The sequence below is a fragment of the Silurus meridionalis genome, chromosome 18 (assembly GCF_014805685.1).
Source record: "Silurus meridionalis isolate SWU-2019-XX chromosome 18, ASM1480568v1, whole genome shotgun sequence".
NCBI lineage: Eukaryota > Metazoa > Chordata > Actinopteri > Siluriformes > Siluridae > Silurus > Silurus meridionalis.
In genome coordinates this window covers 22,816,827-22,961,005 of record NC_060901.1, presented here as the reverse complement: position 1 = coordinate 22,961,005, position 144,179 = coordinate 22,816,827, and the positions used below count along the sequence as shown (strand labels likewise).

Below are 144,179 nucleotides of genomic sequence, written 5' to 3'. Positions count from 1 at the left end.
TTATGCGGTTCCTGTGGTCCTCTGTGTGCCTGTTAATGGGAAATAGAGAGACTATTGAGTGTATAGACAATAAAAAAGGTAAAAAAAAATTGAATGCATTCAGGAAACATCTTACTTGGAGATTTGCAAAAAAATGTGCACTTCCTGAAAACTTATTTGTACCAGAAAGGGATTGACAGTGTTATTTCACAGATGTTATTTTTTTTTATTTGTAGGAAGGGGGAAAAAAACTGTCGAAAAGAGAAGGGGGGGGGACCTGAGTGATATCATTCAAAAATATTCTTTCGCTTTTCTCAAGATTTTTTTTTCTTATCCTAATAACCGCATTTTGATCCTGTGAAGTCGCTTTCTTCCTGACATATCTGTTCTGACAGTTCCAGATGTTCTACACTGGTCTGGAGAGAAAAAAAGGTGATGCATGGATTCTTTCATTTTTGGGTCTATTCAAACTGGCATTGTTGCCTCATTACAGGACACACCCTCTATTCCGTCAACCGATATCAAATCCGCTATCATAAATCAGTAAGCCTTTGCTGATTTCCACCCTTTAAACACATAATAATGTGGGCCAATGTGTTGGATTTTGGTGAGCAGAAAATGGTCCGAGGCTAATGCATACACGCCTTAAACATCAATATTGCCTTTTAGCGTCTCCGCATGTATAAACACGACTCAGTTAGCTTAATGAGTATGTATGTGCTCCAGGACATGCAGGTGAACTTACCTAAGTGCGTGGATCGATGTCAGATTGGCTGCTTTTATGCATTGATCTCGAGTGTGTATGTGTGGGAAATAGAAAAAGTAGTAGTTACAAGGTTCTGTCACCAGCTAGAGCTTTTCTACACTTCCTTTCATTCCCTTTTCTCATACGGCTTACGAGCTCATCGCTTCCTGTGTGCCAAGCCGAGCCTCTCCTGAGTGACAGTAATAGTCCTTTCATCTGCCTCCCGTCTTTATCCCGACAATAGGCGTCACGCAGAGAAACGCTTGCGTTAATCGCTCGCTAACTTTCCATCTTTTCTTCCCCCCGTTTCCCAGTTTAACTCGGCTGCACGCCAGTTAATCGAGCTCGACAAGGTGCCGGACGACTCTGCCGAGGGTTCTACTTCGTCCTCCTCCTTTTCGTCGTCCACCCCGGGCCCCCAAGCCAACGGGTCGCATAAAGCGCCAGGGGAGAAAAAGAACAGCAAGAAGCGCCACTCGTTCACCTCGCTGACCATGTCCCATAAGCCATGCCTGGCCCCTCCGCCGCAGCGCCACTCCATGGAGATCAGCGGGCCCGTGCTGATCAGCTCCTCGAACCCTACAGCGGCAGCACGCATCGGAGAGCTCAGCGGCGGCTTGTCGTCTAGCGCCCCCTCCCAGGTGAGCGAAAGAGACAGACTGAAAGATATATCGTTGTTTTTTATTATTTGTGTACGAAAAGCACATAGAATTCTATTTTATAGAAAGTCAATAGAGCATAGAGCAGAAAGATTCACTTGCAAGAACATGCTATCTGCCCTCTTCCTCATACATGAGCTCACATAGTGCAGTGATTGGCTGAAGTTGCTGTCATTGATAAAGGGTTAAGAATATGCCATCCCTCCCATTCAGATAGAACTTGTATACATTCAGCTATATTTATAACCCAAGATTTGTTAATTTTGTTTTTTATTTAGGTTTTTTTTTTTTTTTTTTTTTTTTTTACTCGAGTGTATAATGCATGCAAGGAGCTTTTGGCTTTTTGACCTGGAAACCATGCCAAATATTAGTTTTATTCACCCCAAAGCCAAAACTCTCCACAACTTCTACCAATTCTTTATACTTTCATATCAACATGTTACACCAAATTGTCGTTTAAGAATGCTATTGGCCCATTTACTTGGAATATTACAATAATGAGGTTAAGTTACACATGCATTTTTCCTGTATTATAGTATCATGCTGACTTTCCTTTTAGAGTTCACACGCTTCCATATACCTTTTACCTCATAAAAGTTTGTGATGTTAAAAAGCTGTATTTTAAAAAATGTATTCCGGTTTCGAGGAGTCTTTTTAACTTATGATTATTCATGACTGTCGATTATAAATATTCATGAATCCCTGCAGCAGTGTGCAGCTTTCTGGCACGTCTGACAGGCCAAAGAGAAGTTTAAAGCATAAATGCTGGAAAATAATGACATTTCCATTTATATGCATCTATATGAATTGTATTCTTGGGTAGGTCAGGAGAAGGAGGACATACACACTCTCAGAGAGAGAGATATCAGATTTATATAATGTAGCATAAAGTTTCTGATGCTAGCGCCTCATAGATGCTAGCTCATCTTTGACACATGGTTTTTGATTCGAAAATGCAGTTCAGGGCAGGATCAAAATCCCTCTCTAAAGTGTTTTTGAGGTCAAAGGATCATAAATCGAAAGAAAATTAATGAGGCTATACAGCTCAGATGTTGTTTAACTGCACTGGTATCCTTCTGTCTGAAAATCTGGGATGGATGAAGTTTTTTCGATCTCACTACCTGTTTTCAAAGGCTACGGGATTAATGGCAGGATGACAGCACGACAGTCAGCCTCCTAGCTTCCGCTGATATCTGATAGACAGAAGAGGTGACATCTCGTAACCTTGCAGCAGGAAGCTTCTGGATAGATTTGAACCACATATCAAAAGGCGCTTTTCATTTTCTGGAACGTCACAGCGCTGACAGTCCTGCAACCGCTTAGCATTTTATAAAAGAATAGCCTGGTTTGTCGTTTTTTTTCTTTCTTTTTGGCTAGTACCAAGAAAGGACAGATAGGTCACCTCTACCGAGACCGATTTGGAGACTCTCGGATTTCAGCTTCCTGAATGCCGGTCGTGGAATGAGGAAGCGTCTGCGTAGTCTTATTACTTCATTTGTATGGACTAACAGTGTCTCCACGTTGATGGGAGACCTGGGAAATCTGATGCCGTGGGGACATTTAAGCAATGCTGTAATTATAGTGCAGACGTTAAGTTTCACTCGGCCGGATTACGCACAGTGCGAGTTTGTGGACACCTGACCAAAGTACCTTTCGAATAAACAGTTACGCATTTAGTAGCAATTCTTCTGGGAAGATTTAAATTTTGGTGGTTCTGGAGATTTGTGAGATTTATTTAGTCACAATGGCGTCAATAAAGTCAGGTACTAATGGACGTGAGGGAAAAGAGGACTGGGCTGCCTTTTCAATTCATCCCAATGTTGTTAAATAGAGCTCCATAGCATGAGATCTTCCACCCAAACCCATGCAAAGCATATCTTCATGGAGCTGACTTTGTGCACAGGAGTGTTGTCATTCTGGAACAGGTTTGGGTCTCGTTGTACAAGTAAAGGGAAAATTTTATGCCACCACGTCCAGACATCCAGTACAATTGTGTTTGGGGGATGGGGGAAGAACCACAAATGGCTTCAAAAGTCAAGTTGACCAATACTAGTAGTGTAGACACTTATACAAAAGAAAAATGAGATCATTCATTTATGGAGGGAAATGTTTAATGGAAGGAGTCTCCAGTGTCAGTGCTTTGTAACGACCAGGATCTTAAGATTGTTCCTCTGATAGAGAGCTGGTAGAAGAACTTGTACTACCTACCAAGATATTTATCATTTATAGTCAGGTTCCCACTTTGTCCTTCTGTTCATCTGTAATTCTCATTGGCAGGAAATCTCAATAACATGGGCTTGAGTATTAAGAGGATTTATTCGGAAACATCATTGTGACCAGCAGATCAGATCATTAGCTATTAAACTGATCCACAGAAGATCAAGGTCACAACAAGGTCTTTGTTTAATTGCTGCTTTTCTGTTTGTCACAAAAATATGTTGTTTACAGTATATGCTCATGTTCAGTCCCCCAACTTTTTTTTTTTTTTGCTAGATGTCTGACATTTCTGTCCGACATCTCATGAACAAATGATCAACAGGTTTCTAGGATTTATTTACCTCATCATTGTGACCAGCAGTTTTTGAATCGATCCTGATAGTCAATGTCGCAACAAGGTCAATCATCCGAAATCATTTTTTCTTTGATGGTTTTCTTTAAGTTTGAAGTCATTTTTTTAGCAGTGCTGGAAGAAGTACACAAACGATGTACTTGAGTTAGAGTAGCGATACACTCAGTTAAATATGACCACAAAAATTGCTCCTCTTTAACGTTTACTGGAGTAGAAATATAAAAGTATTTTGCTGCAAATGTTCTTAAGTATCCAAAGTACTACGATTTATTACGGCTATAATGTTTTTATCATTTTTGTCACAAGACTCTTTGTTTAATCAACTGTTTATGTGAAAAGTCTCGAATGTGACTCTCAGCACACTGATCTATTAATAGAATGATATTAATGAGCCAAACACTGATTGATATCTATTCAAATTATCATGAGCCCAAAACCCTCTTTTCAACCACCTAAAAAAAAAATGAGGTCACGGGTGTTGTGGCGAGTTCGAGTCTGGAGTTTCTTTCATCATTTATTCCTCTCAAAATGTTCTGCTTGACGTTAAACTGACGCCAAACTGTATGTTGGTGATAAGTAGATACCACCAAGTGCCAATCAAAACGAGTTAAAGACGGAGCGCAGGCTCGATCTTGATTGGTGGCTCACTGCGTGATTGACTTCGTAGTTTTTTTTTTTACTGTCCACTACTGATTTTAAGGGTATTTCAAATTTTCTTATTAGTATGAAGTAGGAGAAATAATGGTCCTGGAGGCAGGTTGCTGTAACAGAAGACGAACGAGACAAATGGCTTCAAAAAATTGCAATTTTTGCATATGTTCCATCCCGTTTAAATATGCAAATGGGTGTCCTGCTTAATAGACATGTCAAGTTTTACAGCAGGTTTCTCCGTATATATCGCAACCTCAGTGTTGTATATAAACTCTGCTCGGATTGAAGGGCCAGATGACACGCAAGCGTCGTTTCCTTTGTGCTTTTATGTCTATAATTAGGATCCGTTTTTAGTTACACTAGGGCTGTTTTGTTGTTTGACCGTTCACAATACTGCAGTGAAAAACGTTCGGCACGAATCCCCGAGCACAACTCACCAGCCCGAGGCCCTCTGTTCTGATCTCTCTCTCTCTCAGCTCTGTTTACATCTGTTTGTTTTTTTATCCATTCTATTTTTCCTCTTATATCCCCCCCTCCGTTCGCATCCCCCAATCTGTTTTACTGCTCTCCATGCTTGTTTTCTTCCCCTCCCCCCACACATGCATTTGACAGCCGACTCATTTCCTGGGCCTCGCCGTAATTAATTCGATTTAGTCCACGTTGCTGCTTTGTGTCGACTGACAGACCGCCGGTGCCAGTCACGAAATCCCCTCTGAAAATCGGCGCGCGACCTCGTCAAAGTCGCTCCTCTCCTTTTCTTCCTGAATTAAGACGAAATCATAAAGCATTCCAGAGCCTTCAGTCACGCGATCCCTTCTCTCCGTCACACTCCCTCTCGTTTTAAAGGGGCTGTAATCAAGTCTTTTCAAACATTCCTGTCTGCTTGTTTTAGTGCTAATAATTAACTACGCAGTCCAAATACCACAAAAAGTCCGTTCAGGCTTGTAATCCAAAACGCGTGGCAAAACACTGAGTTTTACTTTCTAGGGGTTAAATTATTTAATTACATCATGGACTGTATGTATATATGTATATATGTGTGTGTGTGTGTGTGTGTGTGTGTGTGTGTGTGTGTGTGTGTGTGTGTGTGTGTATATATATATATACAGCTAAGAGTGTGCAAAGCAGTAATCAAAGCAAAAGGTGGCTACTTTGAAGAACCTAGAATATGACACATTTTCAGTTGTTTCACACTTTTTTATGTATATAATTTCATATATAATTCCACATGTGTTAATTCATAGTTTTGATGCCTTCAGTGTGAATCTACAATTTTCATAGTCATGAAAATAAAGAAAACTCTTTGAATGAGAAGGTGTGTCCAAACTTTTGGTCTGTACTGTATATGTGTGTGTGTGTGTGTTTCTGGAATGTTCTCTCCCATTCTCTTTAACCTTTCATAAGTTTTTAAAAAGGTGCAGAGATCATCGCCCGTGTGAAAGGATATGAGTACATGAGAATTGGGAGGACAGTTAATGGAGAGAAGAGGCTGCGTCTGAGGAGGAGAGACCCGGGGGTTATGAAAGAACGAGGGAGTGAAAGAGGAGGAGTGACTTGAACAGCAGATCAAATATTTCTAATATGAGTTTGTCTGAATTTCGACTCCTCGAGGAATTGCGCCTTGGCAGACAAAGCGCCGTTTGGAAGCCAGACGTTTTATTGGACTCTTCCCCGAGTTCAAGCGCAACCAGTTCCCTTGCTTCACGTCCACAAACACATGTAGGCGCAGACAACTTTGAACGCTCGAAATCCATCATCTGTTCAGTGAAAAAGTCAATTCGGTCATTATGTTTGGCGGATTTCGGCGACACGTTCTATTCATAGGTCATTAAGATGAGTCTACAGATCGTTATAAATCTCAGTTTTTAGTACATTGGATGTTTACAAACTATAAAAAAAAATTCATGTGCTACAAGTCCTTTAACATTATACTATTCTGTGTAAAAATCTGTCACAACTCCATATACAGCAATACCTTAAAATCGTTAGCACACGAACAGTGCCATAGAGTGCCATTTATGCTTTCTGTGCATTTTCAGCGTAAATCATGGATCCTAAAGTGGTTCACAATGCTACCAGGAAGCCTGGAAAGGATAGCAATAAGACTTAAAAGGCAAATAAGTAGAGCCACGATGAAAGGGAAAAAAGATCATAGCTAGGGTTGTATGAGGGTGGCATCAATGCGACTCAAGTACGAGTTGGTACTCGTTATTTCAGCACTCATCGAGTTCCATAGTATCGAGATATTACTGTACTATTCTTATGTGCTTTAATAATTTGGATTGCAAAAACGTGAGACGTAGATTTAAACTAAATGGTTGACGTTTTACAGGTAATTTCTTTAAAATTTTTGCAGCCTAATAATTTTTTCCCCCTTATCCTCCTAATTTAATCTTGGCTAATTCCCATTTTTATCATAACCTATAAGGATAGTAGTATTGTGAGACCAAACATGTGGTTCTTCCCTGAAAAAGCACAAAATTGGAAACACACAATTTGATAGGTTGTGAAATTTTCCCTTCAGTTCCCACCTCAGAGACCTAAATTTGGCCACAGCCACAAATCCAGCTCCATGAAGATATGCTTTACATGCTTTGGATTGAAAGATCTACAGCCGTAGACCTCTGACCTCGAACCTATTGAACACCTTTTGGATTATTGGATTATTTGGAACGGCACCCCAGGCCTCCTCATCAAGGGTAGAGGTTATTATGATGGCAAATGGGAATTAAATGTGGAATGGAATGTTCAAAAAAATCCATATTGTGTATATCCACCATTTAAATATACACATAAGGAATACAGATTAATTGTAAACAGTATACAAGACTTAGAAGCAGAAATGTATATGCTTTCTCAATGGGAATCCAAGAAATTTTAATTGGAGTGGTTTGTGTGGGAGGAATAATGTTTGTCTTTTTCTCTTTCTTCTGTTCACCACTAGCCAATTTCCGAGCTTATGTGTGCAGAAGATGGTAGATATTGCTTTCCTCAGCCCCTACGATGAAGCATGAGAAAAAATTTCAAAGCACGCAATGATATGCCTCATATATCGGCCAGAACCCATGAGTTATCCATCATCCCCTTCCGTTAGAAGCTATCATGTGATCGCCAGTGTGTGCGTTGTTCCTCAGAAAAAAGCAACTTAAACGTTGAGAGGAAATTACAAAGCACCCGCCGGTTTTCCAGCTCCCCGACGTGTCCCTATGTGTCTACTGTTCAGCCACAGAGGAAGTGAGTGGGCAGTTCGGAAGCTTGGGTTTCGAAGAGTGAATTTCCTTTCAGGCTCAGACACCTTCCAGGCTCTCTATAGCGCTAGTAAAGGGTCTCATGCATGTCGGTCTCTCATACACATCCTAGACACATGCTCTAAATCTCCCAATGCTCAATCCCTGCACACACACAAGTCATATTAATCAGAACATACATGTGCACACGAATGCACGCGCACATACCGCGCTAGGGGTTAATGACTGATCTGGCAACGTTAACTTGGCCTTGTCGCGGTCACACACAATTTATTACACGCAATAACTTTTAGTGCTTCGTCTTCTGGAATGTGCGAGCGAGAAGGTAGTTTCAGGTCTTGCAGTCAGCTTGCTGAGGAGAATTCTGGACCAAGAGAGCAAAAAAAAACAGAAAACCGCGATAAAGATGTCCGTGATTGATCGTCCTCTAGGCAGCTATAGAATACTCAAAATCCTTCCCGAAAGACTTCCTGTGCACCGTGAGAGCGAGATCAGGCAATGAAACTAAGTTTTAAAAAATGGGGCAGGAGGATGTTGGGATTTCTGCAGAATTGTTACTTCGCTCGTGTCCCCGTCGTCTCCTGTTTCTGGCTCCTTTGCGTGAGCGTCGCTTTACGGTCCAAGTGAGACTTTCTTGGAACTTCGTTGCCTTTATAATTCTCCTGAGTGTTTTTTTTTTTTCTTTTACCCCCCAGCATTCTTACTTTGAACCCGTTTGTTTTGGTTGCTGCTTGGGACTGGTGTGGAATTTCACTTTTTTTTGTGACATGCTCAATGCATATGGAGTTTTTTGTCTTTTTTTAATACTGTTTTGTGGCATTGGTTACCATTGCTATGTTTCTATGGCTATAATATTAATTGTTCTGCTTTAAGGAGGGTCATGGAGGCTTTGGCAAGCAAAACAAAAGCGTTCATATTTTCTGGTTTCGTAGCAGGTTTTTACCTGCCGAAAAGAAATAAAGAAGGTTTAAAAGTCATAAATAGACTGGGTAGATTAATAGTTTTTTTTATTATATGGATGTTGATCTCTCCATTCAGCAAGTGTGTTGGTTTTAATGGACACGTGGATTAAGGACAGTTTGAGCACAAAGCTCGGTGGTGCTGCTGAAAGGACAGGCTGTGACAGGGCACTGATTCAATAATCAGTTCATAAAGAACGTTTGAACAGTACAGATTTTCTTTTCCATTTCCTTTAGGATTAGAGATATAATGTGACTGTCTTTCGGCTTCTCCCATTACAGGTCGCCACAGCAGGTCATCTGTATTCATGCTCCGAAAGTTTGATTTGGCAAATGTTTTTACGCTGGATGCCCTTCCTAACGCAACCCTCCCTATTTATCCGGGCCTGGGACCGGCACTAAGAGTGCACTGGCTTGTGCAACCCTAAAGGCTGGGGTTGGTTCCCTGACCAAGAATCGAACCCGGGCCACAGAGGTGACCACTAGACCACCAAGGAACCCAGTTATATTACTAGATAAAATCCTTTTTTTCCACAACAGCAATGGAAATCATAGATGAATATACACGTATAAGGACAAATGTATTGGAGCAGCTGGTTTTTCCAGCCATATGTAATTTTTCCCAAAACTTTAACCACAAATTTCGAGGCACACCATTGTACATGTCGTTGGATGCGGTAGAATGAAATTTTGAGCACTGACCCTCAACCCTAGCAAACACCTTTGGGATAAATTGGAACGGCACCCCAGGCCTCCTCACCTCACCTACGTCAGTACCTGACTTCACCCTTGTGAAAGATTTTAGTGGAAAGAAAAATGGGGACTCAGTGTAGAATGAAAAAACACATCTTATTTTCAGGTGTCCACAAATTGTTGTCTATATAGTGTACGTATAATATCCAATCGTAATAGTTCCAAAATTAAATGAGAAACTTCTTGGACGTGAACATATCATTCCAATTTGACTAGACCCCAGCGTCTATGTGAATAAGTGTGTGTGTGTGTGTGTGTGTGTGTGTGTGTGTGTGTGTGTGTGTGTGTGTTGGGGGGAGGGGGTGAATAGGAAAATGCTGATGCTATTTTAAGACATTAATATGAAATAGAAGGCAGCAATTACCAATGTTTGAACAAGGGAGTCTTAGCTACAATGTTAATGGTGTTAATAGATTTTGAAATAAAACACAATACCTCATTGGTCCAATCGAGTTAATGCGATGCTGTGCGTTAATGTTTTATTACTTTTTAACTTTTTAATTATTTTGGCAGCCGCTTTCTTGTAAAATTCCTCACAAGTGAGGCATTACCCAGTCCTCGCACAGAGCTGTTAAATGTTTAATGTTGGACGGAACATAAAGGAGACACAGCTGAGCCATAATTGTCGGAGTATGAACAGAGCTACGAGTCAAATAATCATAAAAAGCATCCATTATGTGGCACTAGATTTTGTGGATCATCTTCCAGATCTCTAAAGCAGACCAGTCAAGATCTTCTACTCCAACCCAAGTAAAGCATATCTTCATGAAGCTGGCTTTGGGTTGGCCAGGGAAAAGTTAGTGAAGGGAAAAGTTCATTCTACTACACAATTGGGTGTCGAGAACAGTTTGAGCAAGGACCACAAATCCGTTCATTGTAGTTCCTTCACTTTTGAGGTTATCAACTGCTTACTGGTGGACACGTAAATGTTGCAATTGCATTCTAAAACCATTGTAGCAGAAATGCCCTTATTAATTGCAGTCCAAAGATATCATGAAGGTTTCGTAGTGGTACAATCTATTGTTTTGGTGGTCCATGTGGTGCCATTCCCAGTAGAGGTTGACCAGATTTTACTGACACCAAGGGTTGATCTTACTAGCTAATAACCGATTAATCAAACGAGATATATAATTATATAATATTATATCAGTTAATAAATATAATGATATAATTAATAAATTATAAGATGTAAATATAATATAGCGCTCTCTGTGCAGCGCACAGGCTCAAGTGTAAAAACAAACAGCATGTGGCATCAGTGATTCACCTTCAGAGGCCGCTTTTGTAATAAAAGCAGACATTCTCAGACGACCCAGCAACGGACGCAACCCGGAAAAACTCTGGATTTTTGCCGATAGTCAATTTTCCCAGCAATCCACTATCTGTTTCAATTAATCTGCAAAACCGATTGATCGGTCGACCTCTATTTCCCGGCACCACCAAGTGTTTTTTTTTTTCTTCATCGATAAGAACTGCATCAGGGTGGATCAGGCAGGTCCGCAGAGTAGAAAGGGACAAGATTCTTGGTATCTTAGGAGCATTTGTGGCATTAGACTTTTGCAGAAGAAAGTTCAGAAACTTCAGAATCGTCACTCTGCCACACAGTACCCTCTTCACCGAATCCCAGCTACCTTCTTCACCAAAAAAACGATATTTCTTGAATTCGTCATCAAGTTAAAGCTGCAGGATGCAAGTTTAAATTACGTTCCTTCTGTGGAATTAGAGAATAGATAAGGACCAAAGAGTTTTTCTTTTTATCAAGATATAAAGGATATCAAGAAAATTGGTATATACTATAATGTCCCCTGTTTTCAAAGATACCCCTATTCTGAATTAGTGCACTAAATTATGCAACTTGCCAGTTATATGGCCTAATTTGTTGGACTTCTGGCGGACCAACACATAAATTTTGATATTGCACTTCCCTATTGGGAACAATGAACGTATGATTTGTATACGCCCGTCTTTACGGCAAACATCTGGACACGTTTCTTCATCTCCATGCCGAGGTCAGGATTTCGTGTCTAATCCGATGTCCTGTTCTGGCAGCTTTTATACAAGCGAGTTTTTATTCTTCCGTTGTCTTCTCTAGTCAGTAATTAGCTCCACTAGATCTCCGAACAGTTCCAGAGGGACCGCCGTGTCACGCCGATTCTCCCACTGCTGAAGACGTGTTCTCATTGGTTCTGACAGTTTCAGGTCAGCCCTGTTAGTTGTGGAAAGCTGAGGTGGATTGCTCCTCACAAGAGCGTGTCATGTATGCCAAGGAAAGAAAAGAAAAAAACAAAAACCATGAAGACAGATGTGTCTCATTGGGATCGAGCTCTGTTTTTCTTAACAGCCATCACGTTCAGGCTTGTCCTGTCTCTCTGTTTTATGAGGACATTCCCAAGACTTTTTTTTTTTTTTTTTTTTTAAGAATGTTGCGGGTCTTTAGTGTTTTTTGCAGGTCAACGATGGTTAATTAACGCACCTGTCTTCTTTTATTATAGGTTCATATTTGCACAACGGGCCTCATCGTTACTCCACCACCGAGCAGTCCTGTAACAACGACCACGGTCTTCACTTTTCCTCCAGAGATCAGCTATGCCTCCATTCCAGTGGTCAGTTCCAACACTTTGTGTTTATGTAAATGCCAGTGTGTGAATTATAAAGGTGTACATTTTTACATCTATATAAAATAAATGTCAGGTGTTGTGATGTAATTGCTGTTCTGGGGAGGAGCTATGAGATCATGTGACTAAATTTACAGGATGGAAGCCATATCCAAGAAGGTTATTGTTTTTTTTTTTTTATTTGTTTTCATAAATTGCATATAAATAGAAGCATATAAAGTGCACATATCTGTTGCAATGTGTGTATGTTTGTGTAATTGTGTATTTGTGCATATTTTTGGATATATGCATATATTTGTGTATTTTTGGGCATGTTTATGCGTGTGTTTTTGTGGGCATTCATGTGTGTGTATTCGTGTGTGTATATTAGTGCATATTTGTGTGCATTTTGTGTGTATCTGTGCATACTTTTTTGTGTGTGTTTGTTCATATTCGTGTGTGTGTGTGTGTGTGTGTGTGTGTGTGTGTGTGTGTGTGTGCGCAAATGCTTAAAGTAATTTTTATTTCAAGCAACAGCCATAAACCATATCATACCACACACACACAAACATACACTTCAGCTGAAATTAAAAAAGCAGGAACAGTGAGACATCTGATACTCAGATACTCAGACACCCCCCTTTCACTGATGTCTTGGCCTTAACACACTCTTGTCTGTGTTTGATGGATGTGCTTGTGAATGCCTGTGTGAGTGTGTGTGTGTGTGTGTGTGTGTGTGTGTGTGTGTGTGTGTGTGTGTGTGTGAGAGAGAGTGTGTACCCCATCTTTTTTCTAAATCTCTTCATTCTCCCTGCATTGATCTGTGTGCTAAAATGTGAGTCTTCTTCTTATGATATTATTATTCTAGTCATCCAGCTTTAATAGCTTTCTTTCTCAATAGCACAAAAGAGAAATGGTCACTTTTGAAGATAATGAATCGGAGAATAGACTGTCAGAAAGTCGATGTGTAGATTGCGAGGATAAAGCGGATGAATAAATAAACGAATAAGTGAACTAGCGAGATCCATTCCGAGAGTTCTCTATTGCAATGTAGCTGTAAAAAAATGTATTAAAAAGCCACGCCCGTTTTTGACAGTACTGTACTTCCAGACACATGGATTTTAAAGACTGTGATCGTTTTGTTTATTTCTTCTCAGTGTGTAGTGTTTTTAAATTTTTTAATTACTTAATTTTCTGTATATTCTCTTTTTTTTTTCTTCTTCTGTAAGAAAGGGTTTCCATCAGTCTCTCCACACTACCTTATATCCGTGACTGTTGTTTCTTTAGGGGACCGGATTATACTTGCTACATTTTCCAGTAATTGGTGTTCTGTTATATCGGAAATTTTTAAAAAAATGATATTGTACACCCTCTCCGGATTGATACCTTTTAACTTTGAGACCATGTACATGCTACGTAAGCGCTATAAGGACCACAGGTTCAGCAGAATGAAATTCGGGAAGATGTTAAGAAAACCCCACGCAAAATTTGTATATAGGCTTCCTAAGGAGCCCTATATAAAGTCGATCGATAATTACTTAATTACATTCGAAATTTGAATCATATTTACCCCCTAAAAATCTTATTTTTTTTTTGGTTTTTCAGGAAGCATTGCCTCCTCCACCACCTCCTCCCCCACAATCTTCCTCCGTGGGCGCGGCGTCATCGTTGGCCACAGGGCAGAGGCCGTCCCCCACTGCGAGCGACCAGAGTGGACGTCAGAGACCAACTGTGTAAGTGTTAAAACCGACGCACTCAATCGGAGAAAATGTATGTCTTCGCGTGTTTTTCATTTGCCGTACATGTGAGATTTTGCCTCTGGTTGACCTCACGGCTCATTCTTGAGTGGCAGTTGAGCATGTTTGAGCGCAGGTGAGAGTTCAGAGGTCAGCTTTGTGGGGATGAAAAAGGGGGTTGTTGTGGTTGCAGTCTTTTTGGGTCCCTTCAGCTTTAGTCCCTGACCTTTCACCTCTTTTCTTTGCCATTACTCTCACTACTGACTACAACATGCGTGACTAATCCCTGTGCGCCTTTAAAAAAAGAATAATTGCTTACATATTTTGTGAGCTCACATTTGTGGTCGTGTTTCAGCTCGACTCCATTAAAGGTCTGTATGTTAGGTAATTTGTTTGCTTCATAGAGGTGGTTATTAAGTGTATGGTATTTATGGGACTCTCAGGTACGTCGCAATGTTCCCGTACACACCTCGTAAGGAGGATGAGCTAGAGCTGAGAAAGGGCGAGATGTTCCTTGTGCTGGAGCGCTGCCAGGACGGCTGGTTTAAAGGAACCTCCATGCACACCGGCAAGATCGGAGTGTTTCCTGGCAACTACATGAGTCCTGTCAACAGGTACCCTATGCTTTAGGACTTTCCCTTGCAAATAACCCTTTGCCATATGATATGTTGTTCAAAAGGTTTGTTTTGTGTTGTTTTTAGAACGGTGGCAAGCAACAATCAACCCAAAGTGCCGTTAACAATGTGCTCGCAGGCTGGACGCAGTGTCACCATTGTTAGCTCCTCGTCCCCTCCGAACGGAGCTGCCCTGTGTAACGTTGACCCCAACAAGTCTGTCCCTATTTGCACAGGCCCTGCCCCTTCAAGCCCCGTTCCTGCAGGTGTTGTGACAGCAGCTCACATGCCGCCTGGTCAGCATCCCAAAGTGCTCATGCATGTGACGTCACAAATGACGGTTAACCAGGCACGTAACGCTGTGAGGACCGGTAAGATATCACTGATATTTCTTGCCACTCAAGGTAATATTGTGTAGAAAGGACCTACCGATTGATCCAATCCATCTTTGTTTTGACGCACCCTTAGCTGTGGGTCACAATCAGGACCGGCCCACTGCAGCCATAACGCCCATCCAGTCCCAGAACGCCATGGCTTTTCTGCCTCACCTGGCTGTGTGTCCACAGCCGTCACCTGGCAGCGCCTCCAACTCGAACCCTGGGTCAAGCAGAATGGGAGTGGCAATGGGCTGTGCCGCCGCCTCACTTACCCCACCTAATATCAGCGCTGCATCTTTGGAGGTTGATAGCATGAGACCAAGCACCATGGTGGCGATCCCAGTTGCTTCCGGGAACCCCAAGCCTCCTGGTACCTCGGCAGCCAATCAGGGTCCTGCTTGTAAACTAGACAAGGACTGCAAGGTGAGATGCCACTATAACAAGTTTGTTGTTTAAAAAAGTTTTAGAATCGGATGTCACACTTGGGGAATTGTGGGTGTGCTATATACTCTCTTCCTTACTTTAATTAGCTAAATAACTACTCTTTAATGGCGTGAATCTGAGTCAGATGTTGTGCAATGCACCCAATAATGGCAGCCTGAGGATACTTAACAACATTAAGCATCTGCTGGCTTGGAATCTGTGCTTTTAAAATGCTGAATCGAAATAACATTCTTGAGAACAGTGCCAGAAAAACTGAAGTCAGAATTTCTGTGCTTTTGCGTACGTGTTATTTTATATCATTCTATAACTTAGCTATTTGTATCCATTTACTTTTATATTTATGGCATATGGTAGATGTCCTTATTCAGACTGGCATGGTTATCTCATTTTATATACAACCAAGCAGCAAATGGGTTGAGGGTCTAGTTTAGGGGCCCAGGAGTGGCAGCATGGTGAAGCAGGGATTTAAACTCAATACCTGGAATTGGCTCCTTCTATTAATAGTACAGCTTTCTACAAATCACTCCATACAAATACAATTTACTACTCTTACTTTAGAACAGATCATATATCAGGATGTAAACCTAGCATGTGACCTGCTCCCAGAACTGACAATGCTTGAACTCTTGAGCATTCATCATTCGCCCCTTCTAACCAGGCAGTTGAGAATTTATCATTGTCATTGTGTACATGTGTAAACAATTCGCACTCGGATGTTTCGTCTCTGTCAGCCAGGACCCTCCTCTACGCCCGTGAGTTCCCAGACTGGTGCCTCTCCTATCATCAGTCTAACTCAGATAGATGCTTCCCTTTTATTGTCCGTGTGATTAGGGGATGTCAGGCATAGCTCTCATTTTTCTTCAGGCTCTACCTCACAAGAAACGGGCTTGATATCCTTAAAGCCGTGACACTTCAAGGTGATGTTGAAGAGCTTGTACCAACCAAGGCTGACTGGGTGTCTCCAGTTGTACAAAAAGATCGAGGATCGAGGATGCCACATAGTTGAAATGCATGCGCGTGTGTGTCTTAATGTGCATGTGAGAAATAGCATAGTAGCATAGTAGCATGTATTAGGGGGAAAAAAAAAAATTATATATATATATTTCAAATAATTTTTCCTAATTATATATGAGAACATTACAAAATGTAAACCCCTGCCCTCTCTTTGTCAATTTAGAGGGAGAAGAAAGGCCTGTTGAAGCTGTTGTCAAATAAAAAGAAGTCTCGCCCCTCTCCCCCATCCTCCCCGACTCTGGAGGCGGAGCAAACCGTTGCCGTGGACGTGCCGCAAGGAGCCATGGCACCCGAAATGCCCGTAACCAACACAACAGCAGGAGCTATAGGAAATCATTGCCGGAACGGAGCCTGTCCTGTGGAGGCTGAGACACCTGCACCTTCATCTTCATCATCATCATCAACAAATTCTGATGCTGCACGCAGGAGCGGCTGTCAGGAAAATTCCGCCCCCATTGCACCACCACCACGACAGCCGTGCTCCTCGCTCCTGTCCATGCAGCATGACGGACGGCCAATTGTGTGTGAGAGGTACAGAGACATGGTACTTTAATATGATGAAATAGAGATACTGATATGACTGGTTATATACATGCTCTGATGCTTTTAAATCGCTGTCTATGATGCTTTTAAACCGATATATTTCTATATAATCTATTCCTATAATATGATAGCAAATTGCCCAGAATTGCCAAGAACATTATTTCCTATTACATTAATTACATAATTAAGTCATTCATTTCGTAGTTTGCATGTGGAGATGTGGCTTATTCACGTGTTCACAAGGGTGTTAGTCAAGTCGGGTACTGATGTAGTTGACATGAGGAGGCCTGGGGTTCCAATCGATAGGATTGAGTTCGGAGCTCTATAGCAGGAGATCTTCCACTCCAACTGAAACAAAAATGTAACACTGTAAATAAATAAACAGTTACATCCAAAATGAATTAAAAAAAGACGCTTCTAATACAGTACATGGCGCCTGTGATTCGCCTCTAGAGGCCGCTCTTGTATTGTACAATGCAACCCGGAAAAACTATTGGTATGGATTAATCTGCAAAAAAGATCTATCACTCTGTCGCATAAAAAGCAGTGATTAACCCACGTGCTTTTGGTTGTGCAGGTACCGTGTGGTAGTCTCTTACCCTCCGCAGAGCGAGGCTGAACTGGAGCTGAAGGAGGGCGACATTGTCTTCGTGCACAAGAAACGCGAGGATGGCTGGTTTAAAGGCACGCTCCAGAGGAACGGCCGGACGGGCCTCTTTCCTGGTAGTTTCGTCGACAGCATTTGACTCGAAAAGCCTCTTGCTATCAAGCTAAATCAACACAATGTTGTTGCCAGGTTAGCAGCTGCCCTCGGCCTGGAAAGCTCTCTGCCATGGTAGACACGATGGAATCAGCAACGTATACACGATTGTCGATTTAAGCACAAATCAACCTGGTATTTTTATTTTTTAAAAACACATCCTGGACGCCATGAGGCTATCACAGTCTCTTGAAGCAGAACACATAAAGACACGTTGACCAAAATCATATAAAAAGCACATGTATCATAAAGACAGCATGACACAGCGCTGGAAAAAGCGCTTGTGATAATCCGTTAATTTATGTACCTGTATTTCAGAACGGTCTACATGTGTGCCTTGTGCAGCATCACTTTATTGTATATACGTGAACAGAGCTTCTTTATGAGTGAACTAAGCAAAGCTGGATAATATGGATTTATTATACACCTTTAAAAAAAAATGTAGCTTTGATTTAGGCTATTTACAGATGATTAATGTGAACTGTGATCGGTCGCTGATTCGCGTCGCTTGGTCATTGGTGGGCGGAGTCGACGTCCCTACTTAATAATGTATCTTTTCAACAGCAATGGGTGATGTTGATCTCTATGAAGATAAACTACTGTTGGTCAGCCTGAAGATCGAGTTGAGCTTGAATTTACTACTGATTAATTAAAAAGAAATCTAGAGAAAGAAATATATATAGATATTCAAATTCGATCTGGTCTGTAGAAATATCCGTACATGTTTTTGAGGGGGTTATCAAGCGTCCAAAGTCGCGACGGCTTGTGCACGGTGAATTGTAGCGAACACGACTCAGTATTGGGGATGTAACGAACCTGCTGTAGATTTTATTCAGTAACGGGGTTTAGTAGGATTAAGTAGGATTTAGTTCAGTTAATGCTTCTGATAGAACATTTGATATTTAAAAAAAATTTAAGAATGAGTAAAAATACACTCCATAGAAAGCATTCGAAAGGTGGTGGCATAGACATTTAACTCAAATCGTACTAATTATATTTATATATTCAGATATGATAGCTGCTGCCTTCCTTTGTTTTTGTTTTTATGTTGTTGTTTTTTTTTTTTTTTTTCCCGGGTCTGACAGTATGACTGACAGCTGAGTGACGGATCACTGAAGCACACTCATATTATTGCTTTGTCGTCTGGTGTTGTGTGTATTTCTATGTTCTTAACTTACAGCTAATTTTAGTCTATTGCACTACACCCGACACAGAAGGGATTAACCTTTTGATCAACAGATAAGAGCTGCTTCATGCCTTGAGTCCAGCGTCCCAGCAACGCCACTTCAGTGTTCATATTTTTGGTCGTGTTTGCCTCACAGGTTCATCTGTAGCACGTTCATGCCTCACTGGTTTGTGGGATTGTGAGGACATCGCAATTTTACCACAAATCCATGCGTTATTTATCACTTCTCTTGTTTTCTTCTCCATAAGAACCCACGATAACAATGACTGATCTCCTTCAAGACTCACATGAAGGATTTCGTTATTTTTCCAAATTACTTCATTTGCTGAGTCATGACCCAAATCAAGACATCTTATTTCGTGACCAAACCCCATATGTAGTTAGAATTTGTTTGACCTGTAGTTTCCGGAGACATTTCTACCCAATCCAGTGTTTGACCTTCGTCATTGAGAACTGTAGACACATTTTTAGTTCAAATCAGATCAGTGATCTGATTTAAACACTGTTTACAGGTGTGCTGGTTTAAGAGGACCTCGAAGAGCAAACTAGCTGGTGTTATTGTGTTGTTCTTTTTCTTTTAGTTTTTTTTGGGTACATATTTTTCCCCCGTACAGGAAGTGCCTGTGTAGTTTTGTCGAGTTCACCCCGTCAATAAACTAGCAAGGAACATACAAACCCTGGGATTCAGGCAGAAGCTGACACACTCACACTGCTTCAATTATACACACCTTTTTGTTTTTGTATTTCTTTCCCTATCGGGCTAACTAGGTCCAGGCATGTCCTCATTGTGCAGGACCAAACGGTTTTCATACTTCGTTTGTGAGATGCAGTACTAATACCTGACTTGAACATTTACACTCCAACAATCTACACTCCTTTCATTATTATTATTATTATTATTTTTATATAAACCCTGGTTTTAGTACATGCTCATCTTTGTCTGCTAGTAGTGAAGTTGATCTCCTCATATTCACTAAATCATTGGAAGATTTTGTCCTTGTCATTTTTTTTGTGCTAACTGTAATAAAAGATCTTGATTTCCAAAGGACCATTGAAAGCTGCTTTGCTTTTCATTTCAGAGATTAGATCAGATTGGGACATGGTGTTATGAACATGTGCTACTTCTGTACGTCAAGTTTGTCAACCTGGGCTTTAAGCTCCATGACAATCTGCTGAACAATGTTACTTACAGTACAGACCAAAAGTTTGGACACACCTTCTCATTCAAAGAGTTTTCTTTATTTTCATGACTATAACAATTGTAGAGTCACACTGAAGGCATCAAAACTATGAATTAACACATATGGAATTATATATGGAATTATATACATAACAAAAAAGTGTGAAACAACTGAAAAATGTCATATTCTAGGTTCTTCAAAGTAGCCACCTTTTGCTTTGATTACTGCTTTGCACACTCTTGGCATTCTCTTGATGAGCTTCAAGAGTTAGTCACCTGAAATGGTCTTCCAACCGTCTTGAAGGAGTTCCCCGAGAGATTCTTGGCACTTGTTGGCCCTTTTGCCTTTACTCTGCGGTCCAGCTCACCCCTAAACCATCTCGATTGGGTTCAGGTCCGGTGACTGTGGAGGCCAGGTCATCTGGCGCAGCACCCCATCACTCTCCTTCTTGGTCAAATAGCCCTTGATGCCTTCAGTGTGACTCTACAATTTTCATAGTCATGAAAATAAAGTAAACTCTTTGAATGAGAAGGTGTGTCCAAACTTTTGGTCTGTATATGAGGTGCCTCCAATTTTTACATGTAGACTTATTATATCTAGGAGCAGCCAAATGAATTTGCAAGTGAGAAAACTTATGGTTTTGACTGAGAGACATTGTTTTGATAAAAGGACAATGGGTGAGTTTATTCTATTTTTTTTTTTTTTTTTTACTGAGGTTAAGTTTAGGGTTAGATAAAGGCGGTAGTACAATGTACAGTGTTGTTATGCCACGTCCTCACAAGAATAGTAAGACACGTGTGTTGGTGGAAGTAGGATGGACAAGGGAGCAGCTGATGTCTTTAGTTCATGGAGGTGAGGGAAAACTAAGTCCTGGCACACAGGTGGAATACAAATAAGAAATCAGGAAACATCTGCAGTCACACACACATTCATAAGTCAGCTGATGACCTTGTGGTAGTTACAGCCGATTACAGTAGCTCTCATCTGAAGAGTTTTTTTTTTTTTTTGTATAAATATCCGTCTGGGATTAATGCAGATCTGTCTGTCTGTTTCATTTCTGCCCATCCATAGAAATAACTTCACTCACCTGCAGCCACATGAAACACAAAACAAAATATACAAGCACTTCATCATTACTGATTCTTCTCCCCACACACACAGACACACACACACACAAACACCCCAATTAATCAGACTAAAACACACACTGTCACAGTGCCTATACTTTGGTTTTCAGGAAACCTCACCAACCATTGTGTCACCTTTCATATCGATCATGTGGTAATCTTTGACTAAACATGTTTGCCATGTCTGAGCTGAGGAGCACTTAGAAGCTGGTCATGAGTGATGAGCATGACTCAAAATAAATAAAATGAATTTAAAAAGTACAATTGTAACTATTAAACATGGTTTATTACAATTTAAAATGCTAACTAATAGAGTTTAAATACATTATTTAATCGTATTCTTTGATTATAGAGCTGCTGCTTCTTCTTTCGGCGTCTTCTATTAGGGGGCGCCACAGCGGATCATCCGTCTCCATACCCCCCTGTCCTCTACATCTGCCTCTTTCACACCAACTGCAGGTGCATGTCTTCCCTCACCACATCCATAAACCTCCTCCTTGGCCTTCCTCCTTTCCTCCTTCCTGGTGTCTCTATCCTCCGCATTCTCCTACTGATATACCCCTTGTCCCTCCTCTGCACATGTCCAAACCATCTCAATCTCGTCTCCCTCACCTTGTCTTCAAAACGTCCTCCATGCACTGTCCCTCCAATAAAAACATTTCCACCGTCGTCACTCCCAACGAAAACCTCAACATCTTCAGCTCTGCTACCTCCAGCTCCACCTCCTGTCTTTTACTCAATGCCACTGTCTCTAAATGATTCATTGATTATGGAGCTGTTCTACAGCAAAAAAGCACATTAAAGATCTACATCTACATCCAGATTCGATAGAAGAAAAACCTTTATTGTCTCATGAACATGTAGAGGACAATAAAGTTGTAGAGGTACTTACAGAAAATCTGTGAAACAACTAAGGAAGAAATTCATACTATGAGTGATGCCCTCTGCTGGGCTGACAGGGGAGTTTTTCCTGTGTTGGGTTTAAAGTAACTTCTAATCTAATGACTACTTTGTGTCTTTAGAATAGTGTTATGGGGTCACTGTGTTCCACCTGAATTCCTGATGTATGAACAGTAAACATTTTATCACTTAACAAGGGTAGTTACTATTTCAACAGAACTTTACGACGTTAAGAAAATGTAAATTAGTATATAGTACACTAATAAAGAACACTCTTATTGATTCTTTCTTACACATTATCTGTGTGAAGCTGCTTTGAAACAATGTCTATTGTTTAAAGCGCTTTACAAATGAAAATTAATTCAAATTTTAATTCAATTCTATTATCTGTACATCCCCTTTCAAGTTATATGCAGTTCAAATATAGGAAAAAAATGATGAAATACATAATCATATACACATCATACATATATACTGTACATAACTGTAGCTAGACATATAATTGTTCAAGATTTTTTAAAGGCATGAATTGACAAATTCGTTACTTCAGAATGTTCCTTTAACAAATTCATGAGACCTTTCTTGCAAGGCTACTTGAATATTAGGGACATTTTCACAGCCATTGAATATACATCAAGCTTTAAACAAATGTTAATAATCTAAATGTCCTCATTAACAACACATTTAGAATTGTGTTGAAATTATCAGTGTGGAGAGATAATGATTTATAATTTTTTTATATTTGGCAGCTACATGCCAGTGTTCCACTAATTCGGTACCTTTCTAGGTTGTTCAACCTTCAATTCTATTTAGCTCACTGATGTCACCTAGTGGTCAATTGGGAACATTGAAAAAAGCATTAACAAATATAAACTGGGACAGCTCTATGCTAGTTTCTTAGCAAGAAAAACGAAACAATTAAGTTTTCTTCTTCCTCTTTCTGTGAAAATCTTGCCTGGTCTTTAGAAATGGTAGCTCAGTGGAAAAAATATAGGACTTCAAATATAAACTCTTCTTCTTTTGGCTTCTCTCATTAGGGGTCGCCACAGCGGATCATCCGTCTCCATACCACCCTGTCCTCTTTTAACCTTTTACCTGCATGTCTTCCCTCACCACATCAATAATCCCCCTCCTTGGTCTTTCTCTTTTCCTTCTTCCTGGTGGCTCCATCTTCAGCATTCTTCTACTGATATACACCATGTCCCTCCTCTGCACATGTCCAAACCATCTCAATCTCACCTCCCTCACCTTGTCTCGAAAACGTCCTACATGCGCTGTCCCTCTAATAAACTCGTTTCTAATCCTGTCCATCATCGTCACTCCCAGTGAAAACCTCAACATCTTCAGCTCTGCTACCTCCATCTCCACCTTCTGTCTTTTACTCAATGCCACTGTCTCTAAACCATACATCATCGCAGGCCTCACCACAGTCCTATAAACTTTCCCTTTTACTCTCACAGATGCTCTTCTATTACAAATCACTCCTGTCACTCTTCTCCACCCACTTCACCCTGCCTGCACTCTTTTCTTCATTTCTCTAACACACTCTATATTACTTTGCACTGTTGCCCCCAGGTACCTGAACTCCTCCACCTTCTCAACCACACCACTCCACTGCCCTCCCTCCCATTGTACTCTGTCTTACTCCTGCTGACTTTCAGTCCCCTTCTGTCCAGTGCATACCTCCACCTCTCCAGGATCTTCTCAACCTGTTTGCTACTCTCACCACAAATCACAATATCGTCTGCAAACATCATAGTCCATGGAGACTCCTGACTGACCTTGTTCATCAACCTGTCCATCACCACTGCAAACAGGAAAGGGCTCAGAGCCGATCCTTGATGCTTTCCAACCTTCACCTTGATCCAGTCTGTTGTTTCTACTGAACACTTCACTGCTGTCACACTGTCCTCATACATGTCCTGCACCACCCTCACATACTTCTCTGACACACCTGACTTCCTCATACAATACCACAACTCCTCTCTTGGCACTCTGTCGATGCTTTCTCTAAATCCACAAACACACAATGCAACTCCTTCTGTCCTTCTCTATACTTCTCCATCAACATTCTCAAAGCAAATAATGTGTCTGTGGTGCTCTTCCTCGGAATAAAACCCTATTGTTGCTCACAGATGGTCACCTCTTCTCTCAGCCTGGCTTCCACTACTCTTTCCCATAACTTCATGGTGTGACTGATCAACTTAATTCCCCTGTAGTTACTGCAGGTCTTCACATCTCCCTTATGCTTAAAGATCGGTACCAGCACACTCCTTCTCTATTCCTCAGGCATCTTCTCACCTTCCAGAATCTTGTGAACAACCTGGTTAAAAACTCCATTGCCATCTCACCTAAACATCTCCACGCTTCTACCTTTATGTCATCTGGTCCAACCGACATTCCACTCTTAACATCCTCTTAATCGCTGCTCTCACTTCCTCCTCACTAATCCTATTATATCCCGTTTTAATAAAATGTAAAAATCAGTCATGGGAAGAGTGATGCAAGAGAACCGAGAAATGACGCAGTGGCTATTGAAATATCCTGAAAAGAGTGTGTGTGTGTGTTTCACTCTGAGTGGTTGTTGTGTGTGCAGAAGAAGCAGTAATGATGAAGTGCTTGTATCTTTTGTCTGTTGTGTTTCACATGGCTGCAGGTGAGTGACGATATTTTCTAATATAGAAAAGAGAGAGAATATTATACAGTTTTTCGTTCAGCTGCTTCGTGTTTAGTTAATGTGCTTTAGTAAGCCGTAGTTCAGCCCTGTTCCTGAACAACCACCCAAACAATGTCAACAACTTTACTTACTACAGTGCTATAATATAAATAGGTGTAACTTCTAGTTAAATTGGTAAATATGGCAGTAATTTTTTAAACCCAAGGTAAATCTACACATCATGCATTGTGTTATAAAGTCCTTTTTGAGACCTGTTCAGTTTTGATCATGTGGATTTTTTCTTCCTAATTAACTTCAGTGCAAAAAGTTCTGACGAGGAGAGGTGGGATAATAAATAAGGAGGATTCTATAGTGAGATTATTTGACATCCACATCAATAATCCCCTCCTTGGTCTTTCTCTTTTCCTTCTTCCTGGTGGCTCCATCTTCAGCATTCTTCTACTGATATACACCATGTCCCTCCTCTGCACATGTCCAAACCATCTCAATCTCACCTCCCTCACCTTGTCTCGAAAACGTCCTACATGCGCTGTCCCTCTAATAAACTCGTTTCTAATCCTGTCCATCATCGTCACTCCCAGTGAAAACCTCAACATCTTCAGCTCTGCTACCTCCATCTCCACCTTCTGTCTTTTACTCAATGCCACTGTCTCTAAACCATACATCATCGCAGGCCTCACCACAGTCCTATAAACTTTCCTTTTACTCTCACAGATGCTCTTCTATTACAAATCACTCCTGTCACTCTTCTCCACCCACTTCACCCTGCCTGCACTCTTTTCTTCATTTCTCTAACACACTCTATATTACTTTGCACTGTTGCCCCCAGGTACCTGAACTCCTCCACCTTCTCAACCACACCACTCCACTGCCCTCCCTCCCATTGTACTCTGTCTTACTCCTGCTGACTTTCAGTCCCCTTCTGTCCAGTGCATACCTCCACCTCTCCAGGATCTTCTCAACCTGTTTGCTACTCTCACCACAAATCACAATATCGTCTGCAAACATCATAGTCCATGGAGACTCCTGACTGACCTTGTTCATCAACCTGTCCATCACCACTGCAAACAGGAAAGGGCTCAGAGCCGATCCTTGATGCTTTCCAACCTTCACCTTGATCCAGTCTGTTGTTTCTACTGAACACTTCACTGCTGTCACACTGTCCTCATACATGTCCTGCACCACCCTCACATACTTCTCTGACACACCTGACTTCCTCATACAATACCACAACTCCTCTCTTGGCACTCTGTCGTATGCTTTCTCTAAATCCACAAACACACAATGCAACTCCTTCTGTCCTTCTCTATACTTCTCCATCAACATTCTCAAAGCAAATAATGTGTCTGTGGTGCTCTTCCTCGAATAAAACCCTATTGTTGCTCACAGATGGTCACCTCTTCTCTCAGCCTGGCTTCCACTACTCTTTCCCATAACTTCATGGTGTGACTGATCAACTTAATTCCCCTGTAGTTACTGCAGGTCTTCACATCTCCCTTATGCTTAAAGATCGGTACCAGCACACTCCTTCTCTATTCCTCAGGCATCTTCTCACCTTCCAGAATCTTGTGAACAACCTGGTTAAAAACTCCATTGCCATCTCACCTAAACATCTCCACGCTTCTACCTTTATGTCATCTGGTCCAACCGACATTCCACTCTTAACATCCTCTTAATCGCTGCTCTCACTTCCTCCTCACTAATCCTATTATATCCCGTTTTAATAAAATGTAAAAATCAGTCATGGGAAGAGTGATGCAAGAGAACCGAGAAATGACGCAGTGGCTATTGAAATATCCTGAAAAGAGTGTGTGTGTGTGTTTCACTCTGAGTGGTTGTTGTGTGTGCAGAAGAAGCAGTAATGATGAAGTGCTTGTATCTTTTGTCTGTTGTGTTTCACATGGCTGCAGGTGAGTGACGATATTTTCTAATATAGAAAAGAGAGAGAATATTATACAGTTTTTCGTTCAGCTGCTTCGTGTTTAGTTAATGTGCTTTAGTAAGCCGTAGTTCAGCCCTGTTCCTGAACAACCACCCAAACAATGTCAACAACTTTACTTACTACAGTGCTATAATATAAATAGGTGTAACTTCTAGTTAAATTGGTAAATATGGCAGTAATTTTTTAAACCCAAGGTAAATCTACACATCATGCATTGTGTTATAAAGTCCTTTTTGAGACCTGTTCAGTTTTGATCATGTGGATTTTTTCTTCCTAATTAACTTCAGTGCAAAAAGTTCTGACGAGGAGAGGTGGGATAATAAATAAGGAGGATTCTATAGTGAGATTATTTGACATCCTTATTACACATTAACTGAATTACATCTCTTGTTGAGTCTATCTTCGATTACTCAAATAAAGTCTAATAGAAAAGATATTTTCCTGTAACTGTTAAGTCACTTCTTTATTTTAGTCTTAGCTGCAAATAGATAGGGTGTGAACTTCCCAACTCTTTTTGGTGCCACTGACCACCATCTTCACTTCCTCTTTCATTAGATAAGATTAGATTAGATTCAACTTTGTCATTACACATGTACAAGTACAAGGCAACGAAATGCAGTTTGGGTCTAACCAGAGTGCAATAACAGCAAGTGCAGGATATATAGTGTTACATGATTTACATAAGTTAAATAGAATGGAATTACAGGGCTATAAACAGTAATTTACAGATGTATATGTACTATGAATAAAATATACAGATGGATGTATATGTACTATGAACAATACTATACAGATAAGTATATATGTACTATAAGCATGATTTACAGATGCCTATTACTATAAACAGGAGTTTAAAGAAGGATGTGAAGGGTAAACATAATATATTGCTATTACTATAAACAGAGAACGGGTATATATACAATGGTAATAAGTTAATGGTGAGCAACTATACAAAGAAGAGTAGGTGTGCAAATGGGCATAGTTTTGTGTAACAGTCACAGTTTTGTGACTGCCAGAGGGCAGAAGAGAGAACAGTCTGTGGGCGGGATGAGAGGAGTCCTTAAGAATGCTTCAAGCTCGACGCAGCGTTTATTTTGGATGTCCACCATGGCTGGGAGTGAAGTCCTGTGATGTGCTGGGTAGTTTTCACCACCCGCTGCAGTGCCTTGCGCTCTGCAACAGAGCAGCTCCCATACCAGACTGTGACACAGCTGGTCAGGATGCTTTCTATTGCGCAGTGGTAGAAGTTCACCAGGATATCCGAGGAGAGCTGATTTTTCTTTAGTGTCCTCAGGAAAAAGAGGCGCTGGTGAGCCTTCTTGACCAGGCTGGAGGTGTCGATAGCCCAGGACAGGTCTGCCGAGATGTGGATCCCCAGGAACTTAAAACTGGAGACGTGCTCAACAGCTATCCCATTAATTGTGCGTGGTGTCGTGTGTGCCTCTTGACTCTTTCCTGAAGTCCACAATGAGCTCCTTTGTCTTGGAGGTGTTAAGGAGCAGGTTAATGTTGTTGCACCATGTGGCTAGGTGCTGGATCTCTTCCCTGTAGGCAGTCTCATCATTGTTGGTGATGAGACCGATCACGGTAGTGTCATCTGCAAACTTGATGATGGAGTTAGATCCATTCACAGGCCTGCAGTCGGAGGTAAAGAGGGAGTAGAGGAAGGGGCTCAGCACACAGCCCTGTGGTACACCAGTGTTGATTGTGATGGTGTTGGAGTAGACAGAGCCAGATCGAACCTGCTGGGGTCTGTTGGTCAGAAAGTCCAAGATCCAGTTGCAGGTTGAGGTGTTAATGCCCAGATCTACAAGTTTGGCTATTAACTTGGATGGAATGATGGTATTAAATGCTGAGCTGAAGTCAACAAACAGCATACGTGCGTAAGTGTTCTTATTGTCTGAGTGTGTGAGCACAGAGTGCAGTGGAAACTGCATCTTCTGTGTTCCTATTGCTGCGGTAGGCAAACTGGTGAGGGTCTAATGTGGATGGCAGAGAGTCCTTCAGGTGTGCCAGGACCAGCCGCTCAAAGCACTTCCTGACTGCATTTAAAGCAAGTGGGAACAGCTGCTTGGGCAAGAGACAGGTTGAAGATGTCAGTAAAGACCCCAGCGACCTGCTCAGCACATGCCCTTATTTATAGTTTTTTCATGATGCAAGGAGACAGTGAGCTAATCTGTGTTGCTACTCCAGCCGTACCGGAAACACTTTTTGAATAAATGTGTATTTATATCAGGAGAATCAATAGAAAAGGACTATTTCTGGTGCGGATTGGTAATCAAACAGGACAGTATTTTAAATATCCCAAACTGCCGTAAATTGTTTTGACATACTTAAGACAGTAAGTAGACGCATTTGCGCACATGTGCAGAACATAGCATTTCTGGTACGGATCGAGTAGCCACATGGCGACCTTAAATATCCGGTGGTGCAGGAACAGTGCCAAGATGGCCGCCGATCTGGAAGTGTACATTGCGAAAACAGGAAAATACTGACAAGGGTCCTGTGACTACACAATCCATACCGCAAACACAATTTGTCCAGCACATGTGCGCAAATGAGTCTACTTCTTGAAAAATTTAATTTGACATTTTTTACCTCTATGTCTGCCTCTAGTGGTGAAGCTTGGGAATACAACTGAATGGGAATCCTTTCTTACACTAGTGATTCTCTTGATATAAATACACATTTTTGGTGAAGTAGATGCATTTGAGCACATGCGCAGTACAAATTGTGTTTTCGGTATGGCACAAGTAGCCACAGGTCCAATCTTGATTCCCATCAGTGTATTGTTTTTGTGTTATTTTCCACATCTTAATGTGGTTTTCTGCTGTGTGTGAGTAATTATAAATGTGTGTAAATAATGTGTGTAAGTAATTATAAAAAAAATTACTCATGTTAAAGAAATCGAATGTTGTGTATATGACTCCCTCTACATGGTCTTCATTAAGAGGTCTTTGTACTTTATAATGTATTTATTAGATGTATTGTTTTTGTAGGCTGTTCTCTCTCTGCTGTTGCTAAAACCCAAGGATACAAAGGTGGTTCAGTGCTGTTACCCTGTTCCTGCTCTGACCTGACCTCCAAACCTCAGAAACTCACCTGGTGGAGCGACAGCAGAAACATAAATCTAACTAAAGTGTTAAATGATGAACATTACAGTGGCAGATATCAGCTGTTTAATAACATTTCTCATGCTAATCTGTCACTACTAATATCTGACCTGAGAGAAGAAGATCAGGGAAACTACAGGTGCAGCACTGAGAAGGAATACAGAGACATCTGGCTTAACGTTAAAGGTAAAACATTTAAATACACAATAAAAGTTGATATTTATTGTGAAAGCAGACTTGATGAGTCTTTAAATAAATTATAGTTACTTATGTAATAAAATATTTACTCAATTTATCATAACGAAAGGGGAATTTATGTTAGAAGTCATACTGTGACACATTTATATCAAGTTATAAATGACAATAAATACTGATTATGAAAATCAGGCTGTAGTGTTTATAGAGCTCCATAACACCTGTATAATCGCTTCATTATAACAGACACAAACATACATAAACATTAATAAAGGCTTCAGTCGATGTCACTGTCACATTGTTTTGTGTTTTTAAATGTAAATCTATAAAAGGTACATTTTATGTAAAGCAGTTATTTAAATATAAAGAACCCAGTATAAGTTCAGTGTTGGGTATCAGAGTCCTGATATTGGATTCATGTAGAGAATTTAAACAGCTGATTGTCACATCATTTAAAAATCTTTTCTGGTCTGTAGCAGAAAATGTTGTGATTTACAAACAGGGAATATTAATAATTGCAGTATTTCTATTATTACCTGTACATGTTCTGTTTACAGTTTCAATTCAATTCATTTAATTTTTATTTGTATAGCGCTTTTAACAATGAACATTGTCTCAAAGCAGCTTTACAGAGATAATGTGGTGATTAAAAGTAAATATGTTGTTTGTAAGTAAGTTTGTCCCTGATGAGCAACTGTGGCAAGGAAAAACTCCCCGAGATGGCATAAGGAAGAAACCTTGAGAGGAACCAGACTCGAGGGAACCCATCCTCATCTGGGTTGCACCGAATGTCCATTTGAAGCAGATATACAATGTTGCGGGGTACAGTGATGATGATCAGAAGTGAAACTGTATCCTGAGTCAGTGTAGCAGACTGTTGACATTAACTACAGTCCAATCCATCCTCAAAGCGCCCGTTCTTACTCCGGAATTTCATGGAACCACCCAAGGTGTTGATGAGAAACCGTCCCAAGCTGCACAGAGTGGCCTCCAGTCGAAGAGAACACTATCCAGAGGCAGGCCTGGACGAAGTGGGAAGATCCACGGAGGGGAGAGGGGCAGGAACAGTGGTCACTGGAGCCTCAGGAGCATGTTTACCTCGACAGAGAGAAAGAGAGAGAGAAGAGAGTGACAGAAAGAGAAGGATATGGATTATTAAGTGTTTCTTAATTGTTGTATGAAAGTTAATGTCACTGTGCATTTTGGACTCCGGCAAGACTCGCTATGGCAGCATAACTAAAAGGGAGAATCAGGAGGTAACACAGACATTAGGGATCTCTGGGATAAGAGATGACCCACCACACCACCGTCAACAAACCTTATTGAACGTGTGAATGTGAGGGGACGACAAATATCCCAGTTCACCAAACACTCTATATCCATGTTCCCTCCAGATCTGAGCCTTTACCTAAGAAAAAAATCTACTGATCAAAGGCTTGACTAAATAAATACGTTTTCAACCTCGACTTGAACACTGAGACTGTGTCTGAGTCCCGAACACTGGTTGGAAGGCTGTTCCATAACTGTGGGGCTTTATAAGAGAAAGATCTGCCCCCTGCTGTAGTCTTCATTATTTGAGGAACCAACAGATAGCCAGCACCTTTTGATCTAAGTAGGCGTGGAGGATCATACTGGTACAGAAGTTCACTCAGATACTGCGGTGCGAGACCGTTAAGTGCTTTATACATCAGTAGTAAGATTTTATAATCAATGCGAGATTTGATTGGGAGCCAGTGTAGACTGATTAAAACAGGAGTGATGTGGTCATATTTCCTACATCTAGTAAGGACTCTTGCTGCTGCATTCTGAACTAACTGAAGCTTATTTATGCACTTATTTGCACACCCACACAGTAAAGCATTACAGTAGTCTAATCTAAAAGTAACAAAAGCATGAACTAGTTTTTCTGCATCCTGTAACGACATCATATTTCTAATTTTAAGCAATATTTCTAAAGGTGAAAGAAGGCGATCCTGGTGACATTATTCACGTGAGACTCAAAGGAAAGACTAGGGTCAATAATCATACCAAGGTCTTTGACAGCCGTACACGCTGAAACAGAAACACCATCCAGAGATGCTACGTAATCGGAAAGTTTGCTTCTAGCTGCATGTGGTCCTAGTAAAAGTACTTCCGTCTTATCTGAGTTGAGCAGAAGAAAGTTATCAAGCATCCACTGTCTAATGTCCTTTACACACTTCTCAACATTGTTAAGCTGATCTCTCTCATCTGGCTTTGCTGAAATATACAGCTGTGTGTCATCAGCATAGCAATGGAAGCGAATCCCATGTTTATGAATAATTTCACCAAGAGGTGAAAAACTAATGAAAAACTAATCTCTATTATCAGATTTACATTATATTATGTGTTTATTAACCAGTTTTGTGCATTTACATGGTTTTATATGGTAACAGTGATTTATATGGCAACAGTGATAGTACCAATTATAAGTTTGAATTATTTTTTTTTTCCAGGACGAAGAGGAGAAAATTTAACACAATTTTGTTGCACAGTTTTCAGCATTGTGATAGTTTTACTGTTGGTGATTTCTGGTGTAGTTGCATTTATTTGTTGGAGACTCAAAGGTACAAAACACACAAACACACACACTGATTAAATGTTTTTTTATGTGTTCTTTTCAGAATCAGATCAGTGCAGGTTAGTCAGTAATAAATAAATCAGTAATACAGTAAGATCTTTTCACTGTAAAATGAAGTGTAAAATGTGTTTCTTTGCATCACTCAGTTTTAATGTATGTGAGTTGAAGCAGAACAGCAGCTTCCACACTTTACCTGAAATTCTATAGTTCCTACAAGAGGTTCTGAATGTTTTCTCATTAGGAAGAAGAAGTGGAGAGAACATTATTACTGAAGGACATCCAGATCGTAAAGGAAATCATAAAGATCAGGTTAGTGCACATGCAGGCTTGGGTTCAGCTGCATTTTAATCATCATAGGCATTTTTAAATCTTTGAGTTTCACTGTATTACTATTTCATCTCCATTTAATTCTTCACGGCTTCTACAATGATCAGAGTGAACAGATTTGTTTCTACCTTTAGAGCTTTTGTTGAGTTTGTGATACACTGCAGGCAACACACATGTGCCACACATGCTTTTATTGAATAGTGTGTTACAGGAAAATATTTTCTGCTGCTTCTATCAAAACTACACCTGGTGTAACAAAGTTGTCAAATTTGAAGATTTGTGTGGTTTTTACAGGATTTTAATCGCATCTTAGTGTCAGTGGTAAAAGCCACATTATTTATATTGTGTTATAAGTATAATTTTCATGTTCTTCCTTCGTCCAGACTGTTCCTGATGTTTCTTACTCTACTGTATCCCACACGAACACAGCTGGAGAAGCACGGGTCCAGATCAACGATGGAGAGAAAACTGAATATACCAGAATTATAACAAACTAATCCACAGTAAATATATCGAATAATGCTGAATATTTACAGTATATTACATACAGACAGTGGTAAGGATTTACAATCTATATATGTTTCACCATAAATAGGAAATTGGACCATAATTGGGTGCTGGATGCCGAATATAATTCTGAAAACTATATTTTGTCATTTTCTAACTTTTGTGTATCATTCTTATCTCGCATTTTATATACGGCCGCTTTAGAAGGCTTTTATCATCCCAATGTTGCTTTGTAAGATGACCGCTGTAAACATTCTTGCTTGTGACTGGACTAAATGTGTGTGAAACACACACACACATACACACACACACACACACACACACACACACACACACACACACACACACACACACACACACACACACACACAAAACAGCCTCGATTTTATAGCTGCAATAATTAATACTGCCCACCAGGCGTCACTGTTCCAGCATTAAAATTCCACTGTGAAATTCTTAAAAATCCTATTTACATCCACAGCGATATCGAGCTTTATGTAAATGTAAGATTTGTATTTTTTTTTTTTTTACGAAAATGTAATCAGTTCAATTTCATTAACTAGGAGAGAAGAAATTTGTCAAGATTTTTCTTTCTGCTTGCTGTAAATAATAGCATTTATAAAATAAACACCAAATTATTTTTTTTTATTATAATTTTTTTTATTTCATGATTTTATTTTTTTTACTTTTATAAAGCTTTTAATAAAAAACAGAGCATCAGCTTTCAGTGTTTCATAAAGAAATGATGGAGTTTGTTTATTACATGGAAGCTCACTACATTTCTAAATCATTAGAGATATTTTAAAAAGTGTAATATTTTTGCAGCAAAAATGTTTCATCTCTGAGAATAATAAAAAAGATTTATACATCTGATAAATTTATACATTTGATAAATGTATAAACATTTATACATCAACAAATTATTATTATTATTAGTGAAGATGATGTCTGTCCCTGTGTTTTTTTTATTTATCTTTTTTTTTTTTTCTTCTATACTTTTTTTGTGTAATTGATGTTTCATGTTTGGAGTTGTTTCATATTTAGTAATAAAATTATAATCGTTAGAATAAAACAAATTTGTAATTTCTTACCTATAAAAAATATTCTGCTCACAAAGAAATGCATCCAATCACAATCCTGTTTGTTTCACTTTCGAAAGCAAAGTAGCCAATCAGACATCAGAGTTGCCCAATCACAATCCTGAACTCAAATGCACCTTTTTCTTTTTTTTTTTTTAAATCCCGTTTTCAGCACTGTGATTGGTTAACACCAAACCGTTTCTGTGCTCGGATTGGCTGTTCTGGTTACATCCTAATCTTAATTATTATTATTATTATTATTATTATTAGTAGTAGTAGTAGTAGTAGTAGTAGTAGTAGTAGTCATTCCTCACTCTTTAAATAACCTGCACTGGTGTAAATAATGGAAAGAGTCACTGGGATTATTGGAAATACTCTAACACTTAATACTATAGGAGAAAGCCAGAGTTTGGGGAATAAAAAGAGGACAGAAGATCCGCTTTGTCTGATGGAGCGTTTGCACTCCCTGCATCAAGGTCCAGGAGAGCCGAAAAAAAAGAAATCTGGAGAGAAGAATGTCTGGAACAGGAATCTGCGTAGTAAAGAAAAGAGAAACAGAAACTGCACGGATTCTTCTGGATTTGGCAGCAAATATAAGGTAGAAGCAGAGCTGCTGCGCATGCGCTTTTGAGCTGTCGGTAACGCACTTGGTTCCAATTTGGCACAGAAGCGCGCAGAAGAGAAGCTCAGTCTCGGGGTTCTTGTTGGGTAGAATGTCGCCTAATGGTAAAGAAAATATTTATATGACGCAATTTTGTATAAATACCACGTGTGTGTGTTTTGTAGCTTTATGAGGTTTAAAGAAAATATGATGTGTAATGGAATGGAATCATGTAACTCCATGGGTTCAGGGTTGAACATTCTGTATGTGGTTGTGATGTAAATCACTCAACTTTGCAATGTTTTATAAGAATTGTATGCGTATTTGTGGTTTTCTGTGGTTGTGTACAGTGTAAATGATATGTTTTCAAATTGATTTAATCACCAGAGACACCATTATTCTTTTTCAATGGAAAGAAAAATCCCTAAAAAAATAAATTCCACAATTTATACTTCCTGTAAGCCGCATGAAGATGACTAAATAATGTTTTCTGTCAAAAAAGACAAATTAGAAAAGAACAGCAAGTATTTTTACATATTTATGCTAATGTTATTAATCAAATCTGTGCAAAGTAATTTAGATTTTCAAACTGTTTAATATTAACGTTCACATCTGAGGGATTTGGCAGATGTTCCATGCAGAGATTCAAAGGTGATAAATCTTCTTCTTTTTTCGGCTGCTCCCATTAGGGGTCACCACACGGATCATCCGTCTCCATACCCCCTAACTACCTGCATGTCTTCATTCACCACATCCATAAACCTCCTCCTTGGTCTTCCTCTTTTCCTTCTTCCTGGTGGCTCCATCCTCAGCATTCTCCTGATATACCCCATGTCCCTCTTTGGCACATGTCCAAACCATCTCAATCTCACCTCCCTCACCTTGTCTCCAAAACGTCCTACATGCACTGTCCCTCTAATAATCTCATTTCTAATCTTCAAAGGTGATAAATGATGTAAAAAATTGTGTCTTTGTGAATGTGTGTGTTTCAGTCTGAGGGATTGTTGTGTGTGTGTGTGTGTGTGTGTGTGTGTGTGTGTGTGTGTGTGCAGAAGCAGCAGTAATGATGAAGTGCTTGTATCTTTTGTCTGTTGTGTTTCACGTGGCTGCAGGTGAGTAAAGATATTTTCTATTACAGAAAGGAGAGAGAATATTATACAGTTCTTAGTTTAGCTGCTTTGTGCTCGTTTCGAGTTTTCATTAGAATTACAATGATATATTAATGATATATTATTCATTATATGTGTAAAGTTATTATTACTAGCTATTCAAATGCAAAATTTCAAGATCAGCATGTTAAACTGTTCAAAACTGTGTTCTTGTGTGTGTGTGTGTGTGTAGGCTGTGATCTCTCTGGTGATGATAATTGGTTAGAAATCACACAACTCAAAGGTGGTTCAGTGCTGTTACCCTGCTCCTGCTCTGACCTGCTCTCCAAACCTCAGACATTCACCTGGATGATCTTCAGAACAGGACGTCTGACTGAAATGTTAAATGATGAACACTACCGTGGCAGACTTGAGCTGTTTAATAACACTTCTCCTGCTAATCTGTCACTACTCATATCTGACCTGAGAGAAGAAGATGAGGGAAACTACAGGTGCAGCACTGAGAAGGAACACAGATACATCACTCTTTATGTTAAAGGTAAAACATTTAAATAATAATAATAAATGTTGATATTTATTGTGAAAGCGGACTTGATAAGTCTTCAAATGATTTAAAGCTAAAGTTAATGTAGAAATCATATTGTGACACATCAATATCAAGTTAGAAATGACAATAAATACTGTTTATAAATATATACTGAGTTTATTAAATCTATATAAACATTTATAAAGGCTTCAATTGATGTCAAATTGTGAATTTAAATGTAAATCTATCAAAGTTAAAATATGTAAATATCTGATACATCAGAATTATATGTTAATGTGACATGAAACATTAAACCCCAAACTCACTGTAATTTACAGTCAGAGAAAATCTACATAACACACTTTACATAATGATCTAAAGAAAGTCGACCTGGAAAACGTCATAACACCATTTAATGTCTACAGAAATCTGTCACTAGACGAGGTGTTATAACTTAACATTCACACTGAGAAACACAGTCTGTACATCAGCTGACACTTCTGGAAGTACATGTCTTTATAAATGTTTATTTAGCTTCATCATTTATCATGAAGGATTTATGTAGGTTTCCTTGAGCATTATAAGGATGACATTTTATCATAGTAATGCAAGGTGAAGTGTCAGATTTGAGAACATTATTTCCAATTGTAAAAAAAAATATTAGCCCAAAATGATCAATACAACCCAAATGAAAGATTGTTATCGATCTAGCGGTAAATAAAACTACAAAATAAATGAGTATTGGTTATCAGAGTCCAAATATTGGATTGTAATAGAGAATTTAAACAGGTGATTTGGACGTCGTTTAACATTCTTCTCTGGTTTGCTGTACAAAATGTTGTGATTTAAAAGCAAGGATTTCTTATGTTCTATATATTTCATATTAACAGTAAACTGTCTGTTTACAGGCTGTGAGCTGGTGAACAAAAAAGAGGTAGTGGTGGTGACTGGGTTCACAGGAGAGTCTGTAGTTCTGCCCTGCTTCTGCACTGACCTACAGGACGACCCAAAGACTATAAAATGGGAGTTGCATTTTCAGGAAATTTACCCTGAACAGACTGAACAACACAAAAACAGAGTCAAACAGGTCAATAAAAACCCTCCAGGAAACCTCTCTCTACTCATATCAAACCTGACTAAAGAGGACGAGGGATTCTATACTTGTTTTGTACAGCGTGATTGGACTTACGTCACTCTATATGTTAATGGTACATGTTTTTTTTTTGATGACTGTGTGCTTTGCTCCTGTGCCATGTTTCACGCCATATTAATAACAGTGATATTTCAACTGTGTCTTTGACTTTGTCACTCTTTTTGGTAGTAAAAACAGAATCTTCCACACCGTCGAGAAAAAACGACACAACACCTGTATTAGACCAGCTTACGAGTAAAACAACATTCTCCCCACCTGCATCATCCTCAACAACACAAGGTAAAGGTCTCACAAGATCTCTATCTTTTCTTTGTCTATGTTTTGTGGCCTGTTTACATGTTTATGGTTGGTTTAGAGAACTTATAAAGTTTTACACAAAGTGTATTAAAGTACATTACGGTACGCTTCATGGTCACATATAACGTGCACCATTATTTGAGGAATAGATAGCAGATTATTTTGATATTAACCATTAAGGAAAAGACAGTGTTAAAGCGGATTGTCAGCATTTCCGGTTTCGCGGCGTACGCTTCCAGGTTGGCGGCCATCTTGCTGTTTTTCCCCGTGTCTCCCGGTATTTAAGATTATCAAATTTCACGCCATATTAATAACAGTGATATTTAAACTGTGTCTTTCTCATTTTTTTTAGTAGGAAAAACAGAAACTTCAACATCGTTGAGAAAAAACGACACAACACCTGTATTAGACCAGCCTACAAGTAAAACAACAATCTCCCCACCTGCATCATCCTCAACAACACAAGGTAAAGGTCTCACAAGGTCTCTATCTGCATCATCTGCATCAGGTCAAAATATACACAAAACCAAAAATATTCCAATCACCTCCTCTTTAACAATGGAAGATCAAAATTTACATGAACGCCCCTCTACACTTGCATCCTCCTCACCAGCAATAATAAAAAAAACATCTCTATTATTACATTTATTAACATTATGGGTCTTTTATTACACAGTTTTAGGCTCTCTGGTGGCTTTACTGCCCGGTATTGTGGTATTTCTTTGGTGGAGCTGCAAAGGTACACACACCTCATACTGCTTACTTTATATGAGCTAAAGGTAGAAATTTTAATTATTAATAAAAGTTTTATTTCTGAGAACTTTCTTTCTTTAGGAAGAAGATCTGGAGAGTATGTGATGACTAAAGAACATCTGGAGTGTATGGGAAAGCAGAAGGATCAGGTTAGTGTAAATGCAGTTATGGCCCTGGATTTAGATGTATTCATTTTAAGCTATTGTGTGAGTTACTTAATTTTTCCAAATAAAAAAATTACAAATGGAAAGAAATTATAAATAAAATAAAATATCCAGAATAATGCTGGGCTTATCAAATTCTTACTGTTCATTAGAGTCCTATAGTAGTCCTCTTTATAAACTCCATTTAATTCTACTAGGTATGTGAAATATAACATATAACATGATATTACAGTGCTAATATATACAGTGACTTCAGTCTAATTCTAATATATTTAAAGGCCTGTCAGTCTCTTTGTGTCTAATTGATCAGCAGTTTATTATGGAAGTAGGACTTTATCAGTTATCAGTCCAAAATATGCAAAAAAAGTAGCTTTAGCAGTTTACACAAATGTGAAGTAAACGCTCAACAATGTGTATATGTGTAATTAACCATAAATATTTAAATAAAGTTTTAGAATTACCAGTAATGGAATTAATGTTAATAAAATTTTCATATAGAGAGATTTTGATAACAATTTTGATATCAAGCATTAAAAGAAAAGACACTAGGTTTATATGAAAAGAGTATACACTAGGTTTATATGAAATACTTACAAGATATGTGTATGTCATATAGAATTTGGAAAACTATTTTTAGTTAGCTAATAAAAATCCCCTTCATGTTTGAGTGTGTGTGTGGGGGGTCACACCCAGACGTACTGGAGCCGAGTTTTGAGAGTGGATTGTTTTATTACTTGATGGGCACTTTGAAGTCAGCTAGAGAGGCGGGGGACTATCCTGCTTTGTGTCTTCCGAGGTGGGGGTATGACACTGTAATGCAGTCTAATTTACCCTACCCAGATGCTACAAATGTTTATTTCAGGTAGCAAATATTCGACATTATACCTAATAATATTTATTAGGGAAAATACCATTAATCTCTGGTACATGTGTGTGAATGAGAGGGAGGGCAGTGGAGTGGTGCGGTTGCAGGGAGAAGAGGTGGAGAAGGTGGAGGAGTTCAGGTTCACGTTTTCATTATGTTTCTGTATGGTTCCTAGAGTTGAAGTTTTCTTGCTTTCCCTTAGCAAAACAAGACAGATACAATCCGAATTGAATTGAATTAAATGGTTTCTTGGTCTTTTTTACAAAACTTTGTAAAACGAGGAAAAATACCATGCGGTCTCAATTATATTATATATTTCTTGAGTTTACAGCATATTTCTGATACCCTGCAGGTAACACACATGAATCACACATGCTTTCATTGAGAAGTACGTTATTGGAAAGTATCTTCTGCTGCTTCTATTAGAACAACACATGGTGTAAAGAAAGAAGTCAGATTTGGAATTTTGTCATCTAAAAGCTTTTTACTTTATGATAAAAGCTTTAAAATTATGTATAATTTTCATGTCTTTTTCAGATTGTGTCTAATGATGTTTTTTATATTACTCTCACTGATACTTGATACTCTACTGGTCCACGTTAACACAGAGGGGGAGCAGCACAGGATCAGATGACCACTGAAGGGAAAAGTGATTATAAAGTGTTATAAAAAATGAAAGTTAATATAGACATTCTTATATATATATGACACATACACATCATGGCTACAGGATTTTCAGTATTTTTCTAAATATTGTTAAAAAAAATATATAATTGCAGATTCAAGCATATGTCTGTGAATGTTTACTAATGTAGCTAAAGATATTGCTCTTTATTCACTTATAATTTCATTATATATTTGAGTATACAGTATGTGCCATTTTATATCTTGTGTTATAATTTTTTATATCAGAATATGATATAAGTTTTGTTTTTGTGAATGAAATATTCTGGGTGAAAATAAAGAAGAATGATTGTTGAATCTGACAGGACTGAATGTGTTTCTTACCTATGAATTCTGTTTTCACAGAAATTCATCTATCAGAAAATCTTTGTGTATCAACTGCAAATTTTTCTTCACTTTGGAGTACAGTTTATAAATTCATAAATAATAATGTTATAAATAATCAGTCAATCACTGCTGAATCCAAATTTAGCTGAAGACTAAAGACTTCTACACAAAAGGGGACGTATTTAGATTAGTGGCAATACAGTGGTACAGCAGGCAGCATTGGCCGAGGTCACCAGACTGACCTCACACTAAAGCTTGTTGAAGGGTCCAGTAGCAGAGGTCACCATGTAAACTTTACTATCTTCTTTTTTTCTATTTACATGCGTTTTTCATTATTGTGTTCACATTTTAAAAACACACAATGTGGATTAAACTGTCTGTCAACTTTTATTTTTAAAACAGAGAACGACTGTGGATCATAGTTTCAGTTTTCATGGTTGAGTTATGTTCTTGGTTTCCCATCTTTTGAAGTGTTACAGGGTTTTTCCATGTGAATTTTATTTAGGTGTTACCCGGGTTTCTTCCTCCTAATATAAACAAATCAGTAGGTTTTGCGTGTGTTTTTGTCTTCCTGGCTGAATTTCCTGTATACTCTGGATATATATGAGAAAGTTTTTGCTAGTGTTCTGGTAGAATGTGTTGGTTTTAAAGTGAAGTGTTTCGATATACAGTAGTACATTGTAGATGTGAGGTTAACTGCTTTACAGAGCTGCACACTGGGAAAGAAAACCGTTTTAAAAAAGTGATCCTAGTACCGACAAATGCATGGAAAAACGTTTTGTGTGGAAATCTGCAGATTAGACATTATTATCCTCTCCAAGTGCTCCTGATTTTCACATGGTTACAAGTATCTCTATGAGATTTAGAAGCAAAAACCCACAATAGTTAGTGAATGGGCTGAGAAACAAGAGATTACTATTAAATGCCATTAAGCATTTTTTCATTTATATTAAAATAATATTCTGCATATTGTATTTTGTCGATTGTGATGGTTTGTACATTTGAGACCCACAGAACAAGATGTTTACCTTGAATATAATTTCTTCTTCTGTCTATGCACATATCTGACTTGAGAAAAGAGGATCAGGAAGTCTACAAATGCAGGAATGAAAAGGAATTCAAATACAGATGGCTTTCAGTTAAAGGTAAAGAGGATATCTGTTCTGCATCTGCACAGACCTGCACAGGACATCCCAAAAACTGTAAAATGGGAGGTTACAAAAAAAACAATAACTTTCAGGAAATTTACCCTGAACCGACTATTTGCCACAGTATCAGTCAGGAAATTCCATTCAGGAAACTTCAGACCTGACTAAAGAGAAACAGGGAAAGTTTTGTACAAGTTGATTGCAGAGATTAGAGACTATATGTCAAAGGTTCCTTCTGTCATTATGACAGTGAGCATGCTTTACTCCGGTGTCATGTGACATATTAGTAACAGTGATAAAAACTATTATTTTTTTTTTATGTTTTTTCGTTCTTTTCAGTAGGAGGAAGAGAAACTTCAACACCCTGAAGGAAGCCAAACCCCCATCAAAACAGCCTCAGAGTCAAACCAGAATAATACTATATACAGGATATTACTTACTTCCTATTGTCAATAGTGAAAGCCACAGAATTTCAACTGTAACATACATACAGTAGTAGTATATATATTATTTGTTGGAGATGCAAATGTACAAATGTGTTAATTTTATTTGGGAATCAAATCAGTGCCGGTTATTTAGTAATAAATAAGTCAGTCAGTAATACAGTACGATGTTTTTACTGCAAAATGGAATGTAAAATATATTTCTTTGCATCACTCAGTGTTAATGATATAAGTAAGTATGTAAGCAGAACAGCATTTTAGTGTCAGAGGTCAAAACCCACAAAATGTATATTGTGTTATATATAATTTTTATGTTTTCTTTCCTCAGACTGTGTCTTACTCTACTGTAACCCACCTAAACACAGCTGGAGCAGCATGGGTCCAGACCAACGCTGGAGAGAATAAACGAATACGCTGGCATTCTAACAAAATAATCCACAGAAAATATATAACTTTTGTGTACCGTCATTGTCTCACGTTGCAAATATGAATGTTCTAGAAGGCTTTGCTCATCACCCTGTTGTTGTGTAAGATGACTGCTATAAAAGTTGTTCTTGGCAATCGTGTGAAAGTCTACCTGGACTGAATGTGTGAAATTGTTTTGATACTGTACTGTGTTACTGTATTGTGTTAAAGGCTGTGTGATTGTGTTCTTGTTGAGAGTGAAGTATTACACATTATTCTTTGTACATTACCCAATGTATGTTCACTGATGTCATGAGAAAGAGGATGTAACCATTCTTCCATCAGTCCACATTCATATGTTAACTTTGACATCCTGTTAGATATCTTAAGGGATTAAGGGGGAACATCTGCTGACAATTCTAACATCCTCACTGCTACAATACAGTGTTTCTCTTGACAAAGTGCCAGTGAACTGAGCCTATGGTTGCATGACCTCAAAGACCATTGGAAACTCTTTTAGAAACCAATTCAGCCCTTAAATGTAATTTTTTTCTACAAGCTGGAATATGGTTTAAATTGTACTTCATTTCTGATTTCCAATCACTAGATCCTTTTATCGATATAAAGTTCTTAATAGTAAGTATTTCATTTCATCTCACTATGATTGAATTTATTTATTTCAATTAGGAAAAAACTTTTTTTAATAATAAGCAACTAATACAATTTCATTTATTAGAAGAGGAAAAATTAGCTTGATGTAAATAACCTTTATATCATGAACCCGGGGCCAAGTATTTATCTGTTTAAGTTAAAAAGGAATCAGACAAATATATGAACTAATATATGTATAGTATGTGCTTTACTTTATTATAATAATCATGATAATGCGATTTTTTTCTTTTGTTAAGCTTTTGATAAAATAGAAGATCAATTTATGGTTACAGCTTTTAGGCATTTATAAAGGAATGATGAAAAATTGTGTTTGTTTAATAGAAGGAAGCTCACATCATTTCTAAATCAGTAGCATATGATAAACATTGCATATGTTTATAGAATGTATTTACATTTAAACATATATAAATTATCATTATTATTATTATTATTATTATTATTATTATTATTGCTATAGAAAGTTTTTCTTTTTCTTTCCTTTGCTATGTGTTCTATGTGTCTTTTATAAATTTTTTTTTGTTTCATATTTTTTCTGTGACTATGTGTGTTGTTTAGTCTTTAGTAATTAAATTATAATCATTATAATGAAACTGATCAATGATAATTTTTTTAATTTCTGACCTATAAAATAATCTGCTCACAAAGAAATGCATCCGAAACACACTCCTTTTTGTTTCACTTTCAAAAACAAACTAGCCAATCCAAAGCCCCCATCTGTCACAAGTGACATCAGACCTGCTCAATTACAATCCTGAACTCAAAAGCTTTTTAAGACATAAAAACTTAAAAAAATAAAAAATAAAATAAATATATTTTTTTTAAAATCCCGCCTTCAGCACTGTGATTGGTTAACACCAAACTGTTTCTGTGCTTGGATTGGCTGTTCTGGTTACATCCCTATCCTGAATACAAACATTATTATTATTATTAGTTATTATTATTGTTATTATTATTATTATTATTATTATTATTATTATTATTATTATTATTATTATTATTAATATTAATAAGAAGAATAGGAATAATAAATATTAACAATATTTGTAATAATAAATAACATAATATTATTATTATTATTATTATTATTATTATTATTATTATTATTATTGTTGTTGTTGTTATAGAATACCAGTAATACAATTATTATTATTATTATTATTATTATTATTATTATTATTATTATTCATTCACTCTTTACTCTTAAAATGACCTGCACTGGTGTAAATGATGGTAGGAGTCAGTGGGATTAATGGAAATACTCCAGCACAATACTACACGAGCACGCCGGGGGGCTATACAGAGGACACAGGATCCGCTTCGGCTGATGGAGCTTTTGCGCTCTCTGCATCAGGGTCTGGATCAGAGCCGAGTTCTTTATGCATTCTTTGACTTGACCTCGTGAATATCCAGGTTTTAGCGGATAAAAAAACATCTGGAGACAAGTATGTCTGGAACAGAAATCTGTGAAGTGAAGAGAAATTGAAACTGTCCCCACTCGGTCCCCCACTCGGTCCCCCACTCGGTCCCCCACTCGGTCACTCGGTCCCCCACTCGGTCCCCCACTCGGTGCTCAGGAAGAAGCGCAGAAGAGAAGCTCACTCTCGGGGCTCTTGTTGGGTTGAATATCACCTAATGGTAAGAAAATATTTTTATGATGCTTTTTTAATAAATACCACGTGTGAGTATATGTTTTTTTAGCTTTATGTCGTCTTAAGAAAATGATATCATGTGTAATGTCCGTTATGGGATTATGTAACTGGTGGTGATGTAAAATACTCAACTTTGCAATGGTTCATAAACATTTGGTGCTTTGTGGTTTCTTCAGTTGTGTACAGTGTATTAGTGTATCAGTTGTATTTATTTCAAACTATGCGTATGGGAAATATGGTTTTAATAGCATTTAATCCCATTGTTGGATGTTTGAGAATCCCATTTTCTCATTGATTGAAGATTTATTGTAAGGTTTTGTGATGTACTATATATTGTCCTGTAATATATATATATATATATATATATATATATATATATATATATATATATATATATATATATTTTTTTTTTATATAACTTCCCTTTTTGTCTCATAGTACCCTTTGTACCTGTAATATTTCTTTCAACATTTGTTTCTATAAGGTAAGCATTCCTACCCTCACTCACAGTGCTGGATTGGTTAAAAAAGGTATATACTGTAGTTTTGGTTCTACTATTGCCTTGGCCTGCAGTTGCTGCTCTCTGTTATACTGGAGCATTGCCATCATTGTCGTATTCTTAACAAACGTTCCAGCACATTTCTCAACTGAAGCAAGCCTTACATAACCTCACCACATTTTTTAATATTGAGATCATCAAGCATTACTGCCTTGTTTGGGAATTTCACAACCATCAGTACTGTGGATTAACACACACACGTCTCACAAACGCTGCATCATCCTTCTGGCAAAAAGGGACCCAAGTATTCAGGTCCTCACAAAATGATGGTTTAATAGTTTCTTCCCACAAGCAATTAGATTCCTTATCTTAAAGCGATTGTCCTTTAACATATACAGTACACACACGTGTGATGTTCTGTTTGTAAGCGAATCATTATATTTCAATGAAGGTTTTGTGAAGTGACGAAATCATGAGTGTGAACATTAGTGTTATTGATTCTAAAAGAGCTGCCGCAACTAGTATGTGAACCAACTGAACTGAATGGTAATTGTTGGTTGCGACTTAAAAACGAATGACTCAGTAATTTGGTAATAATAAAAAAAAAATATATATATATATATATATATATATATATATATATATATATATATATATATATATTAATATATATATATTAATAATAATAATAAAATAATAATAACAATAATAATAATAATAATAATAATAATAATAATAATAATTAAGCCTGACATAAGACTTGTGTTAAACAAATTGGTAAATGAACTGGTGGTAAGCCTAATGACATGTCCCTTAAAATCTGTTGAATTCAGGTTTAAAAACCTAACAAAATGTTATTTTTTAACTAAGAAATATGAAAAATAAATGTAAATAAATGTAATTAATAATTGAACATTTTAAGGTCATAAATGATGCTAAAACTAGTGTCTCTCTCTCTCTTTCTCTCTGTGTGTGTGTGTGTGTGTGTGTGTGTGTGTGTGTGTGTGTGTGTGTGTTTCAGTCTGAGGAAGTTGTGTGTGCACACAGGAGAAGCTGTTATGATGAAGTGCTTGTATTTTTTGTCTGTTGTGTTTCATGTGGCTGCAGGTGAGTGAAGATATTTTCTATTTTAGCTGCTTTGTGTTCATTTAAAGTTTTCATTAGAATTATAGATTTATTATATTATATTATTAATTATGGGTTTTACATTTTTTACTAGTTACTAAAGTGCAGAATTTCAAGATCAGCATGTACATCTAATTACTGTTCAAAGACTTTTAATCATGCAGATTTTTTTGTATTTTTATTATTAATAAAATGTATCCATGTTTTATCATTTTGAGCTGCAAAAACTGAACAATGATCAGGTTAAAGAAATTTGCAGTTGTGTAGTGATACAATCACCAAGTGCTCATTATTTTCAAATGTAGTTGAACATGGTGTCTAAATACATCCCTCTAACTATAAGTGTCTCTCTTTAAGAAAAACACACACACATGGATCACAAGATAATATAACACACACTGTAGAGATCAGACATGAACAAGATTTTGGATTTTAATGTACCAAAGCATCAATATTTTATTTTGCAAGCAGTTTGAATGATTGTTCTTTATATTGTATTCAGTAGATTGTGAGATTATATGTTTGTTTCTGTAGGCTGTGAGCTCTCTAGTGATAATGATTGGTTACATATAACAAGTTATAAAGGACGTTCAGTGCTGTTACCCTGCTCCTGCTCTGACCTGCACTCCAAACCTCAGACATTTACCTGGGAGACCTACAGAACAGAAAACTGGATGAAAGTGTTAAATGATGAACACTACCGTGGCAGATATCAGCTGTTTAATAACACTTCTCCTGCTAATCTGTCACTACTCATATCTGACCTGAGAGAAGAAGATGAGGGACTCTACAGGTGCAGCACTAAAAAGGAACACAGAGACTTCAGTCTTTATGTTAAAGGTAAAACATTTAAATACACAATAAATGTTGATATTTATTGTGAAAGCAGACTTGATGATCCTTCAAATTAATTATAGTTACAAATGTAATAAAAAATTTACTTCATTAATTATAACTAAAGTGGAATTTAATTTAGGAGTCATATTGTGACACATCAATATCAAGTTATAAATGACAATAAATACTGATTATGAAAATCAGACAGACCTGAAACTGTGGACTGCTATCAGATTGGATGTGACAGATTTCTAAGTCTAATCTATGATTTATTTTGGTAACACTGTAGTGTTTATAGAGCTCTATGACACCTGTATAATCCCTTCATTATAACAGACATAAACATTAATAAAGGCTTCATTCGATGTCACTTTTGTGAATTTGAATGTAAATCTATAAAAGTTTAAGTTTATGTAAATATCTGATACATCAGAATTATATGTTAATGTGAGGTGAAACATTAAACCCCAAACTCACTGTAATTTACAGTCAGAGAAATCTGTCACTAGACGAGGTGTTATAACTTAACATTCACACTGAGAAACACAGTCTGTACATCAGCTGACACTTTAGAAAGTCTTTTAAATACAGTACATGTTTTTATAAATGTTTATTTAGCTTCATGTCAGATGTTATGAATGGTTTGTGTGTCATGAAGCCCTAGGAGGATGATATTTTATTGTAATAATGTATTATTTAAGGTGAACTGTCCCATATGTAAACATTATTTAATATAAATTATGATTGTAAATTAGCTAAACATGATTAATAAATCCCAAATCAAAGATTATTACAGATTTAGCAGTTAATATAAATACAAAATAAATCAGTATATTATCAGAGTGCAGATTATTTATTCAAATAGAGATTTTTAACAGGTGATTTGAACATCCTTTAACATACTTTTTGCAGCAGAAAATGTTGTGATTTACAAGCAGGGAATATTAATGTAATATTTATTCATTATTAATAGTAAACTGTCTGTTTACAGGCTGTAAGTTGGTAAACACAGGAAAATCTGTGGAGGTGACTGGGTTCACAGGAGAGTCTGTAGTTCTGCCCTGCTTCTGCACTGACCTACAGGACGACCCAAAAACTATAAAATGGGAGTTTGATTTTCGGGAAATTTACCCTGAACAGACTGGACACCACAAAAACAAACTGGTCAATAAAAACCCTTCAGGAACCCTCTCTCTACTCATATCAGACCTGACTGAAGAGGACCAGGGATTCTATTGTTGTAATGTACAGAATGATTGGACATGTGTTCATCTATATGTTGAAGGTACATTTTTACATTAATGGATATAAGAATTTTTTTGTCCAGTGTAATGTACCATATTACTAACAGAGATCAGTAAACTGTGAATCCTTTTAATACATTGTCATTATTTTCAGTAGGAAAAAGAGAAACTTCAATACCATCGAAAGAAAAAGACACAACAACCCCTCTATCCGCTACATCCAAAACAACACAAGGTGAAAATCTACAAGAAACAACCACAAACTCTCCAACTGCATCCTCCTCAACAACACAAGATGAAAATCTACAAGAAACAACCACAAACTCTCCAACTGCATCCTCCTCAACAACACAAGATGAAAATCTACAAGAAACAACCACAAACTCTCCAACTGCATCCTCCTCAACAACACAAGATGAAAATCTACAAGAAACAACCACAAACTCTCCAACTGCATCCTCCTCAACAACACAAGATAAAAATCTACAAGAAACAACCACAAACTCTCCAACTGCATCCTCCTCAACAACACAAGATGAAAATCTACAAGAAACAACCACAAACTCTCCAACTGCATCCTCCTCAACAACACAAGATGAAAATCTACAAGAAAGAACCACAAACGAGCGTGTATCCTCCACCAAAAAAATGGTACAAGACAAACCGCAAACTTACAGCAGCCTGCCTCTAGGTGAGAAAACTTTATTAGCAATGATAAAACACATGTTTTGTTACATTTATTAACTTTATAATGTTTTATTTCACAGTTTTAACCTTTCTACTGGTTTTACTGCTGCTCATACCTGGTGTAGTGGCATTTATTTGGTGGGACTGCAAAGGTACACCAACCAAGTCACACACACACAAAGTCACACTGCTTACTGTATATGATTTTAAAGGTAAAAAATGTTAATTATCACTAAAGGTTTCATTTCTGAGAACTTTTTTTCCTTTAGGAAGAAGATCTGGAGAGTATGTGATGAATAAAGGAAATCTTGGATGTAAGGGAAAGCAGAAGGATCAGGTTAGTGTACATTTAAAAAGCTTCAAAAGTATTTATTTTCAGCTAAAATGTAGGTTACATAACCCTTTAAATAAATGTATTGAAAGAAATTGTTCATTAGAGTTCTACAGTAGTCCTCTGTATGAGCTCCATTTAATTCTAATAGGTGTGAAATACAATATCACATGGTGTTACAGTGCTAATATTTACAGTGACTTTAGTCTAATTCTAATATATTTCCAGACCTTTCAGTCTCTATGCATTGTGTCTAATAGCTCAGCAGTTTAATATAGAAGTAGGAGAGTATGTACCATTCTCTCAACTCACAGGGTGTCCCCACAGAAGAAGCTTTTGAGTTCATTGATGTGAAGTAAAATTCCAGTATATAGCTAATAGTTGACATGCATCAATTTAACATCTCCTAATCATATTTATGAGGGATGATACCAGAAACCTTTAGCCTGAAAGTCACAAAAAAAAAGCACTTTAGATTTTTCCCAGGGTGATTGAAAAAGATTGAAATAGATCTTTTTTTTTCCACACATTATGTTTTTCATGTTCTTTTCTATCATCACTACGCTCCAGAGGTGGCAAAAGTTTAATTAATAATAATTTACTTAAGTAGAAGTACAGATACTCAGGTTTTAAAATACTCAGGTAAAAGTTGAAGTTCTGATTATACTTTTTTGCTCAAGTAAAAGTAAAGACGTTTTGGCTCTAACATGTACTTGAGTAAAAAGTAGTTATTACTTCTACCTGTTTTAGTGTCACGTTGGTAACTAGACCTCACATCATATTAATATTAGGACTGTCAATCAAATTAAATATTAAATCGCAACTTTATCGCACATTTTTATCTGTTCTAAATGTACCATATATAAATACTTCAAGTTTTTAATACTTCAAGCAACATGGTCATGGAGAACTATTGATGCTTCTTTTATTGATGAAAAGCTTTTATTATAATCATACCGATTCATGGATTGGTACGGTTTTATGGGATTTATAGTATAAATAATACTGATTTATGTAATCATACCGATTACATAATCAGAGAATATTTTTATTCGATGTGAATGTAGTTTATGTAAAAGACATTTCACCAAAACAATGGATTAAAACTAAAGTAACGAGCGGGTTTTGCAAATGTAAGAAGTAGAAAATACAGACATTTGTGTAAAAATGTAATGCGTAAAAGTAAAAAGTTGTCTGAAAAAAATAAATAGTGAAATTAACGACTAATAACAGAAAAATCTACTTAAGTACAGTAACGCAGAATGTGTATTTCATTATTTCTCACCTCTGCTATGTTCGGGTACAATAGAACATTTTGGGATTAGAAATACATTACATAAAATACACTTGTGTTCCTACACACACATTCAACTTGCACGCATATCAAGAAGAAAAAACTTTTAATGTGTAGATTCTTTGGCACGTTTCCCAGAGTTTTTCCGCTTGACCGATACATTAACTTTTTTTATCCACATTTTCAAACGTCCATACTTTTCTAACACAGTGTAAATGACCTTCTGGGTAAAGAAGTCCAAAGTCCAGAAATGTAATCCTTGTTTAAAGTCCATCAGATACTGTTTATTCCAGAAATCCCAAAGACAGTGCTATAATGTATATTTCTTGACTCAACATTTCTTACACATCTGGAATATTAGCCGACATTTGCTGAACTTTGACAGGAGTTTTATACGTTCTCATTATACAGGTATATATTGAAGTGAGCTTTGTGTTTATAGTCTGTATTTGTGCTTTTAGGTAAGAATCACTCCAAACTGTCTTGTCGCTGATCTATTTTGCAAGCATTCATTTGGTGTTGATTTAATAACAGTTACCCATGCTGGAATATGCAGATATACAATACAATTATTTACTAATTTTAATAAGGTTACTTTACACATTTTCTGTTTTATATTTACATGACGAGTAGCTTTTAACTGTAAAATTAAAGTATTAAATGTTTTTTTGTGGAAAAGACAGTACTTTTTGGTAACGATATTTAGAAAGTGATTAATTTTGCTGTTTTCACTCACTTGTGAAATAACGTGATGCGTGCAGTAATATTCAGCAGATCAGAAGCCAAAATCCATTGGATACTACACTATTTTTAAAGCAATATATTTAGAATGTACTGGACACTTTAAAGAAATAAACGTGAGATGATGGAAATGCTTATTTTGCAGAGTTTTTCAGGCAATTAAATGGTTTCTTGGTGTTTTTTATATTAGAAAATTGTGAGAAGTATACCATGCAATTGCAACTTTTGTTGCGTTTCTGATTCAGGTAACACACTTAACCGCACTTAATTACACTGAACAGTGAGGTTTAGGAAAGTATCTTCTGCTGCTTCTATTATATATATATATATATATATATATATATATATATATATATATATATATATATATATATATATATGTGTGTGTGTGTGTGTGTGTGTGTGTGTGTGTGTGTGTGTGTGTGTGTGTTTTGTGTCTTTTTTTTTTAGATTGTGTCTAATGGTGCTTTATATATCGCTCTAACTGACACTTGCCAATCAACTGACCCACATTAACACAGCAGGAGAAGGCAGGAAGTGAATATGCCAGTATTATAGAGTACAAAATGAATGAAGTGTATATAGACACATTCTTGTATATAACAGTGATGCTGAGAACATATATTATAGCAAGCACAAGATTGTCAATATTCATTTGTTTTGTGAATTTTATACATTTTACAATTAAATGGCAGATTTACACATATCTTATGAGTTTTTATTCTTGTATCCGGGTAAGAAATTCATTGTAAGAAAACTGTTTTGTGTAAGAAGGCTGATATAGAAGTTCTTGTTTGTGATATTTTTGTGTCAAAATAAAAAAGATGATTGTGGAATCTGAGAAGGAATGTGAATGTGTTTTTAACCTAGCTTTTGTGCAATTTTTACAACAGTCCTTATAGTTTCTTGCACTTTGTTTTTTGACACACAGGTCTGAACAGTGGACTATTGTTCAAAATTCATTTGGTTTTCACATAAATTCACCTTCCAGCAAATCTCTGTATATCAACAGCAAATGTTTCTTAACTGCAGAGTTAAACAAAGAATAAATTAAACAAAATAATGTTTCTTGGAATGTGTTTTAAATCCAATAGTAAAAAAAATGCTATAAATAATCAATCAATCACATCTGATACCCAGTTTATCTGAAGATTTTTTCTATACATAAGGGGAAATATTTGGATCTTAACATTTCCCTATTCAGCTAATGTGTTCTTAATATTCCTCTAACCCTTAATTGTTCTTTTAACATTCCCCTTTTCCTCTACCCTTCTCTCAGTGTTCTACTGATGCCCCTAGATGGACACTACATGTAGAAACACAGGGGAAAAAAAAAAAGAAATGTCAGAGAAAATATTTAAAATCACATGAAACCATGTTAATTCTAATAATCTGGAAAAGAAATATGGATCAATGTGAATGCAAACAGTTTTATATATTTATATATTTGGCAGATGCTCTTATCCAAAGTGTGTTACAGGTACTAAGGGTACTATGAGACTAAAAGAGATGTTAGTACAATATGAAAAAAAAAACAGCAATGCTTGGTGAACAAGTAGATCTTTAAAAAAATACATGTTTGTTAGTTGTTGTAATGTGAAATCAAAAGAGTGACCAAGAAGCTCATTTTATTTACAAGTTCAGATCTCTGTCTCTTTCTAGATCTAGAAACTTAATTTAATTTACAGTACTATCAAAAAAGTTAAGATAATTTACTCACATCCAAAAATGGGATTAAATCAGTTTGAAAACACATCATTTACACTGTACACAACCACAGAAAACCACAAATCGCATACAATTCTTATGAAACATTGCAAAGTTGAGTGATTTACATCACAAACAAATACAGAATGTTCAACCCGGAACCCATAGAGTTACATGATTCCATTCCATTACACATCATATTTTCTTTAAACATAAAGCTACAAAACACACACACGTGGTATTTATACAAAATTTCATCATTTAAATATTTTCTTTACCATTAGGCGACATTCTACCCACCAAGAACCCTGAGACTGAGCTTTTCTTCTGCGTGCTTCTGCGCCAATTTGGGACCAACAGCCCAAAAGCGCATGCGCAGCATCTCTGCTTCCAACTTATATTTGCTGCCAAATCCAGGAGAATCCATGCAGTTTTAGTTTCCCTTGTCTTCACTACGCAGATTTCTGTTCCAGACATTCTTCTGTCCAGATTTCTTTTTCTCGGCTCTCCTGGACCTTGATGCAGGGAGTGCAAACGCTCCATCAGGCAAAGCGGATCTTCTGTCCTCTTTTTATTCCCCAAACTCCGGCTTTCTCCTATAGTATTAAGTGTTAGAGTATTTCCAATAATCCCAGTGACTCTTTCCATCATTTACACCAGTGCAGGTTATTTAAAGAGTGAGGAATGACTACTACTACTACTACTACTAATAATAATAATAATATTAATAATAATAATGATAATAATAATTAAGATTAGTATTTAACCAGAACAGCCAATCCGAGCACAGAAACGATTTGGTGTTTGCCAATCACAGTGCTGAAAACGGGATTGAAAAAAAAAATAATACAAAATTAAATTTGAGTTCAGGATTGTGATTGGGCAACTCTGATGTCTGATTGGCTACTTTGCTTTCGAAAGTGAAACAAACAGGATTGTGATTGGATGCATTTCTTTGTAAGTAGATTATTTTTTATAGGTCAGAATTTCAAAATTTGTTTCATTCTAACGATTATAATTTTATTACTAAAGATGAAACAGTTCAAAACATCAAACATCAATCACACAGAAAAAGTTTAGCACAAAATAAATTAAGATAAATAAAAAAACACAGGGATATAGACATCATCTTCACTAATAATAATAATAATAAATAATAATAATAATAATAATAATAATAATAATTTGTTGATGTATAAATGTTTATACATTTAACAAATGTATAAAATGTCTATCTTTTTTATTATTCTCAGAGATTAAACATTTAAACAGCTGCAGAAATATTACACCTTTTTTTTTTAAATCTCTAATGATTTATAAATGTAGTGAGCTTCCGTGTAATAAACTCCATCATTTCTTTATGAAACACTGAATTCTAATGCTTTGTTTTTATCAAAAGCTTTATAAAAGTAAAAAAATAAAATCATGAAATAAAAACCATTATAATTTAAAAAATAACATTATTTTACAAATATTATCATTATAGCTTCGGCATATAAAACTTGGTTCCTCTTTCATGTTACTCTTAAACAGAAAAATAATTGGCTTTGGTGTTTATTTTATAAATGCTATTATTTAAAGCGAACAAAAAAAATCTTGACAAATTTCTCCTCTCCTAATAAATGGAATTAAACTCTTACATTTAAAAAAAAAAAAAAAAAAGATACAAATATTACATTTATATAAAGCTCGATATTGCTGTGTATGTAAATAGGAATTTTAGGAATTTCACAGTGGAATTTTAATGCTGGAACAGTGACGCCTGGTGGGCAGTATTAATTATTGCAGCCATAAAATCGAGGCTGTTATTGTGTGTGTGTGTGTGTGTGTGTGTGTGTGTGTGTGTGTGTGTGTGTGTGTGCTTGTGTGTGTGTTAGATCAGCGTCTGGTGTAAATGTGTGTAAATGATGGTTTATGTTTTATACAATGACTATTTCCAGCAGTTGGTCAGACAGAACAAAAGCTGCACAATTTACAGAACCATGCAGCATGTTAAGATTGACAGCTTGTGTAATATCAATTACTTTCTCTGTATGCACTTTCTGGAGACACTTAATAAGATTATGCAGAATTATATCATACATCACTTTATGACTTTGCTGCAAGGTCATGGCATGCATTCACACATGCCTCTGACTATTATTTATTATTTATTATTTACCTCAACATTTTTAGTTCTGCTACCTCCAGCTCCACCTCCTGTCTTTAACTCAATGCCACTGTCTTTAAACCATACACCTTCACAGGTCTTACCACAGCCCTTTCATTCTTGCAGATACACTACTATCACAAATCACTCCTGTCACTCTTCTCCACCCACTCCACCCTGCCTGCACTCTTTTCTTTACTTCCCTAACACACTCTCCATTACTTTGCACTGTTGACCCCAGGTACCTGAACTCCACCACCTTCTCCACCTCTTCTCCCTGCACCCGCACCACTCCACTGCCCTCCCTCTCATTCACACATATACTCTGTCTTACTCTTACTGACTTTTATTCCTCTTCTCTCCAGTGTGTACCTTCACCTCTCCAGGCTCTTCTCAACCTGCTCAGTACTCTCACCACAAATCACAATATCATCTGCAAACATCATAGTCCAGGGAGACTCCTGTCTGACCTCGTCCGTCAACCTGTCCATCACCACTGCAAACAGGAAAGGGCTCAGAACCGACCCTTGATGCAGTCCAACCTTCACCTTTAACCAGTCTGTCGTTCCTACTGCACACTTCACTGCTGTCACACTGTCCTCATACATGTCCTGCACCACCCTCACATACTTCTCTGACACACCTGACTTCCTCATACAGTACCACAACTCCTCTCTTGGCACCCTGTGGTACGCTTTCTCTAAATCCACGAATACACAATGCAATTCCTTCTGTCCTTCTCTATACTTCTCCATCAACATTCCCAAAGCAAACAATGTGGCTGTGGTGCTCTTCCTCGGCATGAAACCATACTGTTGCTCACAGATGGTCACCTCTTCTCTCAGCCTGGCTTCCACTACTCTTTCCCATAACTTCATGGTGTGACTGATCAACTTAATTCCCCTGTAGTTACTGCAGGTCTGCACATCTCCCTTATTCTGAAAAGATCGGTACCAGCACACTCCTTCTCCATTCCTCAGGCATCCTCTCACCTTCCAGAATCTTGTTAAACAATCTGGTTAAAAACTCCACTGCATCTCTCCTAAACATCTCCATGCTTCTACCGGTATGTCATCTGGTCCAACCGACTTTCCACTCTTCATCCTCTTAATCGCTGCTCTCACTTCCTCCTTACTAATCCTATCCACTTCCTGCTTCACCAACTCCACATCATTCAACCTTCTCTCTTCTCTCATTTTCCTTGTTTATCAGCTGCTCAAAAAACTCCCTCCATCTTCTCAACACACTTTCCTCACTAGTCAACACATTTCCATCTCCATCCTTTATTGCTCTAACTTGCAACAGCTCAGTCCCTCTGCCTGGCCAATTGCTACAAATCCTTTTCTCCTTCCTTTGTGTTCAACCTCTCATACAGCTCCTCATATGCCTTTTTCTTGGCTTTCGCAACATCCCTCTTCACCTGCTGCCGCATCTCCTTGTTCTTCTGCCTCCTTTTTTCATCACCCTGTTGATCCCACATCTGTTTTGCTCTCCTGCACTTCCTAATTCCACATGACAACTCCATATATGGTCATGTTATGTGATAGAAAAAGAAACAAAAAACAGGAACCACCCTATGGTGCAGGTGCAGATTAGCACATAACAAAAGGAAACAGTTTGTGTGTTAAACAAAATAAACCAAAGATAAAAATGTGAATGTTCTGGGCCTACATAGTATAAGAATATATATAAATCAAAATATCTCACAGTTATTATTATTATTATTATTATTATTGTTATTATTATTCATTCATTCTTTACTCTTACTCTCTTTGAGCTCTCGGTCACACCCAGTTCTCCACCCAGTCCCCCACCAAGTCTCCCCACTCGGTCCCCACTCAGGAAGAAGCGCAGAAGAGAAGATCACTCTCAGGGCACTTGTTGGGTTGAATATCACCTAATGGTAAAGAAAATATTTTTATGATGCTTTTTTAATAAATACCACGTGTGAGTATATGTTTTTTTTAGCTTTATGTCGTCTTTAGAAAATGATATCATGTGTAATGTCCGTTATGAGATTATGTAACTCCAAGGGTTTGTGGGTTCTGTAATCAGGGGTGATGTAAAACATTCAATTTTGCAATGGTTCATAAACATTTGGTGATTTGTGGTTGTGTACATTGTATAAACAAAGCCATTTGGTGATTTTTGGTTTCTTTATAAGAAATATGTATAAACAAAACTGATTTAATTTGTATTTATTTCAAACAATGTGTATGGGAAATATTAAAATGAACTTCTATGGTTTTAATAGCATTTAATTCCATTGTTGGATGTTTGAGAATCCCATTTTCTCATTGATTGAAGACTTATTGTTAGGTTTTGTGATACTATATATTGTCCTGTAATATTTGTAATTTTTTAAATATTGTCACTAACTTCCCTTTTTGTCTCATCGTACCCTTTGTAGCTGTAGCATTTCTTAAACATTTGTTTCTATAAGTTAAGCATTCCTACCCTCACTTACAGTGCTTGATTGGTTAAAAAAGGTGTATACTGTAGTTTTGGTTCTACTATTGCCTTGGCCTGAAGTTGCTGCTCTCTGTTATACTGGAGCATTGCCATCATTGTCGTGATCTTAGCAAAATTCCAGCACATTTCTCAACTAAAGCAAGCCTTACAGAACCCGGCTTCACCATGTTTTTTAATATTGAGATTATCAAGCATTACAGCCCTGTTTGGGAATTGCACAGCCATCAGTACTGTGGGTTATCACACACACGTCTCACAAACACTGCATCATCCCCCCCCCCGGCAAAAAGGGACCTAGTGTTATTGAGTGTGAGTGTGAGTGTGTGAGTGTGAATTAGTGTTATTGATTCTAAAAGAGCTGACGCAACTAGTATGTGAACCAACTGAACTAAATGGAAATTGTTGGTCGCGACTGGAAAACGAATGACTCAGTAATTTGGTAATAATAATAATAATAATAATAATAATAATAATAATAATAATTAAACCTGATATAACACTGGTTTTGAACAAATTGGTAAATGAACTGGTGGTAAGCCTAATGACATGTCCCTTTAAATTTGATGCTAAAACTGGTGTCTCTCTGTGTGTGTGTGTGTGTGTGTGTGTGTGTGTGTGTGTGTGTGTGTGTGTGTGTGTGTTTCAGTCTGAGGAAGTTGTGTGTGCACAAGAGAAGCAGTAATGATGAAGTGCTTGTATTTTTTGTCTGTTGTGTTTCATGTGACTGCAGGTGAGTGAAGATATTTTCTATTTTAGCTGCTTTGTGTTTATTTAAAGTTTTCATTTAAATTATATGATTTATTATATTATTAATTATATGTGTAAAGTTAGTAAAGTGCAGAATTTCAAGATCAGCATGTACAACTAATTGCTGTTTAAAAACGTTTGATTATGCAGATTTTTTTTTTTACATTTTATTAGTATCTGTGTTTTATCATTTTGAGCTGCAAAAACTGAACAATGATCTGCAGTGTAGTGATACAATCACCAAGTGCTCATTATTTTCAAATGTAGTTGTAACATGGTGTCCAAATACATCCCTCTAACTACAAGTGTCTCTCTGGTATTTAAGAAAAACACACACACATGGATCACAGGATAATATAACACACTGTAGTGATCAGACATGAACAAGATTTTGGATTTTAATGTAACAAAGCATGAATATTTTTTTTGCAAACATTTTGAAAGATTTTTCTTTATATTGTATTCATTAGATTGTGAGATTATGTTTGTTTCTGTAGGCTGTGAGCTCTTTGGTGATAATGATTGGTTACGTATAACAAGACATAAAGGTGATTCAGTGCTGTTACCCTGCTCCTGCTCTGACCTGCACTCCAAACCTCAGAAATTCACCTGGGAGACCTTTAGAACAGGAAAGCAGACTGAAGTGTTAAATGATGAACACTACCGTGGCAGATATCAGCTGTTTAATAACACTTCTCCTGCTAATCTGTCACTACTCATATCTGACCTGAGAAAAGAAGATCAGGGAGGCTTCTGGTGCAAGACTGAAAATGAATCTAGAATGTTCTGGCTTTATGTTGTAGGTAAGGCATTTAAATACACAATAAACATCGATATTAGTTGTGAAAGCAGACTTGATGACTCTTTAAATGAATTATAGTTACATATGTAATAAAATCGCTACTACATTTACCATAACTAAAGGGGAATTTAAATATAGGAGTCAGATTGTGACATCAATGTCAAGTAATAAATGACAATAACTCCTTAAACTTAAACTTAAATTTTAAATCCTTAAACCTTGAACTGTGGACTGCTATCAGATTGGATGTGACAGATTTCTCAGTCTAATCTATGATTTATTTTGGTAACACTGTAGTGTTTATAGAGCTCCATGACACCTGTATAATCCCTTCATTATAACAGAGATAAACCTACATAAACATTAATAAAGGCTTCAGTCGATGTCACTGTCACATTGTTTTGTGAATTTGAATGTAAATCTATAAAAGTTAAAGTTTATGTAAATATCTGATACATCAGAATTATATTTTAATGTGACATGAAACATTAAACCCCAAACTCACTGTAATTTACAGTCAGAGAAAATCTACATAACACACTTTACATAATGATCTAAAGAAAGTCGACCTGGAAAACGTCATAACACCATTTAATGTCTACAGAAATCTGTCACTAGATGAGGTGTTATAACTTTCACACTGAGAAACTGTCAGGCTGGAGGAACGAGCAGAAGCCAAAGTTCAACAGAACAAAGATGTGTTTAATAACGAAGGGAATGTAGATAAACCAAACCAGCATTAAGCACGGGATGACAGACTGCACAGGCAAAGAACAGTTCAATAGATATATCCACAGAGTAGAATCTCAACGAAAGAAGCTCTTGGTGATAATCCACAACGGAATAGTCCAATGAAAAGAGCAGTCAGAAGGTCCAGTGAAGACTAATTGGTAGAACGGACGGGGAGTGTTTGGAAGTGGGTGCTTATGTAGTGTGAGCTGATGAGAGTCAGGTGTGCATGATTAGTAGGAGGAGGAGCTGCTCGGAGGAATGTGTGGTTTATGTGAGGGTGTGGCTGGTGGATCCCTGACAGAAACACAGTATGTACATCAGCTGACACTTCTGGAAGTCTTTTAAATACAGTACTTGTTTTTATGAATGTTTATTTAATTTCATGTCAGATGTTATGAATGGTTTGTGTGTCATGAAGCCCTAGGAGGATGATATTTTATTGTAATAATGTATTAATTAAGGTGAACTGTCCCATTTGGGAACATTATCTGATATAAATTATGATTGTAAATTAGCTAAACATGATTAATAAATCCCAAATCAAAGATTATTACAGAGTTAGCAGTTAATATAAATACAGAATAAATCAGTATATTATCAGAGTGCAGATTATTTATTCAAATAGAGATTTTTAACAGGTGATTTGAACATCCTTTAACATACTTTTTTGCAGCAGAAAATGTTGTGATTTACAAGCAGGGAATATTAAAGTGATATTTATTTAATATTAATAGTAAACTGTCTGTTTACAGACTGTGAGATGGTGAACACAGGAAAGCTTGTGGAGGTGACTGGGTTCACAGGAGAGTCTGTAGTTCTGCCCTGCTTCTGCACTGACCTACAGGACGACCCAAAAACTATAAAATGGGAGTTTAATTTTCGGGAAATTTACCCTGAACAGACTGGACACCACAAAAACAGATTCAAACAGGTTAGTAAGAACCCTCCAGGAACCCTCTCTCTACTCATAGGACCAGGGAACCTATTGTTGTCATGTACAGAATGGCTGGTCATGTGTCCATCTATATGTTGAAGGTAAATTTTTACATTATTGGCTATGAGAATGCTTTATTCCAGTGTAATGTACCATATTACTAACAGAGATCAGTAAACTGTGATTACTTTTAATACGTTGTCATTATTTTTAGTAGGACAAAGAGAAACTTCACTACCATCAAAAGAAAAAGACAAAACAACCCCTCTATCCGCAACATCCAAAACAACACATCTTGTAGATGAAAATCTACAAGAAACAAACTCTCCAACTGCATCCTCCTCAACAACACAAGTTGAAAATATCCATATTTATGTGTGTGTGTGTGTGTTTTTTGTGTCTTTTTTTTAGATTGTGTCTAATGGTGCTTTATATATCGCTCTTACTGACACTTGCTACTCAACTGACCCACATTAACACAGCAGGAGAAGGCAGGAAGTGAATATGCCAATATTATAGAGTACAAAATGAATGAAGTGTATATAGACACATTCTTGTATATTACAGTGATGCTGAGAACATATATTATAGCAAGCACAAGATTAACAATATTCATTTGTTTTGTGAATTTTATACATTTTACAATTAAATGGCAGATTCATGCATATGCATGTGTGATTTTCTTTTTTACTACTGAGGGTATTGCTCTTCATTCACTAACACTTTCATTATATGTTTCAGTGTTATTTTATATCTTATGAGTTTTTATTCTTGTATCCGTGTAAGAAATTCATTGTAAGAAAACTGTTTTGTGTAAGAAGGCTGATATAGAAGTTCTTGTTTGTGACATTTTTGTGTCAAAATAAAAAAGATGATTGTGGAATCTGAGAAGTAATGTGAATGTGTTTTTAACCTAGCTTTGTGCATTTTTTTACAACAGTCCTTATAGTTTCTTGCACTTTGTTTTTTGACACACAGGTCTAAACAGTGGACTATTGTTCAAAATTCATTTGGTTTTCACATAAATTCACCTTCCAGCAAATCTCTGTATATCAACAGCAAATGTTTCTTAACTGCAGAGTTAAACAAAGAATAAATTAAACAAAATAATGTTTCTTGGAATGTATTTCAAATTCAATAGTTAAAAAATGCTATAAATAATCAATCAATCGATTACATCTGATACCCAGTTTAGCTGAAGATTTTTTTCTATACATAAGGAGAAATATTTCGATCTTAACATTTCCCCATTCAACTAATGTGTTCTTAATATTCCTCTAACCCTTAATTGTTCTTTTAACATTCCCCTTTTCCTCTACCCTTCTCTCAGTGTTCTACTGATGCCCCTAGATGGACACTACATGTAGAAACACAGGAAAAATATAAGAAATGTCAGAGAAAATATTTAAAATCACATGAAACCATGTTAATTCTAATAATCTGGAAAAGAAATATGGATCGATGTGAATGCAAACAGTTTAACTGTTAGTACAATATGAAAAAAAGACCATCAATGCTTATATACATGCTTGGTGAACAAGTAGATCTTTAAAAAAATACACGTTTTATACAAAAGTGCGTGATATTGTCAGGGTGCGAGCGAAACAGAAGGCGGAAGCCGGAGTACAGCTCGCTTGGGCTTTAATGCACGTGTGAGGGAGAGAGAGAGATACGAGCATACACACACACACACACAGACGCGCACACACGCACACACACACAAGCACAAGCACACGGCAGTCCTACAGTTGAGAGAGATAGTCCGAGTAGCGCATTGGGAGAAGCGTAGCTGACCCGAGATGCACAGGCAGGGGAAGCGCAGCCGGTACGGGATTCTGTAGTCCGGATGAAACGGATGCGAGAAGTCCTGCATGAAAACCGGAACGCCAAAACATGTAGTACGGAAAGTCAAACATAAACAATAACGAACGGGGAGTGAATGTGAGTGAGGGGTTTATGTAGGAGTGGAGTGATGAGCTTCAGGTGTGCCTCGTTAAACCTGGAGCTTCAGAGAGAGTGGAGGCATGAGTGATGATGAGCTCCAAGTGTGCGTGGTTAAACCTGGAGCTCTATGGAGAGTGGAGGCATAGAGAGCCACCAAAGGAGGCGTGGCAGGTGGATCCCTGACATTACCCCCCCCCTGAGGGGTGGCACCTGACGCTCCAAACCCACAGACGCTTGGAGGGCCAGGGCACTCGGAGGAGGATCCCGGTGTCCGTCCAGGGTCGAACGGGACCTGGTCAGAACCGCCGCAGAACCGAAGAAGGCCAGAAAGGACCTGAGGCGGGGCGACAGCCCAGGCGAAGCGCAGGAACCGGACGATGCTCAACCCGAAGGCATGGGATGGACCCATGCTCCCAGCGGAAGTCCGAAACGGCGCGCAGCTCATCGCGGAGGCCAGAATTGGAGCAAAACCCCTGGTGAAGATCGGAGCCAGGACGAAGGCCGGAGAAACGGTTCCAGCGGCGACCGGGGACGGAGAGCTGCCTGTAGCGGAGACCAGGGACGAAGGGACGTCTTCGGCGGAGCCAGGAGGCAGAGAGACAGCCCCAGCGTCGGATAGGGACCAAGCTGCGCCCTCAGCGGAGTCCCGAGGTTGAGCGACCTCCACAGCAGAGACCCAAGACCGAGTGATGCCCTCGGCGGCGATTAGGGCCGGATAGACGCCCAATGGGGAGGTCTGGATCGGAGCTACGTCCGTAGCGGAGATCGGAGTAGGAGTGAAGCACCCGGTGGAGCCCGGAATCAGAAAAACGACCCCGGTGGTGTCCAGCGGCCGAGTGACGTCAACGGAGCCCGGAGGCGAGACGTCGCCATCGAAGGAGCCCGGAGGCGAGACGGCGCCATCGGAGGAGCCCTGAGGCGAGACATCGTCGAAGGAGGAGCCCTGGGGTGAGACGTCGTCGAAGGAGGAGCCCTGGGGAGAGACGTCGTCGAAGGAGGAGCCCTGGGGTGAGACGTCGTCAAAGGAGGAGCTCAGAGGCGTGACGTCGTCTTTGGAGGAGCTCAAAGGCGTGACGTCGCCCTCGGAGTCGCACGGAGGCAAGACATCGCCATCGGAGGAGCCCGGAGGCGAGACGTCGCCATCGAAGGAGCCCGGAGGCGAGACGTCGCCATCGAAGGAGCCCGGAGGCGAGACGGCGCCATCGAAGGAGCCCGGAGGCGAGACGTCGCCATCGAAGGAGCCCGGAGGCGAGACGTCGCCATCGGAGGAGCCCTGAGGCGAGACGTCGTCGAAGGAGGAGCCCTGGGGCGAGACGTCGTCGAAGGAGGAGCCCTGGGGCGAGACGTCGTCGAAGGAGGAGCCCTGGGGCGAGACGTCGCCTTCCAGGAAGCTCGGGAGCGAGACGTCGCCTTCCAGGAAGCTCGGGAGCGAGACGTCATCGAAGGAGGAGCTCTGGGGCGAGACGTCGCCTTCCAGGAAGCTCGGGAGCGAGACGTCGTCAAAGGAGGAACTCAGAGGCGTAACGTCGTCTTTGGAGGAGCTCAAAGGCGTGACGTCGCCCTCGGAGTCGCACGGAGGCAAGACATCGCCATCAGAGGAGCTCGGAGGCGGGACGTGCTGAAGCAGAGAGGGGCTCTCTGAGACTTTGTGGAGCAGAGAGGAGCTCTCGGAGACTCTGTGGAGCGGAGAGGAGCTCACGGAGATGCTGTGGAGCGGAGAGGAGCTCTCGGAGACGCTGTGGAGCGGAGAGGAGCTCTCGGAGACGCTGTGGAGCGGAGAGGAGCTCTCGGAGACGCTGTGGAGCGGAGAGGAGCTCTCGGAGACGCTGTGGAGCAGAGAGGAGCTCTCGGAGACGCTGTGGAGCAGAGAGGAGCTCTCGGAGACGCTGTGGAGCAGAGAGGAGCTCTCAGGAATGCTCTGGGGCAGAGAGAAGCTCTGCGACGTGGCTTCACCGGGAGAGGAACCCTGTGATGTGGCCTCACCTCCAGAGGAACAGTGAGGCAAGCTGTCGCCTTCTGGGTGATCGTGAAGCGAGGCGTTGCCCTCGGGGAAACCGGTACGACGTCCCTTTCGCGTCTGGGCGGCGGTACGACGATCTTTTCGCCGCCTTGAGTCTGAGTTGAGTGCACTGGGAAGCTCCGGGTGGAAAGGAGCTGTCCTGGAGGTCCTGAAGCAGAACAGAGCTCGCCGGGAGACCTTGGCGTGGAACTGAGCTCGCTTGGAGATCTTGGAGCTGAGAGGTGCTCTCGGGGACATACTGGAGCGGAGAGGTGCTCTCAGGGACACATCGGAGCGGAGCTGAGCTCTCCTGGGAGTCCTGGAGCAGAACTGAGCTCTCCTGGAGGTCCTGGATCAGAACTGGGCTCTCCTGGAGGTCCTTGGGCGAAGCTGAGCTCTCGTGGTGGTCCTGTGGCAGAGCTGCGCTCTCGTGGTGGTCCTGGGGCAGAGCTGCGCTTTCCTGGACGACCTGGAACGGAACTGAGCAATCCTGGACGACCTGGAACGGAGCTGAGCTCTCCTGGAGGTCCTGGGGCGGAGCTACGCTCTCCTGGAGGTCCTGAACCGAATCCCGAAAATCCCCGTGAGAAGCTCAATGAAATGAGTACACGAACGGAAATCCCCTCCGAACGCGCTCCACAGCTTACTGGCAAGAGAGAGAGAGTCTCCAGACAAGAGGGAGATATGGAGCCTGATTTTAGCTGTTTCTGTGGTGTAAGAGGAGGGATAGAAGCTCATATTTATCCACGATCCAAACAAAAACGCTCCACTCCGCCATATCGCCGGAAAAGCGAGCCGGGAATTCCATAAGACTCGCAGGGGGGCGTGGCGCGGCCGTGCTTGCACGTTCCCGAGCCGGCGAGGATGAATCGGCTGCGTGCTTCCGGGTGTTTCCAGAGGCGGAGCTTGACCGTCGCTTCATCGTGGCACAGCGAATCCTCCATCCTAGGTTTGGATCGCGCTGGGACCACGGCAGCAACCCGATCATTTTTTTATTTTTTTTTGTAAATTATATCCTTTTCAGGAGGTTCGTTATTCTGTCAGGGTGCGAGCGAAACAGAAGGCGGAAGCCGGAGTACAGCTTGCTTGGGCTTTAATGCACGTGTGAGGGAGAGAGAGAGATACGAACATACACACACAGACGCGCACACGCGCACACACACACAAGCACACGGCAGTCCTACAGTTGAGAGAGATAGTCCGAGTAGCGCATTGGGAGAAGCGTAGCTGACCCGAGATGCACAGGGAGGGGAAGCGCAGCCGGTACGGGATTCTGTAGTCCGGATGAAATGGATGCGAGAAGTCCTGCATGAAAACCGGAACGCCAAAACATGTAGTACGGAAAGTCAAACATAAACAATAACGAACGGGGAGTGAATGTGAGTGAGGGGTTTATGTAGGAGTGGAGTGATGAGCTTCAGGTGTGCCTCGTTAAACCTGGCGCTTCAGAGAGAGTGGAGGCATGAGTGATGATGAGCTCCAGGTGTGCGTGGTTAAACCTGGAGCTCTATGGAGAGTGGAGGCATAGAGAGCCACCAAAGGGGGCGTGGCAGGTGGATCCCTGACAGATATAAATATTTTCTTTACCATTAGGCGATATTCTTCCCACCAAGAACCCCGATACTGAGCTTCTCTTCTGCGCGCTTCTGCGTTAAATTGGAACCAAGTGCGTTACCGACAGCTCAAAAGCGCATGCGCAGCAGCTCTGCTTCTACCTTATATTTGCTGCAAAATCCAGGAGAATTCTTGCAGTTTCAGTTTCTCTTTTCTTTACTACGCAGATTCCTATTCCAGACATTCTTCTCTCCAGATTTCTTTTTCTCGGCTCTCCTGGACCTCGATGCAGGGAGTGCAAACGCTCCATCAGACAAAGTGGATCTTCTGTCCTCTTTTTGGTCCCCAAACTCCGGCTTTCTCCTATAGTATTAAGTGTATTAAGTATTAAGTATTAAGTATTTCCATTAATCCCAGTGATTCTTTCCATTATTTACACCAGTGCAGGTTATTTAAAGAGTGAGGAATGACTACTACTACTACTGCTACTACTAATAGTAATAATAATAAAGATTAGGATGTAACCAGAACAGCCAATCCAAGCACAGAAACGATTTGGTGTTAACCAATCACAATGCTGAAAACAGGATTAAAAAAGAAAAAAGTGCATTTGAGTTCAGGATTGTGATTGGGCAACTCTGATGTCTGATTGGCTACTTTGCTTTCGAAAGTGAAACAAACAGGATTGTGATTGGATGCATTTCTTTGTAGGCAGATTATTTTTATATGTCAGAAATTCAAAATTTGTTTCATTCTAACGATTATAGTTTTATTACTAAAAATGAAACAGCTCCAAACATGAAACATCATTCACACAGAAAAAGTATAGCACAAAAAAAGAAAGATAAATTAAAAAACACTGGGACATAGCACACATATCAAAGAAAAGAAAAGGAAAAATAACTTTTTTCAATAATAATAATAATAATTTGTTGATGTATAAATGTTTATACATTTAACAAATGTATAAAATGTCTATCTTTTTTTATTATTCTCAGAGATGAAACATTTCTGCTGCAAAAATATTACACCTTTTTTTTTTAATCTCTAATGATTTAGAAATGTAGTGAGCTTTCATGTAATAAACTCCATCATTTCTTTATGAAACACTGATATCTGATGCTCTGTTTTTATTAAAAGCTTTATAAAAGTAAAAAAAAATTAATCATTAAATAAAAAGAATTATAATAAAAAAAACATAATTTTACAAATATTATCATTATAGCTTTGGCATATAAAACCTGGTTCCTCTTTCATGTTACTCTTAAACAGAAAAAAAAAATTGGCTTTGGTGTTTATTTTATAAATGCTATTATTTACAGTGAACAACAATAAAAAAAATCTTGACAAATTTCTCATCTCATAATAAATGAAATTGAACTGATTACATTTTCGTAAAAAAAAAAAAAAAAAAAAAGATAAAAATCTTACATTTACATAAAGCTCGGTATTGCTGTATATGTAAATACGTAGAAATTTTAGGAATTTCACAGTGGAATTTTAATGCTGGAACAGTGACGCCTGGTGGGCAGTAATAATTATTGCAGCCATAAAATCGAGGCTGTTTGTGTGTGTGTGTGTGTGTGTGTGTGTGTGTGTGTGTGTGTGTGTGTGTTAGATTAGCGTTTGGTGTAAATGTGTGTAAATGTAAAAACATATACAGATTGTAAATCCTTACCACTGTGTGTATGTAATATACTGTAACTATTCAGCATTATTCTATATATTTACTTTGGATTAGTTTGTTATAATGCTGGTGTATTCAGTTTTCTCTCCATTGTTTATATGGACCCGTGCTGCTCCAGCTGTGTTTATGTGGGATACAGTAGAGTAAGTAACACCAGGAACAGTCTGGAGAAAGGAAGAACATGAAAATTATACTTATAACACAATATAATTTCACTATGTGAAGTAATCAGGTAAAGTGTGGAAGCTGCTGTTCTGCTTCAACTCACATACATTAAAACTGAGCGATGCAAAGAAACACATTTTACACTTCATTTTACAGTGAAAACACCTCGTCTAGTGACAGATTTCTGTAGACATTAAATGGTGTTATGACGTTTTCCAGGTCGACTTTCTTTAGATCATTATGTAAAGAGTGTTATGTAGATTTTCTCTGACTGTAAATTACAGTGAGTTTGGGGTTTAATGTTTCAGGTCACATTAACATATAATTCTGATGTATCAGATATTTACATAAACTTTAACTTTTATAGATTTACATTCAAATTCACAAAACAATGTGACAGTGACATCGACTGAAGCCTTTATAAATGTTTATGTAGGTTTATGTCTGTTATAATAAATGGATTGTACAGGTGTCATGAAGCTCTATAAACACTATAAGTTACTTAAAGACACATCAAGACTGCTTTCATAATAAATATCAACTTTTATTGTGTATTTAAATGTTTTACCTTTAAACTTAAACTTTAACCTTGCTTCACATCATTTAACACTTCAGTTCGATTCCTGTTTCTGCTGTTGCTCCACCAGGTGAATGTCTGAGGTCTGGAGTGCAGGTCAGAGCAGGAACAGGGTAACAGCACTGAATCACCTTTGTATCCTTGGGTTTTATTAACAGCAGAAGGAGAACAGGCTACAAAAACAATACATCTAATAAATACTATAAGGTACAATATTTTTTTATCAATTTAGAATGTTTTTGTACATTTAAATCCACAGATTTATTTTCCTGTTCTGTGTCTTAATGAAACACAACAAAAGGGGAACGGAAAGTTAGTGTGAACATGACAACTCCATATATGGTCAAGTTATGTGATAGAAAAAGCTACAAAAAACAGGAACCACCCAATGGTGCACGTGCAGATTAGCACATAACAAAATGAAACAGTTTGTGTCAAGTCAAGTTTATTTGTATAGCGCTTTTCACAACAGACATCGTCTCAAAGCAGCTTTACAAAAATCACAGTCCAGGTGAATGGTGTGTGTTTATCCCTGATGAGCAGCCGTGGTGACTGTGGCAAGGAAAAACTCCCTTAGATGTAATGAGGAAGAAACCTTGAGAGGAACCAGACTCAAAAGTGGAACCCATCCTCATTTGGGTGACATCAAGAGTTTGATCATAAATCTTTCAACAATACAGAACACTGGAGAGTGAGAACTGGAGAGTTGTGTGTTAAACAAAAGAAAACAAAGATAAGAATGTGAATGTTCTGGGCCAACATAGTATAAGACAAGGTTATTATGACTAACACTCCAAATATCTCACAATTATTATTGTTATTCTTATTGTTATTATTAATAATAACAATAAGAATAACAATAATAATAAATATTAACAATATTTGCAATAATAAACAAAACATTATTATTATTATTATTATTAATAATAATATTATTATTATTAATATTATTATTCATTCATTCTTTACTCTTACTCTCTTTGAGCTCTCGGTCACGCCCAGTCCCCCACCCAGTCCCCCCACTCGGTCCCCCACTCAGCGCTCAGGAAGAAGCGGAGAAGAGAAGATCTCTCTAGGGGCTCTTGTTGGGTAGAATATCACCTAATGGTAAAGAAAATATTTTTTTTAATAAATACCACGTGTGAGTATATGTTTTTTTTAGCTTTATGTCGTCTTAAGAAAATGATATCATGTGTAATGTCCGTTATGAGATTATGTAACTCCAAGGGTTTGTGGGTTCTGTAATCGGGGGTGATGTAAAACATTCAACTTTGCAATGGTTCATAAACATTTGGTGATTTGTGGTTGTGTACATTGTATAAACAAAGCCATTTGGTGATTTTTGGTTTCTTTATAAGAAATACGTATAAACAAAACTGATTTAATTTGTATTTATTTCAAACAATGCACATGAGAAATATTAAAATGAACTTTAATAGCTTTTATATTTTATATTTTATATTTTTATTTTATTTTATATTTTATAGGTTTTAATAGCATTTAATCTCATTGTTGGATGTTTGAGAATCCCATTTTCTCATTGATTTGAAGATTTATTGTTAGGTTTTGTGATGTACTATATATTGTCCTGTAATATACAGTATATATATATTATATATATATATATATATATATATATATATATATATATATATATATATATATATATATATATACAGTGGAACCCGGTTATCTCGCCCTCGGTTATCAAATTCTCGCTTTTTCTAAGCATTTTTTATCGGTTATGTCGCTAAAAATTTTTTATCTATTACGCTAGGAATTGTGATTAAAAACAGTAAGTGTGTTGACACCAATTGGGAAAGAAAAGAAGAGGAAATTCAATCTGAAACCGAAATTTGGAAAATATCTAATTATAAAACTAGAATTCAAGTTATTAAAACATATATTTTACCTAAACTCTTATTTTTAGCTACAATCTTTCCACCCAGCAAAAAATGCATTACAATACTGAATAAGATCTGTGTAAGATTTATCTGGGGAAATAACAGAGAAGTGACGACAAGAACACTTTTGTTTAAACCAAAGGAACTAGGAGGTCTTAATGCAATTGAGCTCGGCAGTAAATTATTAATAGCTTTTTGTAAAATGTAACACAGGCAATAAACAGGGACGAGATTGGATAGGGAAAAGAAATCTTGGCTAAAAAAGAGGGGAAAAGGAAGACAAAATATACCATTCTATAAACTAACATATGGGGATCAAATATATAAATATCTACATTTAAATATAGACTGGATAAACTCATCCAGCAAAAACATCTATAAAAAAATTACTGAACATGAACACGGCGGGTTATACAAACACAAATATCTTAACACGGCAGAAAGCGAACGGTGCATTTATAACGTTAATACAAAAAATATCTCAGAAAATGTGCATGATGTGGCGTGGTTAATAAGTGTGGGCAGGCTAGCGGTACGCTGCGTTGTGAAATGGAGCTGTTTTGTAAAAACTAAAGAATGCCCTATAAACAATTGTACTGAGGATGAAACCGTCGATCACCTCCTTATACACTGTCCACGATCAGAGGAGATATGGCAAAAAGTCGTGAAAACTGGATTGAATATCCATATAAATGAGAAAACTATTAGGTACGGCATTTTTGAAAAAGATCTCGACAAAAAAACAAAGGAATTCTTTTGGACGGTGATTTGTATTGTAAACTATAAAATATGGAAAACACGATGCATGATTATTATTAATCAGTGCCATATTCCCGCTGAGAGTGTTTTTAAACAGATTTTGTGTGAATTAAAGAGACAAAGGACAATAGATAGAAGAACCAGAATGAAACATCCTTGGTACTTGTTAAACATGTGAAATGAGGAATGTATAGATACATATAGATAGGTATGTACTAGTGTATGATTATAGGTGTATATAGATTTGTTTGTAGGTGTATATATGTGTTTTTCTACATTACAGATGAGTGTCTCTGTATATATACGCATTATGTGCTCACGAGGAGCCTGAAAGACTATTAGTTTTTTTTTTTTTTTTTTTATTATTATTATTATTATTATTATTATTATTATTTTTAATTTAATAGTATGTATCTACTTGTCAAATTGTTTTGCATGTCAACACTTTTTCTCACTGTTTATATATGTACTGAAAACCGTTCCATTGTCTTATGTGATACAAGATGTATATATTGTGGATTTGATTTACTTAATAAAGTCATTTCAAAAAGCAAAAAGGGACCCAAGCATTCAGGTCCTCACAAAATGATGGTTTAACAGTTTCTTCCCACAAGCAATTAGATTCCTTATCTTAAAGGGATTGTCCTTTAACATATACAGTACACACACGTGATTGTGAGCGAATCATTATATTTCAATGAAGGTTTTGTGAAGTGACCGAATCATGAGTGTGAACATTAGTGTTATTGATTCTAAAAGAGCTGCCGCATCTAGTATGTAAACCAACTGAACTAAATGGTAATTGTTGGTCGCAACTGGAAAACGAATGACTCAGTAATGTGGTAATAATAATAATAATAATAATAATAATAATAATAATAATAATAATAATAATAATAATAATTAAGCCTGATATAACACTGGTTTTGAATACATTGGTAAATGAACTGGTGGTAAGCCTAATGACATGTCCCTTAAAATCTGATGCTAAAACTGATCACTCTGTGTGTGTGTGTGTGTGTGTGTGTGTGTGTGTGTGTGTGTGTGTGTGTGTGTGTGTGTGTGTGTGTGTGTGTGTTTCAGTCTAAGGAAGTTGTGTGTGCACACAGGAGAAGCAGTAATGATGAAGTGCTTGTATTTTTTGTCTGTTGTGTTTCATGTGGCTGCAGGTGAGTGAAGATATTTTCTATTTTAGCTGCTTTGTGTTCATTTAAAGTTTTCATTAGAATTATATGATTTATTATTTTATTAATTATGTGTGTAAAGTTACTATTACTAGTTACTAAAGTGCAGAATTTTAAGCTCAGCATGTATATCTAATTACTGTTCAAAAACTTTTGATTATGCAGATTTTTTTTTTTTACATTTTATTAGTATCTGTGTTTTATCATTTTGAGCTTCAAAAACTGAACAATGATCTGCAGTGTAGTGATACAATCACCAAGTGCTCATTATTTTCAAATGTAGTTGAACATGGTGTCTAAATACATCCCTCTAACTACAAGTGTCTCTCTGGTATTTAAGAAAAACACACACACATGGATCACAGGATAATATGACACACACACTGTAGAGATCAGACATGAACAAGATTTTGGATTTTAATGTACCAAAGCATCAGTATTTTCTTTAGCAAACATTTTGAAAGATTGTTCTTTATATTGTATTCAGTAGATTGTGAGATTATATGTTTGTTTCTGTAGGCTGTGAGCTCTCTGGTGATAATGATTCAATATATATAACAAGTTATAAAGGCCGTTCAGTGCTGTTACCCTGCTCCTGCTCTGATCTGCACTCCAAACCTCAGACATTCACCTGGGAGGCCTACAGAACAGAAAACCTGACTGAAGTGTTAAATGATGAACACTACCGTGGCAGATATCAGCTGTTTAATAACACTTCTCCTGCTAATCTGTCACTACTCATATCTGACCTGAGAGAAGAAGATCAGGGAGTCTACTGGTGCAGCACTGAGAAGAAATCTACATTGCTTACTCTTGTTGTTAAAGGTAAAACATTTAAATACACAATAAAAGTTTATATTTATTGTGAAAGCAGACTTGATGCCTCTTCAAATGTATTATAGGTACTGATGTAATAAAATATTTATTCCATTGACCATAACTAAAGGGTAATTTCATTTAGGAGTCATATTGTGACACATCAATGTCAAGTTATAAATGACAATAAATGCTGATTATGAACATCAGACTGACCTGAAACTGTGGACTGCTATCAGATTGGATGTGACAGATTTTTCAGTCTAATCTATGATTTATTTTGGTTTTCACTGGAGTGTTTATAGAGCTCCATGACACCTGTATAATCCATTCATTATAACAGACATAAACCTACATAAACATTAATAAAGGCTTCAGTTGATGTCACTGTCACATTGTTTTGTGAATTTGAATGTAAATCTATAAAAGGTAAAGTTTATGTAAATATCTGATCCATCAGAATTATATTTTAATGTGGCATGAAACATTAAACCCCAAACTCACTGTAATTTACAGTCAGAGAAAATCTACATAACACACTTTACATAATGATCTAAAGAAAGTCGACCTGGAAAACGTCATAACACCATTTAATGTCTACAGAAATCTGTCACTAGACGAGGTGTTATAACTTAACATTCACACTGAGAAACACAGTCTGTACATCAGCTGACACTTTAGGAAGTTTTTTTAATACAGTACATGTTTTTATAAATGTTTATTTAGCTTCATGTCAGATGTTATGAATGGTTTGTGTGTCATGAAGCCCTAGGAGGATGATATTTTATTGTAATAATGTATTATTTAAGGTGAACTGTCCCATTTGGGAACATTATTTAATATAAATTATGATTGTAAATTAGCTAAACATGATTAATAAATCCCAAATCAAAGATTATTACAGATTTAGCAGTTAATATAAATACAAAATAAATCAGTATATTATCAGAGTGCAGATTATTTATTCAAATAGAGATTTTTAACAGGTGATTTGAACATCCTTTAACATACTTTTTTGGTTTGCAGCAGAAAATGTTGTGATTTACAAGCAGGGAATATTAATGTAATATGTATTTAATATTAATAGTAAATTGTCTGTTTACAGGCTGTGAGTTGGTGAACAAAAGAGAGTTTGTGGATGTGACTGGGTTTACAGGAGAGTCTGTAGTTCTGCCCTGCTTCTGCACTGACCTACAACACAACCCAAAAACTATAAAATGGGAGGTTTTTAATGGGAGTAATTTTCGGGAAATTTACCCTGAACAGACCCGACACCATGAAAACAGAGTCAAACTGGCCAGTAAAAACCCTCCAGGAAACCTCTCTCTACTCATATCAGACCTGACTGAAGAGGACCAGGGACACTATATTTGTGATGTACAGAATGATTGGACATTTGTCGCTCTATATGTTGAAGGTACATTTTTACATTAATGGCTATAAGAATTTTTTATTCCAGTGTAATGTACCATATTACTAACAGAGATCAGTAAACTGTGATTACTTTCAATACATTGTCATTATTTTCAGTAGGAAAAAGAGAAATTTCAATACCATCAAAAGAAAAAGACACAACAACCCCTCTATCCACAACATCCAAAACAACACAAGATAAAAATATACAAGAAACAACCACAAACTCTCCAACTGCATCCTCCTCAACAACACAAGATAAAAATCTACAAGAAACAACCACAAACTCTCCAACTGCATCCTCCTCAACAACACAAGATAAAAATCTACAGGAAACAACCACAAACTCTCCAACTGCATCCTCCTCAACAACACAAGATGAAAATCTACAAGAAACAACCACAAACTCTCCAACTGCATCCTCCTCAACAACACAAGATGAAAATCTACAAGAAACAACCACAAACTTTCCAACTGCACCCTCCTCAACAACACAAGATGAAAATCTACAAGAAACAACCACAAACTCTCCAACTGCATCCTCCTCAACAACACAAGATGAAAATCTACAAGAAACAACCACAAACTCTCCAACTGCATCCTCCTCAACAACACAAGATGAAAATATACAAGAAACAACCACAAACTCTCCAACTGCATCCTCCTCAACAACACAAGATGAAAATATACAAGAAACAACCACAAACTCTCCAACTGCATCCTCCTCAACAACACAAGATAAAAATCTACAAAGAAACAACCACAAACTCTCCAACTGCATCCTCCTCAACAACACAAGATAAAAATCTACAGGAAACAACCACAAACTCTCCAACTGCATCCTCCTCAACAACACAAGATGAAAATCTACAAGAAACAACCACAAACTCTCCAACTGCACCCTCCTCAACAACACAAGATGAAAATCTACAAGAAACAACCACAAACTCTCCAACTGCATCCTCCTCAACAACACAAGTTGAAAATATCCATATTTATTTGTGTGTGTGTGTCTTTTTTGTGTCTATGTTTTAGATTGTGCCTAATGGTGCTTTATATATATATCACTCTTACTGACACTTACTGACAGGAAGTGTATATGCCAATATTATAGAGTACAAAATGAATGAAGTGTATATAGACAAATTCTTGTATATTACAGTGATGCTAAAAACATATATTATAGCAAGCACAAGATTGTCAATATTCATTTGTTTTGTGAATTGTATACATTTTACAATTAAATGGCAGATTCACGCATATGCATGTGTGATTTGTTTTACTATTGAGGGTATTGCTCTTCATTCACTAACACTTTCATTATATGTTTCAGTGTTATTTTATATCTTATGAGTTTTTATTCATGTAACAGGGTAAGAAATTCATTGTAAGAAAACTGTTTTGTGTAAGAAGGCTGATATAGAAGTTCTTGTTTGTGACATTTTTGTGTCAAAATAAAAAAGATGATTGTGGAATCTGAGAAGGAATGTGAATGTGTTTTTAACCTAGCTTTGTGCATTTTTTACAACAGTCCTTATAGTTTCTTGCACTTTGTTTTTTGACACACAGGTCTAAACAGTGGACTATTGTCCAAAATTCATTTGGTTTTCACATAAATTCACCTTCCAGCAAATCTCTGTATATCAACGGCAAATGTTTCTTAACTGCGGAGTTAAACAAAGAATAAATTAAACAAAATTATGTTTCTTGGAATGTATTTCAAATCCAATAGTAAAAAAAATGCAATAAATAATCAGTCAATTACATCTGATACCCAGTTTAGCTGAAGATTTTTTTTCTATAAATAAGTGAAATATTTGGATCTTAACATTTCCCCATTCAAATAATGTGTTCTTAATATTCCCCTAACCCTTAATTGTTCTTGTAACATTCCCCCTACCCTCTACCCTTCTCTCAGTGTTCTACTGATGCCCCTAGATGGACACTACATGTATTTCTATTCAAAATTCTGGTGCGTGGTCAGGCCTGAGTTTTCACCCTGGAAGCATGTTTTACCTAGATATTTATGAGGCCTTATTTCCAATGAACCCTGCTCTGATCCAGACCCTGAAACAGATTATCTGTGGTTTGCCGGCAATTTTGCACCTAATTCACTCAATAAAGGCACATTTTTTTATGATGTGTGAATTTGTATCACTAGACATTCAGCTGGTTCTTTAACTATTTGCTGAACATCTTCTATGCTAAATTATTTTCTGGCCTCATTAATTGTTTTTGGCTTCTCTTGAAGAAATGTATTGTTATCTAATGCATGAACACATTAAATATATCAGTTATAATCCAGTTTTGTTGAATTCTTTAATGCTAATGAAAGTGTGGGTTCTTTTCCTATAAGATTGACACTGATTTGGTTGCGAGGATTTTTCAACAGGCTTGTTTAATGTCATTGTTTTTTATATGGACAGAAGTCACACATGGTCATGTCTTCACTGCTTTAGGGTTTCTCTGTAACATTACAAGCTGTTTTTTTGCTTTGTTTAGGCTTTATTTCAAGGAAAGACAAGAATAGAGGCTGGGGAGGAAATGATTATAGCAGAGCTAAAATTAATGGAAATACAGGAACCGGTCTGCGGATGTTCCACTGCATTAAATGTATTTTTAACAAATTAAAGTTATTGTGATCATTCATTCTTTCAATTTGAACATTAGCTTAAAATGTTATGCATGCTTGCAGAGCTAAGGGACACTGATATAATAATAATAATAATAATAATAATAATAATAATAATAATAATAAGAAGAAGAAGAAGAAGAAGAAGAAGTTCCAGACATTACGAAACTGAAAAAAGTTTCTTTAGCCATTTATTTACACACATTATTTTTCAAATACAGTTTCAATGAAAACTTCACATTTTAGACTTCATGTAAGCATTGAAACAAAAAATATATATAACATTTATGAATTATTGTTAAAAAAACAACATTAAATGTGGATAATTCTATATATACCTATGAAATATCTACAAAATATATAAATAAATGTTAAAACTGCAAGTAAATAAAAACAATTGAAAGTGTAATGAAATCTAATTCCAAGAAATGGTGCAGCAGTGGTTTAGACTTCCTAAAAAAAACCATATAAGAGATACAGTCAGGCTGGGTGACGTACTGTGTGAGCTTCAGTCTGAGGGATCAGTGTGTGTGCAGGAGAATCAGTAATGATGAAGTGCTTGTATCTTTTGTCTGTTGTGTTTCAAATGGCTGCAGGTGAGTGAAGAGAGAATATTATATAGTATAGTATAGAGAAAATGTTCTTAGTTCAGCTGCGCTGTGTTTAGTTAATGTATTTTCTGTTCAGATTTGGTTTACAGTAGGCCGTAGTTCAGCCCTGGTCCTGAACAACCACCCAAACTCTGTTAAATGTTTCTCATTTAGAGTTTCATTAACAACAACTTTACTTACTACAGTTATAATTTAATAGCTGTGAACTTCCAGTTAAATTGCCCAAAGAACAGCCGTAATCTTTATACACAAGGTAAATCTACTCATCATGCCTTGTGTTATAAAGTCGTTTTTGAGACCTGTTCAGCTTTGATCATGTGGATTTTTTCTTCCTGATTAACTTCAGTGTAAAATGTACTGATGAAGAGAGGTGGGATAATGAATAAGGAGGATTCTACAGTGAGATTATTTTACACTCTTATAAGACTTACAGTGTATGTTTTTACACATTTACCTAATTACATCTCTCACAATCTCTGTCTTATTGAATGTATCTTTAATAATTCATATTAGTATTATAGATACGTTATTTTCCTGTAGCTATTACATCAATTCTTTATTCTGGTCTTAAAATAGATGCTTCCTTTCTTTTACTGGTCATCAACTTTCATGATTTAATAGTTTTTTGTTGTTTATCTTACAGATAATCACATGCAAATATCAATAAAATGCATCTAATACTATGTTCAAATTTGAATTACATAGGACTGAAACACTAACAAAACTCAATAAAATGTTGTACAATTTAGGGTATTTATTGAAATATTTCAGGTATATGTTGTGAAGTGTTTTGGGAGTTATAATACGATATAGATTTAATGGTTAACTGCTGTACTTAATTATATGCTGATAAAGACAATTGTATTAAAAGTTTCGAAAAGTCATGTTTGTAAGCAATTAAAAGAAAAGAAAATCAGGTTCTGAATGTTGTGTATTTGACCCCGCTCTGCATGGTCTTTATTAAGTGGTCTTTGTCATTTGGTATATAACACAGTCCTACAGTAAGACAGTAACACAGAACAGAAAAATAAGACTTTGAAATGAAATGTACAGAAACATTCAAAATGTATTTTGTATTCATTAGATGCATTATTTTTGTAGGCTGTTCTCTTTCTGCTGTTAATAAAACCCAAGGATACAAAGGTGGTTCAGTGCTGTTACCCTGTTCCTGCTCTGACCTGCACTCCAAACCTCAGACATTCACCTGGGAGAGCGACAGCAGAAACAGGAATCTAACTGAAGTGTTAAATAATGAACACTACCATGGCAGACTTCAGCTGTTTAATAAAACTTCTCCTGCTAATCTGTCTGTGCTCATATCTGACCTGAGAGAAGAAGATCAGGGAAACTACAGGTGCAGCATTGGATTACAGGAATACAGAGACATTTGGCTTTATGTTAAAGGTAAAGCATTTAAATACACAATAAAAGTTGATATTTATTGGGAAAGACTTGATGAGTTTTCTATTAAATGTACATATGTAACAAAATGTCTCCTCTATATACCATAACTAAAGAGGAATTATTCTAGGAGTTATGTTGTGACACATCAAGTTAAATGACAGTAAATACTGAGTATAGGAATCAGACTGACCTGCTATCAGATTGGATGCGACAGATTTCTCACTCTAATCTAGCATTTATTTGGTAACACTGGAATGTTTATAGAGCTCCATGACACATCTATAATCCCTTTATTATAGCAGTAACAGTGTAAATGTTCTGTTTACAGGCTGTGAGCTGGTGAAGACAGAAGTAGAGAATGTGACTGGGTTCATAGGAGAGTCTGTAGTTCTGCCCTGCTTCTGCACTGATCTACAGGACGACCCGAAGTGGGTAACATGGAAGTTTAATAAAAACAATCACTCTCAGGAAATTTACTCTAAACAGACTGGACATCACAGTAACAGAGTGAAACTGGTCAGTAAAAACCCTCCAGGAAACCTCTCTCTACTCATATCAAACCTGACTGAAGAGGACCAGGGAACCTACAGATGTTCTGTACAGCAACACAGAAGAGATTTAAGACTGTCTGTTAATGGTACATATTGTCATGAATGACTATGAGCATGGTTTACACCAATATCGAGTCATATTACTTCTTCTTCTTCTTCTTCTTCTTTTGGCGTCTCCCATTAGGTGTCGCCACAGTGGATCATCCATCTTCATACCCCCTGTCCTCTACATCTGCCTCTTTCAACCCAACTACCTGCATGTCTTCCTTCACCACATCCCTTGGTTCTGGTGACTCCATCCTCAGCATTCTCCTACTGATATATATATATATATATATATATATATATATATATATATATATATATATATATATATATATAGAGAGAGAGAGAGAGAGAGAGAGAGAGAGAGAGAGAGAGAGAGATATCTCCTACTGTCCCTCCTCTGCACATGTCCAAACATTCTCAATCTCGCCTCATTTCGTCTCCAAAACATCCTACATGCACTGTCCCTCTAATCAACTCATTTCTAATCCTGTCCATCATCTTTACTCCCAATGAAAACCTCAACATCTTCAGCTCTGCTACCTCCAGCTCCACCTCCTGTCTTTTACTCAATGCCACTGTCTTTAAACCATACAACATCTCAGGTCTCACCACAGCCCTATAAACTTTCCCTTTCACTCTCACAGATACTCTTCTATCACAAATCACTCCTGCTATCACTCTTCTTCACCCACTCCATCCTGCCTGCACTCTTTTCTTCACTTCTCTAACACACTCTCCATTACTTTGCACTGTTGACCCCAGGTACCTGAACTCCTCCACCTTCTCCACCTCTTCTCCCTTGCAACCACATCCCTCCACTGCCCTTCCTCTCATTCACACACATGTAAACGAGTCATATTACTAACTGTTCAGCCTCTAGCTTACACAATGTTTTGTATTACAGTTTTGTGCATGTATATTTCTGCTGTTTGTTTCTGCTGTTTGTTTCTTCTGTGTAGTTGCATTTATTTTAGGGAAAGTGCAGAAGTACAAATTATACACATATCATTTTGTGTTTAATAACAATACAAAATGTGATTGAAGATTTGGTCGTTACATTCAACATGAAGACCTTTTTTTTCATTCTTTTTAGTTGAAAGAAAAAAAACTTGGGGGGAAATAGGAATAACACCTCCATCAGGACAGCCTCAGATTAACACAACAATTTATGCACCTGCATCATCCTCAACAATACTGGAACAAGGTAAACTCCAAGCTCACAACAGACCCCCCCTTTAGGAGAAAATGTTCTCTTTTAATATTAAGGAAGACATCTGTGTTATTACAGTCATTTATATTTTGGGTATTTATTTAAACAGTTTTCTTCATTCTGGTCGTTTTACTGCTGCTGATACCCAGTGTAGTGTCATTTATTTGGAGATGCAGAGGTATACACACACACACACACACACACACACACACACACACACACACACACACACACACACATGCAGACACACACACAATCTCAAGATTAAGATATTAATTAAACCAAAGATTTGTAGAATTTTGATATGGTGAACATTACAGTGTTCTCCAATATACAATAGAAAACTAAATATCTTCTTCTTCTTTCGGCATCTCCCGTCAGGGGACGCCACAGCGGATCATCCGTCTCCAGACCCCCTGTCCTCTACATCAGCCTCTTTCAAACCAACTACCTGCATTTCTTCCCTCACCACATTCATAAACTTCCTCCTTGGTCTTCACCTTTTCCTCCTTCCTGGTGGTCCATCCTCAGCGTTCTCCTACTGATATACCCTATGTCCCTCCTCTGCACTTGTCCAAACCATCTCAATTGGGCTTCTCTCACGTTGTCATACATGCTCCGTCCCTCTAATAAACTCATTTCTAATCCTGTCCATCATCGTCACTGAGAATTAAAATCTCAAAATCTTCAGCTCTGCTACCTCCAGCTTCACCTCCTGTCTTTTACTCAATGCCACTGTCTCTAAACCGTACAACATCTCAGGTTTTACCACAGTCCTATAAACTTTCCCTTTCACACTCAATCACAAATCACTCCTGCTATCACTCTTCTCCACCCACTCTTCTCTTTACTTCTCAAACCCACCAGGTACCTAAACTCCTCCACCTTCTCCACCTCTTCTCCCATAATAACAATAGCAAACTAAATATATGCAATATTAAAATACTTTTCCCCAAATTCCCACTGGGAAATCATGCTAAGGTTTATCCACAGCCACCTGGATGCAATACCTCCCAAAAGAGACATTGGACGCACATTGGACAAACTAATTTCAGAGTTAATTGAAAACAACTGATGACAAAGAAACATGTGAGGGAATCAACCAATGACGGGAAAGAGATGGCACATGGCACATGTAAACACAATTAAATCCAGAAATGTGCTGTAGCAATCCTGGCCGGCATACACTCCAAAAACTGGCATTTAGTGCTTAGCATGAGGGGGAGAATATCTGATATTAAGACAGTCAGTAAATCATTGCTGATGTCAGTATGTAAGTCAATACATTGTCGGTTTATTCACTAACATTCTGAGCCAAAATATATTTTCACTATCAAATAAAACTCATTACATTCAAATTCAAACAAAACAACATGCCAACACACCTTATTTGTTACCATTCATAGTTACATTTTTGAGGATTTTCTTTCTGTAGGAGGAAGGAGCGGCAAGACCATAATTACAGAAGGATGTCTGGACTGTAAGGAGAAGCATGAGGATCAGGTTAGTATACATACATGCATGGCCCTGGCTGGAATGATATTTGTTTTCATGTATTAAGTGGGTTATTTTATTCACTTTTCAAATGTCTACCAGGGTTTCACAGGAGGCTTTTTCATGTCTACTTTCAATTTTATTCTGTATCTCCAATATATTGATCTATTGACATTACATGATATTACCCTGCAATGATATCACCAGACCTGTCTCATTACAATTTGTGCAGGAGCTCTGGAGTTTAAAATGATAGCATATCAATCCAAAATAAAGCTGCATCGTGTCATTTCTAACACTACAAATTGCTGTAATGGTAATAATAATTGGAAAGTAAGGTAAAGGAAATGGGAGGCAGGCAACCAATTTTTGCCTTGGTCACATCTTCACTTTTATCCTTTCTGCTGCTTACTTCAATAGAGCCTACTTCTTAATAAGCATAGGTGTGCGATCCTGACCACTTAAATCCTCTGGCCTCGTCTGCTCACATTTCTTCATACACCTATCGCCATTTAATAAATATAGGAATGCACCTTCTTATTGTCTAAGTGGAAGCCCACCATACGGTAATTGCACCCACCAAATCATGTCATATAAAGACACAGAAAATGCTGTAAACTTGCTGGTGGTCATTAAAACACCCAAAAAGAAGGGACACAAATTGGTGTAATCCAAACTGAGTGGAAAAGACAGTTTTTACACAAGATATTGGGGTCAAAGAAGATACGCATATACTTAATAAAATCCAGTTTTTAATGAAAGTGAGCTGCACCTAACCAAGTTTGTTGGAGGCACTGGATTTGCATCACATTCACTAGACCAACTGTTGTGTATAAAAGATGCTTGTGTAGATCATTTCAATCCCCAGTAATTCATAGAGCTTTTGCAGAGTTCATGACAAAAACACAGTCATGATCCCATTCTGTTAGTAAAACAGTGCTACTGCTGGGTATCCAGTTGCATAGTCTACTCAAAATAGTGGAAATGTTTATCGTACTGGACTTTCTTGGCAATTAAAATGGTTCCTGTTGTTTTTCACAGTACGTTTTGTGACCACACATTTCCACTGAACAATGAGTTAAAGCAAAGCATCTTCTGCTTTTTGTATCAGAACAACACATGGTGCAAATGTCAGATTTGGGGATTCTTGTCACAAAATCTTTTTACTTGCCTCCTGGAAACTCCTTAAAATTTAGTGTAATATATGTTAATACATTCTGTCTTTTCTCAGATTTTGTATGCAGATGCTTTGTTTACTACTGTCACTTACACTACTGACCCACAATAAGCAGCACGGCTTCAGATCATCACTGTAGAGAAAATGGAATATTACAGCATTAAAACAACTTAATTGTTCCACAGTAAATATTGGATATAGATTGTATTGATTATATAGATAGAATATAGATATATATATAATATATTTAAACTTTAGAATTTTTTTTTATGTGTATCACAGGATTCACAGCATTTATTGTCTTTTTTTATTATAATTTTTTTTTACAATTATTAGTAAATTGTACCAGGCATGTGCATGTGTGTATGTTAATTATACATTTACATTTGTACATTGTACATTTAATTTTGTTAGCTAAGGGACAAGTTCTGCATTCACTGTAAGCTTTAAACATTGCTGATTGATACTCTTTTTATTTACATAATAAATGTGTATTTGTCATTTTATATCTCATGTGTGACATTTTTATATCCGTGTAAAAAATACCATCACATGTTTTGTGTAAAAAGACTGATACAGAAGTTCTTGTTTATGAATTGTGGGATGAACCTAACTGGACTGAATGTGTTTCTACTTTAGCTTTTGTGAAATGTTTATAATGGCATTAGATTGTTGCAGGTTTATTTTTTTTAATAATGTAGTGCTGAGCCCTCTGAGTCGACTGAAATGTGGTTCAGGTTTCAAAAGGCACTGAATTAACTCATGGTTCAAAACTTCCCACAAATGACACACTGCCTCACAGTCTGGCCTACTTTTACTCTTGACTGCAGTGATCCAGTCACAATTGTGCCCACAACATGGTGGAGTCCCACACTAAGCCCAAGAAGGTGGTTCTCTGCACTGGAGAAAGCACACACCAATTGTCGATATAGTTTAGAATGCCCTGAAGCTGCAGCGGGGCTAGAGCCACATTCATGCACTTGGTGAAGGTGCAGGGTGAGAGTGCTAGGCGAAACGGAAGGACCCGATATTGGTAAGATACTTCCTGTTCCAGGACCAGAGCCTGCTTGTGTCCCACCATGGTAGGACACAACCCGTTGTACCAGGCCAGAGGGGACCCGAACTGAATCGAATAGCCCGCGTTTATGGTGCACAGGACCCACCGAGATACGCCTGGCAGGCCTGCCCAAACTTCCAGGAAATATCTTAAGGGAACTCTGACCCTGGTCTCTGACCCTCCCAGAGTGGCTGGAGCAGTGCCCTGCAGCCGTTGGAGCTTCCTGAGAGGCAGCAGGTCTCCTCAATTCGCAGAAATCTTTTGGGCAGGAATGGAGGAAGCCTGCGGGAGGGGAGGTCCTTCTGCCTGGAAGTCTGATCGGGGAGCCAGCCTCTTGAGCTTCCCAAGCAGGCCCGTGTCCCCTCGATCCCCAGTGGGGACAGAAGGAGCCACCCGGTGGAAGGGGACTGCACTCTGTGAAAGAGCTAACAGTCTGGTCTCCTGGTGGTGGAGGTACAGCCCCTGAAAATGTGAACCACCCACCCCGAAGCAGGGTGCCCTGATTGTCAGGGCCGCTGCACCACTGCTTGTTTGTTCGCGGAGAGAACCACCCTCAGGGCAGCCGACCCCTTGGACTTGGGCTTAGCTGTGCCAGGCTGGGGCTGCGCCCGCCAGGCAGCCCTGTGACAGCAACAAGGAAAGTACCCCTGAAACGCTGCAGACTGCGTTTTTGGGCGAACAGGCCCGAAGTCGCTATCGGGGCATTCAGCAAAAAAAACCCTTTCCCCATCAGTAATTTTTGACAGGGTGAGCCACAGATGCCTTTCTGTGGCTACTAAGGCTGACATGGTGCGGCCAACGTTTTTTTGGTGGGTCGGCAGTGCAACGTAACTCCTTGATATTGCTTCTCGTCAGGCCAAGCTATTTCTAGCTTAGCAACGGCCCATGTCACTACCTACAGGGGCTCTTAGAACAGCACAGGCTGTAAGGAGTCCGTGGGCCCTCTAGCATCCGAAAACTCTCCCTCCTTGGAGGAAGAGATCCGAAACTCCGTGTCACACGGAAGAAAGTCCCGCCACAGCGAGAGCATTCCCCAGGGAATGGGAGCTCGGCCCAGCAGGGGAGGTTGGAGAGGACTTATCCATCTCCATGCCTTCTGCTAGGTCGGCCTGCAAGCCCCACGACCTTTGGTGCTGCTTCGCCTTGGTGAGAGCGGACCTGAGCTGCGAGGGAGATCACTCTTCTCGAAGAGCCTTTCTAGGTTGTTCAGCCTCACATTTAGCTCTCTGGAGTTATTTTTGCGCCTAGTGGTCAACTGGGAACATTGCAACACTCATAAAAAAAAATACAGCCATTTAATATCCCAACACCACCAAGTGACTGATTCTCTTGCGCAACCATCAACTGCTCAAATGTTATAAATGAAATAACTTTAAGGCACCTGGAAAGTGTGGGTGTCTGTTAAAAGCCATAAATGAATCTCTCATATTTTAGTGTCTATAGACAAAATGTAGTAGCAGCTTTGTCGCACCGGATGTCACCATTTAGTCATGCAATATAAATAAGTCTGAACAAGTACTTTTTTGTTTGTTTATTTGTTTCCATTGTTACTTTTTAAGTTTTTAAAACTCTACTAACTGAAGACTTGAAATGTAGTTCAACGTTTTACATTCTTTGACATTTTATAATGAATCATACTCACCACTCATTTCTTGTCTCTGATTGCATGATCAAATATTACATTGAAAAAATGTAACAAATAATAAAACACAATAAAACACACGTGAATAAATTTCAGCTCTATATAAAATGTAAACTGAGTCATGGAATGAGTGATGCAAGAGATTTTCAGAAGTGAGAAATGATGTAGTGTTTGTTAAGGTTTCCTGAAAAACAAACAATATCAGAGAGAGCAACTCAGTGTGACAGTTTCACAGGTGGGGACTGGTGTGTGTGTGTTTGCAGAAGAATCAGTAATGATGAAGTGCTTGTATCTTTTGTCTGCTGTGTTTCACGTGGCTTTAGGTGAGTGAAGTTATTTTCTATTACAGAAAGGAGAGAGAATATTATACAGTTTGCCCAGATTGGGTTTAGAGTAGGCCGTAGTTCTCGAACACCCACGACAAACACTGTCAAATATTTCTCATTTCGAGTTTGTATTAACAACAACTTTAATTACTACAGTGTTATAATATTAATAGCTGTGCACTTCTAGGTAAATTGCCCAAAGAACAGCAGTAATCTTTATACACAAGGTAAATCTACACATCATGCCTTGTGTTATAAAGTCATTTTTTAAAACATGTTCAGCTTTGATGATGCAGATTTTTTCTTCCTGATCAACTTCAGTGTAAAATGTACTGATGAAGAGAGGTGGGATAATGAATAGGAAGGATTCTCCAGTGAGATTATTTTACATCCCGATAATACTTACAGTGTATGTTTTTACACATTTACTACATTATTATATCTTTCACAATCTCTGTCTTAATGAATTTATCTGTAATAATTCATGGAAAGTCTAATAGAAAAGTTATTTTCCTGTAACTAGTATGTCACCTTTTTTATTCTGGTCTTAGCTGTAAATAGATGCGTATCAATTTCACACCTTTTCTTGCTGCCTCTTGGTCACTGATTACCATCTTCACTTCCTTTATTATACCTTATTTATAGTTTTTTACAGATAGATGCATTTAGAAACACTGTGTTCACATTTTCAAAACTAATACCAGCAGTCTGTGTGGACTGAACTGTGTATCACTTTAAATATCTTTGACTCAATTTGTGTATCTACAGCTTGTTATTTAAGTTTACACTGTTTTCAAATCCAATTAGTACAAGTTCAAAACCAAAATAGTACCTTTATCACCTAGGCCTTACAGTGGTGTCCTACCTGAGTCAATACACCTCTTAATACCATCATTATGACACCAGAGCTATTGCAAACCTTCAATATCATTCTGAAATGAAATATAACGGAGCGGACAGGTTTCTAATGCATTGAGAATAAATGCCATTACTAAAGCATTACCGCATTGAACACAATTCAACAAGTTTCATGTATATGCAGCCACAGCTGCACCACACACATACATCATATCCAGGTAGATGGTAGATCAGTGAATAAGGAGGATTCTAAAGTGTAATTATTTTACATCCCTATAATAATTATAGTGTATGTTTTTACACATTTACTGAATTATATTCTTCACAAGTCTTAATAAATGTGTCTTTAAATATCTAATAGAAAGTTTATTTCCCTGTAGCATCACTTCTTTGTTCTGTTCTTAGCTATAAATAGATGAATTAGGTGAATTTCTGTCAGGGAGCACCCTGCTATGTCTCCTGTGCGCGCCCCGCGCACAAGGAGCTCCTTGCCATCGTACTTACCACACACCTGACTCTCATACCGCCAATATGAACACTCACTGCACACACACTCGCTGTCCTTTATTGTACATGGTCCGATGTGGATGTATGCTGCCGGTGTTCCTGCGTGTTCATGTCGGTACGTGTGTGCTTAGTTTTTGCCGTGTGTTTGCGTAGGCTCACCCCCGCTACGTACCGTCTCTCTCTCTCTCTCTCTCTCTCTCTCTCTTTGTGCGGTCCTTGCCTCTTTCCAGGTGCGCCGTTGATTATACCTTCCCGACTCGGGTTCCGACCCAGCCAAAGTGGACCGCGTCTCTTTCCAGACGCACCTGGGATTATACTGTCCTTTTTTCCCGGATTCCGGTATTTGGATTATCCCACTGACTCAGAACTGTTGTGGGCCGCGCTGTGTGCGCACCACCGGATTATCCCTTTTTGCAGCAGGTCTTTGTGTTGGCTCCACTTTGCTTGTGTGTTTTGTTTAAATAAAGTTTTATTTTTCTGCTGCTACTTCGGCTTCCGCCTCCATACTCGAATGACAATTTTACACCTCTTTCTGCTGTCTCTCTGTCACTGACAAACATCTTCACTTCCTATGTCATGCATTAGATACGGTTTTGTGTGTGCTATTTGTGGTGCTTATAATAACAGTCTATGTAACATGAATATTTCTATATGGGAAAGAATACCCCCCCCCCATGTTTAAAAACAAACAAAAAAAATAAATTTTGTTTATTTTGTATTGTATGTTTGTTTCTGTAGGCTGTGCTCTTTCTAGTGAAAAAAATCACACAGCAATCACACAACACAAAGGTGGTTCAGTGCTGTTACCCTGCTCCTGCTCTAACCTGCTCTCCAAAACTCAGACATTCACCTGGGAGACCTTCAGAACAGGACCTCTGACTGAAGTGTTAAATGATGAACACTACCGTGGCAGATATCAGCTGTTTAATAACATTTCTCCTGCTAATCTGTCACTACTCATATCTGACCTGAGAGAAGACGATCAGGGAGTCTACAGGTGCAGCACTGAGAAGGAACAGAGAGACATCAGTCTTTATGTTAAAGGTAAAACATTTAAATACGCAATAAAAGTTGCTATTCATTGCAAAAGCAGACTTGAGTCTCCAAATGAATTATAGTTACAAATGTAATAAAATATTTACTCAATTTACCATAACTAAAGGGAAATTAAATCCAGTCAATGTCACTGTTACATTGTTTTGAATGTTTGAATGTAAATCTATATGAGTTAAAGTTTATGTAAATAGCTGATACATCAGAATTATATGTTAATGAGACATAAAACATTAAACCAACCTCACTGTAATTTACAGTCAGAGATAATCGTCTCTAGGTTACGAACGTAACCCTAGTTCCCAGAGGGAACGAGGCGCTGTGTCGAAATGCTTCGGGAACGCCCCTGCGTTGTCCCCCGCTCTGAACCACGTGTAAAATCTAGCCAATAGGCAAGACGTGATGTCATAGACAGGCAACGTCGCATAAACCAGGAAGCTACAAGATGGCTGTGTGGTGGTAGCGACATTAGTTTCTGCAAAAAAAGAAGGTAAGCGTCGCAGGGATGCAGGGAGTGTGGCATGGAGACGCAGTGTATCGCTCCCTTGGGGAACTAGGGTTACGTTCGTAACCTTCGGGAACTCAAGCTGCGTCGAAACGCTTTGGGAACGAGTGTCCAATCACGCCACATTGACCATACCCTGCCCAGTGTGTGAGGGCCTCGGCACCTGCACGCAGGAAAAAGGAGCTCGGACCAGGCCGTAGAGGCCGCCACACTCCAGTGGAGCGAGCCCTGACCCCGATCAGAGCGGGGAGACCAGGACTCGTAGCTGAAAGGATTGCATCCACTACCCACCTGCTTAACGTCCGCCCATCGGCCAGAAAACCTTTTCTATTAGGGCCACAGCAGACGATTAGCTGCATCGACCGCCTCCAAGGACTTGTCCTGTGGAGACAAGCATCCAGTGCTCGCACTGGACACAGCCGGGTCTGTAACCCCTAGGTTGGGGGCTATAAACAGAGGAGGGCAGAATGCCTGTAACACAACACATCGCCTTAGGTACGCACCCAGGTTTTGTGTATAGAAACACTGGCCATGCCAGACAGTCCACTCTGGGTCGCATCCCGGGCCTTAGCCTCTCGGTGCAGCGGAGGAAACGTGCCACCAATGGGTGCCTACCCAGCGACAGCCCCTCAGGCGGGGCAATATATGCCGCGATGGCGGACACGGAAACCTTCAGGATCGAAGGGGAATTTCCCACGGAGGGCCCTCGAGTAGGGATACCAGGTCCGCAAACCATGGCTTGCCCGGACATCAAGGTGCTACCAGGAGGAGACAGACTCCTTCCTGGCAAACTCTTTCCAGAACCCGAGAGCAGCGCGATCGGGGGAAAGGCGTTCAGGCGTTGCGGGAAGCGTCCGTGACGCGACAACAAGGAGTCCCTAAATGGGGCCTCGGGACAGAACATTGGGTCCTTCCATGCATCCAAGGCTCGAAGGGCACACCGCGAGACCTTGATGGTATGATACAGACTCCCTCTGGGGGAGAACCCTTCTGCCCCGGAGCCACCATTGGAGAGGCCTAATGCGGAGGAAGCCGAGTGGAATTACACTGGACGCTGCCGCCATGAGACCCAGCAGCCTCTGGAACTGCCTCACAGCGAGTGGCTGGCCTGCTCCTACCTTCCTGACTGCGGTGAGGATGACTTCAAACCGGGCGGGAGACAACCGTGCCCGCAACCTGGCCGAGTCCCACACCACACAGAGAAAAGTAGTTCTCCATGCTGGGGAAAGTACACTCTACCCAGCGTTTCAGTCTGAACCCCAGTACCTTCATGCAGGCGAGAACGACATCTCAATGCCGAACTGCCTGGTGCTCTAAACGAGCCAAAATCAATCAAACGCCGATATAATACAAAATGCGGATGCCCTGAAGCCGCAGCAGGGTCAGTGCTGTGTTCACGTATTTTGTGAAGGTACAGGGTAAGAGTGGTAGGCCAAACGGGAGGACCGATATTGGAACCACCTCGATGGGCCAATTCCTCAGGAGAGTACGCACCTCCTGCCCCAGAGTACCAGAGTCTGCACGAGACCCACCAGGGTGGGACACATCCTGTGGAACCGGGGAGGAGAAGACGCAAACTGAATCGCGCAGCCCTTCTCCACAGTACGCAGGACCCCTCGAGACTGACAGAAAGATCCACAGGGGAACCAAACCCTCGGGGCTGGCCCCTGACCCACTCAGAGTGGCTGGAGCGGTGCTCTGTAGCCGACTACACCTCCTGAGAGGTGGCGGATCCCCCCCATCCGCAGCGATCTTATGGGCGGAATACGGGGAGCAAACCGCTGGAGGGAAGCCGCGCTCTGAACACGTCTTGTGACAGGGCTGGCAGACAGCCCTCCTGAACCCAAATGGCAGGAGCAGCATACTGCGGCCATTGAAGCCCCTTGAGAGGCGGCAGATGACCCCCATCCGCAATAAACTTTCGGGTGGAATAAAGGAGTTAACCACTGGAGGAAGGCAGCGTCCTGAACACCCTGAGGCAGGGCCGATAGACTGGCCTCCCGGTGGTGCCGGGGAGGGAGGTGCACACCGCCCTCCAAGATGCAAGCCGTCAGGTTTACACACCACAGCGCGTTCACTAGAAGCAAGGACGAACCTCAGGTCGTCCAGCCCCTCCTCGGGCTTAAAGTGTTTGCTAGGGGCCCCTAGGACCTCCCCGCGGGAATCGGGTGGCAACGCACTCTTTCCGGGCTATTTCGCTGTGCCTGGACATACCAGGGCGAGGCTGTCACCGAGCAGCCCTATTGGAGCGGCGAGGAAGTACCACTGAAACACCACCGTGGTCTCCTGAACCCGCCAGCAATCGCCCTTACCTACAGCGTTACCAGGTCAGGCCAGGAGGGGTAACCGTGGTGCTCAGAAGGAAGCTCACACCATCCCCCATAGCAGGCCAGCCTGGTATGCCTGCAACACACTCATTGTGTGGAAGCAACCCGCAGCCTGACCTGCTGCATAGCCCCACCTACCAGAGCCAAGCAGCTCTTCGTAGGCAATCCGATAGCCTTCATAGATGCAGCACTCGGGGAGAGATAGCTAGAGAGCGTCTCTACCATAAGTGGCATCGTCCCGTAGCCGGGTTACTTAGTCCCAATAACATTCGCGAGCAGTGAGAAACATTGGAAACGGGCACACGGGCCTCCCAGGACCCAGACACCTCGGTGCGCAGATCAGGGAAGGCGCTGAGGCTGTGACACAGGGCGCAGGAAACGCTCATCCAGCTCACTGGGTGCGCGATGCTTCTGCTACACGACCGGCCAAGCTAGATCCAGCTCGGACCCGGCCCGTGCCAAGACCTCAAGGAGCTCCTCGTACAGCACAGGCTGTGAGAAGTCCGCAGCTGATTGTCACATCATTTAAAAATCTCTTCTGGTTTGCAGCAGTAAATGTTGTAATTTACAAACAGGGAATATTAATAATTGCAGTATTTCTATTATTACCTGTAAATGTTCTGTTTACAGGCTGTGAGCTGGTAAATAAGACAGGGGTAGAGGAGGTGACTGGGTTCATAGGAGAGTCTGTAGTTCTGCCCTGCGTCTGCACTGACCTACAGGACGACCCGAAGAGGGTAACATGGAAGTTTAATAAAAACAATCACTTTCAGGAAATTTACCCAAAACAGACTGGAAATCACAGTAACAGAGTGAAACTGGTCAGTAAAAACCCTCCAGGAAACCTTTCTCTACTCATATCAGACCTGACTGAAGAGGACCAGGGAACCTACAGATGTTCTGCACAGGCTGATAACAGAGATCTGAGACTGTCTGTTAAAGGTACATTTTTGTCATTAATGACTGTGAGCATGTTTTACTCCAGTGTCATGTGTCATATTACTAACAGTGATAGAAAGAACCATTAGTAAGTTGTATCATTGTTTTATTAGGAAGAAGAAAAACTTCAATACAATCAAGGATATCAGACACAACAACTCCATCAGAACAGCCTCAGAGTAAAACAACAACCTCACCACCTGCATCATCCTCAACAATACAAGGTAAAACATAAAAATAAAGCAAACACTCAAACTCCCACTATCTGATATAACTGTCCATTTAAATTCCAAGTAAAAAACACATTATACACATTTTTTTGACTCACATGATGGATGTGTTTAACTACACAGTTTTCTTCCTTCCTGTGGTTTTGCTGTTGTGTGTAGTTTTTATTTATTAGTTGGGGACACAAATAAAACCTTTTTCTTTTTTTTTATTTATTAAACTAAAAACATTGGTGCCACAATTTAGAATGAAAGCAGATTAGGAGATGAACTAATGAATTTACATGTACATGAGTTTACTTGAACTTCACCACATTTGTCAATTCATGCTGAAAGAAAACTAAATATTAATTTTGTTGAAATTTTCTCTTTGGGTTCAGATCAGTGGAAGGCAGTCAGTCTTTAAGTCTTTCATTCTATTTGTTTACATGAATTCTGAGACAATAAACAAATGTTTCCTTTCACTTTTAACCAGTACTGCTACTTATAAACCACTAGAGGTGTGATTTCTGAGCTCCTTTCTCTTTAAGAGGAAGATGTGGAGAGAACGTGGTTGCTGGAGGACATCAGGACTGTGAGGGAAAGCAGGAGGATCAGGTTAGATAACTGTACAATAACAGTTCTAACAGATTTGTTTCTACCTTTAGAGCTTCTGTTGTGTTTGTGATACACTACAGGTAACACACATGAACCGCACATTTCATCAAAGTTATAGAAAAGTATCTTCTCCTGCTATTATCAAAACAACACATGGTGTAAGGCAACGAGTCACATTTGAAGATTTGTGTCATGAATAGTAACAGAAACAGTTGCTTTTGTGTGTTTTATATGTATAATTATTTTTGTTCTGTCTTTCCACAGACTGTACCTGATCTTTTCACTTTCTGCACTGAATAATACTTTAACACACAGCCGGAGCAGCACAGGTCCAGATAAACACACTGCAGAAAGAACTGAATATGCCAGAAATATAACAAAATAATTAACTGTAAATGTAGATTGATTCTCATAAGTGAAGGGCCGTGCATTTGGTACCTGGGCCTTCAGTGGGGACATACCCGACTTAATCCACCTCTTAATACCACTACTACCACGTCACAATTATAGAAACCATCAATACTATACAAAAACACAGTATAACAATGCTTGGCATTACAGAGAGAGAGGAATTTCACATATGGAGGGTGAATACCATTTTACTAAAGCAAGAAACCCAGTTAAGACTCCAAACCTCTTCACTGCATCCACAACTGTGCACCTACATCATCTGGAGTAGTTCAGAAGTAGAGCACAATCAATATTTGTCTTAATACATGACAAAAACATTAAAGATTTAAATAAAATACAACCTACTCACCAAAGATGCAGACTCATAATGTGCAGCGCTCCTCAGAGGCTGTAATCCAGTGGTACAGCTCGTATTTACTGGTCTGGAAGCGGTAAACAAACCCTTTCCTGGGCTGAGACAAGCTAGCTAGATTCGGGGTTGGCCGACCTCCTCACCATGTCTAGCTTTTCTTGAAAATGGAGACCAAATCAGTTTCTCTTCCTCTGTCAGCCATTGTGGGCATAAAAAAGTCTATCTCGGATGTATTAATGCATGCAGAGCTACAAACGTTTTTTGCCAGTCGAACTTGGCTTGGCTTTACCAGTTTCCTTCTGACCAACCAATCAGACGGCGGAAAAATGCTGACGCTATTCTGGGCCAGCTAGCTGCCCTGTGAGGCGAATTTTAAATCTGATTGGTTAAAAAACGGACCCATTGCTAATATAGTCTAAGGTTAAAAGGCCAGCAGTACTGATTCTGAAGGCCCTGTGCAGATTAGATTGACATGGCAGCACATACACATACTGGAAGCAGTGCAGCCAAGAGAAACGCTACCAAGTGAAGCGAATAAACTGTTGGGATTACAATTTCATGGAACAAACATTAGAATTTAGGCTGTAAATGTAGGTCAGTGCTTTTGATAGTGTTTGGGCCAGTTTAGGTCTTGCTGGCCCTGATAGCCCACCACTGATTCTCACATATATAATTTAGAATAATGCTGAAGCAACACACACCATGACGAAGCACAGGATTTACTATATTGGCCTTTTAGTTATTTTTATATTGCTGTTAAAAATTACATTTACACACATGCATTGATGTGATCTGATTGGATTTAAGAGAGAGTTTCTGGATCACTGTGTTACTGAAATTTGCTGATGTACAGAATAATCTTGTAAATGTCCCATTTTATATTTTGTAACAATCTAATATCAGGGTAAAATAAAAGATCCAGAAGCATCATGGTTTTTTGTGTAAGAAGACTGTTATATATGTTCTTGTTTGTGACTTTCAGTGTTTAGACTGATGGTACTTTAGTCCCTTTTCCAGTGAACTAACATGAGGATGTGTTTTTGAGAGACTTCACAGCACTTCTGTAAAACACTCTGGATAAGAGAATCTGCAAAATCCATTAAATATAAATGTTAATGTTAAACATTTTGTGTTTGATCGATATTTTACATACATACAGTACATTATGACCACCTGCCTAATAATATTGTGTTGGTCCCACTCTTTTACTGCAGTCCAAACAGTCCAAAATGTTCCCTTGCTGCCTAATATATCCCACCCACTAACAGGTGCCATGATGAAGAGACACAGTAATCAGTGTTTTTTACTTCAACACTCATAATGTATTAATGTCATAATGTTATGCTTGGTTTATGTATGTTTCTGTACAATATGTGTAGTGACTATTTTTACATTTTCATCACATTGGAATTATTTGAATGATCTTAGCTTTATGGTTTTGAATATTCATATATATGCAAACATTTATGATTTTTTTATGTACTGGAGTACATTTTAGTGTTTCTAATTCTGATTATTGTTACATTCTGTAACTTATAGTACCTTCTGTACAATAAAGAGACACTATAGTTGTTTTGGAATGGAATATTAGTTGATGTAAAATAAATAAATAAATTTTGTGATTCATCTTGTAATAATAATACCGGATATTAGTGTTTTTTTCAGTCATTGTGTTGGCACATAAGGTGTACCTGAGAGAGAGAGAGAGAGAGAGAGAGAGAGAGAGAGAGAGAGAGAGAGAGAGAGAGAGAGAGAGAGAGAGAGAGAAAGACTTTGCTTGTGTACAATTAATTGATTATGAGGTGCTTATGAAGTATTTTAGTGAACTTTAAATCAATCAAGTTTAGCTTGTAAAAGCGAGCTCATTAATTGTAAAAAAATAAATAGTAATAATAAAACCTGAGGCATATGACAGAGTATTTGCTGAGTCGGCATACCACAGTGTGGGTTGAACTGATACTGTGAGAAAGAGGAAGCTATTCTTCCATCATTCCCCATACTTCCTTTGCCATAGTCATGTTTCTAGAGGTGTTAATGATCACCACCTCATTCTTGTGCAAGTACATACTGATACAATTCAACAGTCATGTGATGAACAGTATGTCAGTATTTGAAACGATCTTGTGCCACTTGAGTGAGGAGGATGGACATATCCTAAATAGCTACTTGCGCCTTCTTGGGTGTATTTAGTAGCCAAGTGACAGAAATATCATATATCTTGAAATTACACCTGGTACAAATTTTATAGCTACATGATTGTTTTCGAAAGTATCTACGTAAAGTTTCTGTATATTATATACAAATAACCTTCTTAATTTCCTCACTCACAACTCTAATAATTTAATATTCTGTTAAAATCATAATCACCCTTGCTAAGTAAATAATAATTTTTACTTATTTTTATGCAAAGGGAAATAATTTTACTTTAAAAATATCGCTTTAAAAATATCATGGGAAAAACAAATCCCTGTCTGACCAACAGAGGGCATGAATTTCTTCCTTAGTTGTTCCACTGATTTTCTGTACACACCTAATAGGTTCCCCTGTTTTGTGTTCGTTTTCGGTTATTTGTTATTGCAATTAGGGGAAATAAAACCTTGATATTACTTAGAAGTTGTTTTATTTAATTCAGAGGAATGTTATGTGTAGAGGATATTTCACAATTGACATTGACACGTTGCAGCTGTGCGGCTCCACCCCAAATTCCTGCCAAGCTGGGATATGTGAAAGAAAATGATTTTACTGTCCTGTATTTGTTCTTCCATCTAAAAAAATCTGGATGTAGATTTAAATCTAATAAGCAATTATCTGTAGACCAGCTGTAGTATCAGATTTATGACACAAGCTGATGCCATAACTGTATAACCAACAAAATAATGAATCACGTAAATATTTTATTTCAACTAAATTGAGTCACTCAGAACTCTAATAACTTATGTTATTAATTGCAATTATACTTTTATAATTAATTCTCTAAGAACTCTTCAGATTAAACATGGCAAATTTGTATTGTCTAAGATTGTCACATGTTCTATGTTAGAAGTTACACAATGGTTCTTGAGGTTTCCTGAAAGCAAAGTATATAAAAGAGCGACACTCAGGCAGTGTGACAGAGTGTGTTTCATTGTAAAAGACTGGTGTGTGTGTTTGTGTGTGTGTGTGTGTGTGTGTGTGGGCAGAAGAATCAATAATGATGAAGTGCTTGTATCTTTTAGCTGTTGTGTTTCAAATGGCTGCAGGTTAGTGAAGTTATTTTTTATTTTTTATTAGAAATTAGAGAGAATATTGGCCAGTTCTTAGTTCAGCTGCTTTATGTTTAGTTAAATGCTTGCTGTCCAGACTGGGTTTACAGTAGGCCGTAGTTCCTGAACAACCACCTAAACACTGTCATGTTTCTAATTTAGAGTTTTCATTAACAACACCTTAACTTATAAGTGTTATAATATTAATAGCTGTGCACTTCTAGTTAAATTGTCCAAAGACAGCAGTATTTTTTAACGAGTTAATTAATAACAAGCAATTAATAACGAGTTAATAACTCGTTATTCATTGCAATTGTACTTTATAATTAATACTATAAGTGCTCTTTAGCTCAGACATGGCAAATTTGTATTGTCTAAGATTGTCACACTTTTTATGTTAAAAGTTACACAACGGTTGTTGAGGTTTCCTGAAAGCCAAGTATATAAAAGAGCGACACTCAGGCAGTGTGACAGAGTGTGTTTCGTTGTGAGAGACTGGTGTGTGTGTGTGTGTGTGTGTGTCTGTCTGTCTGTGGTTCTTGCAGTCAGCTGGTGGTTTGTGCAGTTGCCATATTTTTCCCAGTAGAACATCAGAGAACATATCAAATATTTAAACTGTGAAAATGCACCATTTTAAGGGAAAAATAAGGCAATTTTGATTTTATGGCCTCAACACATATTAAATGTTGGGACATGGCCATGTTTACCACCGTGTAGTATCCCATCTTTTTGTTTAACAACAGTCAGTATATCAAGTCAAGTCAAGTCAAGTTTATTTCTATAGCGCGTTTCACAACAGACATTGTCTCAAAGCAGCTTTAAAGAAATCAACAGTCAAGGTGAATGGTGTGCATTTATCCCTGATGAGCAAGCCATGGCGACTGTGCCAAGGAATTGAGGAGACCTTTTGCTGGAGTATTGGGTATTGGATTTTCTCATTCCTGTCTGATACTCAATATTCAAAAGATTGAGCTACTCAATATTCTTGGGGATTTTTTTGTCATATTTTACATTTCATAATGCACCAAATATTTTTTGGGAATGGGTTTGTAGATTATGAATGTGAGGTTGGTTGCTGTACTGAGCTGCATGGTGGTAAAGAAAATTACCACCACAGTATTAAGAAATATTTGTAAGTTACCATAAAAAGTAAACTGATCAGTGTAAAATCCTCACATTATGTAGCAATACAGTTTCCAATAATCTTAATTTTCCTTTTTATTGTCTAGGTTGTGTTCTCTCTCGTACTAAAAGTATTGCAGGGGAAAAAGGTGGTTCAGTGCTGTTACCCTGCTCCTGTTCTGACCCGCTCTCCAAACCTCAGAAATTCACCTGGGAGATCTACAGAACAGGACGTCTGACTGAAGTGTTAAATGATGAACACTACCGTGGCAGATATCAGCTGTTTAATAACGTTTCTCCTGCTAATCTGTCACTACTCATATCTGACCTGAGAGAAGAAGATCAGGGAAACTACAGGTGCAGCACTGAGAAGGAACAGAGAGACATTTGGCTTTATGTTAAAGGTAAAACATTTAAATGCACAATAAATGTTGATTTTCATTGTGAAAGCAGACTTGATAAGTTTTCAAATACATTATAGATACATGCAGTATGTAACACAGTGTCTATTTACCATAAGTAATGGGAAATTAATCTAGGAGTCATATTGTGACACATCAGTTTCAAGTTTCAATTGACAATGAATACTGATTATGGGAATCAGACGGACCTGAAACGTTGGACTATCAGATGTAGATGTTATAAAGCCCTATGAAGATTTTTATAATATAATGTCTTAAATGGAAATATTATTTCTAATTGTAAAAGCATTATTTTAAAGCTGCTCTGGGACAATTCCCATTGTTAAAAGTGCTATACAAATAAAAAAAAATTAATTATTAGCTGAAATAAAATAATAATTAAATCTTATTTGATAAGATTATTAAAGATTTTGCAGTTATTAAACATTTTAATAACCCATTATATGTTCAATGTTGAGTATTAGAGTCCTGATATTGGATTCATATAGAGAATTAAAACATCTGGTTGTTACACCATTTAAATATCTTTTCTGGTTTACAGCAGACGATTGTAAGATTTAAAAGCAGTATTACCTGTAAATATTCTGTTTACAGGCTGTGAGCTGGTGAAGAAGGCAGCAGAAGAGAAGGTGACTGGGTTCACAGGAGAGTCTGTAGTTCTGCACTGCATCTGTACTGATATACAGGACGACCCAAAGACTGTAACATGGCATTTTATACAAAAGGAGTCTACAACCTTTCAGAAAATTTACCCTGAGCAGACTGGACATCACAGTAACAGAGTGAAACTGGTCAGTAAAAACCCTCCAGGAAACCTCTCTCTCCTCATATCAGACCTGACTGAAGAGGACCAGGGAACCTACATATGTTCTGTACAGGCTGATCACAGAGATCTGAGACTGTCTGTTAAAGGTACATTATTAAAATGTCATTTTCCAAAACAGTATAAAAAAAAATGATTTATATTTAGTCATTAGTTTGAATCACTTTCATTTTTTTTTCTTTTAGTGGGAGGAAGAGAAACTTCGACACAACCAAGGAAAACAGACACAACACCTATATCAGAAGAACCTCATTGTAAAACAGCAACCACTCCACCTTCATCATCCTCAACAACACAAGATACTTACAAAACCTCCGCAGCAACAGTGAACCAAAATATACACAATGTTGGAATTAGCTTTTCTTTAGGTGCCAATTTTTTTATTTATTTTAATATTAGAGGAAAACTTCTGTGCTTTTACATTTATTGATATTTTGGGTGTTCATTTACACAGTTATTGTCATTCTGATGGTTTTACTGCTGCTGATATCCAGTGTAGTTGCATTTGTTTGTTGGCGATGCAAAGGTAACACACACACACACACACACAAACACACACACAGATTTATATATCAAATAAACCAAGACTTGTAGAACTTTGATAATGGTTAATCAGGTCAGGTTTTTACATTGGTGAGCCAAAATATATATATTTTTAAAAAATATTTCTATCTTAAAACAGTCATTGCTTTTAAGTCCAAATAGAACAGCCTGCCTACACACCTCACTTTTTTACCACTAAAGGGTTCATTTCTGAGGATTTTTTTTTATGTAGGTGGAAGGTGTGTCAAGAACATCATTACTGACGTAAGTCTGAACTGTAAGGGAAAGCCGGAGGATAAGGTGAGTTTACATCCATGCATGGCTCTGATCTTATGTGGGTTATTTAACTTTTCAAATCAGATTCCTACAGTAGTCCTTTTCATGTTCTACATTCATTTTATGTTTACAAAATATTGTTTTTATTGTCACTACATGATATTGCACTACTGAGATAGAGAATGGTTTTCTCTATTCTAGCAATGTGTGTTTGATTTCTCCAATATCGGACATGAATATATTTAACATGAGTTTATTATGTGTGAAAAATGCTAAATCTTTTGTCTAAAATGATCAAATGGTTTTCTGCCAAAGGATGATAAAAAGAAGAAGAATGATTTCAATCCAAAAAGATTAAATTATATATTTGCATGTAATTTTAAACACTTTAGAAAATACAGTAATGGTAATAAAAAAAAATAAAGTGATGAATCAGGCTGTTTTTATCGCTCGAACATGTTTAAACATTTTTTTTTAGATTAGATTAGATTAGATTAGATTCAACTTTATTGTCATTATACATGTACAAGTACAAGGCAACGAAATGCATTTTGGGTCCAACCAGAGTGCAATAGCAGCAAGTCCAGGATATACAGTGTTTACATGATTTACATAAATTAAATTAAATGGTATTATAGGAGTAATTTACAGATGTGTATGTACTATTAATATAATATACAGATGTATATATGTACTATGAATATAATATACAGATGAATATTTATGTACTATGATCATAATATACAGATGGCTATTACTATAAACAGATATTTACAGAAGGATATGTATGTAATACAGCAGATCAGTACTGGACATCTCAGCCATGTGAATATAAGGTTTTTAATGCATAATATTCATAATATTGATGTGGAGAGTTTGTTGTATCATACTTTTTCATGTGTTGTCTTTTCTCAGATTATGTCTGAAGATGCTTTATTTACTACTGTCACTTACACTTGCTACTCTACTGATGCACATTAACACAGCCGAAGCAGCACTTTTTCAGTTGATCGGTGGAGAGAAAATTTTATATTCCAGCGTTATAACAACCTCATCCACAGTAAATATAGACAAATTGTTATATACAAAGAAAATAGTCCCTGATAGATGATTGATAATCATTTTAATTACATTTTGAATGTCATATTATATCAGGGTAAGAAATAAAAGTCCAGAAGGCTGTTGCCAGCATGCTGTTTTGTGTAAAAAAAAAAGACTGATACTGAAGTTCTTGCTTGCTTGTGAGTAAAATGAAAAGAAGGTCTATTGTTAAATCAAATCTTGTTAAGACTTAATGTATTTCTATTTTAGCTTTTGTAACAATTTTCATAATAGTTGCTTGTATTTAAAATTTTTTGTTTTGAAAGCACACAGTTACCACAAAAGGGCTCTAAATGGATGTGTGAACCAGTTTTTTTTTTTAAAGGCACCAAATAAACTTATTGTAAAAAATTCATACATTTTATGTTTTTTTTACACACGTGACCCACCGTGACCCTGAGCAGGATGAAGATGCATGAATGAATGAACATGGAGCAAATCTGCATTTATGGGAAACTGCTGCATGTTATTAGAAAAGACAATAGTTCTAAAAAATGAGATCATTGTTGATAAAAATATATGGAACCAGCTATAACAAAATGTATTCTAAGGAACGATGACAATGTGCATGTTTAGTGTGAAGTATTGCATAATATACACTGTGCATTGCACAATATCAGTTAACTGAAGCTATGAGAGAGAGGAAGTAGCCATTCTCCTATTCGGCCCCTGGCCACAATACTGCAGTATTTTCATGTGTTTTTATAATCTCCAGATGTGTGTGTGTGTGAGAGAGAGCATGCTAAGACCATACAACAAAGTCACAAAGAGGAACACACACGCAGATAGTTTTTCCACGTGTTTAGCTGAAATGAATACTGAGAAAAAAGGCAGTTTTCTGAGACACCAGTTTCAGTCTGATATTTATATATAATATATTTATATATTTATACACTTGCTTGTAAAGGGGAGCCTTGAAGAACTCGAGCACAAGGAGAAGATTACTGTTGTAACTTCCATCATCATCTTAACATCCTCAACACTCTCTGAAACTACCAAGCAAGCTTAACAATAACATAATTACACATAATTACAAGGTGGCTTTATCAGTAAATCTAGTCTAGGATGCTTCTTGGTGGATGTATAACAAAGGTAGCCAACAAAATAAATAACTAACTGATTATTGATGTTCCACAGCTTTATATCTAGCATTAAACTGATCAATTAAGATGTGACAAATTACAGTGGTGTAAGGAAAACAAAACATTTTGCCATATACTCAAAAAAACTGGCATCATACCACCCTGTTGCTGTTTATTTTCCTATAAATTGTCATCTCACATATCTCAGCCATCACAAAGTTTTTCTGTTGATGCAGGGCTGCTGGGTTTTCTTACAAATAGAGCTGGTGTTGAAGGACCAAATGAGGTTCTCCTCTAGGAGAAAGGATCGTGGCTCGGCACCAGTCTGTCACCTCCTCTCTGATTTCTTGCTGTTTCTGATGAGACCTATCACGTTGGTGTTACTGGTTATTGGTTATGTGGTTTTCTTAAAAAGTCCCCATTTGTTCTCTGTATTTTCCATTGATAGTTATTCAGCTTCTTTGGTGATTTTTTTGTAGAGAAAGTAATTAAACTTAAACATTACGTAAAAGATTGTACTATTGTATTTAAAAGATTTTATTTCTGGATTATTTAAAAAAAATAATATTGTCACACTTTTAGATCTGTATCAACTATATGTAGACCAGCTGTAGTAGCAGCTTTATGGCACAAGGTGTCACCAATTAGTCATTGCTCTATATCAAAGACTGTTCAATAAATACCTTTTTTTATTAAAGATAAAAAGAGGTTGATACTCTAATAAATCATGCTTATAATTGCAATTATACTCCAACAATTAATTGTAATTATTTTTTTAATGATTTAAGCTTATCACTTACAGCCAGCTTCTAGTGCTTCTCAGCTCAGAGAAGGCAATTTCTTTGTCCAAGACTGTCACGTGATCTTGTGTTGTAATTTCCTAAAAACCAAAGTATATAAATGAGGCACTCAGGCAGTGTGACAGAATGTGTGTTTTTAATTGTGAGAGACTGATGTGTGTGCAGGGGAACCAGTAATGATGAAGTGCTTGTATCTTTTGTCTGTTGTGTTTCAAATGGCTGCAGGTGAGTGAAGTAATTTTCTATTTTCTATTATACAGTTCTTAGTTCAGCTGATTTGTGTTTATTTAATGTACTTTCTGTTTAGATTGGGTTTACAGTAGGCCGTAGTTCATCCCTGTTCCTGAACAACCACCCCAACACTGTCAAATGTTTCTCATTTAAAATGTTTATTAACAACAACTTTAATTACTACAGTGTTATAATATTAATAGCTGTGCACTTCTATTTAAATTGTCTAAAGAACAGCAGTAATCTTTATACACACGGTAAATCTACTCATCATGCCTTGTGTTATAAAATTCTTTTCGAGACGTGTTCAGTTTTGATCATGTGGATTTTTTCTTCCTGATTAACTTCAGTGTTAAATGTACTGATGAATAGAGGTGGGATAATGAATAAGGAGGATTCTACAGTGAGATTATTTTACATCCCGATAATACTTACAGTGTATGTTTTACTCATTTCCTTAATTATGTAATTATCTGTCACAATCTCTGTCTCATTGAATCTATTTTTGTAACTAATGTAAAGTCTAATAGAAAATTAATTTTAGTAACTAGTATGTTACTTCTTTATTCTGATCTTAGCTTAGTAAATAGATGCGTATTCATTTCACACCTCTTTCTGTTGCCACTCTTTCATTGACCACCATCTTCACTTTCTTTATCATACCTTATTTATATTTTTTTTACAGATATAAAGATGCATTTATCAACACTGTGTTCACATTTTTTAAACTCATCCCATTAGTCTGACTGATCTGTGTATCAATTTAATTATCTTTGACTTAATTTGTGTACCTCCAGCTTGTTTTTCACATTTACACTGTTTTCAAAACCAATTAGTACAAGTTCAAAACCAAAGCAGTACCTTTTAAAAGTGGGCTTCTAAGCCTCTAGTTGTGTCCTACCTAAAGCAAATCCACCTCTTAATACCATCATTATGACACTACGGCTGTTGCAAGCATTAGTACTATTCTGAAATGAAATATAACGGAGCAGGAAATATAGAGGTTTATAGGTTTCTCATGCAGCGAGAATGACTGGCATTACTAAAGCATTACCCCACTGAACACAATTCAACAAGTCTCATTTCACTGCAGCCACAGCTGCACCACCCACATAATTTACATACACTCTGATATATAAGTTATTGCCCTGTAACTAGTGCATCACTTCTTTATTCAGGTCTTAGCTGTAAATAGATGCATGTGAATTTCACACCTCTTTCTGCTGCTCTTTGTCAGTAACTATCATCTTCACTTAAGATATGTCATGCCTTAGATACAGTTTATTACCACTGGATTCTTGCATGTTATTTTGAAAAGGAAAAACTATCATTTGAAAGTAAATTAAATAAAACAAAAAATGGTACATTTCATTGAGCAAACATGACAGTTAGTGGACTGGCTTAGATACATTTTGTGTGTGTGTGTGTGTGTGTGTGTGTGTGTGTGTGTCATTCCCATTCATGATGGGTTAAATGTATAAAATCTGATTTCAAACAATGTTGGTGCAAATCCATGAAAATCTTCTTTATCTGCTGTAATTAATGCTCAAGAAGGCATGTTTTTCTGTCATGCTGACAAACAGGATCTGAGATTTAAATGTACAGAAATGTTTTTCTTCCATTTTTTGTATGTTGTCTTTTTTATAATATTGTACTGCATATTGTATTCAGTAGATTGTGATGTTTTGTGTGTTTGTCTTTGTAGGCTGTGCTCTTGAAAAAAATCACAAAGAAATTACACAACACAAAGGTGATTCAGTGCTGTTACCCTGCTCCTGCTCTGACCTGCACTCCAAACCTCAGAAACTCACCTGGGAGACCTTCAGAACAGGACGTCTGACTGAAGTGTTAAATGATGAACACTACCGTGGCAGATATCAGCTGTTTAATAACATTTCTCCTGCTAATCTGTCACTACTCATATCTGACCTGAGAGAAGAAGATCAGGGAGTCTACAGGTGCAGTACTGAGAAGGAACACAGAGACTTCAGTCTTTATGTTAAAGGTAAAACATTTAAATACACAATAAAAGTTGATATTTATTGTAAATGCAGACAATGACTCTTTAAATGAATTATAGTTACAAATGTAATAAAATATTTATTTATTGATCATAACTAAAGGGGATTTTAATTTACTCATATTGTAACACATCAATATCAAATTATAAATTACAATAAATACTGATTATGAAAATCAGACTGACCTGAAATTGTGGACTGCTATCAGATTGGATGTGACAGATTTCTCAGTCTAATTTATGATTTATTTTGGTATCACTGTAGTGTTTATAAAGCTCCATGACACCTGTATAATACCTTCATTATAACAGACATAAACCTACATAAACATTAATAAAAGCTTCAGTCGATGACACTGTCACATTGTTTTGTGAATTTGAATGTAAATTTTTAAAAGTTAAAGTTTATGTAAATATCTGATACATCAGAATTATATTTTAATGTGAGGTGAAACATTAAACCCCAAACTCACTGTAATTTACAGTCAGAGAAAATCTACATAACACACTTTACATAATGATCTAAAGAAAGTCGACCTGGAAAACGTCATAACACCATTTAATGTCTACAGAAATCTGTCACTAGACGAGGTGTTATAACTTAACATTCACACTGAGAAACACAGTCTGTACATCAGCTGACACTTCTGGAAGTACATGTCTTTATAAATGTTTATTTAACTTCATGTCAGTTGTTATGAAGGATTTATGTAGATGTTATGTAGCCCTATGAAGATGTTCCTTAAATAATGTCTTAAATTTATTTATATGATTATGTGAATGAAAAACACTATTTATATTAACTAATATATTGTTTTTATGTAGGGTGAAGTATCTTAGATATGATTATTATTAATAACAGTACAAACTGGTGTTAAAGATTATAGTAGATTTAGCAGTTATTTAAATATAAAGAATCCAGTATAAGTTCAGTGTTGGGTATCAGAGTCCTGATATTGGATTCATGTAGAGAATTTAAACAGCTGATTGTCACATCATTTAAAAATCTCTTCTGGTTTGCAGCAGAAAATGTTGTGATTTACAAACAGGGAATATTAATAATGGCAGTATATCTATTATAACATGTAAATGTTCTGTTTACAGGCTGTGAGCTGGTGAAGAAGACAGGGGTAGAGAAGGTGACTGGGTTCATAGGAGAGTCTGTAGTTCTGCCCTGCGTCTGCACTGACCTACAGAACGACCCGAAGAGAGTAACATGGAAGTTTAATAAAAACAATCACTTTCAGGAAATTTACTCTAAACAGACTGGAAATCACAGTAACAGAGTGAAACTGGTCAGTAAAAACCCTCCAGGAAACCTCTCTCTACTCATATCAGACCTGACTGAAGAGGACCAGGGAACCTACACATGTTCTGCACAGGCTGATAGCATCCGTTTCAGTCTGTCTGTTAAAGGTACATTAATATTATAAAATGTCATTTTCCAAAACAGTATAAAAAAATGATTTATATTTAGTCATTAGTTTGAATCACTTTCATTTTTTTTTTCTTTTAGTGGGAGGAAGAGAAACTTCGACACAACCAAGGAAAACAGACACAACACCTATATCAGAAGAACCTCATTGTAAAACAGCAACCACTCCACCTTCATCATCCTCAACAACACAAGATACTTACAAAACCTCTGCAGCAACAGTGAACCAAAATATACACAATGTTGGAATTAGCTTCTCTTTAGGTGCCAATTTTTAATTTATTTTAATATTAGAGGAAAACTTCTGTGCTTTTACATTTATTGATATTTTGGGTGTTCATTTACACAGTTATTGTCATTCTGATGGTTTTACTGCTGCTGATATCCAGTGTAGTTGCATTTGTTTGTTGGCGATGCAAAGGTAACACACACACACACAAACACACACACAGATTTATATATCAAATAAACCAAGACTTGTAGAACTTTGATAATGGTTAATCAGGTCAGGTTTTTACATTGGTGAGCCAAAATATATATATTTTAAAACTATTTCTATCTTAAAACAGTCATTGCTTTTAAGTCCAAATAGAACAGCTTGCCTACACACCTCACTTTTTTACCACTAAAGGGTTCATTTCTGAGGATTTTTTTTATGTAGGTGGAAGGTGTGTCAAGAACATCATTACTGACGTAAGTCTGAACTGTAAGGGAAAGCCGGAGGATAAGGTGAGTTTACATCCATGCATGGCTCTGATCTTATGTGGGTTATTTAACTTTTCAAATCAGATTCCTACAGTAGTCCTTTTCATGTTCTACATTCATTTTATGTTTACAAAATATTGTTTTTATTGTCACTACATGATATTGCACTACTGAGATAGAGAATGGTTTTCTCTATTCTAGCAATGTGTGTTTGATTTCTCCAATATCGGACATGCATATATTTAACATGAGTTTATTATGTGTGAAAAATGCTAAATTTGCTAACTATCTTTTGTCTAAAATGATCAAAAACAGCACTTTTGGTTTTCTGCCAAAGGATGATAAAAAGAAGAAGAATGATTTCAATCCAAAAAGATTAAATTATATATTTGCATGTAATTTTAAACACTTTAGAAAATACAGTAATGGTAATAAAAAATAAAAAAAAGTGATGAATCATGCTGTTTTTATCGCTCGGACATGTTTAAACATTTTTTTTTAGATTAGATTAGATTAGATTCAACTTTATTGTCATTATACATGTACAAGTACAAGGCAACGAAATGCATTTTGGGTCCAACCAGAGTGCAATAGCAGCAAGTGCAGGATATACAGTGTTTACATGATTTACATAAATTAAATTAAATGGTATTATAGGAGTAATTTACAGATGTGTATGTACTATTAATATAATATACAGATGTATATATGTACTATGAATATAATATACAGATGAATATTTATGTACTATGATCATAATATACAGATGGCTATTACTATAAACAGATATTTACAGAAGGATATGTATGTAATACAGCAGATCAGTACTGGACATCTCAGCCATGTGAATATAAGACAGCCAGGTTTTTAATGCATAATATTCATAATATTGATGTGGAGAGTTTGTTGTATCATACTTTTTCATGTGTTGTCTTTTCTCAGATTATGTCTGAAGGTGCTTTATTTACTACTGTCACTTACACTTGCTACTCTACTGATGCACATTAACACAGCCGAAGCAGCACTTTTTCAGTTCATCGGTGGAGAGAAAATTTTATATTCCAGCATTATAACAACCTCATCCACAGTAAATATAGACAAATTGTTATATACAAAGAAAATAGTCCCTGATAGATGATTGATAATCATTTTAATTACATTTTGAATGTCATATTATATCAGGGTAAGAAATAAAAGTCCAGAAGGCTGTTGCCAGCATGCTGTTTTGTGTAAAAAAAAAAGACTGATACTGAAGTTCTTGCTTGCTTGTGAGTAAAATGAAAAGAAGGTCTATTGTTAAATCAAATCTTGTTAAGACTTAATGTATTTCTATTTTAGCTTTTGTAACAATTTTCATAATAGTTGCTTGTATTTAAAATTTTTTGTTTTGAAAGCACACAGTTACCACAAAAGAGCTCTAAATGGATGTGTGAACCAGTTTTTTTTTTTAAAGGCACCAAATAAACTTATTGTAAAAAATTCATACATTTTATGTTTTTTTTACACACGTGACCCACCGTGACCCTGAGCAGGATGAAGATGCATGAATGAATGAACATGGAGCAAATCTGCATTTATGGGAAACTGCTGCATGTTATTAGAAAAGACAATAGTTCTAAAAAATGAGATCATTGTTGATAAAAATATATGGAACCAGCTATAACAAAATGTATTCTAAGGAACGTATGACAATGTGCATGTTTAGTGTGAAGTATTGCATAATATACACTGTGCATTGCACAATATCAGTTAACTGAAGCTATGAGAGAGGAAGTAGCCATTCTCCTATTCGGCCCCTGGCCACAATACTGCAGTATTTTCATGTGTTTTTATAATCTCCAGATGTGTGTGTGTGTGAGAGAGAGCATGCTAAGACCATACAACAAAGTCACAAAGAGGAACACACACGCAGATAGTTTTTCCACGTGTTTAGCTGAAATGAATACTGAGAAAAAAGGCAGTTTTCTGAGACACCAGTTTCAGTCTGATATTTATATATAATATATTTATATATTTATACACTTGCTTGTAAAGGGAAGCCTTGAAGAACTCGAGCACAAGGAGAAGATTACTGTTATAACTTCCATCATCATCTTAACATCCTCAACACTCTCTGAAACTACCAAGCAAGCTTAACAATGTCACATAATTACAAGGTGGCTTTATCAGTAAATCTAGTCTAGGATGCTTCTTGGTGGATGTATAACAAAGGTAGCCAACAAAATAAATAACTAACTGATTATTGATGTTCCACAGCTTTATATCTAGCATTAAACTGATCAATTAAGATGTGACAAATTACAGTGGTGTAAGGAAAACAAAACATTTTGCCATATACTCAAAAAAACTGGCATCATACCACCCTGTTGCTGTTTATTTTCCTATAAATTGTCATCTCACATATCTCAGCCATCACAAAGTTTTTCTGTTGATGCAGGGCTGCTGGGTTTTCTTACAAATAGAGCTGGTGTTGAAGGACCAAATGAGGTTCTCCTCTAGGAGAAAGGATCGTGGCTCGGCACCAGTCTGTCACCTCCTCTCTGATTTCTTGCTGTTTCTGATGAGACCTATCACGTTGGTGTTACTGGTTATTGGTTATGTGGTTTTCTTAAAAAGTCCCCATTTGTTCTCTGTATTTTCCATTGATAGTTATTCAGCTTCTTTGGTGATTTTTTTGTAGAGAAAGTAATTAAACTTAAACATTACGTAAAAGATTGTACTATTGTATTTAAAAGATTTTATTTCTGGATTATTTAAAAAAAATAATATTGTCACACTTTTAGATCTGTATCAACTATATGTAGACCAGCTGTAGTAGCAGCTTTATGGCACAAGGTGTCACCAATTAGTCATTGCTCTATATCAAAGACTGTTCAATAAATACCTTTTTTTATTAAAGATAAAAAGAGGTTGATACTCTAATAAATCATGCTTATAATTGCAATTATACTCCAACAATTAATTGTAATTATTTTTTTAATGATTTAAGCTTATCACTTACAGCCAGCTTCTAGTGCTTCTCAGCTCAGAGAAGGCAATTTCTTTGTCCAAGACTGTCACGTGATCTTGTGTTGTAATTTCCTAAAAACCAAAGTATATAAATGAGGCACTCAGGCAGTGTGACAGAATGTGTGTTTTTAATTGTGAGAGACTGATGTGTGTGCAGGAGAAGCAGTAATGATGAAGTGCTTGTATCTTTTGTCTGTTGTGTTTCAAATGGCTGCAGGTGAGTGAAGTAATTTTCTATTTTCTATTATACAGTTCTTAGTTCAGCTGATTTGTGTTTATTTAATGTACTTTCTGTTTAGATTGGGTTTACAGTAGGCCGTAGTTCATCCCTGTTCCTGAACAACCACCCCAACACTGTCAAATGTTTCTCATTTAAAATGTTTATTAACAACAACTTTAATTACTACAGTGTTATAATATTAATAGCTGTGCACTTCTATTTAAATTGTCTAAAGAACAGCAGTAATCTTTATACACACGGTAAATCTACTCATCATGCCTTGTGTTATAAAATTCTTTTCGAGACGTGTTCAGTTTTGATCATGTGGATTTTTTCTTCCTGATTAACTTCAGTGTTAAATGTACTGATGAATAGAGGTGGGATAATGAATAAGGAGGATTCTACAGTGAGATTATTTTACATCCCGATAATACTTACAGTGTATGTTTTACTCATTTCCTTAATTATGTAATTATCTGTCACAATCTCTGTCTCATTGAATCTATTTTTGTAACTAATGTAAAGTCTAATAGAAAATTAATTTTAGTAACTAGTATGTTACTTCTTTATTCTGATCTTAGCTTAGTAAATAGATGCGTATTCATTTCACACCTCTTTCTGTTGCCACTCTTTCATTGACCACCATCTTCACTTTCTTTATCATACCTTATTTATATTTTTTTTACAGATATAAAGATGCATTTATCAACACTGTGTTCACATTCTTTAAACTCATCCCAGCAGTCTGACTGATCTGTGTATCAATTTAATTATCTTTGACTTAATTTGTGTACCTCCAGCTTGTTTTTCACATTTACACTGTTTTCAAAACCAATTGGTACAAGTTCAAAACCAAAGCAGTACCTTTTAAAAGTGGGCTTCTAAGCCTCTAGTTGTGTCCTACCTAAAGCAAATCCACCTCTTAATACCATCATTATGACACTACGGCTGTTGCAAGCATTAGTACTATTCTGAAATGAAATATAACGGAGCAGGAAATATAGAGGTTTATAGGTTTCTCATGCAGCGAGAATGACTGGCATTACTAAAGCATTACCCCACTGAACACAATTCAACAAGTCTCATTTCACTGCAGCCACAGCTGCACCACCCACATAATTTACATACACTCTGATATATAAGTTATTGCCCTGTAACTAGTGCATCACTTCTTTATTCAGGTCTTAGCTGTAAATAGATGCATGTGAATTTCACACCTCTTTCTGCTGCTCTTTGTCAGTGACTATCATCTTCACTTAAGATATGTCATGACTTAGATACAGTTTATTACCACTGGATTCTTGCACGTAATTTTGAAAAGGAAAAACTATCATTTGAAAGTAAATTAAATAAAACAGAAAATGGTACATTTCATTGAGCAAACAACATGACAGTTAGTGGACTGGCTTAGATACATTTTGTGTGTGTGTGTGTGTGTGTGTGTGTGTGTCATTCCCATTCATGATGGGTTAAATGTATAAAATCTGATTTCAAACAATGTTGGTGCAAATCCATGAAAATCTTCTTTATCTGCTGTAATTAATGCTCAAGAAGGCATGTTTTTCTGTCATGCTGACAAACAGGATCTGAGATTTAAATGTACAGAAATGTTTTTCTTCCATTTTTTGTATGTTGTCTTTTTTATAATATTGTACTGCATATTGTATTCAGTAGATTGTGATGTTTTGTGTGTTTGTCTTTGTAGGCTGTGCTCTTGAAAAAAATCACAAAGAAATTACACAACACAAAGGTGATTCAGTGCTGATACCCTGCTCCTGCTCTGACCTGCTCTCCAAACCTCAGACTTTCACCTGGGAGACCTTCAGAACAGGACGTCTGACTGAAGTGTTAAATGATGAACACTACCGTGGCAGATATCAGCTGTTTAATAACATTTCTCCTGCTAATCTGTCACTACTCATATCTGACCTGAGAGAAGAAGATCAGGGAATCTACAGGTGTAGCACTGAGAAGGAACACAGAGACATCATTCTTTATGTTAAAGGTAAAACATTTAAATACACAATAAAAGTTGATATTTATTGTAAATGCAGACAATGACTCTTTAAATGAATTATAGTTACAAATGTAATAAAATATTTATTTATTGATCATAACTAAAGGGGATTTTAATTTACTCATATTGTAACACATCAATATCAAATTATAAATGACAATAAATACTGATTATGAAAATGAGACTGACCTGAAATTGTGGACTGCTATCAGATTGGATGTGACAGATTTCTCAGTCTAATTTATGATTTATTTTGGTATCACTGTAGTGTTTATAAAGCTCCATGACACCTGTATAATCCCTTCATTATAACAGACATAAACCTACATAAACATTAATAAAAGCTTCAGTCGATGTCACTGTCACATTGTTTTGTGAATTTGAATGTAAATTTTTAAAAGTTAAAGTTTATGTAAATATCTGATACATCAGAATTATATTTTAATGTGAGGTGAAATATTAAACCCCAAACTCACTGTAATTTACAGTCAGAGAAAATCTACATAACACACTTTACATAATGATCTAAAGAAAGTCGACCTGGAAAACGTCATAACACCATTTAATGTCTACAGAAATCTGTCACTAGACGAGGTGTTATAACTTAACATTCACACTGAGAAACACAGTCTGTACATCAGCTGACACTTCTGGAAGTACATGTCTTTATAAATGTTTATTTAACTTCATGTCAGTTGTTATGAAGGATTTATGTAGATGTTATGTAGCCCTATGAAGATGTTCCCTAAATAATGTCTTAAATTTATTTATATGATTATGTGAATGAAAAACACTATTTATATTAACTAATATATTGTTTTTATGTAGGGTGAAGTATCTTAGATATGATTATTATTAATAACAGTACAAACTGGTGTTAAAGATTATAGTAGATTTAGCAGTTATTTAAATATAAAGAATCCAGTATAAGTTCAGTGTTGGGTATCAGAGTCCTGATATTGGATTCATGTAGAGAATTTAAACAGCTGATTGTCACATCATTTAAAAATCTCTTCTGGTTTGCAGCAGAAAATGTTGTGATTTACAAACAGGGAATATTAATAATGGCAGTATATCTATTATAACATGTAAATGTTCTGTTTACAGGCTGTGAGCTGGTGAAGAAGACAGGGGTAGAGAAGGTGACTGGGTTCATAGGAGAGTCTGTAGTTCTGCCCTGCGTCTGCACTGACCTACAGAACGACCCGAAGAGGGTAACATGGGAGTTTAATAAAAACAATCACTTTCAGGAAATTTACTCTAAACAGACTGGAAATCACAGTAACAGAGTGAAACTGGTCAGTAAAAACCCTCCAGGAAACCTCTCTCTACTCATATCAGACCTGACTGAAGAGGACCAGGGAACCTACATATGTTCTGTACAGGCTGATAGCATCCGTTTCAGTCTATCTGTTAAAGGTACATTAATATTATAAAATGTCATTTTCCAAAACAGTATAAAAAAATGATTTATATTTAGTCATTAGTTTGAATCACTTTCATTTTTTTTTTCTTTTAGTGGGAGGAAGAGAAACTTCGACACAACCAAGGAAAACAGACACAACACCTATATCAGAAGAACCTCATTGTAAAACAGCAACCACTCCACCTTCATCATCCTCAACAACACAAGATACTTACAAAACCTCCGTAGCAACAGTGAACCAAAATATACACAATGTTGGAATTAGCTTCTCTTTAGGTGCCAATTTTTAATTTATTTTAATATTAGAGGAAAACTTCTGTGCTTTTACATTTATTGATATTTTGGGTGTTCATTTACACAGTTATTGTCATTCTGATGGTCTTACTGCTGCTGATATCCAGTGTAGTTGCATTTGTTTGTTGGCGATGCAAAGGTAACACACACACACACACACACAAACACACACAGATTTATATATCAAATAAACCAAGACTTGTAGAACTTTGATAATGGTTAATCAGGTCAGGTTTTTACATTGGTGAGCCAAAATATATATATTTTTAAAAACTATTTCTATCTTAAAACAGTCATTGCTTTTAAGTCCAAATAGAACAGCTTGCCTACACACCTCACTTTTTTACCACTAAAGGGTTCATTTCTGAGGATTTTTTTTATGTAGGTGGAAGGTGTGTCAAGAACATCATTACTGACGTAAGTCTGAACTGTAAGGGAAAGCCGGAGGATAAGGTGAGTTTACATCCATGCATGGCTCTGATCTTATGTGGGTTATTTAACTTTTCAAATCAGATTCCTACAGTAGTCCTTTTCATGTTCTACATTCATTTTATGTTTACAAAATATTGTTTTTATTGTCACTACATGATATTGCACTACTGAGATAGAGAATGGTTTTCTCTATTCTAGCAATGTGTGTTTGATTTCTCCAATATCGGACATGCATATATTTAACATGAGTTTATTATGTGTGAAAAATGCTAAATCTTTTGTCTAAAATGATCAAATGGTTTTCTGCCAAAGGATGATAAAAAGAAGAAGAATGATTTCAATCCAAAAAGATTAAATTATATATTTGCATGTAATTTTAAACACTTTAGAAAATACAGTAATGGTAATAAAAAAAAAAAAAGTGATGAATCATGCTGTTTTTATCGCTCGAACATGTTTAAACATTTTTATTAGATTAGATTAGATTAGATTCAACTTTATTGTCATTATACATGTACAAGTACAAGGCAACGAAATGCATTTTGGGTCCAACCAGAGTGCAATAGCAGCAAGTCCAGGATATACAGTGTGTACATGATTTACATAAATTAAATTAAATGGTATTATATGAGTAATTTACAGATGTGTATGTACTATTAATATAATATACAGATGTATATATGTACTATGAATATAATATACAGATGAATATTTATGTACTATGATCATAATATACAGATGGCTATTACTATAAACAGATATTTACAGAAGGATATGTATGTAATACAGCAGATCAGTACTGGACATCTCAGCCATGTGAATATATGACAGCCAGGTTTTTAATGCATAATATTCATAATATTGATGTGAGTTTGTTGTATCATACTTTTTCATGTGTTGTCTTTTCTCAGATTATGTCTGAAGATGCTTTATTTACTACTGTCACTTACACTTGCTACTCTACTGATGCACATTAACACAGCCGAAGCAGCACTTTTTCAGTTCATCGGTGGAGAGAAAATTTTATATTCCAGCATTATAACAACCTCATCCACAGTAAATATAGACAAATTGTTATATACAAAGAAAATAGTCCCTGATAGATGATTGATAATCATTTTAATTACATTTTGAATGTCATATTATATCAGGGTAAGAAATAAAAGTCCAGAAGGCTGTTGCCAGCATGCTGTTTTGTGTAAAAAAAAAAGACTGATACTGAAGTTCTTGCTTGCTTGTGAGTAAAATGAAAAGAAGGTCTATTGTTAAATCAAATCTTGTTAAGACTTAATGTATTTCTATTTTAGCTTTTGTAACAATTTTCATAATAGTTGCTTGTATTTAAAATTTTTTGTTTTGAAAGCACACAGTTACCACAAAAGAGCTCTAAATGGATGTGTGAACCAGTTTTTTTTTTTAAAGGCACCAAATAAACTTATTGTAAAAAATTCATACATTTTATGTTTTTTTTACACACATGTGACCCACCGTGACCCTGAGCAGGATGAAGATGCATGAATGAATGAACATGGAGCAAATCTGCATTTATGGGAAACTGCTGCATGTTATTAGAAAAGACAATAGTTCTAAAAAATGAGATCATTGTTGATAAAAATATATGGAACCAGCTATAACAAAATGTATTCTAAGGAACGTATGACAATGTGCATGTTTAGTGTGAAGTATTGCATAATATACACTGTGCATTGCACAATATCAGTTAACTGAAGCTATGAGAGAGAGGAAGTAGCCATTCTCCTATTCGGCCCCTGGCCACAATACTGCAGTATTTTCATGTGTTTTTATAATCTCCAGATGTGTGTGTGTGTGTGAGAGAGCATGCTAAGACTATACAACAAAGTCACAAAGAGGAACTCACACGCAGATAGTTTTTCCACGTGTTTAGCTGAAATGAATACTGAGAAAAAAGAGTTTTCTGAGACACCAGTTTCAGTCTGATATCTTGCTTGTAAAGGGAAGCCTTGAAGAACTCGAGCACAAGGAGAAGATTACTGCTATAACTTCCATCATCATCTTAACATCCTCAACACTCTCTGAAACTACCAAGCAAGCTTAACAATGTCACATGGTGTAATTACAAGGTGGCTTTATCAGTAAATCTAGTCTAGGATACTTCTTGGTGGATGTATAACAAAGGTAGCCAACAAAATAAATAACTAACTGGTTATTGATGTTCCACAGCATTATATCTAGCATTAAACTGATCAATCAGATGTGACAAATTGCAGTGGTGTAAGGAAAACAAAACATTTTTGCCATATACTCAAAAAAACTGGCATCATACCACCCTGTTGCTGTTTATTTTCCTATAAATGGTCATCTCACATATCTCAGCCATCACAAAGTTTTTCTGTTGATGCAGGGCTGCTGGGTTTTCTTACAAATAGAGCTGGTGTTGAAGGACCAAATGAGGTTCTCCTCTAGGAGAAAGGATCGTGGCTCGGCACCAGTCTGTCACCTTCTCTCTGATTTCTTGCTGTTTCTGATGAGACCTATCACGTTGGTGTTACTGGTTATTGGTTATGTGGATTCCTTGAAAAGTCCCCATTTGTTATCTGTATTTTTCATTGATAGTTATTCAGCTTCTTTGGTGATTTTTTTGTAAAGAAAGTAATGAAACTTAAACATCACGAACTATTGTACTATTGTATTTAACAGATTTTATTTCTGGCTAAATTTAAAAAAAATAATATTGTCACACGTTTAGATCTGTATCAACTATATGTAGACCAGCTGTAGTAGCAGCTTTATGGCACAAGGTGTCACCAATTAGTCATTGCTCTATAATCAAAGAATGTTCAATAAATACCTTTTTTACTAAAGATAAAAAGAGGTTGATTAATAAATCATGCTTATAATTGCAATTATACTCCAAAAATTAATTGTAATTATTTTTTTAATGATTTAAGCTTATCACTTACAGCCAGCTTCTAGTGCTTCTCAGCTCAGAGAAGGCAATTTCTTTGTCCAAGACTGTCACGTGATCTTGTGTTGTAATTTCCTAAAAACCAAAGTATATAAATGAGGCACTCAGGCAGTGTGACAGAATGTGTGTTTTTAATTGTGAGAGACTGCTGTGTGCAGGAGAAGCAGTAATGATGAAGTGCTTGTATCTTTTGTCTGTTGTGTTTCAAATGGCTGCAGGTGAGTGAAGTAATTTTCTATTTTCTATTATAAAGTTCTTAGTTCAGCTGCTTTGTGTTTATTTAATGTACTTTCTGTTTAGATTGGGTTTACAGTAGGCCGTAGTTCATCCCTGTTCCTGAACAACCACCCCAACACTGTCAAATGTTTCTCATTTAAAATTTTTATTAACAACAACTTTAATTACTACAGTGTTATAATATTAATAGCTGTGCACTTCTATTTAAATTGTCTAAAGAACAGCAGTAATCTTTATACACACGGTAAATCTACTCATCATGCCTTGTGTTATAAAATTCTTTTCGAGACGTGTTCAGTTTTGATCATGTGGATTTTTTCTTCCTGATTAACTTCAGTGTTAAATGTACTGATGAATAGAGGTGGGATAATGAATAAGGAGGATTCTACAGTGAGATTATTTTACATCCCGATAATACTTACAGTGTATGTTTTACTCATTTCCTTAATTATGTAATTATCTGTCACAATCTCTGTCTCATTGAATCTATTTTTGTAACTAATGTAAAGTCTAATAGAAAAGTTATTTTAGTGACTAGTATGTTACTTCTTTATTCTGATCTTAGCTTAGTAAATAGATGCGTATTCATTTCACACCTCTTTCTGTTGCCACTCTTTCATTGACCACCATCTTCACTTTCTTTATCATACCTTATTTATATTTTTTTTACAGATATAAAGATGCATTTATCAACACTGTGTTCACATTCTTTAAACTCATCCCAGCAGTCTGACTGATCTGTGTATCAATTTAATTATCTTTGACTTAATTTGTGTACCTCCAGCTTGTTTTTCACATTTACACTGTTTTCAAAACCAATTAGTACAAGTTCAAAACCAAAGCAGTACTTTTTAAAAGTGGGCTTCTAGGCCTCTAGTTGTGTCCTACCTAAATCAAATCCACCTCTTAATACCATCATTATGACACTACAGCTGTTGCAAGCATTAGTACTATTCTGAAATGAAATATAACGGAGCAGGAAATATAGAGGTTTATAGGTTTCTCATGCAGCGAGAATGACTGGCATTACTAAAGCATTACCCCACTGAACACAATTCAACAAGTCTCATTTCACTGCAGCCACAGCTGCACCACCCACATAATTTACATACACTCTGATATATAAGTTATTGCCCTGTAACTAGTGCATCACTTCTTTATTCAGGTCTTAGCTGTAAATAGATGCATGTGAATTTCACACCTCTTTCTGCTGCTCTTTGTCAGTAACTATCATCTTCACTTAAGATATGTCATGCCTTAGATACAGTTTATTACCACTGGATTCTTGCATGTTATTTTGAAAAGGAAAAACTATCATTTGAAAGTAAATTAAATAAAACAAAAAATGGTACATTTCATTGAGCAAACATGACAGTTAGTGGACTGGCTTAGATACATTTTGTGTGTGTGTGTGTGTGTGTGTGTGTGTGTGTGTGTGTGTGTGTGTGTGTGTGTGTGTGTGTGTGTGTCATTCCCATTCATGATGGGTTAAATGTATAAAATCTGATTTAAAACAATGTTGGTCCAATGCTCATGAAGGCATGTTGTTCAGTCATGCTGACAAACAAGATCTGAGATTTAAATGTACAGAAATGTTTTTCTTCCATTTTTTTGTATGTTGTCTTTTTATAATATTGTTCTGCATATTGTATTCAGTAGTTTGTAATGTTTTGTGTGTTTGTTTTTGTAGGCTGTGTTCTTGAAAAAGATCACAAAGAAATCACACAACACAAAGGTGATTCAGTGCTGTTACCCTGCTCCTGCTCTGACCTGCACTCCAAACCTCAGACTTTCACCTGGGAGATCTTCAGAACAGGACGTCCGACTGAAGTGTTAAATGATGAACACTACCGTGGCAGATATCAGCTGTTTAATAACACTTCTCCTGCTAATCTGTCACTACTCATATCTGACCTGAGAGAAGAAGATCAGGGAGTCTACAGGTGCAGCACTGAGAAGGAACACAGAGACTTCAGTCTTTATGTTAAAGGTAAAACATTTAAATACACAATAAAAGTTGATATTTATTGTAAATGCAGACAATGACTCTTTAAATGAATTATAGTTACAATGTAATAAAATATTTATTTAATTGATCATAACTAAAGGGGATTTTAATTTACTCATATTGTAACACATCAATATCTAATTATAAATTACAATAAATACTGATTATGAAAATGAGACTGACCTGAAATTGTGGACTGCTATCAGATTGGATGTGACAGATTTCTCAGTCTAATTTATGATTTATTTTGGTAACACTGTAGTGTTTATAGAGCTCCATGACACCTGTATAATCCCTTCATTATAACAGACATAAACCTACATAAACATTAATAAAGGCTTCAGTCGATGTCACTGTCACATTGTTTTGTGAATTTGAATGTAAATTTATAAAAGTTAAAGTTTATGTAAATATCTGATACATCAGAATTATATGTTAATGTGACATAAAATATTAAACCCCAAACTCACTGTAATTTACAGTCAGAGAAAATCTACATAACACACTTTACATAATGATCTAAAGAAAGTCGACCTGGAAAACGTCATAACACCATTTAATGTCTACAGAAATCTGTCACTAGACGAGGTGTTATAACTTAACATTCACACTGAGAAACACAGTCTGTACATCAGCTGACACTTCTGGAAGTACATGTCTTTATAAATGTTTATTTAACTTCATGTCAGTTGTTATGAAGGATTTAAGTAGATGTCATGTAGCCCTATGAAGATGTTCCTTAAATAATGTCTTAAATTTATTTATATGATTATGTGAATGAAAAACACTATTTATATTAACTAATATATTGTTTTTATGTAGGGTGAAGTATCTTAGATATGATTATTATTAATAACAGTACAAACTGGTGTTAAAGATTATAGTAGATTTAGCAGTTATTTAAATATAAAGAATCCAGTATAAGTTCAGTGTTGGGTATCAGAGTCCTGATATTGGATTCATGTAGAGAATTTAAACAGCTGATTGTCACATCATTTAAAAATCTCTTCTGGTTTGCAGCAGAAAATGTTGTGATTTACAAACAGGGAATAATAATAATTGCAGTATTTCTATTATTACCTGTAAATGTTCTGTTTACAGGCTGTGAGCTGGTGAAGAAGACAGTGGTAGAGAAGGTGACTGGGTTCATAGGAGAGTCTGTAGTTCTGCCCTGCGTCTGCACTGACCTACAGGACGACCCGAAGAGGGTAACATGGGAGTTTAATAAAAACAATCACTTTCAGGAAATTTACTCTAAACAGACTGGAAATCACAGTAACAGAGTGAAACTGGTCAGTAAAAACCCTCCAGGAAACCTCTCTACTCATATCAGACCTGACTGAAGAGGACCAGGGAAACTACAGATGTTCTGTACAGGCTGATCACAGAGATCTGAGACTGTCTGTTAAAGGTACATTTTTGTCATTAATGACTGTGAGCATGTTTTACTCCAGTGTCATGTGTCATATTACTAACAGTGATAAAAACAATTATTAGTTTTAAAAAGTTTTGTGATTCTGTTCAGTAGGAAGAAGAGAAACTTCAACACAATCGAGAAATACAGACAAAATCTCACCAACCTCACCACCTGCATCAACAAAAGGTAAAAAATTACAGAATGAACAAACACTCAACACAAGCACTCAACACACAGTCTCCCTCCAGCTGACATAATTTTTACTTTTTAGTCATAAACAAAAACGATTCTTTTATATACTCTTTTATATAATGTACTCAAATATCTGTATGTGTTTTATTACACAGTTTTGTGTATTTATCTGGTTTTGTTTCTGCTGTGACTTTCGTCTGTGTAGGAGCAGAAGCACAAACACACACACACACACACACACACACACACACACACACACACACACACACACACACACACACACAGCATAGTTTTTCCAAGGTTGTTAAAAACAAAATGAGATATAAATGAAGAATTGGTTATTATTTTAAACAGGATTTGTCATTATTTTCTGTAGAAAGAATAGAAACTTCAACAGAATTGAAGAAAACAGACACAACAACTTTGTCACAATATCCTCTGAGTAAAACAACAACCTCACCACCTGCATTATACTCAACAACAAACTGGACCTATATAAAGACCAACCACACAGCATCCTCCTTCTAGATGCCAAAACATTTTAGAATTAATTAAAAACACATCAGTATTATTACATTTATAGAAATATCTTTTATTGTGTTTTATTACAGTTTTTGGCATTGTGGCAGTTTTACTCTTGGTGATACCTGGTTTAGTGGCATTTATTTGTTGGAAACACAGAGGTACAAAACACACACACACACACACACACACACACACACACACACACACACACACACACACACACACACACACACACACACACACACACAATGTTATTGTGGAGGTTTTTGTGAGTCCTTATGAGAATAAGATCAGGGCAGTTTAGTCGGTAATAAATAAGTCAGTCAGTAATATAGTCAGATGTTTGCACTGCAAAATTAAGTCTCATGTAAGTTGAAGCAGAACAGTAGCTTCCACACTTCACCTGAAATAAATACATAATGAAATTATGTTGTTCACATTAGAGGTGTGATTTCTAAGTGTTTTCTCTTAAGGAAGAAGAAGTGGAGAGAATTTGATTACTGAAGAATGTCCAGATCGTAAAGTAAAGCAGAAAGATCGGGTTAGTGAAATTGCAGGCTTGGGTTTAGCTGCATTTTTATCATCATGGGTCATCACAGAGTCAACATTAAAAGACACAGAATTTATTGTTATGAATAATTTTCATGTTCTGTTTTTCCTCAGACTGTACCTGATGTTACTTACTCTACTGTATCCCATGTGAACACAGCTGGAGCAGCACGGGTCCAGATCATCGATGAAGACAAAACTGAATACGCCTGCATTATAACAAACTAATCCACAGGAAAATTTATAGAATAATGTTGAAAATGTATAGTATGCTGAAAAAGGTTCTAAAAATAAGTTCTAAGATGCGATACATTTTAATATTGTTTTTTTTTTCTTTTTCTCATGATCACAAATTAATTTCCTCATGATTTCGATATAAAATGCACCGGGGCTCCTCCACATGCCCACACCCGCTGGCACGTGTAAAACTTTTTTTCGGCTTCCCCCATTAGGGGTCGCCACAGCGGACCATCCGCATGTTTGATTTGGCAAGTTTTTACGCTGGATGCCCTTCCTAACGCAACCCTCCCCATTTATCCGGGCTTGGGACCGACACTAAGGCTTGTGCAACCCTAATGGCTGTGGTTGGTTCCCTGACCGGGGATCGAACCCGGGCCGCAGCGGTGAGAGCGCCGCATTCTAACCACTAGACCACCAGTGAACCTACCCGCTGGCACGTGTAATGGTTATTATTCATGATGCTGGTTCTAGAACATGCTCTTATGCCGAATACACTAAAATAAAAAAAGGGATGATGAGAAAACCTACTAAAGTACAAGGAAAATTACAGATTTTATCAACTACTTCACAAAGTAGAAGTACACAAATAACACAAGTAAATGTAATTTGTTACTTTCCACCTCTGTTTCTGCAACACAAACATACAGCTAATGTTCAACATAGGGTGCTCCTCTTCCTCCACCACTTGGGATACAGCCCCCAGCCGCCTGTCCATAGTGGCTATCAGTAAAATGAAAAAGAAGAGAAGTCAGGGGAATGTAAAAGTGGCTCAACACAGAGTACAACTTCTCCCTGAGTGAAAGCCTCCTAACATGACTTCATCCACTGGACCGATCTCATTTAGCAAAGTGCCTTGATTGACATCTCAGATTTCCAGCCTATCTACATGCAAAGCTTCCTTACAATAGCAGCATATTGTCTTAATTCTGGACAAATACAAACATGCTGACTGTACTGTGCCAGAATGTAACTGACCCTCTCAAGAACAGCCTATGTTGAGTCAGGGTATTTCAAACAGTTTGGGGGAATCTCTTATACCTTGAGCAGGGCGTCCTTGAAGAGTCCCTCTAACCCTGCACTTTGTCTGTATGCTTAAAAAGTTCCACATGACCCTGAAATCCCAGCTTGCGGGCATTGTGAAGTCTGGCTGCCGGAGCTTCACTGGTGTGAATGGTTATGAGGATGTGGAAGCTCAGTGGTTAAGGCATCGGCTCCTTGATCAGATGATCACAAGTTCAAATCCCAGCACCACTAATCTGCCACTGCTGGGCCCTTAACCCTCAACTGCTTGGTTTTAAGGGTGTCTAACAAATAATGTAAATGTGTACCCTCTGGTTGTACCAGAGTAAAAAATGAGGAAACTGGAGGTAGGCCCAGGTAACAGAGGTACACGTGTTTGTATTTTAATTCTATTTTTCTAATTTTTTCCAGCTCTACACGCCATTCACAAACTTCGGAAACCCTTTTTTCCTTTTTTCAAGAGGATTACTGTAGAAGGTGTTGTTTCTGATTGTCGTGTGAAATCCTGTTTCCACTGTATTTGTGTGAAATAATTTTTTGAGGTCTATGTGATAGTGTTCTTACTCAGTGTGCAGTTTTTTCTGTGTATTACACAACATGGATTTCCTAATGCTGTGAGAAACAGGAAGTAGCTATTTTCCCATGCCACCGTGGCCAAAGTCATGCAATTACGCCAACTCCAGTAATGAAGTGTCTCATAGTGGTTATAAACTTTTCTAGCTTATACACTTACACTCTTTGCAGTGGCTATGATATTTGAAAACTTCCATCATTTTTGTGGTGTACTGTACTGATGGGCAGTTAAATGCAGAAATGTTCATGCAATTTGCAGGGGGAAAATCGCGATATCATGTGTGTCATGTATTGATGTTTGCTAATCACCCCATCTTTTTAACCTGTTTTTCCATTCATTTTTTTGCTTAATGATTTGGATTATCTGCCTGTTTATTTAATAAACACTCTTACCTGAATTTACTTCAGCTTCCACAATCCTGCATGCTTTTAGCACACACATTTACATAATAAATCTGAATATACATATAAAATGTAAATAGAATCGTGGAAAAAGTGATGCAAGAGATTTTCAAAATGTGGCTGTTGAGGTTTCCTGAACACCAAAGTATACAGTATAAAGAGAGTGACACTGTGTGTGTGTGTGTGTGTGTTTCAGTCTGAGGTATGATGTGTGAGTGCAGAAGAACAGTAATGATGAAGTGCTTGTATCTTTTGTCTGTTGTGTTTCGAATGGCTGCAGGTGAGTGAAGATATTTTATATTCGTTATTACAGAAAGGAGAGAGAATATTATACAGTTCTTAGTTCAGCTGCTTTGTGTTTATTTAATGTACTTTCTGTTCAGATTGGGTTTACAGTAGGCCGTAGTTCAGCCCTGTTCCTGAACAACCACCTAAACACTGTCAAATGTTTCTCATTTAGAGTTTTGATTAACAACAACTTTAATTACTACAGTGTTATAATATTATATTAATAAGTGTGACTTCTTGTTCAATTGTCTGAAGACAGCAGTAATCTTCTCATCATGCCTTGTGTTATAAAGTCCTTATTAAGACCTGTTCAGCTTTGATCATGTGGATTTTTTCTTCCTGATTAACTTCACTGTAAAATGTACTGATGAAAAGAGGTGGGATAATAAATAAGGAGGATTCTACAGTGAGATTATTTTACATCTCTATAAAACTTACAGTGTATGTTTTTACACATTTACTGAATTACATTTCTCACAATCTCTGTCTTATTGAATTTATCTTCAATAACTCATGTTAAGTCTAATAGAAAAGTTATTTTCATGTAAATATCAAGTCACATATTTATTCTGATCTCAGCTGTAAATAAATGCGTGTGAATTTCACACCTCTTTCTGCTGCCTCTCTATCATTGACCACCATCTTTACTTTACATATTTTACTTCATGCTTTAGACATAGGTCATCAGTAAATGATTAAGATAAGTTGCTCCTATTTATGTTTGTGTGTGTGTGTGTGTGTGTGTGTGTGTGTGTGTGTGTGTGTGTGTGTGTGTGTGTGTGTGTGTGTGTGTGTGTGTGTGTGTGTGTGTATGTTGTTGAGACAGTCTTTGCTGGTAGAATGAGTTGGTTTGGTGTTTGATAGTTATAGTACATTATAGATGTTAGGTTAACTGCTGTACTGAGCTGCACACTGATAAAGTGTGTGAAAATTATTTAAAAAAGTAATCATAATAATCACAATTGTGTTTGAGCAATAATCAAAAAATGACAAATGTTTGGTTTAAAGAAGTCTGGACATTGTGTAGCATTACTTTCTCCAAATATACATTATTTTCAGATTTAGTGTCTATCCACAGCTGTCTAATTACAAGTGTTTCTGTGGAATTTAAAAGATAAAAATACACATGTTATCACAATATTTTAACACACACAATAGCTAGGAGCTGGTGCTGGAAAGCAAGGGATTAGCATTAAATGTAATGAAGCCTAAATATTTTCTTTAAATATATGTTAAAAACCCATACATCATATAGTATTCAGTCATAAGTGATTGTACATTTGTTTCTGTAGGCTGTGCTCTCTCTGGTGATAATAATTGGTTAAAAATCACAGGACACAAAGGTGGTTCAATGCTGTTACCCTGCTCCTGCTCTGACCTCCATTCCAAACCTCAGAGATTCACCTGGGAGAGTGACAGAACGGGATATCTGACTGAGGTTTTCAATAATAAACAGTACAATGACAGAATCAATCTGTTTAATAACACTTCTCCTGCTAATCTGTCTCTGCTCATATCTGACCTGAGAGAAGAGGATCAGGGAATCTACAAGTGCAGCACTGAGAAAGAACACAGATTCATCTGGCTTTATGTTAAAGGTAAAGCAATTCAATAAACATAAATATACATTGACATTCATTGTGAAAGCAGACTTGATAAGTCTTTTAAATGAATTATATATTTGTAATAAAATGTTTCCTCCATTTACCATAACTAAAGGGAAATTAATCTACAAGTTGTATTGTAATACATCAGTAGCAAGTTATAAATTACATTAAGTAAATGGCAGGCCTTCTTCAATGGTGTCCTACCAGAGCCAATTCACCTGTTAATACCATATTTACCATGCAATGGCTATAAAAACCATCAATATTATAGAGAAATACAATATAACAGAGCACTGCATCACAGACCGTATCTCTTGCAGTGAGAATCAATGCCATTACTACAGCAAGAAACCCAGTGAACACAATACAAGAATACAATACAATCTCATTTCACTGCAGTCAGAGCTGCACCACCTGCATACAATTTTGTGCATTTTTTTTTCCTCAAAAAAACAATTGAGTTGTTTCAGAGATCAGGCTTGAAAGGGAAATAACCTTCTCGCTGTCTCTGTTGCCTAATGGAGAGAAGAAAGGGACAACCAGCATTCAATCAAAATGGAGCTCAGCTCTGCTGTCATCTTTAATACTCTTCCGTTTTCCGCTTTAAGTTGCCAGTCATGTTCCATTTCTCCACCCGCCCTCATCTTATGTGCTTTTTGGCAGTCCAACAAAATTAGTGCTGAACTGGTGCTATCCATTCAGCACCATGCAGTTGTGTCCGGAGCATTCTTCTTCTGATAGGTGGGAGCTAGATTCTCGTCATCACACTACATAAACATTAATAAAGATTTCAGCAGATGTCACTGACACAAATATAAATTTTCATTCAAATTGAATAAGTTAAAGTTTATGTAAATATTTGATACATCAGAATTATATGTTAATGGGACATGAAGCAATAATCCCAAACACACAGTAATTTACAGAGAGAATCTACATAACACACATTACGTAATGATGTCTTTCTGTTGTTTCTTTATTTAGCTTCATATCAGTTGTGATGAAATATTATGTAGATGTCATGGAGCTCTGCATTCAAAGCATCCCTTACATGCATTCAAATAAAAAAATAATAATAATAATTAATTAAATTAAATAAAATGTTGAACATTGATATAAAAGGTGAATACAATTGGGCATGTATAAAAATAAGTTTAGTTTGAGTTTTGCATATAAAAATCCTGATATTAGATTTATATAGAGAATTTAAACAGGTGATTGTCACATCCTTAAAAAAATGAAGGTTTGCAACAGAATATTTTGTGATTTACAAACAGGGAATATTAATAATTGCAGTATTTCTATTATTACCTGTAAATGTTCTGTTTACAGGCTGTGAGCTGGTGAAGAAGACAGTGGTAGAGGAGGTAACTGGGTTCATAGGAGAGTCTGTAGTTCTGCCCTGCATCTGCACTGACCTACAGGATGACCCAAAGACTGTAACATGGGAGTTGAATAATATTAAAATTTACTCTGAACAGACTGGACATCACAGTAACAGAGTGAAACTGGTCAGTAAAAACCCTCCAGGAGACCTCTCTCTACTCATATCAGACCTGACTGAAGAGGACCAGGGAAACTACAGATGTTCTGTACAGGCTGATTACAGAGATTTCAGACTATATGTTAAAGGTACATTTCTAAATGAATGACTGTGAGCATGTTTTACTCCTGTGTCATATGTCATACTACTAACAGTGATAAAAACAGTAATTAGTTTTCACGTTTTGTCATTCTTTTCAGTAGGAAGAAGAGAAACTTCAACAGAATGGATAAAAACAGACACAATAACTTCATCAGAACAAACTCGGAGTAAACCAACAACTTCTCCACCTGCATCATTCTCAACAACACAAGGTAAAAAATACAGAAAAGAACAAACACTCAACACAAACACGCAACATAAACACAGTCTCCCTCCAGCTGACATTATTGTAATTTTTAGTCACAAACAAAATAATCTCTTTTATGAGATGTGTTTTATTACACAGTTTTGTGTATTCATGTGTTTTTTTTTCTGCCGAGTCTTTCGTTATTTTGTGGGGAGAAGAATCAAACACACACACACACAGCATAGTTTTTCAAAGGTTTCTAAAACCATTTTGGTTTTATAAACATAATGAGATATTGATGGGGTACATTTTCAACAACACAAAGTTAAGCATAAAGCAAACACTAAGACTCCCACTGCCTGGTATACCTTCCCATTGTAATCCCAAGTGAAAAAAACAATATTATACACATCATTCTAATATTTACTTACATTATATGTAGATGTGCTTAATCACACAGTTTTCTTCCTTCCTGTGGTTGTGCTGCTGTTGACACTCAGTGTGGTGGCATTTATCAGTTGGGGACACAAATTAAACCCTTATTTATTAAACTTACAATGTCGACATCACAATTCAGAATGAACTTAACCATATCGTTTCATTCAACTAAATGTCTTTGCTGATACATTTTGTTGAAATTTTCTCTTTGAGATCAGATCAATGGAAGGCAGTCAGTCAGTAAGTAACCCAGATGAGGATGGGTTCCCTCTTGAGTCTGGTTCCTCTCAAGGTTTCTTCCTTATGCCGTCTCGGGGAGTTTTTCCTTCACCACAGTCACTCATCAGGGACAAACTTACACTGATAAAAAACATATTCACTTTTAATCACCACATTATCTGTGTAAAGCTGCTTTGAGACAATGTTCATTGTTAAAAGTGCTATACAAATAAAAATGAATTGAATTGTATTGAATTAAATTGAATTTAGTCTGTCTGTACTTCTGTTCATTTACAAGAATTCTGTTTCCTTTCACTTAGAACCACTACTGCAAAAAAGTTTAAATATGTATATAAATTTAGTTTTGTTTTACTCTGTGTTATTATTGAGGTGTGATTTCTGAGATCTTTTCTATTTAGGAGGAAGACGTGGAGAGAAAGTGAATGTTGAAGGACATCAGGACTGTGAGGGAAGGCAGGAGGATCAGGTTTGTACATGTACAATAACAGTTCTACCAGATATATTTTTGCCTTTAGAGATTTTGTTGTGTTTGTGATACACACACACACATGAACCACACATGCTTTCATTGAACAGTGAGTGATAAGAAAATATTATTTACAATTATTTTGATAATCGATTGATTGACCGATTGTTTTTCCAAATAATCGCATTTGAAAAAATATGTTTTTAAGTGAGATGTTTTGATTAATATAACTATATAAAAACTCATTCAGAATATTAATGTATAAAATGTGTACTTAAAAAAATGCAAAAGCCAAATTTTGACATTTTAAAGCTTGTATTTGCTGCTTGTTGAGAACTGTACAAGGGATTTCTCCTTGAACAAATGTTCTAATGCTGGGTTGAGTATTCGAGTACGAAAGCAAAGCAAAGATGAAGAAACGCAGCAAGCTAACAGTCTTGAGTAATAAATAGGGAAAAAAATATGCATTGGTGTACAAATGCATAAGCATTCGCTAAAAACCACAACAGTGACTAAAATGTAATTGTTTACTGATGCTGTTATTTGCTGCTTTGAACAGATGTAGTGCTGTCCCGAAGTTACAAACAGTTTACACAATAGCACTTCATTAAACGGTTCCATTTTCAAACAATGAGGATGATACAGTTTCTGCTTACCGTGATCATGTTTCGCCTTGAACATTGACACCAGTGTGTTTTCTTTTCATGTTCTCACGCATCACTGTGGTACTTCCATGCAACACAAGCTCCACATTGCAAATTCTTTCTTGCGTTTAATATATAATGCTCTCATGCCTTGGATCAATTGGGACGCACACTTTTTCCTGCTGCTGGTTGGCCATGTACTCTCAGGCCTTTCCGAAGCAGCTGTGTTCTCTTACCTTCACACTAATCCGTAATTTGAGCAGCCCAACAAATCAATCACGAATTTCATTATCGATTTGTTGCTGCAGCCCTAAAAATATCTTCTGCTGCTTCTATCAGAAAAACACATGGTGTAAAAAAAATTATTTAGATTTAGAGATTTGTGTCATCAACACTAACAGTCAGTCACTGATTTTGTGTTATATTAATCATCATTTTGTTCCGTTTTTCCACAGACTGTACCTGATCTTGTCACTTTCTGTATTGAATAACACATTAACACACAGCTGGAGCAGAATAACACTGGAGATAAAGAACTGAATATGGCACCATTATAACAATGGCTAATCCACAATACATATAGACACGTTTTCACATATTATAGAATAATGCTGAAAATATGTAGTAAATACACACTATGACCAAGTACAGGATTTACTACATTGGCTTTTTAGTGATTTTTATATTGTTGTTAAAAATCACATTTACACATATGCATGGATGTGATTTAATTGGGTTTAAGAGTTTCCAGATCATTGTGTTACTGTTAATTATGTTACCTGAGTGTATTGTTCTGCATTCACATTGATCGTTTAACATCCAGAAGCAAAAGAGAGAAAGATTTTGCTTGTGTTCTGGTATAATAAGTCGACTTTGAGGTGTGCATGAAGTGTTTAGTGCATTTTAGTTTGATATGAAAACTATATAAAATTCACTTTCAAACCAGCAGAGGGCATCACTCAGTATGAATTTATTCCATAGTTGTTCCATCCATTTCTGTACACATCTCTACAGGTTTCCCTGATTTGTACAGGTTAGTTTTTTTTTTGTTTGTTTTTTTAGTTCTCATATGAGAAATAAAACCTAAACTTTACTTAGAGATTGTTTAATTTAATTCAGCTGAATGTTATTTGTAGGGAATTTTTAACAATAGACATTGACACAAAACAGCTTTGCAGCGCTACTCCAAGCTGAGCAGTTCTCAAGCTAAGATTGTAAAAGTAAATACTTTTACAGTCCTGCACACATATATATATATATATATATATATATATATATATATATATATATATATATATATATATATATATATATATATATATATATACATTAAAATAAATGTCTTTTTGTCTATTTAAAGAAGCCTTGATGTAGATTTAGATCTCTTATGAGCAATTATCTGTGGAACAGCTGTAGTACTGCTTTATGCCACAAGATGTCTCTAATTAGCCATAGAGCTATTATAAAAGTTTCTTGAAAATTCTATTAAGTGGCTCTTTAAACTCTACTAAATAATGTTCTTAATTGCAATTTTACTTTTATAATAAACAATAATAAACATTTTAGAATGAATTATACTCCCCACTCTAGATCAAATTAATTTTGTCCAAGATTGTCACATGATCTATGTAAGAAATTACACAATGGATGAGGTTTCCGGAAATCAACACATATAGATAAGAGACACTGAGGAAGTGTGACAGAGTGTGTTTCAATGTGAGGGACTGGTATGTGTACAGAAGAAGCAGTAATGATGAAGTGCTTGTATCTTTTGTCTGTTGTGTTTCAGGTGGCTGCAGGTGAGTGAAGTTATTTTCTATTTTCAATTACAATTAGTTAGTTAATGTACTTTCTGTACAGATTGGGTTTACAGTTATGCGTAGTTCAGCCCCGCTCCTGAATAACCACCCAAACACAGTCAAATGTTTCTCAGAGTTAGATTTAGAGTTTTGATTAACAACAACTTTACTTACTACAGTGTTATAATATTAATAGCTGTGTATGTCTAGTTAAATTGCCCAAAGAACAGCAGTAATCTTAATACACAAGGTAAATCTACTCATCATGCCTTGTGTTATAAAGTCCTTTTTGAGACCTGTTCAGCTTTGATCATGTGGATTTTTTCTTCCTGATTAACTTCAGTGTAAAATGTACTGATGAAAAGAGGTGGGATAATGAATAAGGACGATTCTACAGTGAGATTATTTTACATCCTTATGATACGTACAGTGTATGTTTTTACACCTTTACTGAATTACATCTTACAATCTCTGTCATATTTAATCTTATTTAATATTAAAGAAAATTTCCTGTAACTAGAACGTCAGTTCTTTATTCTGGTCACAGATGTAAATAGATGCGCATGAATTTCACACCTCTTTTTTCTGCCTCTCTGTCTCTGACAAACATGTTCATTTCCTTTGTTATACCTTATTTATAGTCTTTTACAGATAGTTAGATGCATTTATCAACACTGTGTTCACATTTTCAAAACTCATACCAGCAGTCTGTGTGAACTGAACTGTGTATCACTTTAAATATCTTTGACGCAATTTGTGTATCTACAGCTTGTTATTCACATGTTTACACACTGTTTGCAAATCCAATTAGTACAAGGTCAAAAATAAATATCATTCTGAAATTAAATATAAAACGGAGCGGACAGGTTTTTCATGCAATGAGATTAAATGCTATTACTTAAGCATTACCCAATTGAACACATTTCAACAAATCTCATTTCACTGCAGCCACAGCTGCACCACCCACACACATCATCTCCAGGGAGGTGGTAGATCAGTGAATAAGGAGGATTCTACAGTGAGATTATTTTACATCCCTATAATACATATAGAGTATGTTTTTACACATTTGCTGAATTATATTCTTTACAATCTCTGTCTTATTAAATTCATCTTTAATAATTCACATAAAAATCTAATAAAAAAATAATTTTCCTGCAATTAGAGTCATAACTTCTTTGTTCTATTCTGTAAATAGATTAGTGTGAATTTCAAACCACCTATTTAATGGCCAAACATTAGTTTTTGATCATATTGCACCTCTGCTCTCCAGCACCAAAAGATTGCAGCTGATGTATAGCAATTAATAATTTACATAAATACTAATAGATAGATAAGTTATTTTCCTGTAATTTGTGCATCCCTTCTTTATTCGGGTCTTAGCTGTAAATAGATGCGTGTGAATTTCACACCTTTTTTTGCTTCCCTTTCTGTCACTGACCATTATCACTTCCTATGTCATGCATTAGATACAGTTTATTACCACTGGTTTCTTGCATGTTTTAATACTGTATTCACATTTATACAGTGTATGAGGAAAATAATACCACCTGTATGTTTTTTTTATTTTATTGTATGTAGTTTATTTTGATAGTTAGTTATTCTAAATTCATGATGGGTTCAATGTATAAAATCTGATTTAAAGTAATTTTGGTGCAAATCCATAAAATCTGTTTTATCTGCTGTGGTTAATGCTCAAGAAGGCATGCTGTTCTAGTGATCTAATCAGTAGATTGTGATGTTTTTGGTGTGTTTGTTTCTGTAGGTTGTGCTCTTTCTGTTAAAAATCACATAGAAATCACACAACTCAAAGGACGTTCAGTGCTGTTACCCTGCTCCTGCTCTGACCTGCACTCCAAACCTCAGAAACTCACCTGGGGGACCTTCAAAACAGGACGTCTGACTGAAGTGTTAAATGATGAACACTACCGTGGCAGATATCAGCTGTTTAATAACATTTCTCCTGCTAATCTGTCACTACTCATATCTGACCTGAGAGAAGAAGATCAGGGACTCTACAGGTGCAGCACTGAGAAGGAACACAGAGACATTTGGCTTTATGTTAAAGGTAGAACATTTAAATACACAATAAAATTTTATATTTATTGTGAAAGCAGACTTGATGATCCTTTAAATGAATTATAGTTACAAATGTAATCAAATATTTACTTCACTGACCATGACTAAAGGGGAATTTAATTTCGGAGTCATATTGTGACATCAATATCAAGTTATAAATGACAATAAATACTGATAATGAAAATCAGACTGACCTGAAACTGTGGACTGCTATCAGATTGGATGTAACAGATTTCTCAGTCTAATCTATGATTTATTTTGTAAAAAACACTGTAGTGTTTATAGAGCTCCATGACACCTGTATAATACCTTCATTATAACAGACATAAACCTCCATATTTGAATGTAAATCTATAAAAGGTAAAGTTTATGTAAATATCTGATACATCAGAATTAAATGTTAATGTGACATGAAACATTAAACCCCAAACTTACTGTAATTTACAGTCAGAGAAAATCTACATAACACACTTTACATAATGATCCAAAAAAAATCGACCTGGAAAACATCATAACACCATTTAATGTCTACAGAAATGTGTCACTAGACGAGGTGTTATAACTTAACATTCACACTGAGAAACACAGTCTGTACATCAGCTGACACTTCTGGAAGTACATGTCTTTATAAATGTTTATTTAGCTTTGTGTCAGTTGTTATGAAGGATTTATGTGGTTATCCTGGTGCTCTATGAAGATGTTCCTTAAATAAAGTCTTACTTTTATTAACAGTGGTTACCGAAAGTAAATTTTTCACTCTTTGTTATATAGCAGCTATTTGCTAAAATAATTTAAGTTCATTTTTCTTTCTCATTAACGTACACACAGCACCCCATATTGCCAGAAAAAAAACACAAAATTGTTGACATTGTTGCAGATTTATTAAAAAAGAAAAACTGAAATATCACATGGTTCTAAGTATTCAGACCCTTTGCTCAGTATTTAGTAGAAGCACCCTTTTGATCTAATACAGCCATGAGTCTTTTTGGGAAAGATGCAGCAAGTTTGTCACTCTGGAGAAAGTTTGCATCCAGGATATCCCTGTACTTGGCCGCATTCATCTTTCCCTCGATTGCAACCAGTCGTCCTGTCCCTGCAGCTGAAAAACACCCACATGATGCTGCCACCACCATGCTTTACTGCTGGGACTGTATTGGACAGGTGATGAGCAGTGCCTGGTTTTCTCCAGACATGCCGCTTAGAATTAAGGCCAAAAAGTTCTATCTTGGTCTCATCAGACCAGAGAATCTTATTTCTCACCATCTTGGAGTCCTTCAGGTGTTTTTTAGCTCTATGCAGGCTTTCATGTGTCTTGCACTGCGAAGAAGCTTCCGTTGGGCCACTTTGCCATAAAGCCCTGACTGGTGGAGGGCTGCAGTGATGGTTGACTTTCTACAACTTTCTCCTATCTCCCAAATGCATCTCTGGAGCTCAGCCACAGTGATCTTTGGGTTCTTCTTTACCTCTCTCACCAAGGCTCTTCTCCCCCGATAGCTCAGTTTGGCCGGACGGCCAGCTCTAGGAAGGGTTCTTGTCATCCCAAATGTCCCAAATCTGTAAGGTCTTATATAGACAGGTGTGTGTGTGTGTGTGTGTGTGTGTGTGTGTGTGTGTGTGTGTGTGTGTGTGTGGCTTTCCTAATCAAGTCCAATCAGTATAATCAAACACAGCTGGACTCAAATGAGGGTGTAGAACCATCTCAAGGATGATCAGAAGAAATGGATAGCATTTGAGTTAAATATATGAGTGTCAAAGCAAAGGGTCTGAATACTTAGGACCATGTGATATTTCAGTTTTTCTTTTTAATAAATCTGCAAAAATGTCAACAATTCACTGTTTTTCTGTCAATATGGGGTTCTATGTGTACATTAATGAGAAAAAGATTTTAGCAAAAAAAAAAGATTTTTAGACCCCCTTAAAATTTAAGGGAGTCTGAATACTTTCCGTACCCACTGTATATGATAAAGCACATGCCAAAAGCACATCATAATAATGAATAAATTGTTTTTTAAAGTAAAGTATCTTGGGATTATTATTATTAATAACTGTACAAACTGATGTTAAAGATTATTGTAGATTTAGCAGTTATTTAAATATAAAGAACCCAGTATAAGTTCATTGATGGGTATCAGAGTCCTGATATTGGATTCATGTAGAGAATTTAAACAGCTGATTGTCACATCATTTAAAAATCTCTTCTGGTCTGAAGCATAAAATGTTGTGATTTACAAACAGGGAATATTAATAATTGCAGTGTTTCTATTATTACCTGTAAATGTTCTGTTTACAGGCTGTGAGCTGGTGAAGAAGACAGTGGTAGAGAATGTGACTGGGTTCATAGGAGAGTCTGTAGTTCTGCCCTGCGTCTGCACTGACCTACAGGACGCCCCGAAGAGGGTAACATGGAAGTTTAATAAAAACAATCACTTTCAGGAAATTTACTCTAAACAGACTGGACATCACAGTAACAGAGTGAAACTGGTCAGTAAAAACCTTCCAGGAAACCTCTCTCTACTCATATCAGTCCTGACTGAAGAGGACCAGGGAATTTACAAATGTTCTGCACAGGCTGATCACAGAGATCTGAGACTGTCTGTTAAAGGTACATTTTTGTCATTAATGACTGTGAGCATGTTTTACTCCAGTATCATGTGTCATATTACTAACAGTGATAGAAACAATTATTGGTAATTTTTATCATTATTTTCAATAGGAAGAAGAAAATCTTCAATACAAAGAAAGAAGAAGAAAACAGACACAACACCTCCATCAGAACATCCTCAGAGTAAAACAACCTCACCACCTGCATTATCCTCAACAACACAAGTTAAAACATAAAGCAAACAGTCAGACTCCCACTATCTGTTATAACTGTCCATTTTCATTTTAAGTAAAAAAACACAATACTATACACGTTATTTTATGATTCTGGATGTGTTTAATTACTACGTTTATAATGAGAGAAAACTAAATTAATTTGCTGATACATTTTGTTGAGATTTTCTCTTTGGATTCAGAATAATAGAAGACAGTTAGTCTTTAAGTCTGTGTTTTTCTCTGTTTGTTCACAAGAATTCTGAGACAAATAAACAAATGTTTACTTTTGCTTATAACCAGTACTGCAACAAATGTTTAAGCATGGATATTAGTTTTGTATTTTTCCACTCTGTTATTGTATGTGAGTTTAAACAGCACTGCAGGCCTCCACATCTTACTGGAGAAACCACTTACAAACCACTAGAGGTGTGATTTCTGAGATCTTTTCTCTTTAGGAGGAAGATGTGAAGAGAACGTAGTTGCTGGAGGACATCAGGACTGTGAGGGAAAGCAGGAGGATCAGGTTAGCACACGTACAATAACAGTTCTAACAGATTTGTTTCTATTTTTAGATCTTCTGTTGTGTTTGTGATACAGTGCAGGTAACACACATGAACCACACATGCTTTCATTAAACACTGATTTATAGGAAATTATCTTTTGCTGCTTCTATCAGAAAAACACATGGTGTAAAGAAATGATTCAAATGTAGAGATTTGTGTCATCAACACTAACAGTCACAGTCACTGATTGTGTGTTATATTAATCATCATTTTGTTCTGTTTTTCCACAGACTGTATCTGATCTTAACACTTTCTGTATTCAATAACACATTAACACACAGCTGGAGCAGCACGGGTCCAGATTAACACTGAAGATAAAGAACTGAATATGGCACCATAATAACAACTAATCCACAGTAAATATAGATACGTTTTCACATATTATAGAATAATACTGAAAATATGTATTAAATACACACCATGACCAAGTACAGGATTTACTACATTGGCTTTTTAGTGCTTTTTTATATTGCTGTTAAAAATCACATTTACACACATGCATGGATGTGATTTAATTGGATTAAGATACAGAGTTTCCAATCATTTTGTTACTTTTACTTATGTTAGCTAAGTGTATTGTTCTGCATTCACTTTGTCTTGTGTACAGTTGTATTTTTATATCTTATATATTATATTAGTCTCATTTTATAGCTTATTTGTAACAATTTAATATCAGGGTAAGAAATGAATGATCCAGAAGCATCATGGTGTTTTGTGTAAGAAGACTGTTATACATGTTCTTGTTTGTGACTTTCAGTGTTTAGACTGATGGTACCTTTAGTCCCTGTTCTAGTAAACTAGCATGAGGACCTGTTTTTGAGAGACTTCACAGCACTTCTGTAAAACACTTTGGATAAAAGAATCTGCCAAATGCCGGAAATATAAATGTTAATGTTAATGTTCAACTTTTTGCCGCCATTTTTTAAGTGTGATTGTTCGATATTTTACATGAATGTGTAATAAGTATATATATATTTGTTTTTGTCACATTCTTGGAATTACCATGGTTTCATTATGTCATTTTAATTATTCCCTCTGAAATGCATATTTTTGATGTACTGGAGTAGATATTAGTGTTTATTTCAGTCATTGTGTTCTGAATAATAAGGTAATTCTCCTAAGGGAGAGAGAGAGAGAGAGCCTTTGCTTGTGTTCTAACGGAATCAGTTGATTTTGATGTGTGTATGTAATGTTTAGTGCATTTTAGTTTGATATGAGTTTAGCTTCCATAGTGAGCTTTCAAGTAGGTTTTAATCAGCTTGATCTTTGTAAAGCTCCTCTGTGCAGCTGTTACAGGCACTGGAATATTCACACTTATCCTCAGTGCCTCAGATTTCTTGCAGATGCTTTTCATGCAGATATTGAAGCCTAAAATATTAGTTCAATATGAACTAATATTTTATTTCGATATTTTGATCGAGCTGTAATATTATTTGGTTAAATGTCAAAAATAATTTTGCTTCATATATATGGGTGTAGTAGCGCACGATGGTCACAAGAGGTCTCTCGTGCGGTGCCCCCAGTAATTTTACACTCTAGGCCAGCAGTTCCCAAAGTAGGGGTCGCGACCCCCCGGGGGGTTGCGGAGTGGAGGGCGGGGGTCGCAAGATGATTTCCAGAAACTTAATTTTATTTTTACATTTTTTTATTTATATGTTAAAAAAGGTTGTAATGATGTGAGTATAATTTTGGGATAATTAAAATAAACTGGAAATAAAACTTTGTTTGCTCTGATTAGTTACGACGGTAGACGTACGATAGAACTTTCAACCGATCGAACCCTAAGGACGGCATTTCACGGCAAGACGCTCGATGAGTTCTGGGTTTCTGTCGCACTGGAATATCCACAGTTGTCGAAAGCCGCGTTGGATGTACTCATGCAATTTGGCTCAACGTATTTATGCGAAAAGACATTCTCCGCGCTGACTTACATTAAGAATAAACACAGGTCACGGCTTAACGTGTAAGATGATCTGCGGGTGGCGATCTCCAAAATTGAACCTAGAATGGACCTGCTTTGCTCCGCGCACAGCACCCATCCATCACATTAGGCGTTTTTGAATACTAAGTTATAATTATAATTGTTCCAAGGCGCCAGCCAACGCTGTATGCGTGTTACAGACAGCTTGTTCGTATTCTGTCTGTAAGCATTTCACAGTTATGGGATGTATTTGTTTTTAATTGGTTAATAAAATAGCCTGGCTTAGAGATTGTGTTCCTTTTTGTTTGAGCTCTGTCAGTCTGTAACCAAATCGCAAATCCTCACAAGCTGCTGGAGGAAAACACAGAGAGGAGAAAGGAGGGGGAGGAGGGGAGGGGGTCGCGGGTCGTCAGCAGTCTAATATTAGGGGTCGCGGTCTGAAAAATTTGGGAACCCCTGCTCTAGGCAGCTGTTCACTTTCAATCCACCATAGAAAAAATTATGCTGTCAGACCAGCAGAGGGCAGCACTAACAGAATTTCTTCAAGCTAGGCTACAATGTAAAATAATGTTTTGATAATGTTTTTTTCATTTTTTTTTAAATGCTTTTAAACTTTAGTAAGTTTAAGATTATAATGTTATTATAAATTACTCACTTAGACACACAGACTAAATCACTCAGGACTTTTAGTAATTTGTTCAGTAATTTATTTACTGTAACATACCCAATCTTTGGAATAATAGAAGTTTTTGCCTACTGTACATTATAATGCCTGTCAAAATGTCATTTTTCTAGCTGGATATGGACATACAGGTGCATCTCAATAAATTCGATTAGAATAAAAAAGTTGATTTATTTTAGTAATTTAATACAAAAGGTGAAACTCGTATATAAAGTTTTTTATATAAAGTGCAAGGTGGTCACAAGAGGGCGCACTTCCGTAAAAAAAATGTTTTTTTTAGTTCTTATTGGAGAAATAAAATATAAACATTTTTCAGAAATTGTTTGATTTCATTAACCTGAATGTTATTTGTAGAGGATTTTTAACAATAGACATTGTCACAAAACAGCTTTGCGTCTATACCCCAAATTCGTACTGAGTTTGGATGTGCAAAGGAAAAAAAAAGGAAAAAAATTAATTTTACCTTAATGTAAAGAAATCTATTAAAGAAAGCTTTTATCTGTAGACCAGCTGTAGTGCAGCTTTATGATACAAGATGTAGACACTTAGCAATAGCTCTATAATGAATAGTTTAATTAAAATTCTATTCTAGTCATTTGTTTAGTAATTTATTTACAGTAACACACTCACCCAATTATTGGGATAATAAATATTTTTGCGTACTATACAGTATAAAGCCAGGCAAAATGTTTTTCTAGCTGGATATGAACATACAGGTGCATCTCAACAAATTTCAATATTATTTAAAAGTTTATTTATTTTAGTAATTCGATACAAAAGGTGAAAGCCGTATATAGAGTTTGTTAACACAAATGACCACTGTGCCCCTGAGCAGGATAAAGTTGTAACTGAAGATGAATGAATGAATGAGCATGAAGCTAATCTGCTAATTGGTTTAGTTGGTTCCATGTATTTTTTGATAAAAATACATGGAACCAACTAATCCAAACATATTCTAAGACATGTATGACAGTGATCTTGTTGAGTGTGGAGTACTACATAATATGCCCTGTGCCTTACACAATATTAGTTAACCAAAGCTGTAAGAAAGAGGAAGTAACCATTATTCCATTAGGCCCCATTCAGCCCTGACTTCAGTACTGCAGTGTAAGCATGTGGATTTATAATATTCATTTAACTGCTTAAAAATTCCTTCCTGTGTGAGAGAGCATGCAGAGACCATACAAGAAAATCACAAAGATTTTAGAAACAGTTTATTACCAAATTATGTTGTTCTTTTACTTGTTGTGTAAGTGAAAACCATGAGAAAGGCAGTTTTCAGAGACACTTATTACAGTCTGCTATCTTGTTTGTAAAGAGGAGCCTTAAAGGACTCTAGCACAAGGAGAAGGGGGATTATTGTTATAACTGCCATCATCATCATCCTACCATCCTCAACATTAGCTGGTACTGCACATAGTGTCCTGACTGAAACTGACTAGCAAATTTAATAATTCAATTCAATTCAATTCCGGGTGTTGATGAGAAACCATCCCCTGCTGCACAGAGTGGCCTTCAATCGAAGATAATGAGGTTCTCCTCTAGGGGAATGCTAAGGAATCTGTTGTTTTTGAAGATCTCCAAAGAGGAACTGCCAATGATCTGAGACAGTCTGTGAGCCACTGTACCTCCTCTCTGACTCATTGTTCTTGCTGAGGAGACCCTGAGATGTTATTGGTAAACATGATGAGGTGATTTGAGCTGTTCATGGCTGCATAGTTGTGAATCTTTAACAAATATCGTTTTTTTTTAAGTCAGTGTAAAATGAGTTTAATACTCTAATATATTGTGTTTGTTACTGCAATTATACTCTAAAAATTAATATTAATTTTATAATGATTCATGCTCTTTATTTATAAAAAAAAGATTTTTAAATGCTGCTCATCTCAGAGAAGGCAATTTTTTCTTTAAGATTGTCACATGACCTATATGAGAAATAACAGACATATAGGTTTCTGAAACCAAAGTACATAGAAGAGAGACACTCA

General features: G+C 37.1%; 7 protein-coding genes and 4 long non-coding RNA genes across 19 annotated transcripts in view; all 11 read left to right on the top strand.

Moving 5' to 3' along the window:
• Positions 1–19,879, top strand: part of sh3rf1 (SH3 domain containing ring finger 1) — a 46,029-nt gene extending 26,150 nt beyond the window's left edge. For both annotated transcript variants that reach the window (XM_046873223.1, XM_046873222.1), the window contains exons 5-12: positions 1,039–1,365; positions 12,056–12,166; positions 13,763–13,890; positions 14,337–14,507; positions 14,595–14,878; positions 14,976–15,307; positions 16,506–16,873; positions 17,463–19,879. In XM_046873223.1, the coding sequence (XP_046729179.1) occupies positions 1,039–1,365; positions 12,056–12,166; positions 13,763–13,890; positions 14,337–14,507; positions 14,595–14,878; positions 14,976–15,307; positions 16,506–16,873; positions 17,463–17,631 (1,890 nt within the window). In that variant the 3' untranslated portion in view covers positions 17,632–19,879. The remainder of the gene's footprint in view (positions 1–1,038; positions 1,366–12,055; positions 12,167–13,762; positions 13,891–14,336; positions 14,508–14,594; positions 14,879–14,975; positions 15,308–16,505; positions 16,874–17,462) is intronic.
• Positions 19,880–32,438: 12,559 nt separating this feature from the next.
• LOC124401537 lies at positions 32,439–34,276 on the top strand. Its single transcript, XR_006928580.1, has 3 exons — positions 32,439–32,551; positions 32,807–32,874; positions 33,276–34,276. It is a non-coding gene; the product is annotated as an uncharacterized LOC124401537 (long non-coding RNA).
• A 563-nt stretch (positions 34,277–34,839) lies between these two features.
• LOC124401771 lies at positions 34,840–40,717 on the top strand. Of its 2 annotated transcripts, none has more exons than XM_046874213.1 (9): positions 34,840–35,204; positions 36,132–36,191; positions 36,421–36,726; positions 37,623–37,922; positions 38,036–38,146; positions 38,517–38,630; positions 38,841–38,903; positions 38,999–39,066; positions 40,555–40,717. In XM_046874213.1, the coding sequence occupies exons 1-9, from the start codon at positions 35,192–35,194 to the stop codon at positions 40,585–40,587; spliced, it is 1,068 nt and encodes a 355-aa protein (XP_046730169.1). In that variant the 5' UTR covers positions 34,840–35,191; the 3' UTR covers positions 40,588–40,717. The 2 variants fall into 2 exon arrangements, with proteins under 2 accessions (XP_046730169.1, XP_046730168.1); XM_046874212.1 differs by having other exon boundaries at positions 35,074–35,204; positions 40,484–40,717.
• Positions 40,718–44,932: 4,215 nt separating this feature from the next.
• On the top strand, positions 44,933–94,551 carry LOC124401676 (neogenin-like). The gene is made up of 6 exons (XM_046874108.1): positions 44,933–45,260; positions 45,713–45,758; positions 46,795–46,880; positions 47,433–47,738; positions 93,610–93,921; positions 94,526–94,551. The coding sequence occupies exons 3-6, from the start codon at positions 46,832–46,834 to the stop codon at positions 94,549–94,551; spliced, it is 693 nt and encodes a 230-aa protein (XP_046730064.1). The 5' UTR covers positions 44,933–45,260; positions 45,713–45,758; positions 46,795–46,831.
• LOC124401772 lies at positions 60,904–62,436 on the top strand. The gene is made up of 3 exons (XR_006928610.1): positions 60,904–60,949; positions 61,394–61,572; positions 61,790–62,436. It is a non-coding gene; the product is annotated as an uncharacterized LOC124401772 (long non-coding RNA).
• Positions 94,552–98,639: 4,088 nt separating the features above from the next.
• Positions 98,640–103,359, top strand: LOC124401133. Of its 2 annotated transcripts, XM_046873134.1 has the most exons (7): positions 98,640–98,744; positions 99,977–100,273; positions 100,886–101,203; positions 101,300–101,482; positions 101,569–101,640; positions 101,890–101,957; positions 102,849–103,359. In XM_046873134.1, the coding sequence occupies exons 1-7, from the start codon at positions 98,696–98,698 to the stop codon at positions 102,912–102,914; spliced, it is 1,053 nt and encodes a 350-aa protein (XP_046729090.1). In that variant the 5' UTR covers positions 98,640–98,695; the 3' UTR covers positions 102,915–103,359. The 2 variants fall into 2 exon arrangements, with proteins under 2 accessions (XP_046729090.1, XP_046729089.1); XM_046873133.1 differs by lacking the exon at positions 102,849–103,359 and having other exon boundaries at positions 101,890–102,374.
• Positions 103,360–108,688: 5,329 nt separating this feature from the next.
• On the top strand, positions 108,689–109,819 carry LOC124401142. The gene is made up of 3 exons (XR_006928532.1): positions 108,689–108,866; positions 108,952–109,023; positions 109,264–109,819. It is a non-coding gene; the product is annotated as an uncharacterized LOC124401142 (long non-coding RNA).
• A 2,336-nt stretch (positions 109,820–112,155) lies between these two features.
• LOC124401134 (CMRF35-like molecule 8) lies at positions 112,156–118,115 on the top strand. 2 transcript variants are annotated; one of them, XM_046873136.1, is made up of 7 exons: positions 112,156–112,533; positions 114,242–114,541; positions 115,661–115,972; positions 116,073–116,255; positions 116,341–116,412; positions 116,659–116,726; positions 117,617–118,115. In XM_046873136.1, exons 1-7 carry the CDS (start codon positions 112,485–112,487, stop codon positions 117,680–117,682), a joined length of 1,050 nt encoding a protein of 349 aa, XP_046729092.1. In that variant the 5' UTR covers positions 112,156–112,484; the 3' UTR covers positions 117,683–118,115. The 2 variants fall into 2 exon arrangements, with proteins under 2 accessions (XP_046729092.1, XP_046729091.1); XM_046873135.1 differs by lacking the exon at positions 117,617–118,115 and having other exon boundaries at positions 116,659–117,050.
• Positions 118,116–119,704: 1,589 nt separating this feature from the next.
• Positions 119,705–133,565, top strand: LOC124401136 (junctional adhesion molecule-like). 4 transcript variants are annotated; one of them, XM_046873142.1, is made up of 7 exons: positions 119,707–119,870; positions 121,580–121,879; positions 122,999–123,166; positions 130,199–130,342; positions 130,454–130,567; positions 131,619–131,686; positions 132,786–133,565. In XM_046873142.1, the coding sequence occupies exons 1-7, from the start codon at positions 119,774–119,776 to the stop codon at positions 132,819–132,821; spliced, it is 927 nt and encodes a 308-aa protein (XP_046729098.1). In that variant the 5' UTR covers positions 119,707–119,773; the 3' UTR covers positions 132,822–133,565. The 4 variants fall into 4 exon arrangements, with proteins under 4 accessions (XP_046729096.1, XP_046729098.1, XP_046729095.1 ...); XM_046873140.1 differs by lacking the exon at positions 132,786–133,565 and having other exon boundaries at positions 119,705–119,870; positions 130,457–130,567; positions 131,619–131,892; XM_046873139.1 differs by lacking the exon at positions 132,786–133,565 and having other exon boundaries at positions 131,619–131,892.
• Positions 123,216–125,064, top strand: LOC124401141. 2 transcript variants are annotated; one of them, XR_006928531.1, is made up of 5 exons: positions 123,216–123,308; positions 123,426–123,500; positions 124,118–124,189; positions 124,505–124,572; positions 124,695–125,064. It is a non-coding gene; the product is annotated as an uncharacterized LOC124401141 (long non-coding RNA). The 2 variants fall into 2 exon arrangements; XR_006928530.1 differs by having other exon boundaries at positions 123,222–123,308; positions 123,423–123,500.
• A 141-nt stretch (positions 133,566–133,706) lies between the features above and the next one.
• On the top strand, positions 133,707–141,258 carry LOC124401139 (junctional adhesion molecule-like). The gene is made up of 6 exons (XM_046873149.1): positions 133,707–134,129; positions 135,895–136,197; positions 138,499–138,810; positions 138,922–138,993; positions 139,481–139,548; positions 139,819–141,258. Exons 1-6 carry the CDS (start codon positions 134,060–134,062, stop codon positions 139,852–139,854), a joined length of 861 nt encoding a protein of 286 aa, XP_046729105.1. The 5' UTR covers positions 133,707–134,059; the 3' UTR covers positions 139,855–141,258.
• The last annotated feature ends 2,921 nt before the right edge of the window (positions 141,259–144,179 follow it).

Coding starts and splice junctions, on each gene's coding strand:
- LOC124401771 (XM_046874212.1), top strand. Junction 37,923..38,035: donor CGTCACTCTATATGTTAATG/GTACATGTTTTT, acceptor TCTTTTTGGTAG/TAAAAACAGAATCTTCCACA. Junction 38,904..38,998: donor TCTTTGGTGGAGCTGCAAAG/GTACACACACCT, acceptor TTCTTTCTTTAG/GAAGAAGATCTGGAGAGTAT.
- LOC124401676 (XM_046874108.1), top strand. CDS start 46,832: ATGATGAAGTGCTTGTATTTTTTGTCTGTTGTGTTTCATGTGGCTGCA. Junction 47,739..93,609: donor CTTCAGTCTTTATGTTAAAG/GTAAAACATTTA, acceptor TTCTGTTTACAG/GCTGTGAGCTGGTAAATAAG. Junction 93,922..94,525: donor TCTGAGACTGTCTGTTAAAG/GTACATTTTTGT, acceptor CTTTGGGTTCAG/ATCAGTGGAAGGCAGTCAGT.
- LOC124401133 (XM_046873133.1), top strand. CDS start 98,696: ATGATGAAGTGCTTGTATCTTTTAGCTGTTGTGTTTCAAATGGCTGCA. Junction 100,274..100,885: donor CATTTGGCTTTATGTTAAAG/GTAAAACATTTA, acceptor TTCTGTTTACAG/GCTGTGAGCTGGTGAAGAAG. Junction 101,204..101,299: donor TCTGAGACTGTCTGTTAAAG/GTACATTATTAA, acceptor TTTTTCTTTTAG/TGGGAGGAAGAGAAACTTCG.
- LOC124401134 (XM_046873135.1), top strand. CDS start 112,485: ATGATGAAGTGCTTGTATCTTTTGTCTGTTGTGTTTCAAATGGCTGCA. Junction 114,542..115,660: donor CATCATTCTTTATGTTAAAG/GTAAAACATTTA, acceptor TTCTGTTTACAG/GCTGTGAGCTGGTGAAGAAG. Junction 115,973..116,072: donor TTTCAGTCTATCTGTTAAAG/GTACATTAATAT, acceptor TTTTTCTTTTAG/TGGGAGGAAGAGAAACTTCG.
- LOC124401136 (XM_046873139.1), top strand. CDS start 119,774: ATGTGTGTTTTTAATTGTGAGAGACTGCTGTGTGCAGGAGAAGCAGTA. Junction 119,871..121,579: donor TGTGTTTCAAATGGCTGCAG/GTGAGTGAAGTA, acceptor TTGTTTTTGTAG/GCTGTGTTCTTGAAAAAGAT. Junction 123,167..130,198: donor TTACTCTAAACAGACTGGAA/ATCACAGTAACA, acceptor AACAGACTGGAC/ATCACAGTAACAGAGTGAAA.
- LOC124401139 (XM_046873149.1), top strand. CDS start 134,060: ATGTGTACAGAAGAAGCAGTAATGATGAAGTGCTTGTATCTTTTGTCT. Junction 138,811..138,921: donor TCTGAGACTGTCTGTTAAAG/GTACATTTTTGT, acceptor TATTTTCAATAG/GAAGAAGAAAATCTTCAATA. Junction 138,994..139,480: donor TCCATCAGAACATCCTCAGA/GTAAAACAACCT, acceptor TTTTCTCTTTAG/GAGGAAGATGTGAAGAGAAC.